The 130,036-nt window shown below is 43.6% G+C and overlaps 7 protein-coding genes across 11 annotated transcripts; 4 read left to right on the top strand and 3 right to left on the bottom strand.

Annotated features, from left to right (window-relative positions):
* The first annotated feature begins 866 nt into the window (after positions 1–866).
* Slc13a5 (solute carrier family 13 member 5) lies at positions 867–25,320 on the top strand. Its single transcript, XM_055613104.1, has 12 exons — positions 867–983; positions 5,483–5,611; positions 5,882–6,018; positions 7,261–7,475; positions 8,479–8,647; positions 10,176–10,298; positions 14,994–15,212; positions 16,051–16,151; positions 17,217–17,335; positions 19,314–19,475; positions 21,921–22,058; positions 23,708–25,320. The coding sequence occupies exons 1-12, from the start codon at positions 882–884 to the stop codon at positions 23,837–23,839; spliced, it is 1,746 nt and encodes a 581-aa protein (XP_055469079.1). The 5' UTR covers positions 867–881; the 3' UTR covers positions 23,840–25,320.
* Positions 25,321–50,807: 25,487 nt separating this feature from the next.
* On the bottom strand, positions 50,808–53,863 carry CUNH17orf100 (chromosome unknown C17orf100 homolog). Its single transcript, XM_055613118.1, has one exon. The coding sequence runs from the start codon at positions 53,850–53,852 to the stop codon at positions 53,451–53,453; it is 402 nt and encodes a 133-aa protein (XP_055469093.1). The 5' UTR covers positions 53,853–53,863; the 3' UTR covers positions 50,808–53,450.
* Positions 53,864–53,889: 26 nt separating this feature from the next.
* Med31 (mediator complex subunit 31) lies at positions 53,890–60,569 on the top strand. The gene is made up of 4 exons (XM_055613113.1): positions 53,890–54,223; positions 55,320–55,397; positions 55,647–55,743; positions 60,211–60,569. Exons 1-4 carry the CDS (start codon positions 54,196–54,198, stop codon positions 60,401–60,403), a joined length of 396 nt encoding a protein of 131 aa, XP_055469088.1. The 5' UTR covers positions 53,890–54,195; the 3' UTR covers positions 60,404–60,569.
* A 1,439-nt stretch (positions 60,570–62,008) lies between these two features.
* Txndc17 (thioredoxin domain containing 17) lies at positions 62,009–64,285 on the bottom strand. Of its 2 annotated transcripts, none has more exons than XM_055613114.1 (4): positions 64,004–64,285; positions 63,442–63,523; positions 62,984–63,059; positions 62,009–62,381 (listed from the first exon to the last, which is right to left on the bottom strand). In XM_055613114.1, exons 1-4 carry the CDS (start codon positions 64,146–64,148, stop codon positions 62,313–62,315), a joined length of 372 nt encoding a protein of 123 aa, XP_055469089.1. In that variant the 5' UTR covers positions 64,149–64,285; the 3' UTR covers positions 62,009–62,312. The 2 variants fall into 2 exon arrangements, with proteins under 2 accessions (XP_055469089.1, XP_055469090.1); XM_055613115.1 differs by lacking the exon at positions 62,009–62,381 and adding an exon at positions 62,495–62,666.
* A 161-nt stretch (positions 64,286–64,446) lies between these two features.
* On the top strand, positions 64,447–116,335 carry Kiaa0753 (KIAA0753 ortholog). Of its 4 annotated transcripts, none has more exons than XM_055613111.1 (19): positions 64,447–64,542; positions 69,657–69,802; positions 75,044–75,635; positions 77,844–77,950; positions 79,177–79,239; positions 79,617–79,832; positions 81,491–81,698; positions 89,618–89,850; positions 91,854–92,020; positions 93,629–93,748; positions 94,824–94,913; positions 95,135–95,224; positions 98,997–99,075; positions 100,094–100,186; positions 103,040–103,225; positions 104,176–104,257; positions 110,864–110,984; positions 111,389–111,613; positions 114,853–116,335. In XM_055613111.1, the coding sequence occupies exons 2-19, from the start codon at positions 69,710–69,712 to the stop codon at positions 114,968–114,970; spliced, it is 2,883 nt and encodes a 960-aa protein (XP_055469086.1). In that variant the 5' UTR covers positions 64,447–64,542; positions 69,657–69,709; the 3' UTR covers positions 114,971–116,335. The 4 variants fall into 4 exon arrangements, with proteins under 4 accessions (XP_055469086.1, XP_055469085.1, XP_055469084.1 ...); XM_055613110.1 differs by having other exon boundaries at positions 64,447–64,874; XM_055613109.1 differs by lacking the exon at positions 64,447–64,542 and adding an exon at positions 68,496–68,574.
* On the top strand, positions 64,881–67,822 carry LOC129681211 (collagen alpha-1(I) chain). The gene has a single exon (XM_055613108.1). The coding sequence runs from the start codon at positions 64,903–64,905 to the stop codon at positions 67,789–67,791; it is 2,889 nt and encodes a 962-aa protein (XP_055469083.1). The 5' UTR covers positions 64,881–64,902; the 3' UTR covers positions 67,792–67,822.
* Positions 87,557–87,688, bottom strand: LOC129681215 (thymosin beta-10-like). Its single transcript, XM_055613117.1, has one exon. The coding sequence runs from the start codon at positions 87,686–87,688 to the stop codon at positions 87,557–87,559; it is 132 nt and encodes a 43-aa protein (XP_055469092.1).
* Positions 116,336–130,036: the final 13,701 nt, after the last annotated feature.

Here is a 130,036-nt window from a genome sequence, read left to right as displayed (position 1 = left end):
ATGAATGAATGAATGAATGAATGAATGAATGAATGAATGAATGAATGTCTCTCTCCTTTGGCAGGATTATGTCCCCACTTCTTTATATTCTCATCTCCCCCCATAAAATGGCACCAGCTAGGTGGTCCACAGGTAGGTGGCAGCAGCAGCTGGCGCCTGAAGCGGAGACTGCCGGCTGCGCAGCACGTCCGCTGGAGGGTGAATGTCGTTCGAACTGCGAGGACAGTGACCGCTTTCCTTAGCGTTCTCTGTAGAGCGCGCCCAGGGTGTGCTGGGTGGGAGAGGGCACGAGGGGGGAAATGGGCTAACGCAAGGAGGAAGCCAGCGGATCCTGGGTGGGGGGTGAGGGGACCGCGGTGGCACTGGGCTCGGTCATCGCCTCTTAAGAAACATCCCTCCGGGATCGGGATGAGAAGGAGAGCGCTTTGGAGAGAGAAGCCTGAGAAACCTACTGGCTGGTGATGTTTGTCATCTGAAACACTCAGGAGACCAAGAGAGAGCAGGTGCGAGTACAGAAAGGCTTACGCTGGCAGAGTGACCAGCACATCCTGCATGGTGCCAGCGTCCATAGCAGCGCCAAGGGGCTTTGGCGAGAGTTGACGTGCCAGGATCCATCCCCCCCCCCCCCCCCCGGGCTGGTGCCATGCACTGGACTCTGCAGATGCCTCGCTTTGCCGCGGGGTGGCAGAGTCCCGGAACAGACGAGTCCCAAAAGACCCCGAGGGATGGCTCCGCCCGGGGACGGCAGGGAGGCCCCGCCATGGGGGGCGGAGTTGTAGCCGCCCCTAAACCGGTGGGACCGCGAGGCCCCTTTTAAGCTCGCGGAGCTTCTAGCTGCCTCCGCAATCTTCTCTCCCGCCAGTCTGTCTCCCTTCTACGAGATGGCTTCGGCGAAGACTTATGTGACCAAGTTCAAGTCCTTCGTGATTTTGTTCTTCACCCCGATCCTGCTGCTTCCACTCATCATTCTGCTACCTGACAAGGTCAGTTGTGTGTCTGGGCAGCCCGGCAGAACCCGGGTGCCCAGTGCAGTAACGGGCATGGAACCCGGGAATGCTGAGCTGGAAGCTCCCTGGGTCGCGTGCTCAGATGCTCCAGGCACCAGATAGGAGGTGTCCTGCAAAGAATCCGAGGGACAAAGAAACCCTAAGGTGAACACCTCCTAGGGTGCACCGATTGCAGGGCGCAAGAGCCGTTTGGGCAAACACGGAGACCTGGACGTTAGGACAGATTTGAATCACACAGACCCCGCCAAAAGCTTATTAGCCTCGAACTCAGAATCTCCTCCCAGAGTACACAACCAGCGCTATCCCAGTCAAAGATGCCGCTTAAGCCAATAGGGACTCTCAGGGCTGGGCTTTCCCTACATGCCTCTTCTCCAAGGAAAAGACATTTCCCAGCTGTAGATGCCTTCAGTCAGGCAACTACAGAAAGAGAGCAACGCCTGTGTGGATCCTGCCTTTGCCACATTCTGGCCCTGATTTTTGAGGTTCAGTTTCCCCATCCATGATCTGTCTATATTGCTCTCTAGCTTGGAAACCAAGGAAGCATTCTAAGTCCAAATCCTGCTGCATCCTGAAAGACAGCAGGATTTGGACTCAGAGTGATTTTCAGGCACTGCTCACTGCCTGCTGTGGCTGTGGCAGGAGGTGGGACATGTTCCCAGAGCTCACGCCTTGGGTGGCATGACACTGGGCTGCAGGGAAGCTGTGTCCCATGCCCTGGCCTCTTAGTGCTCCTCGGAGGAAGGGAGAGAATAAATGGCCTTGGCTGTAGGGCAAAGGAGGGCAGGAGCCCTGGCTGGACTCTGTTGGGCTGTGTGCAGCCAGTTTGGCGAGGCCAGAGCTCTTTGAAGCCTTTTGTGGCTGCTGGCTGCTCCTTCCTCCATTCCCTCTTTCAGCCCTTTCACTCTCAGCCCAGACAGGAAACCTTGCTTGGATCCTGCTTCCCCTCCACAGGCAGGTCTGAGAAAGAGCAGGACTCTTCAGAGAATGCTTTGAGAGGAGAGGGTGCACTTGGGTGCACTTCTATTCACTTCACATTGTACCTTTCATAAAGACTCTTTGCTCTCTGGGCCTGGGTGCCTTGATGGGTACAATGGGTGATTCCATTCTGACACTTTAAATCTTTGAGAGTAAAAGGGGATCACTCTGTCTGCTAGGACTGGGAAAGGGAATGTGCTGAGCAGAAGCCCCACATGGGCCAAGGATAGCAGATCAACTGTGATGGCTCTTCAGTGGCACACTGTTAGTGAGCATCCAGAGACTTCAGACTGTTCTTGTCTGTGGGAGGCATCCAAGTCAGAAAGCTGTGATTTTAGCTCTGCTGGTGGGGAGTGATGTTCCCTGGAATAATTATAGTCACTTGGTTGACCTTTCTGGTAGAGGACAATATAACCAAGACTCCACTTTATATTGCAAGTGCGCGCACACGCGCGCACACACACACACACACACACACACACACATGGGGGAGGCAGGTACAGAGAGAGACACAGAGACAGACAGAGTCAGAGAAGAGACTATAGTATCAGTGATCTAGGTTCCCAACTGGGGTGTGTATGTATACTTCCTGGGAATGAAGATTGGGGGACTGGGAGGCCATAGTGAAGGTTCTTCCAAAAACCTGTCTTCCTGTACCTTCTCTCCAACTGGATTGGGTACTACAAACCTGGGTCCTTGGCTTCCTATTTTCTCCCTCTGTGCCCCTTTTGCTCACCACCAAAGAGCACCTTGCCCCCACTCACCATGCCATCCTCATTGTGCAAGAAAACACAGAAATACATACAACTCACAGGACACAGAGAAAATTAGCCAGACCCAGGGGGCAGCCTGAGCCACTGTCCCAAACAAATGATGGCTCCTAGAACACCCTGCCCTCTGTGGTTCCTGGCCTTTCCCCAGAGTCTCTTTCTTTTTCTCTTCCCTTTGTTCACTTCCTGGACTCCCCTCTGATCCACTTTTTCTATCCTTTCTCTGACCCCTCCTCTGCTTTTAAAACTTTAAAAAAATGAAACAAGTGACAACTTTAATCACTTTACTTTGTTAAACTTGAGAGAAATTTTTATCTTCACAAGCCTAAAGTATCAAATAAAATGAGGTACACTCATTGCCTTATAATTAATGTTTTAATGGACAGTTCTCCAAATATCAATCAATTGATCTTTTGTTTTACACACACACACACACACACACACACACACAGAGAGAGAGAGAGAGAGAGAGAGAGAGAGAGAGAGAGAACGTGCACGGGGGAGATTTTGCTTACTTCATTTTTATTATGCAGTGTAATGAGCCAGATAAGAGCATTTTACTCAACACTGGTCTATATTTCCAACTGTGGCTCATTCAGATTGTGTCAGATGATAATGTCATAGCCACAGCACTTTGCTGTCACCTCAGGACACATGGCTCAGAACAGGCCCCTTGCTGACCAATGTGTGAGTGCTGCAGATGATCACTCAGCCCCGCTGGTTACCCTGTATGCTAGGCTTGGTGGTGAGTGTGGGCCTGCTTCCACCTCAGCTTCCAGTTGCTATTCCAGACACCTTCTCAGTGGCAGGTTGAGGTCAGCATTGGGTGCTGTTTCCTCACTGTCATCCATTTTGTTTCTTGAGACAGGATCTCTTAGTGGCCTGGATCTGGCCACACAGGCTGGGCTGGCCTGTCTCCACATCTTAGTGCTGGTACATGTGTGCCACAGCACCTGGTGTTTTTATTTATTATAGGGATCAAGTTCAGGTCCCCATGCTTGCAGGGGAGGCACTTTCTTGAATAAGCTTTCTCCCCATCCTCAATCCCAGACTTTTCCAACATCCTTTTCCTACTCTGCACTCTCCACTGACACTGTGAGAGTCTACATTAGGGAGAGTGTGTTGATTGAGTCAGCAGGCCTGAGACATCCTCTGGGCTTCCTGCTAGTGGGTGGAAATGAGGAGGCACTAGCCTAGTGGTCCATCCTCTTCCAAGGGGGGTCATAGGACATTTATTCAGAGTCTAAAGGCTATTAAGGAGTCTCTGGGTGTCCCATATTCTGTAGGAACCCTCTGAAGTCATTAATAAGGATGGGAATTGAGCCCAAAGAGGAGCCAAGATTAAAAACAGGAGAGGAGATTTGTGAATGACAGTGTTTAGAGTTACTATAGCATGATGGTAGACACAGCTGACTTTAGCATTATTACTGGCAATTTCTCTACAACATACCTTTTTATTGCCCATGCCCTCTACCACTCATCCTCAGAGCTCGCCCTAGTGGCTTTCAACCAGTATCCATCCTGTAGGAGAGAAAGGAAAGGTTCACCTTTGCTCGCTGATCATAGACTGAAAAACAAGGGGGGAAAAAAACTACAGATTCATTATTATTCACAGGAAATGAGTCCCTCCCCACAAGCCCATAGCAACTCCAAACCTCGAATACCCTATCCAAAGGGATGGGAAACCATGAGCCTGTTTTAAAACCATGTTTTAAAGGAATACTAAATGATTTTTAGGGTAATCCAGTGAGTTTAAAGAAACAAACAGTGGCCAGACACAAACTGTGTCTCACAGACTAGACAATAAAATGGTGCCTAAAATGGAGAGCAGTGGTATGTGACAATTGTTTCTAAGGTATGTGGGCAGACTTTGCATTTTTGGTTTTTATGTGGTTAGTAGCTTTGTTGTTATTGTTCAGATAGAGTCTTACTTTGTAGTCCAAGCTGTCCTGCAGCTCACTGTAGAGGCCAAGCTGACCTCAGACATGCAAAGATCCTCCTACCTCAGCCTCTAGATGCTGAATTTACAGGCATGCACCACCATGCCCAGTTCAGACTTCTGTCTTCCTTATTACCTTATGAGTTTAGTTAATGAGGTCTCAGAGAAAAGACCAGAGACCATTGTTTCTTTTTGGTAGGACCTTGCTTTAAGCAGACACACAGCCTGAGAGTACAACGTCTTCCAGAATCTATTGTCTTCCACCCTCCTGCAGTTCAAAATAATCAATATTTCAGGGTACTATCTTTTGGGGTGACAGTTCCTGACATCCTTCAATCTCATTTTCTTCCCACATCAGGAAATGTATAAATTGTGGAGATAACTATTGTGACAACTAGAAAGAATGCTACTCATGTCTATTGCATGGAGGATAAGGATAATGCTAAACATCCCCTGTTTAGAGAATAGTCCCCACAACAAGGACCTGTTTCCACCTTAGATGTCAGTGAATGGGATTGGGAAACACCACTTTAGTCATAGGGAGGTGTCCTGGGCTGTTTATGGGATGCAATCTTTCCTTGAAAACATTTGTTTCTTTATTGTGGTGCTAGAACCACACAGTAGGAAAAAGGGAGTCAGGGAAAGGTTGGCTCTTCTTGGCTGTCCTGAGTCTTGGAGAGCCACACTGCCCAGGAACAGGACATAGCCTTCCCCATCACCTAGACAGCTGCCCTGCTGTGAAGCTGAGATGCAGAAGTGAAGCCTGACAGGCCTCAGAACTGTCTCTTCAGTTTGTCAGGTGTGCCTATGTTATTATCATCATGGCCATCTACTGGTGCACAGATGTCATCCCAGTGGCTGTCACCTCCCTCCTGCCCGTCTTGCTCTTCCCACTTTTGAAGATAATGGACTCCAAGCAGGTAAGTAAACCAAGTAGGGGATGGTGACTTCCTGCTCCTCCCATGTATTTTCCTCCTTCTCTGAGCTCCTCTGAGCTTGCAAGGCCCAGGGATAGCTACAGAAGTCTAGTAGTGGACCCCTCAAGGACAATAAAGACAGATCACTCCAAGCTGCCTTTGAAATCAGTATCTGGCTTGCTTAGCTATCTAGGGAACTTGGGTATCAACCTTGGACCCAAGCCCGTATGTGACTGAGGACTTCTCCAATGCGGCATCCCTGCCACCCTCCAGGTATGTATCCAATACATGAAAGACACCAACATGCTGTTCTTGGCCAGCCTCATTGTGGCTGTGGCTGTGGAGCGCTGGAACCTTCACAAGAGGATTGCCCTGAAATTGATGCTCTATGTGGGGACCCAGCCTGCACGGTATGCAAACCTTCTTTCTCTGGCCACATGGCTCTACAGGGGACCCTGGAACAGGGAGTGGAGGGTGACAAAGCAGGACATCCAAGGGGAGGTGGAGGGTTGGCCTCTGGGTAGGACAGAATGATTCTGCTTAGGTCTTTGGGAATTAGGAGAGGAGAGGCTCTGTGTAGAACAATGATAATCTTGTACACCTAAGTGGAAAGCTAAGCTACCTACATGTGGGGACGCTCTACCACACTCTGGGTCTTGCTAAGGCAAACTTCCCTGCTAAACAGGACTTTCTTAGAACCACAGTTGAGTTTGAGGCCTCTTGCTGACCCAATAGCCAGCAGTATAGATGTCAGAAATGTTTGTAAGAAAAGAGATAGCAGGAGATCTATACAATTACAATTTGGTCATGTCTGTGACAAAAATTCCTAAAAGGAACAACTTAAAGGAAGAAGGATTTATTTTAACTTATAACTTTGGATGGCCCATGGTTGATCGGCATTATACACCTGAGCAGAATATCATGGTGGCAGAAGTAGGTGGTAGCAGAAATTCACCTATACCAGACAAGAAGCAAGAGAGGGAGCCAAGAGTCAGAGATCATGGCAAGATGCACCATTAAGGAAAAGATTCAATGATATACTCTTTCTAAGTAGGCCCCACTTCTTTTATTGTTTGAGAACTTTATACATGAATAAATGTGTTTTCATATCAAGTCCACTTCATCCCCCACTCCCAGTTCTTCTGCTATCCACCATGTGCCTTGCGGTGTAGCAGTGGCCCAAATGATAGGGGAGTACCTAACAACTCTCAGATGGACTTGAAGACTTCTCCCAAAATGGAACTCATATTTGGTACCATTAAGTGAGCCCAATCCCATGGCTGGCTAGGTTTTTTTCTTGTTTTACCACCTCCCAATAATGCCATCATATTATAAATCTATTGAAGGGTTAATCTTTTCATTATGCCAGAACCCTAGTGATCTCATGGTCTGTTCTTCACAGTTACACTCAGAGGTGTGCTTTTTGACCAGGCATTTCTTAATCCAGTCAGGTTGACAATAAAAATTGACTGTCACAGAGAAGAAGGATGGAAGGGACAAAGTAGGAAAGAGAGCTGATTAAACTGCCACCCCATGTTGAAACACCTGGTCTTGAGTTGACAGGAAGGGTGGCTCCAGCCCCTAGCTGTGCCCTGCGATGTGGCTGTAGGGCATGAAGACCTCTGGTTTTCCTCTCTGCCCCTCCTCTGCAGGCTGATGCTGGGCTTTATGTTTGTCACGGCTTTCCTGTCCATGTGGATCAGCAATACTGCCACCACAGCCATGATGATACCCATTGTGGAGGCCATGCTGCAGCAAATGGTAGCTGTAAATGCTTGTATGGACACCTGCCAGGAGACACTGGAGCTGCCGGACAAAGACAAGGCCACCGAGTTGCCGGACAAGGACAAGGCCAGCGAGTTGCCAGGTATATCCTGGCTCAGATTTTGCAACCATGGCCTTCCCTACTGCTGCCAGATGCTATGGCTTCCTCCTCCCTCCCAGTCTCTTTGTGCCATTCCTTAAACAAGCTTAGAGGAAAAAATAGGAAAATAGGTTTGATATTATTAGTATCAGCGTTGTGGTTATTACACAAGAGAAAGACCCTTTACTCAAGCTTGCAATGTTGCATTACTTAGCTGGAGATTATAACTGCTTCCATGATAGAAAGAATTAAGCATTCATTTGATAATTCACTTAAACGTCTTTGAGCACCTGCTGGATGCGTCTCACCCTTGCTACTCTATTTTCTTCAGGGCTGCCTTCTTAGCTCGCCTTGAGCAGGTCACCCCTTGCTTCACTCCCACAGGTCTTGGGTCTTGCTTCCTACTAGGCTCAGGACTCAGAAGATGCAGGATAGGGGCTGCTCCACCCTCTGTCTATTCCCCATTCTTCCTCAGACTCTGCATGGGAGGAACTCAGGTCCTGTGCCTGTTTTCTAGGCCCTGAATGAGGTCCTGGCAACATGGAGATGACCAGGCAAAATCTGACCACTGACTCTTGTGGAGCCCAGTGGGATGACCTAAAAGGGTACCCTCACCCAAATCACTTGCTTCAGGAGAAGCCTTAGGTGGGATGAAAAGCATGGTAGCTCAGAGAGGAGGACCTCACTAGGAGGAGAGCCATCTGAGGCAGGTGGAGATATCCTTGGGTGCAAGGAATGGCTTGAGAAACCAACAGGAAGGAGCTGGGAAATAGGGATCTATGACTTAAGTTTCTGGAATTGGTAAGTATATTGAGGTTCTCTTGGGAAGCCATGGTAAAACACTGCCGTGAGGTAAATGGGGCTGACTGTGATTTGGAGCTGGAGCTGAGGAATATGCATGCACCTGGCAAGGTGTATGCGTCACACTAACATCCGAGTAAAGAGCTTTGAATGGGCTGGGTGGCCCTCACGACTGACATGGCTAACAGTCCTGTGTTCACCATAGGAAACCCGGTGATACTTGAAGACCTCACTGTGCAGAAGAAGGATGAAAAAGACATAAAGAACATGTACAAGGCTATGAACCTAAGTGTGTGCTATGCAGCCAGCATTGGGGGTACTGCCACCTTGACCGGGACAGGACCCAACATGGTTATCCTGGGCCAGATGCAGGAGTAAGTCATGGCTGTGCCTTCAGGAGATATCACCATGGGTTTCTGGGGCTGGAGGTGCTTACTCAGCTATCTTCTCCTCCTGTCTTGGCCCTGGAGCCATCAGTCTAGTAGGTTGTGAGGATGAACTCATATAGTCTTTATGCCCCAGCATCCCTGCATCTCCTAACAGTCTTCCCAGGGAATGGAGACCTGATGTCCTGCACCTCATAGACAAGGCTGCTTTCTTCCATGGGGAAATTCCAACCTCTATCAATGGCTTAGGGCTTCTAGCTCATACAGGGAATGTGCCCTAGACTCTGATCTAACATTATAAGAAATGGCAGTGCAGTCACTGACAAATGACAGTGGTTGAATTCACAGAAAACAGTCATCTCTAAAGAGCCCCTCCCAGCTCATTGACATTGGCTGATGATGGCCAGGATCCTCTAACCTTCAGGATCTATAGACGGCACAGAGCTGGGTTGAGCCACTTATTGTCTTGCAGTCTCCTACACTATAGTCCTGCTAATTGTGTATTTCCTTGAAGACTCAAGTGCACTACAAGGGTAGCCTAGAGTGTCCAGCTTTGACTGTAAAGGGACATAGACTGTGAAGATCCCATGTCTGAGCTCTGCCTTGTGCTGGATGGGCTTGGAAGATCATGGAGGAGAGAGAAGTCTAGGCTCCACCATAAGCTTTTCACAGTCTTCTGAGAGTGCCAGATACAGGGAGAATTGGGCAGCCTGGCAAATAAATGTGTTAGTTAAAATATGTACAAATTATAATGGTAGGGAACAAAAAGGAGGTGGTGCCTCTTTTATGTAGACAAGAGCTCTGGACAGAGGTGGGAAAGGTATCTGGCACTGTAGCCAGGAGGACAGAATGGCAGACAGAGCAGCAGCCAGTCCATCAGATCAAAAACGTGAGATTCAGTAACTAAGGTCTTTTGATTCTGGAAGTGTTTCCTATGAGTACAACCCTAGAGCTTTTCATTCAATTCTCCTGCCAAAAGCACCCTTCCAGGGCTGAATGTGGGAAGTCCTGAGTGGGATTTATATCCTTGAGCTAAACAGGGCTAGTACAGGGATTATGGAGGCAAGGCCTGGGTTGGGTAGGCAGGGCTTAAAGAATGTCTTCCAGTCCTACCCTGGGAAATGTCCACAGGGAAGTTGTCACCCTACCCCCTCCTCCCCACCTTGCAGAAACACGGAGAGTAAGGCCTCAGAGGTGCCCGTGCACTCCTTAAGCTAGCTGTCAGCCAGCTCGTGTGCATGTGTGGCAAATGTTTGCTTTCCTAGAGGCCTGGACCACAATCAAGAGACATTCATAAGGGGTCTGTATCCACAGAAGGGTCACTAGTCATCCATTCTTCAGTCTCATCTCTTGCTGACACCATGTTCTGGGGTCCCTAATAACAATGAACTCTGGTGTCCTGACTCCAGGCTTCTGTGGCCTGTGGTCAGACCCTTCCCTCAGGGTTCAGCTGCCTGGCCTGTTCCCCACAGCTCAGCATGGCGGTGGAGGTACAGACCAACATTTCTTCTTCCAGGTTGTTTCCTGACAACAAAGACATCATAAATTTTGTAACTTGGTTTGGATTTGCCTTCCCTAACATGCTCATCATGCTGGTGTCTACCTGGTTTTGGCTCCGGTGTTTGTACATGCGATCCACGTAAGTACGGGCTGTTCTCAGGCTAGCATCTGATGGTGCCAGACTCCTGCACCAAACCCTCAGTCCTTGCCAGTCTGCAGAGTTCTTCCACCAGTAGTCCGACCTGATGGCTTGTCCTCCCATTCTCATCATGCCTGGAAGCTTGCTGCATCCTTGCATGTCTTGTTTCTTCACCCCAGAGGGAGCCTTCCTACCCTCCACCTGTTCACCTCCCCAGAGCTGAATGCCTGTTCAAGGGCCACCCTTTTCCCAGCTTTCCCTCTCCTCTATCCCACCTTAGACTAATTCACTCTGCTGAGCCCCACTGGGCATATCATATTCATATGCTTTGACATCTATCCTGGTGCTGTGATGGAACTCCTTCACCTCATCTGTTAACCAGGCCCTTCTGACTCCTGCATGTCTCCTGACTCAGAGAGAAAGAGCATGTGTACCATCTATGTGGGCCAAAGCAATTGAAGAGAAACCTGTCCCCAAATGCCAAGGCAACACAACTGGACACATTACCACTTGGTCACATGGGTTTAGTAGGCCATGTCACTGTGATCCTCTTGCTAGAGTTTATCCAAGTTAGTCTTAAGCTCAGACCTTCCCCGAGTGCCTGTGGTGTTCCCAGAAATGTGCCCGGCCTGGAAAGTTTGCCATTCTATTCCCAGCACACTGTCAAGTTCACCCAGAGTCACCTTTGACATAGCCAGACTTGGGGCAGAAACTATGACATGCGGCTCAAATAGGCCTTTTTGTTTGTTTTGTTTTTGAAGACAGTGTTTCTCTGTGTAGCCCTGACTGTCTGGAACTCATTCTGTAGACCAGCCTGGCCTCAAACTCAGAGATCCACCTGACTTTGCCTCCGAAGTGCTGGGGTGAAGGGCATGCACCACCGCCACCCGACTAAGTTGTTTTAGAAGATGCGACTTTCCCAGGGGCATGGTGACTGTGTTGGTGGGAACCACCAGGGAGCTTGAACCCAGAAAAAGATGGTTATCTGTGACCCCAAGGAAGAGACTTGGTAGGGATGATAAAAGGCTAAGAACCTGTGTCTTCATGGGGGAAAATGGGGCATTAAAAAAAACCAAAAACATTTTCTTCTGAAAGAGGAACAGATTTTACAAAATTACACTGTAAAATTGCTACAGCTAGTCTAAGCAATTGCAGCAGCCCTTACTAGCATCAGGAAGTGCTTCCCGCCAGCCATTTACCTTCTCTGTGTCCAGATACTCCATAATTCCCCCAACCCTAAACCATCAACGTCCCCCCCCACACACACCTCGAAGGAAAGTATTGGCAGTAGCTCTCTTCACTCAGCTTCTCCAATATTCACCAGCACTGAAGTCCTGCTATGCACTCATACTCTCCCCGGAGACTGATCAGCAGATGATCTGTCCCTTGAACTTCTGCAGGTTCACATCTTTGCATAGAAACTATGTGGCAGTAGAAATTACAGTGACTATCGGGTGTAGTAGTACAAGTCTGTAATCCCTGCCTTAGGAGACTAAAGTAGGAGAACAGGAGAATTGAAAGTTCCAAACTAGCCTGGACTTAGATCTTGTCTCAAAAAACAAAATCACAGGGTCAGCAATGGTATAGGGGTCAGCTGGTAAAGGCGCTTGCTGCCAAACCTGATGATCTGAGGTTGGTTCTCCAATACCACGTGGTGGAGAGAACTGATCCTACAAGTTGTCCTCTGTCCTCAACACTTGTATTGTAGTATGTGCACATGCATACACAACACACACACACACACACACACACACACACACACACACGCAAGTAAATGTAATAAACAAAACTCCAAGAGCTAAAAATGTGCTTTAGTGGTAGCGCACATCACAGAGCTGAATTCTATCGTCAGCACAGCCAAAAAAAAAAAAAAAAAGGAAAGGAGAGATACATTGCCCACCAGACATGATTTTAAGCACTATACATCAATGAATTAATCTTCATGACAACCTGTGAAGTAAGTGCTGGTATAGTTATTGCCAATATGCAGATAAAACAGCTGGAGAGATCATGTGGCCAATGGCACATCGTACAGGATGGAAGTGGAGATTGGAGTCCAGTCAGTCAGCCCCATAGTGCATGCCGAGAGTTGCTGTCCTGGTGTTAGGAGGACTACATTTGGCCTTAGATTTCCCTAAAACCCTAAAGTCAACTTTACACAGGGAGCTGGCTGAGCAGCAAATATATTAGGATACTACCAGTCTCCCAGCTAGCAGGTGACAGGGACACAAAGGCCCTGAAAGCTTAGCTGGCAGCCCCAGATACGGCTCACTCAGCTCTATGCAGCTTCCACTGCTCTCATGGACCATGGAATTCTGAACAGCATTTACCTAGGAAAAAATCAGGACTTCTGGCTGCAGGCAGTGAGGGGCACAACTTTTACCTACCCCAATCCTCCTTGACATGGTACTCTAACTCAGACACCACATGTAGCGTGGCGCACAGGTAGCCTAGTTTCCATTCCAGATCCTTACGGTAGAGAACAACTCAGCAGAAATAGAAGCAGTTCCTTGTCTTACACACTGCAGAACATAGAGAACCTGGGGATCTATATGCATCTGTGGCCTTCTGGACTAGCTGGTGAAGCTAAGAACCACATTTTCTAGCCACAGGAGGAGCCTCTGCTGTTCCTTGTGTCTTGATTGTTCTTAAGCTTTTCATCTGAAGATGTGTAGCAGTACCAAAGTCTTGGCAGAAAGCCTGTTTTGCTTGAGTTTATGGGAAGTCACAGACCTTCACCAGGACCACTAGGAATGATGTGTCATGTTGTAACTGTCTTGCACTCAAGCATCCTGACCAGCCTCAGCTGAAAATGGGACAAGTGTTCTTTCTGGAAGCTCTTCCCATCTGGCTCCATGGCAAGGTACTTGTGGACTCAGTGATCCCTTTCAATCTTTGTGGCTCTGAAGCATGTCCAGTTCACTGTGATGCACCCATAATGAAGGCCATTCTTCTGCAGAAGGACACTGTGGTCCCTGACCCAACTCCAGGTTGTCCACAGGATCTGCTTGCCATTCTCATGGAACACCACACTAAATGAACCCAAAGGAGAAGTGAAACTTCAATATCAGAAATAAAACTGAGCAAGGGCCAGGGAGGTTTGGTGTCATCACCAGAGGGTCCGGCATCAGAAGACTAAGTATACCATGAAGCCCAGAGTCTGTGCTGTCAGGAACTTTTTACCAGCATCAGCTAGGCCTAGGCTCTCACTGCCTGTTTATTGCCTAGAAATACCAAGGCTACCCCTTATCCTGGAAAGCAGGAGTCTCCAGAACAGCTCTGAAGTCTCTAGAATGGCAGGTAGCAGCAGGTCCATGCTTAGAAGAGCACAGACTCTGGAGCCGATGACAGCAGAGCCACTGCCACACTGAGAGGCACACTCCTATAAGGAAGGCCTTCCCCAGTTCAGCATGGAGGTCCCATCGGATTCTGCAGACACAGAATTCTCACATGATCCTGAAGTACTGCAGGAGGCCAAGTTCTGATGTCCTACTGTCCTTGGGAGCCAGCCATGCCATTGTCACTGACATTATCACTGGTGCTGATGTTGCCACAAAGATAATTCATATTCAGCATGGCTGTGGGAACTAACCCTTTCCATCAAGTCAGCTCTCCTGTAACTGCTGTATTGGGCCCTGAAAGGGTTCTAGAGGAAAGAGCTCTCCAGGGATAATATTCTTGGCCTTGTTGCACTGCTTTGAGGACAACAGAGGTGGGACACACATGTGACATATCCTCTGAGAAGAACTTGGACCTGCATTTTATTCACTAGTAGTGCCAGTTATCTACTTCATACTGTCCAGTTGCCTTCCTCCATAACTTCCTCTTTCCTGCCAGTTCAAGCCAACACCCCGCCCCCCAGGAGGCCATGCAAGCCACCCTGGCAGGCCCATCATCCAGTGGAACACCCTGAAGGGACCATCCCCGAAGTAGAGCCTAGGCTGTCTTCCTTCCTGTTCCAGCCATAGCTGCTGCCTACACTAGGTCTCTTGACTGTAGGATACCTACACCTACACCTCCAGGCTCTGGGAATTCAAGAACCCCAGGCCCTGTCTGACCAATTTTATCAGGGCCCTCTCCTTTCAAGACCTTCTACTCTCCTGAACCATTATTGATGGGAGCAGGATCCCAGCACTCCAGGCTGTGGTGGAAAAGCTTGGGGGTCATGTGTGGATGCTGTGAGTCTGGATCTGCAGGCTCTAGAGCTTCCCATGGCCTTCTCCCTGGGAACCCTGGAGCACAGTCAGTTTTCCCTTTGCTAACGGCAATATCAGCTCTGCTGTAGGACATGACCACCACGTTCTACCCTCCCACCCACCTGTGCTACTCTGCTCATCCTCTCAGCCTTCCAGCTTCTCCTTTCCTTCTACTGCTGTTCCTGTGACCTGGCTGAGATAGTGGTACACCCCGTTTGTACCACTGCACCCCTAGCTCTGTAAGTGTTTCTGAGGTGCTTTGGGCCTTCATCCTCTAGCTCTCGACAGTCTCTCCTAAGATGATCTTGAGGGAGGGAGGGAGGGAAACAGATGGAAATCAGAGGAAGAAAGAGGAATGGCAGGACCATCCAGGTCCCAGAGCAGTCAGGACGTGATGTATCTGGCCACAGGGTTCTGTTGTGAGTCTAACAGGCTCTGTCCCAGCAGCCCCCAGGTCATTTCATCTGCCCTGACATTCTCTCATCTTTACCTGGTCTAGTTTCAAAAACTCTTGTGACTGCTACGGGCAGAAGAGCAGGAACAATGAGGAGAGTGTCAACATGGTGCTGCAGGAGGAGTACAGGAAACTGGGGTCCTTGACCTTTGCTGAATGCAACGTGCTCTTGTGCTTCATCCTGCTTATCATCCTATGGTTCTCCCGAGACCCTGGATTCATGCCTGGCTGGGTGTCCATCGCCTGGATCAGTGGAAAGACCACGTAAGTCGATGTGCACAATGCTGTCTAAATGTGACTGTTCTCAGCAACAGGTGACAAGAGGTGGGTACGGCTTGGGCCCTGTGTTTCAGGGCTAGGTTTTAGAGGGACATTCTGTGGGCTTTCAGGTGCATTCGTTTTCTATCAGTCTTCATGATGAAACTGCAAGTGCATTTGTTTCTGTGGCTCCCTCATGTCCCACAGAAGACTGAACCAAAAATGCTTGGTGAACAGGGTGGCCAGAGTCCTGGTACAGTTTATTAGGTTGAGAGTATGTCCCTTAGAGCCCTAGTATCTGCCTCTTCCTTTCTTACCTTTCTTTAGAACCTATCCAAGATGTATCATAGTTACTTAGAAACCTGGCAGGAGAGGGTATATGTGGATTCTCTCTTGGCTCTGGTAGGGAAGCATACAAGTAAAGTTGAGGAATGACTATCCTAGTAAAGGCAGAAGACGTGGGTGAAGAGGTGGCTGCCTGCAACTGGCTACTCCATCTTGGGTACTTCCCTTAGCACCATAATCCTTGAGGTCTAGTGAATCCATAAGTATAAATCTCCTGGTTGGGAAAGCATGATGCTCACAATGGATCAGTGTAGGCTGATGGGGGAGTGAAATTCTGGAGAGGGGGTTCACCCAAAGTTAAAGGCCAAGAATTTCAAGTTATTTATTATATCCAAGACTCAGCCTCCTACCCACTCCTAACCTTGACTTTGGGCCCTCTGGTTTTCACACCTAACAGAGCCTGTTTCTTCCTGAAGAAGCATTTAGACATGAAACTGTGGGTAAGGGAAAATTTGTTATATAACTACCACTGAGTTCCTATCTGTGCTTCCCTATGTAGTTATGCCACTGATGCCACAGTGGCCATCTTTGTGGCCATCTTGCTTTTTATTGTGCCTTCAGAAAAGCCCAAGTGCAACTTCAGCAGCCAGACTGAGGAAGGTAAGGCTTCTCTCAGTGGCTTTACAGCCATCGTGACGGGGTCCTGAGGACAAAGGATCCCCATGGGATGGTCCCTGGGTCTAGAGGGCAGAGAATTCTGTCCTACCAAACAGGACTGGCCCCATTACAAAGCCTAGAGAAATGGAGATTTTAAAAAATACTTTGCTAATGTCCAGATGGTGTAGATTCTTTTTTTAAATTTAAACATTTTAAATCCTACAACACATACAGAATGTGTTCCAAATTCTCCATAATGGTGTCATTATTTTCTCTCCCTCCTGTTTTATAAAGTTGCCATCCAAGCACACACAGCCTGACCCCACTTCCTTTGTTGTTTTGCTTCTTATTTTGGCTCTGGGTTATACTACAAACATTCCCACTATACTACAGTTGCCAAATTGATCTTCTCTAATACTTTATCACATACAGAGGTCCTGTAACCATCCTGCTATGGAATATTTGTGCATTTTGAATTTTTTAAAAAACATTTTAAATCATACCCTCCCCAATCCTATGTGTGTGTATGAGCTATAGTGCATGTGTGGAGGTCAGGGGACAACTCTTAGAGTTCGTTCTCTTATTCCACTATGTGGGCCCTGGACAGTGAACTCAGGTCCTCAGGCTTGGTGAGAAATACCTTTTCTCCCTAATCCATCTCACCAGCCCTGAACTTTTCATGTTTATAAGCTAAACATTTCAGATTTAGCTTTTTCTTTGAAGGCGTTTCTTTAGGCTAAATTCCTAGCAGTGTCATTGCCATGGTGAAAGAATACAGTTGCCCTAAAATGTTTTAATACATTTTAAAATATATAACCTAATGGCTTTTGAAAAGGTGGTTCTGACTTACTATGCCCTCAACCAAGCATATAATCAAATACTCCCCAGCAAGGGGTACAGTGATTATTGCAAATCTGCATATCTGGTACCTCATTATCTTTACTGGCTAATGTCTCCTGGTTATGTCTCTTGCTTTCTAATGTGTGTATGCATTTGTGCACACACACACTGTTTGTACACTTCTAATGTACATGTGTGTGCTGTTTTTTTTTTTTTTTTTTTTCATAGAAAGGAGAACTCCATTCTATCCCCCAGCACTGCTGAGTTGGAAGTTCACCCAACAGAAAGTACCCTGGGGTGTCGTGTTGCTCCTGGGGGGAGGACTTGCTATGGCCAAAGGATGTGAGGTACTTTGTTCAGCTCTAGTTGGCCCCTGAATTCTAAGAAGTGGCAAATGTCACGATCCATTCCACTTTCCATGGCTGTCTGTCTTCACCATAGAACTGCATATTCTTTAAGTAGGGGACTCTGTACTGTCATCCTGAGGTGGGAGGCAGGGAAGTGTGGGAGGCTGAGGATGCTGCAGCCTTGATGAATCCTAGGGAAGTCTCTTTGGCTTCCTCACCATGGCCCATGGGTCCTCTACTTGCTGAACTTCTTGTCATGGTACCAGAATTTTAAAACTTTTTCTCTAGCTAAGTACTTAGCAGCATAGGAGAAGATCAGTTTTTAAGGGAAAATGCAATTTTACTTCCTGAGCCAAACAGGCCGAGCTAGCTTGGGGCTGCTATCACAACCCATCTATTCTAACCCCTCTCTCTGGCTCCCTCTGCCTCTCTCTTTCTCACTCTTTCCCCTCTCCCTTTCTCTTCCTTCTACCCATCCCATCCTACTCATTTATCCTTCCTTCCTTTTTCCTTCTTCCTTCCTATTTTCTTCTTAATTCCTTCTTCCTTTTAACCATCCCTTCTATACATGCCTACATTCATCCAACACATTCAGCCATCTTTCCATCCATCCAGGAACTTGGATATTAGATAGATTTAAACTGTATTGTGTTTGCAGTTTCCTCAGCATCTAGGACAAAGCCTGGTGTGCCATGAACCCAATCATGCTATTTCTTTAGTGTGCACACAAAATGCTAGCCTCAGAACCATATCCCCAACCCAATATATAGGTCGTATATTTATGTAATTTAATACATATTTCAGATGAACAAATCCACCAATCTAATTACCTCTTTCTCTACCATTCCTCCACAAACCAATTTATTTCTCTATCTAGCATTTTTTTTTTATACATCAAACATACCTAGTACGTTTCTAAATATAGGCCAGGCACAGACATTACTGAAGACATTGAGACATAGCATCTGTTTTTGAAGACTTCACAGTCTAGATACCAGGGTTTGTATATAAGAACCTTTTGGGAAGAAGTAACATAAGATCAAAGACATACCTGGTTGAGGTTTGAGGTTTGAGAGGCCAACATAAGCCAACATTCTAAGGGTCTGACTTCAAGATAGCATGCATGGCCTTGACCCTGAAGGCAAAGGGAAGCAGCCAGGAATGACTTGAACAGATGCACATTTGAGAGCAGCCATGGTGACATCTGGAGTGGCAGTCTGAGGCCAGCAGGGCTAGAGAAGAACCAGTGGGCTTTCTGGAGTCTGCACTAACTCCTTGGAACTTGACCTTTCTCCCCTGCACATTTGCCTTTATTTTGATATCCAGGATACCTCTTTCTCCTGCCTTCCTCCTTTCATTGTCCCTGCTCTGCCTCTGCTGGCTCTTCTCCAGTTCTCCCATCAATATGATCATTTTCCCAGGCTCTGCCCTTGGCCTCTTGTCTAACTACTTTTTGCTCCTATCCCAGAGTTCCAAGGCTAAATCCTCAATTTTTGGCCCACACCATTCTCCCAAGCCTCAGGAATGTGGAAGACTAAGGAAAATGTGGATAAGAGCTGTCTGGGGTGACTTGTGACTGACTGGGTACCAGAAATTAGCAGAACAAAAAAACCCCAGTCTCACTCTCAGCAGCAGTGAAGGGGGTAATCATTCATCAGCTCAGGATCCCAGAGAAGGAAACAGAATCTGGACTGAAGAAGAACTTAAATTGGGGCATGTTGAACCTGATGTGTTCACAGAGAGTTTGGATAGAAACTTCCAGATGACTTCTGATGTTTAAATCTAGTTAATAAATCAGCTGAGCCGCAAGCAAAGTTGGAGGAGCCAAAAGATTCAGGAGGATGATGAAAATTTTAGGGATTGATTAGATTACATATGTGCAAGGAAAAGAATTAGAAATGGAGTAGACTAAGTTCCCTGGAACCTGGAAGAGTTATAAACCAGGAGCCCTGAAACGATGGTTTCCTATGTTTCCTAGACATCAGGGCTCTCCGAGTGGATGGCAAGACAGATGGAACCCATGGGCTCAATGAGTGCCGCTGCCATCACCTTGATCTTGTCCTGCGTTGTTGCAGCAACCACAGAGTTCACAAGTAACGTGGCTACCACCACCCTGTTCCTGCCTATCTTTGCCTCCATGGTAAGTAACTCTTCTGGAGAAGGAAAGGACATTTTGTGGGACGTTGTGAATCCTGACCATTTCCTAAATCTTGAGAGAGGCAGTAAACTTAGGATCTGGAGCCTCACCAGGCGTGAAAGCCCAGAGAGAGCTCTGGCTTTGATGTGGACTTGTGTGCACTTGAAGACCCTGGTCTTCAGGCCCCCTCAGTGCTTGGCCTGCTTGACTCTGTACTTCCCTATCAGCGCCCAAAGCATCTAACGTGGACCAGGTCTTCAAACTTTATTGCATTTATGGGCCACTTGGTTTGGGAGATGGAGTCAGGATGGTTGCGAGTTCAAGGTCTGTCTGATCTACATGGTGAGTTTACAGTGACTTAATAAGACCTTGTCTCAAACAAACAAACAAACAAACAAACAAGACTGGAGTTATAGTTTAGTGGTAAAGCACTTGTCTGGTATGTTCAAGGCCCTGGTTCAGTTCCCAGTACCACACATACCATATACCACTACCACCACCACAAAACAAAAACTGCACAACTATTATATTAACTATGCAGGTTATTTTTCAAGATGGTGGGAGGAGGACATGTATTACTGACTGAGACTATAGAAAGAATCCCAGGGGATGTGGGACTTGAGAATGGGAGAATTGGACAGGTCTTTCTGGCAGGATGGGGAGAGAACATGCCTGAAGACTTCCCAGTGAAGAGTGGGGTCACTGGGGTCTGAGATAGAGAATGGAAGTGGTAGAGGAAGGGCTTCTAAATGGTCTTCAGTGTTCTATGGGCAAGCTCAGTTGTGAGCTGGGAGTTAGGAGGAAGCAAAGCCTGTAGGGAAATCAGCTGTCATCTGTTCTTATGTTCTTCCCTCTGTCATTCATCAAAAGTAGTGTTAACCTCGGGGTGTTCAGGAAGAGCCAAAACACCTGAACCCCCTTCTTAGAGGTGAGTTGGGAGTCTCTAAAACATACATGAGCCATAGAGAACCTGAAAGATGGAGCCATCAAAGCCTGCCCTGAAGAGGAACGGGGAAAGGCTATGGTTAGTCTGAGCTCAGATCCAACCCCAGTGCTGAAGTTGATAAATTTTCATCTAAGCAGCATGGAGCATCCAGTTCAAAAAAGCAAACCTGGGTGTCTGTTTGTTTTTTCCTTTTATTCCCAGGAAGGTCAGAGCTGTTTAAAATATCAAGGTAGCTGTCTTCTTCCTTAAGCAGGCTGCTCAGGCAAGGGTTAAGAAAGTGGAGAAAGAAGAGGCAGAGGAGGAAGAAGAAGAGGAGGAGAAAGAAAAGGGGAGGACTGGAGAAAAGAAGGGGAGGAAGAAGAAGACAGATGTAAGAGGACAGGGAGGAGGGGAGCAAAGGCTCTAGCTTTGTCATTTCCTACAAACCCTGTGAGCACAAACAGCCCTAACTACGCGAAAACAAACTTTAACCCATGGAGGTAGCTGGCTCCTTTGAAAATAAGCTCTGCTATGGGGCTGGAAGGATAGGTCAGTGATTAAAAGCAACAGCTGCTCTTCCAGAGGACCCAGGTTCAATTCCCAACACCCTCATGGAGTCTTACAACCACCTGTAATTCCAGTCCCAGGGAATCTGACAACCTCTTCTGGCATCTTCAGGCACTTGCACACACACAATGCATACTCAAACATTTAGGCAAACACTCATACATGTGAAGTAAAAATAAGTAAAATCTTTTTAGAGCCAAAATCTGCCAGCAAAATTGCCCAGGACTACTTTTAAGTCCCTTCACATTCCTGCCTGGACACCTACATGAGGAAAGGGGAATATAGTGAATATCCAGTTGAGTGGCACTGTGTGGACACACCATCATGCTGTTGCTGGCCATTGAGTCGGTTTCCTGCATTTTGATGACAAATTATTACAATGAGATCTCTGCAGACCTGTTTACACACAGAAATATGCATGATAAAGAGTCCTTTTGACAGCTGCTAACATTATGTTATTTATTTATTTATTCAATAAATACGTAATGAATGCCAACTCTGTGCTGGCAGATGTAGCAGAATTTTAAAATGTTGAATAAAAAGGTGGAAATCACCTTCCTAATACAAAGTGATCCCATAGAAGCATTTGTAAGCAAGCAGGGGTGACTCCAGTTCTGTAGGCTGCCTCTGTCTGTGACAAAGCAGGCCTGTGGTTCATGGGATATTTTAAGATTTCTATGCAATCTAGAGGCACAGTATGCCTTTTAGCTCACAGTAAGTGCCCCCAGAAAACATATGGACTTAACTGAGGAGCTTCAAAAAGACCTCCAAGTGAGATGGGTACTGAGCTCAGCCTTCTGTGGCCATTAGTTATTATGCAGAGGTTCAGAGAGACGAGCCAGACATAGATGTGAAGATTGGAATGTAACCCAGACCTTAGGGTTGAGGTCTGAAGCATGGCCTGGGGACTTCTGTGTGTTCTGTGCTGTGAGTTGCAGTGTTGTGTGTCTCTCTAGTCTCGTTCCATCGGCATCCATCCACTGTACCTTCTGCTTCCCTGCACCTTGAGTTCATCACTTGCCTTCATGTTGCCTGTGGCCACCCCGCCTAATGCCCTCGTGTTTGCCTATGGACACCTCAAAACTATTGACATGGTAACAGCCCCTTTTATATTCTCTTATTAGATGAATACTATTGGTATAAGGGTTGTACCATTTATGAATAATGTGTGTGTTTCAAAGGGATGATGTCATATGGGGCTGGGGAGATGGTAAAGTACTTGCTGTGTGAGCATGAGTACCTAAGTTTGTATTCTCAGCACTTACACCAAAAGCCAGGTGTGATGGTGCATGCCTGTGACCCCAAGTCCCAGGATGGTGATGAAATCAGAAGCATCTTGATCTTCTTGGCCAGCCAGTAAGTTAGTGAGCTTCAGGCTCAAGGAGAAACTCTGTTTCAAGAAAAAAAAAAAAGCCTGCCGTGGTGGCATACACCTATAGTCCCAGCACTCAGGGAGGCAGAAGCAGGTGGCTAGCTGTTAGAGGACTGCCAAGTCTACAAAGTGAGTTCAGGACAGCCAAGGTTATACAGAAACCCTGTCTCAGAAAACAAAACAAAAACAATGACAACAAAAAAGAAGCAGAAGGCTGGAGAGATGGATTAACGGTTAAGAACACTTACTGTTCTTACAGAGGACCTAGGCTCTGTGATCAACACCCATGTTGTGGCTCACAGCTATCCATAACTCTTCAGGCACCAGGCACACACTTGTACACATACAAACATGCAGGCAAAACACTTATACACATAAAATAAATCTAAAAATGTAAAGGCAGAGAAGTATAGAGGAAGACACTCAACACCAGCTTCTGGCCTCCAAGCATGCAAGCGTGAGTGAGCACACTTGCACACACACAAGGAAAGAATAACAGAAGGACATCATGTCATCTGAGAGCACCATTCAACACCTAGACCTGTATTTGTCATTTTTGTTTATGGTGCAGCTTTTCTTGATTATTGAAATGATCTTATATTTCATATGAGTTCTGTTCCCATGGAATATGCTAGAAACCCCTATCTGGAGAAACCTTTGTGGGTCCCTGGGAAGTCTTGGCTGAGTACTTGGAAGGGATGGAATGGGGTGCTCACATGGCAGTAGAATTCACAACTAGCAAGAACCCCGAGGACATCCAGGAAGGACCCAGTAGTCAGAGAGACTTGTGGGGTATCTAAAAAGAGGATGCATAATGAGGAGCCCATTTGCCTGGGAGTCAGTGATACCATGGAAGCAAACACATTCACAGGCAGGGCTTTTCACACCAGGTTTGGCTTTCTCACCTCTGATGAAAGAAGGACAACTCTGTGGCTCTGGGTTGGGGATGAGCTGAGTAGATGAAAGGAGGAAGCCAGACTGGTACAGGCAGTTGTTAATGATGTCAGAGCCTCTACCAGGGCACTTTGGGGCTCCTTCTACATTTCATCAAATACATGAATCCCAGAAACCACACTCTGCAAATTTGACCCAGAACCCCAGAAAAACGTTAGGAAAGCATACAGAGTGGGTGGTAGAAGGCTGTGGGAGGGTCACAAGGAGTGGCTATTGTTTTATATTATCTCTCAAAGTCATTTTCCAACACCATAATGGGCATAGAGAACCCATCTGTTCTGGCTCCTTCCCAGGGATTCCTTCAGCAACAGTGACACTTGAGTTGCTTTGTCTGGGGATGAGAGGGAACCTAGGGTGCAGGATCACAGGACCCAGTCAAGATCTGAGTTGCTGACCTATCGTGTTTTTATTCTCTAGGTGAAAGCAGGATTGATAGTGAAGTTCATTGGAATCTCAAGTGTGTTTTTGTCGGTCAACACCTGGGGACGGTCCATATTTAACTTGGATGTTTTCCCTGACTGGGCCAACTCAACAAGAATTGACACTTAGGAAGAGTCACAAGACCACAAGCATGACCCCCTCACCCTTCTAAGGACTATGAATCTTCTGGCACACCTTGCACAGAGTACTGGTGCTCAAACTTCTGTGTGACCCAATGACACCAACCCCCCTAAGATCTAGCCAACTAGCCACCACTTCCTCCAGACTCAGATTCAGGGATGATAATATGTAATTATCAGAAGGGAGGGGAACCCCTTTGAGAGGCCACAAGGTCCATTTTCCCAATACCTTGTCATCTCCCTTGGGACAGGCAGGACAGAGAGGGACCAGAACTCAAGATCCTGAACCATTTGTCTTTGAAAGACTACTGGCCCCATGCTGAGCTCTGGTTCTCACATGCTTATTACCACAGTGTCCACATGGGGATCAGACCACCAGGCTGAGAGGCCAGCCCCTGTGCCTCTTCTGGATGCCCCCAGATCACCTCTGTCACTCTAAAGGGACTTCCTGTCCAGGACAGAGCTCTGCTCTTGAATAGCTTCCCCCTGACAGAGTGAGAGTCAAGGCCTCCTGAAGACTTGGACTCTACATGGTGCCATTACCAAAGGCTGGGCAACCTGAGGTGCTAACATCATGACATTCCTGCTCACCCTTGGTTGACCTGTTCCCTACTTGCCTCATATTAAATAAGAACTTAAACCGCTTTTCCAGATCCCCAGTGAGCCTCCTTCAACTCCTAGATCCCTTTATTGTTTTAGCCAGCTGCTCAGCTCCCTGGCTCCCAAGAGAACCCCTGTTTTTCCAGGGAGCTCAGTTTGATTCTTCTGGGAATGCTCTTCCTGCTAGCCCTGTACAGCTGGGATCACACTCCGAGGATGAACAGTGGTGTGTCTGTGGGGGATTGTGTCAAAGCAGGCTACCTGAGTCTTCCCTTGGCTAGATCCAGAGCAGATTCCACAGCTCATTTCAGAGGGCTGGGCCACTGCACAGTTTATCTGTCTCGCTGGAGTCTGAGCTCCTCTGGGAAGGCCTTCTCTCTGCTGGCTGTGCATTGTGGCCAGGCCTGTTGGCAATAGAGCATGGCTGAGAATGAGCAGAGTCCTTGTGGGTCCCTGAGCAGACAGACCCTGACACAGTAAATTGACAGACCCAATGGTATAGGAAATTCAGAATGGCCATGGAAACCCATAGTGCCCCTCACATGAAAGGGAGACAGGAGAGGAAGTGCTCCCTTGTCCTTCAGGGACACTCTCTTCCCTGCTTGTATCCCTCTGAAAAGAAGCATTGATGGGTAGATAAGGTCCATGAATGTTATTTTTCTGGGCAGAAGACAGTATGGGGACCCAAGGAGTCCCCATCAAAGGCCAAGTATCTGTCCGGTTCCTTGGGAGAGATGACTCCTGACCACACTGTTGAAGCTTGCTCTTGTCAAAAACTCTGTCTGCTATGGAAAGTTCCAGTGCGCTGACTGGTCTGTGATTTCATGCCTTGTGGAGGAGACAGAGGGAGGTAGATGAATAAACAGTTATTCTCTGTCCACCTCCTAGGTGTCTGGCCTTCCTGGACCCAGTGAAGTTACCAGTTATCATATTCTATATTTGTGGCTACCCTGTGAGACAGCCAGTGTTAGGATTCTCACTTGTCCTTGAAGAAAAACAAGGCTCATAGTATCTATGGCTAAGTCCAGCTAGTGGCAGTTCTGGGTCTCCTACATCTAGCCGTGAAGGGTCTTGGCCTTACTGGGCTTATTGGGAGAGGTGGATAGCTGAGAGTCAGCCTGGCTTACCCTAAGGCCCTGCTTGCCCAGGAAAGATCTCTAAACATGAGGCCTTTGTTGTTGCTCCCTCTGAGATGGGTTCAGGACAGTGCTAAAGCAGATAGAACTGGTCCTTTTTCTAATACTCTTCCTCCTGAAGGGTGTGATAGGAATAGTGAACCCCTGCCACCATATCGTATTGATGGCCTCTTTTTACCTGACTCTCTGATCTCTACTGCCCCAGCCTTGCTCACCGTGTCAAGCATGTGCCCATTTTATAGATCAATACATTCTTGACTTATTGGTCATACTCAGGGTGACCTGCTCTGGCTCAGCCACAGTGTTGGCTCTAGGACTCAAGAGCAGTCAAGGATGTCATTCACAGTAGGGCAGTAGAGTATCTCAAGTGAGCACTGAAAGATAAGTAGCTTGGCCAGTGGGGAGGAAAGAAGTTGGTAGAGTGGGTGGAGGACTTTAGTTCTAGACTCCATCCAGCTGAGGGATGAAAAGAAGCTTTTGGAGAGCAGGACTCAAGCGGAAGAGGATGAATCAAGGCTGTCTTTGGGTGACATCTCTTGCAGCTGGGTGGAGGTGCACCAGCATGCTCGGCTTGTGTTCATGTGGTGTGCTTTGGATTGCAAACAACTGAAAAGCAAGTGGACAGTGCATTTCCAAGGGCCTTCTGGTGTTTGCTTAATGGGAGTGAGGAGGTAAGATTATCCAGTGACTCACAGGCTACAAAAGGCTTGAGCTCCACAGTCCCCTCTGTCATCCTCAGAAAGTCATGCTTTTGCTCTCCCGCATCCACAGCTATGTTCCTTCCAGGAATGAAGACAGGGTACAAAAGTTGGGGGTTCTGATGGTGCCAAAGTACATCTTTCTCTTTTGTTAGGGAAAATACAACCTCACTCAGAAGCCCTATGGAGACTCTCCATTATGCCTCACTGGGTAGGACCACGGCAAGTGCGCTTCCTTTGACCAGCCACTGACTGAGGAGATGGGTTTCATTTGCAATATCAAAAACTGGGAATTGGTCTGCTTCCTGATCAAGGGATTTCCATTCACTAAACAAACGAGACTCTAATTCCTAGCAGGAGAAAAGGCAAGGCAGGGGGAGCTGTTGGGTAAGTAAAAGTGTCTGGTGCCATCTCTCCACTTGGTGGCTTCGTCTTCACCGAACGCAGTAGGAAAATGTTAGGCGATAAAAACAGAGTAGGTGACTTGGTTAGCAAACAGCTTCAGCAATGCCTCCACTTTCCAAGGGCTAGGCTTCTTCTGAAGGGCCCACTGGACCCCTATGGTCATAGTGTACACCATAAACCCATCTGGTCCCCACATGTGACATGGAGCAAGTCATTCTGCATCCCAGGCTTCAGTTTCCACTGTGAAAGGGCCAGATTAGCCAGTCTGTATGGGCCTTCCCCAGAGTTGGGGTCCTCATCTTACATGAACACCCCCCTCCTTCTGCCAGCTATAACTCCTCCTCCAAATGCCTGTCTCCATCCCTGTGCATCAGCGGAGAGTGAGCTGTGACTTCCAGCTCCCATCTGAAGTTTAGCCAGTTGCATAAGGCCGTCTTTGGGCAAAACCTATATTTGTCTTCAAAATTTTGTATCCAGTCTCTTCTTTATACTATATGAACCAGACATGTGGAATCACAATTAGCTGAACACAAAATTCTGACCATTATTGTCTTCTGAATGTATTTGCCAGGGACTTAGGGGTCCATAAAAATCTCTCATTCCAAAGGCCTAGGCCTAGGGACTCCCGATCTTCTGATCACCTAATTATGTGTTTCCAAGGGCAAGCTATGGGTCTCCATCCCTGTTCCCTCTAAACTCTCACAGTTTCTTTGGTGCATTTGCCTGGTACAGGTGAAGTCATTTCTCCCCACACCTCTTGCTTGCAATAGACAGGCTTTGGCTCCAGACTCCAGGCAGAGCATCAACTCACTACCAAAGTAACCCCTGAAATGGATAAAGATACTCTTGGTAAGACTATGGTAATATTCAAATTTATAGAAATAAATTATTGGATTTACTGGATTGTCTAGTGAGAAACTATACTTGGCTGTCCCATCCTAGAGCCTGGGTCCCTTCTTCTTAGTGGCCTCTTCCCAATCCCACAGCAAAACACTCTGTCTCTTGGCCTTAGGGGAGGTTTCATCCTCTTCCCATTCAAAACTCTTTCACTCAGGTGAATGTCCACACATCACAGGAAGGAGCTTTTCCATTCTGTGACTAGAGGTGTGTTGTGTCAGCCTGAAATCTTCGCAACCAGATTTTCATTTAGTATCCACTGGTGTCTGGATCCAGGCAGGACTCAGGTGCTTGAGATCTTGGAAGAATCATGATCTGCCTGCCCAAATGCCACCTTCAACTTGGAACCTCAGGCCACACCTTCCTGATCTCAAGAATAGAGAGGTTGGAATTCAACCTCAGAACAACCTGTTATCCAATCAAGACCTTAAATCAGTCTCTATGGTAACAACAAATAAGAGCAAACAACAAGAAATTCCAACAGGACAAAGGACTATCTTAATGTTTCTCCCACTTCAGAACTTGAGTGCCCCGCATTCCTTCCCCAAAAGTAACTGTCAACACTTGCTCACATAGCCTTCTAGAAGTATTGCATATACACAAGATTATATAAAAAAGAAATTGCTTCCTTATGGCAGATAGAGTCCTATGGCTTAGGTAGTCTGCCTTGTTTCTTCCCTTCCACCCAACATGAAATGATTTCTTTGGATGTTATTCTATTTCAAGACATATTAAGCTTGGCTAGACATTTTTTTCATTCAAAAGTTAATGTTGAATTTGAATTAAGATAAAACTAAAGAAGGTGGAGAGGTGGCTTGGTGGTTACAGCACTGGCATTCTTCCACAGAACCTGGACTTAGTTCCCAGGACCTACACGGTGGCTCATAACTCTCTATAACTCCAGTTCCAAGGGATCTAATGTCCTTTTCTTGCCTTCAAGGGCACAAGGCATGTATGTGTTGCACAGACATATATATATAGGCAAACACTCATATACATAGATCATAATTTTTTTAAAAGGTAAAGTCAAATTTTGTAGATCACACAATCTGAAGTGTGTGTAGTCCAGTGACTTTGACAAAGGAATCTACCCTGTAAGCCACACCCTGATTCCATCATCCTCCCCACAGAAGATTTTTCCTCTCTTCTAGAAATCTATGGGAAGGCAGGTCCTGGTTTGTCTGTGTGGACTAGTTTTTGCCCACTAAGCTTCACAGAAATGGCATCACACATTCATACCCTTAGGTCTGATTTCTTTTGTTTAACAAAATAAGTTTGAAATTTATTTTTCTTGCTGTGAATATTTGTTCACTTATTTTCTGTTGTTGTCATGTAGTACTCCATAATTTGCTAAAATTGTTCCGTTGGTGGACATTTGGGTGTTTCCAGTTTGGGGCTTTCATGAATAAAGCTATTATAAAAGTCTCTGGATGCTTTGTTTTTGTGAGCATATGCTTCTACTTCTTTTGAAAGGCCTGAGAGTGGGTCTCCATCTTTTAAACAGCTGCCTATGTTCCACTGTAAGCGTGCACTATGAAGTAAACAAGCCCTCTGTTGGTGGATACTTTGGTTACTTCCCATGTATGGCTGGGGCTATCCAAGAGAAATCAAATGTGAACAATTTGTGCACATAAGTAAGAAGACTATGCTTCCAGAATGACATGCTGGCTCAAAGGATGTGTATTTGATTCTGGGATACCAACATGAAGCAAATTGTTTTCTAGGAGGTTCTGTCTGTATGTTCTTAAGAGCTGTCTGTGCCTGGGCCTGTGTGCACAGACACCTGGGCAACTCTGTGTGGAATCATATTCAACTCTTGTTCTTTTATCTTTGAAAATGTTATTTTATGACATTCATTCATTCGTGTGATGCTAGGGCCTAGTGAATGCTAAATTCTACCACTAAGATATAAGTTATGTGTTTCTTTGCTTCATTTCTTTAAGTTGTGGACAGTGTTGGACATTTCCTTGTGCTTATAGTCTGTTTAATCTTTTCCTGTAAGGTTTCTATTTCTTGTTCATTTTTTTTTTTTTTAGAAAGGCTTTTTAAAGAGTTCTTTTCAGAGCCAGGCATTGTGGTGCATGGCTTTAATCCCAGCACTCGGAAGAAAGAGGCAGGAGGATCTCTGTGAGTTTGAGGCCATTCTGGCCTACATATCAAGCTCTGGGACAGCCAAGGCTACACAGAGAGACCCTGTCTCAAAAATACAAAAGAGAGAGAGAGACTGATTCTCATTTGTTAGAATTCTATATATTGAAATTAGCCATATGTCATGAGATTTTGTATACGGCTCTCTGAGACTACTCTTGTTTATTCTTTCTTTTCATTTTTGTCCCAAGCTAGACTCACATATTTTTCATAAGAATTTCTGAATCAGCTTCTCTGGTTCCAAAACAACTGTGCCTCTCTGGCCAGCATCTACCTCTCTGGCTCTGTCTTCTACTCCTTTGCCCACTCTCACCCCAGGGAGCCTTGACCTCAGCTCTATAGACAATTTGGATAAAATAGCTGTGCTGTAAGGAGTTGCTATTTGCTGCATGCTAATAGCAACTCCTTCTCCAGCTGTGACAACGAAAATGTCTCCAGACATTGCCACATGTCCCCAAGAGGGCAGAATGCCCCGTGACTGAGAGCAACTGACTTCCTTGCATCTAGTTGCACTGGCTTCTGGCTGTCCCTTCTCTGCCTCAAATCTTAGAAAAACTCCTTAAACTTCTTCAAATTGTATCTCCTCCTGCTCCCACCCACCTGACATTGTCCCTGCTACCCTTGGCTTTTCTTCATTGTACTTCCTCCTTCAACCTTGTTCTGTAATTATTTTTTGATGATACTTCCAGAAATTATTTTATTTTTTATTTAATTAAATGTTTTAATTCATTTCACATCTTTGTTGTAGCCCCATTTCTTCTCCCGTTCCTCTCCCCTCCCCCCTTTTCCTCAGAAAAGAGGAGCTTCCTTTCCCATCCAGCCCAGCTCAAGTTACACCAGCACTGAGCCTGCCTTCTTCCCCAGTGGGCCTGGGCAGGCAGTCCTGCCAGGGGAAAGTGATCAAAAAGCTGGCAAGTAGGTCTGTGTCCAATGCAGTCCCTACTTCCCTTACTAGAGGACCCACATGAAGCCTAAACTGACCATCTGCTACATCTGTGTGGGGGCCTAGGTCCAGTCCATGCATGGTTCTTGGTTGGTGCTTCAGTCTCAGCCGACCCCTCTGGCCCTGGTTAGTTGGCTCTGTTTGTGTTCTTGTGGAGCTCCTGTCCCCTCCAGGTCCTTTTCTCTTTCTTCTCCCTTTCTACAAGTCACCTGACAAATCACTTAATGTTTGGCTGTGAGTCTCAGCATCTGTTCTGAGGTGCTGCTGGGTAGTGCCTCTCAAAGGACAACAGTCAGGTTCATGTCTGCAAATTTAACAGAGCATCATTCATAGTGTCAGGGTTGGCACTCTCTGATAGGGTGGGTCTTTGGTTGGGCCAGGCATTGGTTGGGCCAAGCATTGGTTGGGCATTCTTTCAATCTCAGTTCTATCTGCTCTATCTTTATCCCTGCACATCCGTAGGCAGAATAAATTTTGGGTCGAAGTTTTTGTGGGTGAGTTGGTGTTCCCCTCCCTCTATTACAATTCTAGTCTAGTTAATAGGTGTCCTCTTCAGTCTCTAAGGCCTCTGTTACTAGGAGTTTCTGCTTGAATATCTCTCATATTCTCCCAGGAGCCTACCCTGACTTAGGTCTCCAGATTGTCACAGAGATACCTCCACCATCAGTTTTGCATTTCTCTAGTCCTTCTGTCCTCTTGCTCTCCTCTTAACTCTCTGCACCCCCTCTCCTACCTTGTTCCCTCTCTTCAGCCACTACCTCTGTCTATTCTATTTCCCTTTCCGAGTGAGATTTATGTATCCTCCCTTGGATCCTCTGTGTTACTTCTTTGAGTCTGTGCCTCACAGTATGCTCATCCTGGACTATATTGCTAATATCCGCTTATAAGTGCATATATACCATGGGTGTTTTCTGGGTCTGGGTTACCTCACTCAGGATGATCTTTTCTAGTTCCATCTATTTTCTTGCAAATTTCATGATTTCTTTGTTTTAAATAGCTGAGTAATTTACCGATTTATTTCTATATTTTGTCTATTTAAGAACATAAGCCCTGTGAGTATATGTGTACTTGTGGATGACCCTGTGACCAGAACACATCTGACACATGGTAGATTCACAATAAATACTGGCTAGATGAATGTGCCGGGATGGATTCATAGATTGTCAGGTGAAAAATGATACTTTTACAGTATTGCCTTCTGTGTAAAGATGGCATTTCCACCTATATCAAGTTTTGTTTTTGTTGCTTCATGCACACAATAGTTTGTTTTTTTTTTTAAACATTTGAAGAAATCTTGTTCAGGGGCCAAGGTGATGGTTAGGAGAGAGAAGGGGCGCTTTCTGGGCAAGCCTGATAGTTGTGTTCAATCCTCAGACTCAGGTTAGAAGCCAGATGTGGTGGCTTGCCTTAAGTCCCAGCAACCCTCACTGGAAGTTTAAGGATCAGTTGACCTTGAGTACACAGCACACCAGCAGAAGCCAGAGAGACTCCCTGAATGCTAGGTGGCCCCTCACCAGGTACTCCAAGAGAGTCTCCAAAGAGAGATCTTTACCTGGCAGTCTCTGAGCAGAGGCATCTGCAGAAGAATTCTTTATCCCCAGACCCTTCCAGATGGGCCCCTCCTGTCTGGCATGAAGTACAATGCCTAGTAGCCTGGAAACGCAGCAGGCTCCAGCCTCTCTGCTCTGAGAGCTCTCTTCTAACTACCACTCCCCCACAGTCCTTTTTGCTGAGGCTGTGATGTGGATGAGTCTCAGAGCCATCCTAAGAGACCCAAGGTAGCATTGACAGTACCCAAGGCACCTTCCAAAGGTCTGGAGCTGTGACCTACTACCACAAGCACTGAGTAGCCAGTGCCATCAGACCCCCTCCTCACAAGACCAGGATTGTGAGATGAGCCCAGGCCACTATACTCATGACATTGTGCAGGGCAGCAGCCTCTGTCCTGGATACAGCACGGCTTCTCTGAGAAGGGAGCTGGGTTTCCAAGGCTCAGCAGTCTAGGCCTGCAGCCTGCAGGGTAGCTGAGACCAGGCTCCTGGCCACTGCTGTGCTGCAGCAGCGTGTGGCGGTTGGCCACTTCACAATGAGGCTTCTCTATGAGGCTTCTCAATTTACTGTCCCTGCGGTAGGAAACCACAGCGATAGTCTGGTGGGGGCCTGTCTGAGTGCTGTGACAGAGGCCCAGTGTCCAGCCTTGGGCTTGTGCCGGCCTCTTCCAAGTACATCAGTGAAGATTCCTGGGCACTCTCCTCCCATCTGATGACATTCTGCTAAGGGCAAGAATACTGCCAGAGGTATGTTGGTTCAGTGAGTGGGGCTTGGCGGGACCTAGCTCCTTCCATGCATCCAGTTGTCAGCCTGCCTGGCATTGGGCGAACCAAAGGACAGTTGTCCTTACAGACTAATGGCCTTGCCTGTCATACCTTCTTCCCCAAAGTCCTAGGTCTGTGTCTAACTTGGTCCTTACTAACTCCTGGGTTAGGGAGGAGAAAAGGGAGGGAGGAAAGGAGTCTGGGCCCAGGTCTGAGACACACCCCTGGGCTGTCTGGAAGCTTATACCCTGCAATTGAGGAAAACCCTGCAGGGCAAACAAGGAGGGGAGAGAGGGCAGGTAGAGCCATGATTATTAGGTGGGGTCAGAAGGGGCCTGCAGAAGAGCAGGGCCCACCTTGAGGAGGTTGTGACCTAAAAACGGAATGTCAATGTTATATAAATAAAATACTTCTGGGTGTGTTTCTTTTTTAAGTTAGGATTTATTTCAGTGCTCCCTTCTTAGCTAGCACACAGTCCTCTCACTCCAGTTTTTGGTGGTTTCTGCCCAGACGGCTGGTTCAGGTTGGGTTCCCTAAATCTGAGTCTATAATTATGTGTTTGTATTTGTTTGTGTGTGAGTGTGTGCGAGCACGCACACGTGCGCTCGTGACTATAAAGAGCAATTCAATTCTACTTTTACTGACCTTGCTCTGTACCAGATCTGTGCTGAGGCAGGGGGTCACAGAGAATAATGGAGTTCTTCCCTGCCCTGGAGGTTAAGCCTGAAAGTTGAAGTTAACTTTGTCCACGTGAGGCATGAAGAGGGCCTCACAGGATAGACTCTAAGAAACATTTTGAAGGCAAATAGTTTTTCAGACTGTCCTGATTTCTTACAAAGGACAGTGGAAGCACCTACCTGGGGGCCATTTATGGGCTGGTAACAGAGAGACAAGACTCAAAGCTGTGTCTTGAGAAGTCTAGCAGAAGACAGTCATGACTATCTTCAGGGCAAAAATAGGAGTGTAAGCAAGATGCATCATGGCAAGAAGAGGGAATCATTAGTCGATGTGTGGTCATGAGAACAAGGGTTTAGGAACCCTGGCTTAGTGGGTGCTTTGGAGCAGTGCTCCCAGAGAAACAATGCTGACACACAGGTCCTGTACTAGGGTTCCTTTGGCCCAAGTGCTTAGTAACGGCATGGGAGTAGCCAGGGGACTGCTGGATCAGGCCCAAAGGTTTCAGGCCAGTTGTAAGATCTGTGATGTTCTGACAGTTTGGGTTCTCGAACTTTGTCTTTGACTTGCAAGTTACGTGGCACTTAGTGGCTCATTTCACTTCTTTGAGCTTCATGTAAATTGTGCAGCCCTTGCTGCAGCTACCTGGTAAAATGATATAAATAAATGAGAAGGCTGTTCATAGTGCTTTAGAGCCACATTCTGCATCTTTGGATGAATGGTGCCATTCAATCTTCCCCAAAGGGCTGCCAAGGAGGCTGGACTCAGTCTGGGAAGACTCCTTTAACCCCCAGTGGTGATGAAAGTTCATATTCAGAAGGGGCCAGTCCTACTTTGGCTCTGTTGAGGTATCATCATGGGGCTGGAAGGTAGTAATGTCTGGCAGGTCTATCAGGATGGGAATCCTAATTGGCCCAGGCATGGTTGGTAAAAGTGGCTATCCATGTATCTGGATGTTTTTTATTCTTTTCATTTTCTTCCCTCCTTCCTTCCATGCTTCCCTCTTCCCCTTCTTTTCTGAGCTTTGGCCAACATGAGCCTGCTTGTAGCAGCCAAATAGTCAAGCAGTGGCCCATCCATCAGTGGGATTCCAGATGAGAAAGTTGAACAGCATTCTGGAATCTTCCAGGGGGCAGATGCTCCAATTAGGGCCTGACTCAGGCCTGCTCCCAGGCTCACCTTAATGCTCCAAGGCTCAGACCTGGGGCTCAGAGATGAGCTTGGGCAATGCCACAGCATCCCAGCCGCTACCCACCTTCAGTTAACCTTCTCAGGAACTGCTGCTGACTTGGCCTTTTGAGCAGGCTGCCTGGGAGGGGCTCCAACAAGACTGGCCTTGTGAAAGGCCGATTACCTGCCAGGGCATCCAAAAAAAGAGCAGCAAGCCCTCTAATTCAATGTATCCCAACAGCGGGTCGGTGTGGGGATAACTATGATCTGGCTGTCCTCGGGCTGTAATTAAGGAGTCAGAATAAAAAATTACAGGCATTGTGTGGCCTTGTTTTAAATATAACGTAATCCATACCATCCTCTCTTATTTTCTCGATTTGAGGTGAAGTCTTTGGCAGTTGGTGTAAGTTTTGCCTGACGTGTAGTAGATAAAAATGGCTCTTTCACAGTCAAAAAAGCCCTGTGGGAGGCCTCCCCAGACCCTTAATGTTCCTCACTGCGCTCTGACCACAACCATGCTTGCATTCAAATCCACCCTCAGTCCTTTCTGTTGATCACATTCTTTGTATGTGATCTCTCTCCCCAACTAGTCTTGTCTCCAGTCTTCCCTGAGACAACCTACGGGAGCATCTTTGTGAAACTTGGCCTTGATACTTAAAACTCTATTAATGGTACCCCTCTGAGAATAGGGAAGCTCAAATCCAAGTTCCTCCTTGACACAGCTAGAGAACAGAAGTGGAAGATGAGGTGAAGGCCCTGAATTTCCACAGAATGGGAGTAGACACTGGCTGCTTCTTGTGTGTGTGTGTGTGTGTGGTGTGAGCCTAGACAGATCATTAACTCCTGTGTGCCATTTTCTCTGTCTAGAGAGCACACCAGCATCTCTCACTGTAGACTTGTAGAAGCTTCAAAGTCAGGAGGAAATGCCCCACTCCCAGAGGGGCATCCCTTGGGAATTTTGTTTTCCAAGCCTTCATTGACTCAGCATTAAAAGAAGGCAAGAAGGGCTGGAGAAATGGCCTCAGGGTTAAGATGAAATACTTCTCTTGCAGAGGACCTGATTTCTCTTTCCAGAATGCACATCAGGTGGTTCACAACTACCTGTAAATTCAGATTTAGAGGACTTGAAGCCTTCTTCTACCTCCAAGGTCACCACAAGGTCACCAGCCCCTCATACAAATGGCAAAAATATACAGACACAAATAAATCAAAAGTAAAAATAAATCTTTTTCTAAAAGAAGAAAGTTGACTGACTTCCAAATAATAGACATTTCTCGCAATCATTGATGATGTTGAAATATGCAGTCTTGCGGTGTGTATGTGTGTGTGTGTGTGTACACATATATTTTCCACTAGTGGGACACTGAGCTAAGAGGAAAGTCAAACTGTGGATGAAAACACGATTTAAGAAAATGTTGGCTATACTGTGCTCTCATGCTTAATAATGTAATTATTAATGTATATAATTAAGGGGTGTCCCATCAAAAGGCTGTTATGGAGTCATTCAAAGTATTCATGAAGGAGACTTTCCTGTACCTTTATGAGTTCAAGTGCTCATAATTTAAAACAAGAAAGCAGACAGAAACTTGTCCATGTTAGACAGTATCACTGAGGAGCATAGACAAAAGTTAAATGGATCCAGAAAAGCAGTTACCTTGGATGAGTGGAGAAAAGATTGGTATTTTCTTTATAGTTTCTGGTATTTTGCAAATGTCCTAGAAATGGGCACATTTCCTGAGTAATCATTTTTAAAGCTGTTAGAAGTTAAAGAAAGGGGGTGGTATGCCAAGGCTTAAATGCTCCAGACACATCTGCCTCTGCAGACCAGCTTCTAGGAGTAAACGTATTGCCAGGGGCAGGTGGAAGGCCAGGGGGCAGCCATTTGCCTTCCATATGCATTCACCGTGTGCATCTGAGCACACTCCCTTTAACATCAGCTGTTTTGATGCCTGTCTGAAATCCTCCTGGTACCACTGTAAGGTGGGTAGTGGCAAGAGCCCAGCCCTGGCCCTGCTATTCCACTAGTGGCCCTCTGTCTTCCTGGGGCCAAGTGGTTTCCTGCTCGAAGGCTGAATTTCTTCTATAACTTTAGTTGAGGGGCTGGTTGGAATGACAGAGCCACTGTCGCCTCTATGGAACCCTGTTGTCCACACATCTGAACTCTGAAGGACCATTGGCTCTTTTTGACTACAAATGTCTAACTTCCTGGGCATGAAACCCCATCTGGCTGGTTGCCTTGAGGTGTGGACTGGACACTTCATTGGAGTGGGTCACTAAAGGACAGTCTGGCCACTCCTAGCTGCCTCTTGGATCTTACTGCAACTGGCTTTAAGCTAAAAGTTCAACTCAGGTGAAGCTACCTGGACAAATCAGAAAGGATCCTTGTTGAGGCCACGGTAGTAAGGTGGGCACTATTAAACTTCGGAGGGGTAGTTCTCTAGGGGAAAGCACTGTGCTTAGAAGCTAGCTTTCAGCTAAGCAGGACTTGCCTGGGAGCTCCATGAAGAGGCCACATCTCTGACTGGTTAAAACCCAGAAGAGAAGCAGAGAGATAAAAACAGGAAGGGTTTTAAAAAGAGTGTAGACAGAGGCTGACAGTGGTATGGAAACACAGACCAGAGCAGTAGCTGAGAGGCTGTGGGGAGTCTGTCACCTACATACTTACAGTAGCACCTCCAGGCAGGCTCACCCTCACTATAATCAGGCAAATTAGAGGAACCTTGATGTGCCATTTTACACCCACTAAATTTGTGAACATTAGCGAAGTTATAAACAGTGCATACTGCTTATATGGTAAAAACCAACCTAAACATACTGCCAGCTCAAGTGTGAATTAGCACAGCCCTTTAAGGAAAGAATTAAGTGATAGGGTTCCAGGGCTATTAAGTTGCTCATACTTTTTTTTTCCCATGATAATCCCATTCACGGGAATGTGTTGCAAGGAAGTAATTCAACAGGACAATAAATGCTTTGTACATAAAGATGACCAGCCAGGGCTATCTGTTGCACCCAGTGTGCTAGAGTGCAACGCTAGAAATCCTAATCCTTTAGTTTTGAGACATTTCACTATGTAGTCTAGGATGTTCTTGAATCTGGATCCTCCCACGTCAGCCTTTTCAGGACTAGGCCTGAGCTGCCATATCTGGCACAACTATTTTTTAAATAGGTAATATAATAACTAATTGATTCCATTATCAGGATTATTATTTGAAAATAAGAACATCTGTACATTAAAATTATAATTACATGGAACAGCTGTCTGGGAACTCTGGGCAGCCCCAGCCTATTGAGCTCCTATATTCTGGCTGCCGATCTGGTCGACCAGTGTTCCCACCCTTGCCATACTCAGCCTATTCTGCCACTCCCTGTCTGGAGCTTCCCTAGGTGATCTAGAAGTCTAACCCACAGACCTCAGGCTGGGGTGGGTGAGGTACCACATCAGCAGAACCTGCCCACCTGGTTTGGCTCCTGTGGTGGCCCCAGGGCTTTGTGAGTCACATCTGGAAAGGCCAAAACCAGAAAAGATAAGGTATGGTGTAGGTGGGTCTTCATTTAAGAAAATGAAAGTGTTTCCCAGGTTCTGAGGCATCTTGCTGTTTGTAAGTTCAGTGGTCTGCCAAAACTGGCTGGTGTCTGAGTTCCTAGCTGGAGCATCAAGGGGTAAAGACAGTTTACAGAATGATGATCAAAGAGGAGGGATCCTGGGATCACCTCTCTCAGCCTGTTCTGACTCAACAGAACACAATCTGACTCTGCACCTGAGTCAGCTCTGGATCTTCTCCTTGTCCCTGGTGCACATCACAGAAGCTGACAGTCAGAAGGAATTCAATAAACTAGGTGAATGAGCAGGCACAGGGATAAGGCCGTGCCATATGTGAATGAGCAAGTCAGCAGACAATGTCCTCTTTGTTCAGTGCCTTCCAAATGGACACTAATCATGCTCAGGGCATACTGCAACCCTTGTGTCTGGTTTTGTTTTTTTTTTTTCCTGCCAGGGGATGTCCCACCACGAAGAGGCCAGGAACAGTCAGTGACCATGTCCTGGTCCCGACAACCCAAACTTGTTTATTTGGTCCAGGATTATCCTGCTGAACAAAAAGAGGCTTTATGAAAGCCTTTCAGTGTCATAGGAGGAACAGGAGCAAACAAGGAAGAGAAACTATGGAGCACACACAGAGGGGCTGTCAATAGAGATGGCAGTGGTGGGGAGGGCAAATACTAAGAGTGGACTTTGGGGCAAGCGTAAGTGTACTTGGACCTTCCTTGGACTTTTGCCCTTGAATCCACCAGTGGCTTAGCTCCAGTCAACCTGGTCCTGATTGGAGTAGAGTCCAGCATAGTCTCTGTTTGTATCCAAACTCCTAGAATTCTGAATTCATCTTGGCCATTCATTCATTTACCCACTCATCTGTTCATTCCTCAGACACAACACAGCTGCTGGGTGCTAGGTACCATTATAGGTTTGGGGATACATGGTGGAACAATTTTAAGTGATTGCCCTCCAGTGGGCAATGTAAGATAGTCATGATTGCTCCATGAGTGATGCAGCTGCTTGTTGTGACAACTGTTGTAGAGTTACAGTGACTGGGGGACCAGGAGACACTTTTGTGGTGCTGTAGTCACTTTTCTGTTGCTGTGATAAAACACCATGACCAAGGCAATTTATAGAAGGAAGAGTTTATTTGAGCTTATGTATTGGAGGGCTAAAGTTCATGATGGTAGAGTAAAGGCATGGTGGCAAGAGCTGGATGCTGAGAGCAGAAAATGAGGACTCACATCTTAAACCAAAGGCAGGAAGCAGAGAGGGAACTGGGAGTGGCCAGAATATTTGAAACTTCAAAGCCTACCCCCCAGTGATGTTCTTCCTGTAGTGAGGCCACACCTCCCAACAATCATCACCAACTTGGGACCACATGTTCAACTGCTGGAGACTATGGAGGACATCTCAGTTAAACACCATAAGTGGAGATTATGGAGAACATCTCAGTTAAACACCGTAAGTAGAGACTATGGAGAATATCTCAGTTAAATCACTATAAGTGGCAAAGCTGTACCTGGTGTATCACTGGAGGGATGTGAAGAAGCAGATCCACTTAAAAAAATCTAGGTAAGAGTAAGGGCCTCAAGGCAAGAATAAAGTTCAGTCTGTTTAAGGATTAGAATGCAGGCCAGCAAGGTAAGTGTTAGCCTTCTGTCACTCTAACAAAAGACCTGAACTAATTAATTTATAAAGTAAAAAGGTTTGTTTATCCTATAGTGTTAGAGGTTTTAGGCCATGTTCCTGCAGACCACTGCTGACTGATAGCAATACCAGGAGTGCATGGAAAAGCAAACTGGCTAGAAAGCAGAACAGGAAGTGGGAGAGGCTAGGCTCCAAATAGGTATGCCCCAATGACCTAAGGCTGTCCCATTAAATCCTATCTTCTAAAGGATCCACAATCTCTCAATGATGTGTCTGCCCTCACCCATGCAGAGCAGTTGTGTGTTAAAGGACACTTAAGATCCAAACCATAAGAATGGGCAAGGAGGAAAGAGAGAAGGTAACAGGAGACCACAGAGGCAGACCTAGCCACAGCACTTGCTCCTAAGCTCCTGGGACCCAGCCTCTCCTGTATTATAGCTGGGTTCCTGCCTTGTGTTTAAGCTTCAGTTTGGATCCAGGTTATACACACTAATGTGCTTGACTGGCTGTTGATAGGGGTCATACACTCACACAGAGGTGCCTGATGGGCCTGACAAAGACAGTATACAAGCCATGCCTACTCTGCCGCCTTCACAGGACATAAGGTTCTAGTTTCTGTGGTTTCAGACTTATTCTTCTGGGGAATGACACTGGAGTCCCAGCATTAAGGAAACCAAATCATACTGAGTATACCCCATAAGGAGTGAGCACCAGTATGTGGCTCAGAGGGACCAAGCAACAGGGCAGTGTCAGGGAACTAGAGTCCAAGATAGATATAAGAGGAAGGGAGCCCCCAATGTGTTTGAAGAATGAGGTGAAGAAAAAATGACGTATCTTAAAGCCATAATCTTGGAAAAATTTTGGAGCTGGACCAAGGAGAGGAAAAGAGAACAGGGAAGAAAAGAACTTGGAGCCATCTTAATAGAAGATGAGTCTGGCTTCTTACAGGACAAGTCCACAAAGGCCTGCTACTCAGGAGAGAGGTCTGGGTGGCAGAGACATCAGTAGCCAGGCAGCAGGTGACACTGAGCTGGGCAGAGTGCTGAATGGAAGCAACAGGCCCAGGTAAGTGCTCTGGGGCCATCTGCAGGATTCGTTCAGAGAGGAGACAATGCTATGAGAGGGGACAGGAGAGCTGTCAGGCTCGTGGAAACCATGGAGAGGAGAACTTGGAGGAGGAAATGGTCTCCAGTGTCCAATGATACAGGGAGGTCAGGAAGGTCAGACAGGATGGGGGCTGAGAAGCCCCCAGTGGATCAGACGGTAGAACCAGCAGGAAGGGATGTTAAGGAAGAAAGATTTGGAGAGGGAAAGACTATGGGATAGGGAAGCCCAGGCAGTGAGTGATGGCTCTTCAGTCTGGAAGAGAATAATTTGGGCTTGGGTTGGTGGGATGGAGCAAGGGCACAGAAAAGGGTGTTCAGTTTGGGCAGAGGGGAGGGGAGATGCTGTGTAGACCTGGATGAGAGAGCAGAAAGGGAAGGAACACTCAAAGACCTTGGTGAGGAAGACATTAACTAGGTACCTCCTGGCTTTATCTTCCCTTCCTTCAATATCAGGCTGCCTGGGTCCTTCCAGGCATCCTTTGTGATGCCAGCCCAAATTCTTACTGTATGTGTCTATCTAAGTGGTGGTCCAGCATTTGTTCTTACAGAAAGAGTCACAGTGCTTACTACTGTGGGGGTGGGGGGGCGGCAGAGGCCCAGGACATCTAAGATAGGCTCAACTTTAGTGAAGTTTTCTATGTGACTGACATCCACCGGAGTCATAATCCAGTTTCCATGGGGCTGGCTTGAGCAGGATTGCTCTCTAGATCTATCTGTAGATTTAAGGCTTGATAATAAGTACATTTTAAAAACTGTTCCTTTTATTTTTTCTTCTGAGCCCACATGTGGCTTTTAGTAGCTTCCCACCTCTCACCCTTTAATTCTGGCTCTACTCTTGAAGTACTGAAATAGGACAAAGCACTGATGTGGTCTTCCTGTCTTAGGATTGACTGTCCCCTACTCTTACAATAACCTCCAAGGCTTCTCCTGAGTGCATTGATGAGAACTAGGCATCTGCTCCTTGTGCAGCAACAGCTGGTGTTTAAAGGCACCACCCCAAGCAGCCTGCCTATACCTGGATTCTGAAGCTGCTTCTTCCTGGCCAGAAATGCTGGGTAAGGCAACTCAACCTTTGACCCCAAGTCTCCTAACCTACTTCACCCAGACCTGAGGAAGATATAGGTGCTTTCAATAGTGCCTGGGTCAGAGTGAGTGTCAGTCAAAATATCCCTCCAGAACTGGAGAAGACAGAATAGTCCTTTGAGTCTACATGAGCATGTCTAGTGATGCTTTGATTTTCCAAGATGGACACAGCTGTGGCCCAAGTCTTCATCACAGGCACCTTGTCTGACAAGAAGATACACGAAGCATCTCAAAGAGTCACAATGTCTCATTTAGAAACAGTCGCTTCTGAAGGCCAGCAGCTGTTTTTTTTATTAACCACAGGCTTCTAGCCTGTGTGGCACTCCCAAGACCTCTTGGCTTCTGCTGTTCTGAAGCACAACCTTTGCAGCTGTGCGGAGATTGGCTGACCTCTGCTGTCCATTGTCTGCATAGCATCAACTGAACTGGCTTTGGACTCCAAACCGGCCCTTTTCTTCCACTATTTTTGACAGTGACTCTCACTAGAAACATATGCTACCCTGAGGCTCTATACAGGCATTTTATGAGACAATTTAACTTTTCACTATGAGAACCGATATATTGTATTTTTTCCTATTTTACTCATGAACAAGAAAATGCTGGTTATGACTCAGTTTATTCAAGATTCCATGTTTACTGGAATCTAAAAACATGGATTCAGTCTACTGATGAGTTCTGACTGAGCTTCCCAACTTTGGTGTGTACCAGGCCACTCTAGGCCTTTACACACCCAAGGCCGGCTGCTCATGCAACCAGAGTGTCATTTCTTTAAATCAATGATCTTAAACCTTTCAAACATCCACTCTGGCCTACATAAAATACTGGTGAAATCACAATATTGAAGGTAAATTGTCATCCCCCCCCACACCTAGGACAAACTAAAACTGAAAACCTAACTATCAAAATGATGCAAAAATGCATGTTTCTGTCCTTTCTGAACTTACCTTCCACTCTACCCCCAGTTGGAGAACTAGGTATTTTGTCCACAGTGGAGGAAGTGGGCAACCTATAGGTTGGTTCACTTATCTGCACAACTGCCCAGATATCTCAGAGAAGAGAAAGGTATTGTCTTCAGCAGCTCTCCCAAAATGCTGTGCTAGGTCAGCCTTATGATTTGGTAGAAAGGCCCTATTCTAGAATCTCCACAGGGCACATAATTAGTGTGTAGACACTTTGTAGAGCCACTGAAAAGTTCTATGCATCATCATTTCAGAGGTTCTAATTTGTTGGATGATGCATAATAGGACTGATTCACATTGGAACTCATTATTTTCAATTTTGTTTTGTATTTTGAAGCCAATGCGTTTTTTTGCCTTAACTAACGGATAAAGTCACCTTGGGGTTGGGAAGCTCATCAGTGAATATACACTAAAGAGCTGTAAACTGCTCTTCTGGCCTTTTTAAAGGACAACATGGACAGGCTACTGACACTAAATATGTGTCTCACTGGTCAGCTCTGCTGATGAATGGGGACAGTTCCCTGCAGATGACCCAAGGTGCTGTGTGACCAGCAAAGGATTTTAGCTGTTTCCTTATAAAGCAAAGAGATCAGAGGAGCTTGGTGATTTAGAGAATTTTATTTTAGCACCAGAACCCCTATGTAAATGGAATCTAATGAAGCACAGAGCAACCTAGGGTTGACAGGTTTCTTAGTCTAACAGCTACACAGTTAAATCTATGAGGGATCTCACCCAGTGCCAAGCAGGAATGGATCGGTTTTCTCCAGACAATGGCAGGTACAAGTGCCCATGGAATTCTTGAACCCTTGAACAGACTGGTAACCAGGCATTATGAACTATGGGATTACCACCATTAATTCAAGCACTCAGGAGGCAGAGGCAGGATGACCAACCTGGTATACATAGTGAGACTCCTGTCTTAAAAAGAAAGGAGCAGGTTGGGAAGAGGCGTAGTGTTTTTCGTAACTCTTTGACAAGTAACATATGTTCTGAAACACGTTTTCTTGATTTATGTCTTTATGCTGTAAAGGATTGTTCACACATGGACAGGGGCAGGGTTGTTGGGTAAATATAAACCAGACTTTTGGGGGGTAAGCAATTATTTTTCCAATAAAACAAGTCAGCAATTTTCTGATGGATTTTAATGGGACTAATGCCTCTTTTGAGAAACCAATTACCTATGTATTCATTTCAAGTCAGCCTTGTAAACAAATGGCCCTTAATGTATTTCAACAAGTGTACCAGTTCTTAACTAGATTTCATGTTTTCTTAATAATGATGCCTCACTGTCCACTTCCTGTCACAAGTCCTATTACTAGACACTTATTAGATGGGCTTAGAGAAGCCAACTGTTTCCTTGCTGCAATGCTATATATAGTAAAGACTCTGACTCTTGGCTATAACTAAACTTTCCAGATCCAGCCTACTTTTTTCCTCTTCTCCTCCCCACCCCTGAGTGATCTGATGTGTTTTATTTTTTTGTTCAATATCATTTAATTTTTTCCTATATTATTGTATGTATATATGGTAACTCTAAGGATGGATGTACTTGTGTCACAGTGTCCATTTAGAGATCGGAAGACAGATTTCCTTTTCTCCTTCTACCATGGGTCTGTTGGGGTGGACTGTGATCTGTCAGTCTTACTCAGCAAGTGCTTTTACCTGCTGAGCCATCTCATCAGTCTTGTTTAATTCTTGAAGTATATTTTATTTCTCTCTGTGTGTGTACATGTGTGCAGATACCTAAGGGGGTAGGAAAAGGGTGATAGATCTCATAGTGCCGAAGTTACAAGCTATTGATAGGTAGGTACCCAACCTGGGAACTCAAAACTAAACTGGGGTCCTCTGTAAGACCAGTAAGTATTCTTAATCACCCCCCACCTCCATCTATGCTATTTCTACATCTCCCTTGTTCTTTTTTTTTTTAAATACTGTGACCCACTAAATTATTCCTCTATCCTTTAAAAGCTTTGACTGAAAGGTTAAAAATCACTGGAAGGTCAGTTAATGAAGACAGAAACACTGCTGACAACCAGTAAATGAAACCAGAGAAGGAACCAAAATAAAGGCACACAGTGGGAGATGAGAAACTGTCTTTTGATATTAAAAAAAGAGATCTAAAATTCAAAGAGGAATGTGATTCCTAAACTTTAAGAATATGCATGTAGGGGCTAGAGACAGCTCAGTGGCTGAGGAGAGGACAAGAGTTTGGTTCCTAGCACTCACATCAGGAGGTTCACAATGACCTGAAATTCCACCCAAGGAATCTCACTTTCACTGCTGGCCTCCATGGGCACCCGAACACACATACCACACATTCACAAAAACATATGTGTCAGGAGCCATTCTGTTAAAGGCAAAATGCCTTTAACTCATTAGGCAGGGGGGCTTTTTGGAAAGGGATCTAGTATTTTGCAAGGTCTGTACCATGATACACTCCATAATTGCTTCCAGTCTCTGACACTCATTCTTTGTACACTGCTGCATCTCTCTTTGCTCTGGTATGGTGTGAATTGTCACTTTCTGGGTATTTACACACTCTGAACAAACTTTCTGTGGGATCGTATTGGAAGATGTACTGTAGTCCAGATGAATTAATTCCTAATTATGGAATTCCTGATTGGAGTCAAACAATTTTAAAAGTTAAATTGTTTTAGAACTTAAATAATTTTAGAAAGTTTATGACTGCAATAAATACTTTTGTGGACCTCCAGATGTCTCAGTAGGAGATAGGCTTAGGGCAGATTTTGTAGTCTCAGATAGCCTTCACTCACAAATACTCCATAAATATAGGCAAGTTGGTTTAAACTTTCCATGAACCCAAATTATAATGGGACTACCAAGCAATGTCTAATTAAGTATAAACCTTAATGTTAAAATATATATAAACTGTTCTGTTTTGTTAATACCTTGTCAACTTATGGCATTATACACTGTCATTTTAAGTTTATTTTGTTTCTTAGAATGAATTATTGTCCTGAACTCACTATAAACTTGGAGATAGCTGAAAAATATGGCAACAAGTCAGTCCTAATTGAAAAAGGCATGTATTCTCATAACTTTTAGACCCTGTTAACCTTTAGGCCTTGTCAACTTCTGTTACTCACTATATACTTATATAATGGATACATGATAAAAAATGTTTAGTTTTGAAACCTGTAACCTATTGTACTTTAGAATTAATCTTTTTTTGTGATTAATTGCCTTTTTGACTATGAGGTAATTCCTTTTCTGGGAGCTTTGTCTCAGAGGTATAAAGCTATGACTATACAATAAACATTGGTAAAACCTTGTTGGCAGAAGCCTAGTGGTGGAAGCCCATTGAATGAAAGCCAATTGGAATTCGCTTCATCCATGAGTTGTAAATATGTATACAGATATGTGTTTACGTGTAAATATGTCTAGCCGCCTGTTTGCATATGCTACATGAGTGTATGTCAATTGTCTGTATATAAAGAACCCCTTTTGTACTGTCCACTGAATGTATGTATGAATATGTACAGGTCTATGTCTGATTGTTTATGTGGATGTATGGGCTGATACTATAGAACTCGCAGCCTAAATTTGCTACAGTTTCTGCAGAATAGCATAAATTAACATCATTGTCATATGTAAGCTTGTGGGAATTCATTGACGTCAAAGTTCTTAACTTCATCCACCTTTTCCCTTGAGCATATGTGCATGAATGGTCTTTGCTTACTTTCTCTTCTCTTTTCTTTCTTTCTTTCTTTCTCTTTCTTTTTCTTTCTTCCTTCCTTCTTCTTTCTCTTTCTTTCTCTCTCTCTCTCTTTCTTTCTTTCGGGATTTACAAACAAGTTAGCAGGTTCAGGATCTATCAGCCTAAGATAAGCAGGAAAAAGTTTACTTTAGCCTGTGGAGGGCTCCACAGCAGCCTGCTTGGTCCTGCGTAGAAGCTAGTCTCCGATCAAAGAGCTCCTTTTTACAAGTAACCTCGCAGTTCTGGCTAGAAGACGCCTTTTACAATCTTGGCTGCAGGAAAATAAGGTGACCAGTTAAACTTTTCCCCCTTAGTAATAGTAATAGTGTAGCCAGTCTCTAGACTTAGAGAAGGAATCCTGGGCTTCCTCTCCTATTTCTTTTTCTTTCTATCATCTTTCATGATAGGTTGCCTGAGCCATCAGCTCAGCGACCCAAGAGATAAAGATCCTACCCTAGACTCTTACCAAAGCAGAGAGACTTTGGTAAACAGACTCTAAAAGACTTTAACACATACGCAAATGGACATAAAGTTAAGTTTTTTTTTTTTTGAAAAGAATGTATGCAATGCAAATAAAACCTGAGCTTAAAATATTTAGTATCCATAAACAAATAAGTAAAAAAATGAAAAGAAAAAGGATCAAAGGCTATGAACAGGCAATTTAGATAGAAAAGAAGGGAGAGAGGGAACCTGTGTGATGGCTCAGCAGCAGACACGGAGATCACAGACTGGAGTGACCAAAGCTGACAAACTCAAGAGTAACCTGTAGAGAAGAAATTGCAGACTTCTAAGAATTAACTGATGACTGGCTGGTGCTGCTGTTCTGAGGTTAGGTTTAAAAAACAAAAACAAAATAAAAACAAAAAACAAAAAACGAAAAACAAAACTGGATTCCTCAAATAGAAAATTGTCCAGTGTATTTGGCTGCTACTTAGGGAAGGAGACTGCAGCTGCAAGGGTGAAGTGTGGATGGTTTCTGCGAGTTCACAGGAAGCATGGGAAGCACAGTGAAGACAGCAGGCAGGAAAAAAGCAACTCTGGTCGTCTTCAGAGAATGCATCCTACAGCACCTCCTGTCAGAGTAGCAGAGCCACAGGTAGCAAAGCAGAAATTTGCTGAAGTTTGCAGACAAGGGGTAAATTAACTGGTATAGCTAATAGCAATGGTAATCAGCATTTATATCTAAGCTCCCATAACCTCCCAATCTTTTTCTAATTAACTATTTCCCACAGAAATTTGAATAGAAATATTTCCCATTTTCTCAAAGAGACACAATGAGCCAGGCCAGCCTAGGCTATAGTGTGGCTCTATTTTGAAAATGAAAGAGAGAGCAGGTCAATATAGTCATTGTGTCTATCGAAGAGACTTCAATATGTTCCATTTTGAGGCTATGAGAACTACTATGAAAATTTGTTCACAAACTCCAACCTGAATATTCTGTTTCCTAAAAATGAAATGGTAACATTAGCCTCCAGCGAAATGTGTATTAAATAAAAAGAAGGAGGAGTCCAGCCAGAGTGGAGTAACAGGCTTCTTTCTGGCCTAGAATGGCCAAAGAAACTACTATGAGCTGTATGATTGCCCCAGCTCACTGCCCAGAGAAAGGTTTCAGTCTGTAGCTTGGGGAGAAGGAGGTGTGGCAGAATCCCTTTACTGGAGATGAGGAGAGGAGCAGAATTCACAGGGCTTCAGACTGAGAACAAGAAAGCTGCACAGAAAGAGAACTCTAGAGATTGCACAAGTACCCAAGCACTCAGGTGAGCACTGATCCTTGTATGTGTAAGGAAAGTGCTCAAGGGCAGGAAACTACAAGCTCACATGCACTGAATGCAGGCCTTGTTTCTCATAAGGCCAATCTCCTAACTCAGCAACACTCAGGGAAGACACAGAAAGATTTTGCCTCAAAGAACACTAATCACTCATTTAAAGCTAATCTCGACTCATAAGACACAGTAAAAGTAGATACAAAAAATAAGGTGCTTGCAAATAACTTTCAAGTCACTAGATCAATATTTAAGAATTATAATACGAAAAATGACAGAATACTCAATAAAGATAAATTTTACTATGCCTGGTATACAAATAAAAATAATCAGACATGAAAAGTAACAACCACAAAATACAACTCATAATGAAGAGAGAAATCAATCAATAGGCACTGTCCCAGACATTATATAGATGACAGACTTAATAAAGGTAAATAAAATGCTTACGAAAACAAAACTGTATATGTTAAAGGTAATGACAGGGCAGGGTGAACATGCCAAGAAGATATAAAGGAATGCATAGGGGAATTTATTTATGCATGGTAGATATTTTAAAAGATTCAAGTTGAACTACTAAAGATTAAAAGTGTTAAGTGAAATTTAAAAAAGAATTTAAAAACCACACTGGATGACATTTATGACAGGTTAGACTTTGCAGAAAAAAAGATTAATACAAACATGAAGACAAGGGCAATATAAAATATCCAATGAAATATGGAGAGGAAAAAACAAAAGAGCATCAAATAAGGGTCAACTTCAAGTAACTTATTAGACCCATGATTTAGGCCCATAGAGAGGCCGGAAAAAAAACATCTGAAGGAACGACGGATCCCAAATTTCTGAATTTTATGAAGATCATAAAGCCGAAGTTTCAAAGACTGCAAGCACCCCCAAATACAAGACAAAGGAAATAAAACACATCAAAGTATATCACAAAGTGCCCCACCAACAATACAGAGCAACACCTTAACAGAAGCCATGGGACACCTCCATGAGAGGAGCAAAGGCAAGAGCTTCATTGCTGCTGTTGTTGGAAGCAACACAAACCAGAAGAGAGTGAAGCAATGTCCTAAGTGTTCTGGAAGAGGAAAAAAAAAGAAAAAAAAGAAAAAAGAAAAGAATTGCTAACCTGTAAATATGTGTTTCACATGTTCTACTCCATAGCACCAATGAGAAAGGGCCCCTTCTTCTGTGCTTTCTACTTTTGAGAATTCAGGAATTTTGGTTTCTTTTAAAAAATGCAGAAATATTATAAGAATGTGCCTTTGTTTTAATCCCAGGTGTAGGGACCTGGGCTGTCTGCAGCAGCTGACCAAGATTTGCAGAAAAGGTGTTTTAGCAGAAGCACTGTTTTACCAGATGCAGATAGTTTCTGTGATTGTGTGATGTTTGGAATTTCTGTAACTTTTCAGGGTACATAAAAGTGAGCCTCTCCCCCCCCCCCACACCACCAAGAGTCGAGGTGAGTGGTTATGATCTTTTAGGGAGGTTTGTTGTGGTTTGCTAGTAGCTGTGGTCAAAGAAGAAAGAAAAGGAAAGAAGACTCAAGGATCTTTTCCTCTCTCTCTCTTGTCTAGTGTTAGGGGGTAAAACTGGGGGGGGGGATAAACAGTGGGAAAAAGGGCCCACAAAGTAGCAAAGACCAGCTACATATAATAGGTAATTTTATATACATATAAAATTATATGCTTTAATGTTATGTTTATATAATTTAATAGTTTAATATTTATATTAAATATATAGTAAATTATGTTATATATTAACTTATTTATATATACATATATGGGGGGGCATATGTGTAGAGGTCAGAGGACAACTTTTGAAAGTCTGTTCTCTTCTTCTATCATGTGAGTCCCTGAAATCAAACTCAGGTTATCGGTCTTGGTGGAGGCACCTTTACACTCTGAGCCACCTTACTGGCCTTGCTTTTCGTTTTTGTTTGTTTTAAGATAGGATCTTGCTATATAGCTTTGACCATTCTGGTACTTTTTTTTTTAGCTGCCCTTAAACTCTTGGCAATCTTCCTAGTCCTGAGATTTCAGGTATGCATTACAACACTCAACCATTTCTTTTCAATAAAATAGGCAGTAAATATTGTAAACCACCTCCAGGTAATAAAAAAAGAAGATTATGGGAATAAGAAGTGACTTTGTTATAAGAATTTGCATTTATTTAGTTTTTCAAACTAACCTAGCTGGTACAACTGAAGGCAAGACACAACTATTACCTAGTATAATAAACCCAATTATTAGATTGTGCCATTAAAAGGCTTTTTTGACTACAAAGGGAGACTATTGCTCTTCATTCACTATTGTTACACATATTGACTTTAACATTGTATAACATATGCCAAGTACAGCAGCACTACTTCCTACAGAGAACAATGTGAGGAAGACACACAGAGTGGCTAACATTAACACACATGTAACAGGTACATTAACAATTACCTTCATCAACACTGTCATTTTCAAGCTGTGGAATGTGAAATATAGTATTATGGAAGTACTCATTTCATTACATCTTTTATTTTTTTGACACTTTCTTGCTCTATGTATCTCTCTCTGCATTCCAGCTCTGAAACACAAGTGAAATGTGAAGGAAAAAAAAAAAAAAAAAAAAAAAAACTAGATAAAAATCTCTTTTACCAGACGAGAGGAGGACAACAGAGAATCTACCAGGATCCTGTGCCCTTCCTGAAGTATCAATGATCCTGAGCCAGGTGTCTGGCTTTTCCAGAGTCACATTCAGCCAGTCTTCCAGATACTACTAAAATAGGAAACAGAAGCAGTTGTTAATGATGAAAAGACTGTGAGGAATTCTGATATAATTTCTAGGCTAAGAAATGGAAAGGAAAAACAATACAGTATTAAATGTTTCTTTATAAAGCTTTGATTTATTTTGTTACATTGGACAGAAACCACTTTTGTAGTAAAAAAGATTAATAAGGAACACTGTTAAAGTGAAGCAACTGCTTTATTTCAAAACCATTAAGAAAGCTTGTATTTAAGGCACAACTGGGCATGTTAAAAAGCATAAGCTGGAAAAGACTGACAATTCTTTGTTATTGCTAATTCTTTGTTAATAGCAGTTTTATGAGAAAGAGAGGCATTAGGGTAGCCTCAGGGTGGTGGTTATAACATCTCTAATAGAACATTTTTTTCTGACCTGAGCCCTCATTCTGGGGATAGCCCAGTGAACTTGCTGGGATTAAATAAGCGCCTGGAAGTGCTCGAAATACTGCTGAATCAGGATCATTTGCAGCCTTCTGTTCTAGGGGTAAATATCACATACAATATTGAAGAGGGTTCCTTACAGGGCATCACAACTTCTTTCTCTGAGAGCACATGGTATACTTACCAGAAGTTACCATCTCCACACTTCCATGACTATTTTTTAGGCCTCCCACAATCCTGCTATGCAGAAATGAGGGGTTTGCTCAGTAGACCAAGCTCTAGAAAAGTTGCCAGAACCTTCAGTGGTTCTCAGCTTCACTACTACTGACATTCTCAGCACATGGAGTGATTCTGAGTTGGTGAAGGGGTAGGGTGCGGACTTGTGCAGCGTAGAAGTTAGCATCCCTGGCTTCCAGGCACTTGAGGCTAGCAGTGGCACCTTCCATGATGCCTCTGCCATCTAACCCAGGAGACAAAAATCACTCCCAACTTGGAAAGATAGATTTTAAATGTAAACTGCATCATGCACTTTACTCCCTTGCATCAGTTTTTGATGATCTCAAAATAATAAATGCTTTACTGTGATTTCCAGTACTCTGTATGAACTAGCATCTTCCTCTTTTTTTTTTAATACCATGCCCTCATGTACTAAGTGGTCTTTCTGTTCCATACACATTTTCAGTTTGCTTCCACCTACTTTTTACAAAGGCTTTTCCTTCTGTGTAGAACGCACTGCCCCTTAGATCCTGGTATGGCTCACTGTTCGCCCACACAAATCTCAGATCAAATCAGCAAGGCTTTCCCTGACCATATTCTCTAAAGAAGTCCCCACTCCCTACCACAAGATACCTTTTCCTTCACAGGAACACAAGAGAACATTATCTTACTTTCCCCTTTGTTGTCTGCCTTTTCACTAGAAGAAGATCTTAGTCTTTTCCACTGCTATAGCTGACATGCTCTGACTAGTTCCTAGTACACATTAGCTACTCAGTAGCCATCCTCTGCCAACCTCTCCCCTCAGGTCAGGTATCAATGGCTTCCTCTTCACTTCCCTTCCAAGATTACTTTTTTATTAATTGACTTGCCTTATTTTTCTAACACCCTCTGACTTATTTTTTTAAAAGTGTAGGTGGAACACTGTGTATAAAAACTTAACATGAGAAAACTTTCTATGAAATATAAATGAAAGCCAATTAATATTTTATGTAGGTTTCAAGCAGGTATATAATCAGGCCAGCTGTCAAGAATCATAAGTTTGGCCCCTCTCAGCAAATTGCAATTCGTCAAGACATTCTAGATGGATCTAAAACTACAAAACTTACCTGACATTCTAGAGGAACCTAAGAGTATTATACTTAACTGGTGCCGAGACTCAGAGAGCCTCTTTGTCCATCGGCTGGGCTCATACAGCCCAGAAACCTTTCTGTGTTGGCTTCAAGTTAATAGCAGGATGGTTTAAGGTGCTGCAATGTCAATACATGTTGCCAGCGCCCGGAAACCACAGCCTGTTTCTTATATTGATTTATGGGCTTTTTCCATGAAATCAAAGACGCTCGGCTCTCCTGGAAGCTGGCTGTTTGGCAACTCTTCAGTCCTGGGTATGGGCCATGGCCTTTGGGTAGCACTTCATCGAGCCATTTTGGCACTCTGGCGAGTGGCTTGCTTGTCCCGTCGGGCTGGGCTCTCTACGCGACGCACAGTAGTCTCCACCCGCAGGGATGACGACGTCTTGACGTGTCGGGAGGACATTTCCGTGCACTGCGAGGAGGTTTCCACGTGCTGAGAGGACACCTCGAGGAATCGGGGGAGTCGCTTCTCGGAGGGAAAGAGGGCGGGGCTCTCTCGGTGGCGCTGGGAGGTCTCCACCTGCCGCGAAGACTTTCGAACCTGCCGGGAGGACATGTCCACGCGTTGAGATGACGTTTCCTCCCGCTGGGACGACGTCTCCACGCGGACAGTCGACGTCTCCTTGTGGCGGGTGCTTTCCATTCGCGGAGCAGAGGACTTGCTCCTGAGGGGCGAGGCCATCCTGCCGGTCCTCCCCGGTCAGGCGAGACATAGAGGCCCAAGGCTCATCCTGTGTCTCCCGGGGAACGGTGACGTCAGCGCGGCGTGTGACGTCAGCGTAGGCAGCGGGACCCAGAGACTGGCAGACTACGAGGTTCTTCGGCACGCCCGGCTCGATACCTGCGCGCGCAGCCGACCCCACCCGCAGAGACGGGCGGGGCCTCTGGCCTCATAATAAGGCTGTCCCCGCCCTCGTGTCCCAACCTGTCCCGCGACCGGAAATAGAAGCCGTGGCTTCCGGATCCTCGCTTACCATTGGAGGCTGCGGTTTGGTCCGGTTGGGTAGTGTTAGTGCCTTCTTGTTATGGCCGCGGCCGTCGCTATGGAGACAGGTGCGTTGTGCCTTGCACCCCGAGTCTTCACCGAGGGAACAGTCCTTCGCCCGACCTCTTCTCCCGTTTCCCTTTTTCTGCGCAGTGTATCGGGCTTAACTCGTCTTTAGAGTTGGGACCGGCGGGGAGAAGGTGGCGTCCCCTCGGAGTATGGCCCTGAGTGAACATCTTTACTCCTGGGTTGCTCAAACCCTTCCTCCCCTGGCTCCCGGGGCGGGGCGGGGCGGGGCGGAGCTGAGGGGGTGTACTGGAGTCTTCAACTGTCTGTTCTTTGGAGCTTCTTCCGTGCACTTGCCTGGAATGTCCGTAACCTGAGTATCATTCTAGTGCGGATCACCGACCTCGCTCCGGTGTTAAATCAGTTTGCATCTTGCGTTCTGTTTTTAAATAGCACTTTGTTTTTGCTTACTGTATCACTGTTAGTAGTTGTGGTTATAACGCATTAACAGGGGACGACCGCACTACTTTTACGGACTGTCCAGTGATTTTAGCTAACGTCCTTCCATAGAGCTCTGCAGGTAGTAAATATCCATCCCATTTATTTTCCTCAACGAACTTTAGAGGATCTCTTTACTGTTCTAATTTTGGAGACAGGGTCTCACTATGTACTACCGGCTGGCCCGGAACTCCAAATTAGGCTGTGCTGGCCGTGAATTCACAGAGACCCGCCTGCCTCTGCCTCTCAAGTGCTGGGATTAAAGGCTTGTTTTGTTTTGCTTTAAATCAGGCTCCGCTCTTAAATTTTTAAAAAAGTCTTTCCTGCACGTTCGAATTTATTTCATACACACAACCTCAAATTTCCTTCAAAGGAAGTCTCTTCCGCACTTTGATATTTGTTTATAAATTCATATTACATATGTATGCTTATCTATTGGGGGAAGGTGCATGCCCAGGTCAGAGGACAACTTTCAGGAGTCAGTTGTCTTCCCGCAACCTTGTGGGTTCCAGGCATCTAGCTCAGGTCATCAGACTTTGCTGCAAGCACCTTACCTGCTGAGCTGTCAAACCTGTGGTTTATTTTTGTTTCACAATTAATATTTGTATAGTGACATTTATTTGGGGTGATTTTTTTTTTTTTAACTGTCTTTTCTCCTAGATGATGCTGGAAATCGACTTCGGTTTCAGTTGGAGTTGGAATTTGTGCAATGTTTAGCCAACCCAAATTATCTTAATTGTAAGTTGAGTATATCATTAAGTAGCTAGCTGTTGATGATTTCTGACAGAAGAGATGCAATTTGTAATAGCATTTACCTTGATATGTTTGAATGGGGTTTTACTTGAGCTGTAGGTATTAACTGACGAGTTTTTAAATTCCTTGTGTTTTGGTGGTACGGTTGTTAAGAAGAGCTACTTTATTTTAGAGATTACAAGTCAGTAGTCCAGCAGTTGTTTGATATAAAGATTGTTTCTTTATGCCTTTCAGTTCTTGCCCAAAGAGGTTACTTCAAAGACAAAGCTTTTGTTAATTATCTTAAGTATTTGCTTTACTGGAAAGAACCAGAATATGCCAAGTATCTAAAGTAAGTTTAATTTTTATAATCCTAAATGTGTATATATTTTATTATAAATACAAAGCACTGATATTTAGCAGTTTTCTGTGTCAAAATGGAAAACTATATTTTGAATCTTTCTGCTTTTAGTTAAAATAAGATGCTGTCATCTCTTACTTGGATTATTACAGTACTCACTTATTTCTGCTATCATTCTTACCTCACGCCCTTCAAATGAAGCCAAACAACTGTCTACGTGGAAGCAAGCTTATTCTCTTAGTAATATAAGTCAGAACATGCCACTTCTGTTCATTTTGATAAGATCTAGTTAACTGTTTTTAGGAGAGTTATTATTAGAAAATTATAATGTCACAGACCTGGGTATTGAAAACCTTAGCCACCTTCAAGTTCAGCCTTTGCAGCAGAGTTGTTGAGAGATGATTATCTTCGCTCTGGTTGGAGGCTTTCGCTGAGCATCTGTCAGCTCTATTAGAGCAGTTTATTCCATTGATAGGTAGAGGATAGATAGCTGTTCCTTATCTTGTGATCAAATAGACTCTAAAGCTCTAACCTGTTTGTAGGTGTTTTTTTTTTTTTTTTCCCTGTTAATCTTTGCCCTCTTGGAGATAACAGCTATAGATGTATAACCTTCAAGAGATGTTGTGAATTAACCCGTGTTGGGCAACTTCATTATACTACACATGGTTTTAGATTTTTAAAATAGTTGCCCAGATGGGAAGGTTTTATGTAACAGATTTCTCTTGGAACTTGGGAAGAGTGGAGGCCTTCATTTTCCCTGGGTCAGCAGCTGGTTGCAACTGAGAAAAGCTGTCGCTTTCAGACTTCCCAGCATGTGGCCTGCTTGTTGATAGCTAGTACATGCAGCAGCTGTGTTTCTCTCGCATGTCTGTTCTTAGGTGCTTTCATTCTTTCTTTTTCTTTTTCTTTTTCTTTTTTTTTTTTTTTTTTAGTGTCACAGTTTCCAGAGTTCTCAGGAACCTTTAGTTATGTGGCAACTCAACAAAATAAACATAGGCCAGGCAAAGTGGTACATGTCTTTAATCCCTACACTTGGAAGAAGCAGGAGAAAATCTGAGTTTGATGCCAACATGGAATATGTAGTGATACCCTGGTTTAAAAGAACATAATTTGGGGATGGAATAGTTAGAGAGATGATTTTGTGCTTAAGTGCGCTTGCTGCTCTTGCAGGTTTGGTTCTTAGCACCCAATGACAGGTCACATGTCTCTGCTATAAGTTCTGATGCCTTCTGGCCTCTGAAAGCACTGCATACACATGGTACATAGACACAGGCAACAAAAGCCCGTGCAGAGGAAATAAAAATAATTTTAAAAACAAACTAAACATAGGCATTTGGGTGTGGGCAGGGTACTATAGACCACATGGCATTTCTCTTCCTCATGACAATTCAACATAAGTTATTTCCATGAATTGAGTGCTGTTACTTGTCTCCTCTGTTTATGTCTTATTTTTTTAAAAGCAAAATGTCTTTCCATTTGTATCTCCTCTATTTCATCCTGTAGACTTAAGAGTTAGTGTGCTGTAGCCTCTTAGAATGTGTCTAATTCCTTGTTCTGTAGTCTAATGTATTGCTACATTATTGTCTAAAAAATTGATAAGGCACTGTCTAAATTTCAGTTACTGAGTAAATGCTACTTGAGGCCATTTTCTTGCTGATCCATTATTTTGCACACAAAGAAACTAGAATGCCACCTTCCTGATACTCAGAGCTCAGTCAGATGTACCACTGGGAATTAGCCAGTGTAGTGGGAATAGAGCATTCTGAGCTAAGCTACCAATAATTACAGCAGCTCTTTATTTGGAATATAAATAATAAGCCTTTACTGAAAGGGGAAGCATAGCATTGGCTTGCAGTGGCAGCCATAGCCACTTTCACCCTTACCCAATGCCCCCTTCTCATTTTTATCTTATTACTTTCTCATCCTCCCTCCTTTTAAAAGCTCCAGGACAAAATTATTAACATTTATAAGAAAAATATCCTAGTGCAAGTAAGCTGTAAAAATTCTACAGCTGCCCAAAGGAGAAAAAGGAAAGGAGAAGGAAAAAGGCCTTTCCTCTTGAATTAAACTATTATGGAGGACAGCAAGATGGGTGGGGAGGGAAGCCAAGTATGGAAGCCCAAAGTGTTAGGGAAGGCATGCTTAGCATAGAAATGGGAAGAAGGAGAGAGAATGTTGCACTTTCTCTTGACTTTTCTGAGTATTTGCAAAAGGCAGTCAAAAACTGCATTGGAATGAGATTGCCAGGATCCTCATTTTGATAGGGTATTAATATTAGTCTACTCTGTAGTCTGCAGACCCCATTAGATTCCATTGTTCTACTGATGTCTTGTATCTACTGAGTCATCCACTTTAGGCTTATATGCTACATTTTATCATCCTCTCTGCTTAGTCTTGAGTTCCTTGTCCACTTCCCATTCCCTACTCCCCACTCACTCAAGCTCTTTTTGTTTCTCATCCTCACTCTGACCAAACAAAGACTTGCTACTGTTACTTTGTCCTTCTTGGTTTGTCATAATCCAGTCAGATGAAGTCTGTTTGTCCCATTTGTGATGCTAATTTTGATCCATAGTTAGGTGGTGCCTTCCAGTTTTCCTCACATCAAATTACTGTTTTTCTTTTATGTTTAATATATGACTTGTGAGGAAAATACTTTGAGACTACATAGGTATCAATTTTACCCACTAATTTCAGCATTTTTTTTAATCAAGTAAGCTTAAGGTTAGCCTGCAAAATAATGGGTACATCATGACACCTTCATACATGTGTCATTATACTCTGCTCTCATTTATTCACTCCCTATTTTAGCATTATTGCAGATACTTGCCTCACTGTTTTTACTGAGGAATTTTCTAATTCTGTAACAAGGAAAAGCATTCCCATGTTATTTACTCATTCAAACATGTATATGAGAGTCAACTTTTGTTTTCAAGCACACCAGAAGAAGACATCAGATCCTATTACAGATTGTTGTGAGCCACCATGTGGTTGCTGGGAATTGAGCTCAGAACCTCTGGAAGAGCAGCCAGTGCTCTTCACTGCTGAGCCATCTTTTGTCAGCTCCCAGAGTCAACTTTTGGATTGTTTTTATCCAGTGATTTCTCAGTTCTAATTATTCCAGCAGAATTGCCTGCTGGAACATCTTTAGATTGGATCTTGTGTATCTCTGGCATATTCCTATCCATGTCTAGCACTTCTTTTGATGTATTCTGCATCCATGCTATACTTTGTCCATCTTAACCCTGAAATAAGTTGTTTCAAGGAACTCAGGAAAGTAATATTTGAGAACGAAGCTCTGGAGACTTTTAAGTATACTCATTGATATTACAGTGGTTTTTTTTTCTAGGCCCTATACATACAAAGCTAGGAACTCCATGTGTGTTTATATATGCACACATACATTTATGTGTATTTCTGTGTGTCCATGTGTTAAAAGCCCTGAGGATGAACTGGAGAGGTAGGTCATAGGTTAAGAGCACTACCTATTCTTCCAAAGACCCAGGTTTGATACCCAGCACCCACATGGCTGCTCACAACCATCAGTAACTTCAGTTCTAGGGGCTCTAGTGCCCTTTTCTGACCTCCATGGGCACTGTGTGTTTGTGATGTATAGACTTACATGTAGGTAAAACACCCATAAACATAATTTTTTTAAAAAGGCCATGAAGACATACTGTTTGCAGTTCCAGCTCAGTGACACAGCATTTATGCTTCCTACCCATCTCCTTTTTAGATAACCAAATATTTGGCTTCTTTTTACCTTACTGTACTTATTTGCTCAGTCCTAGAGTATACATGATTTCTTGGTATAATCCCTGTGGAAAATTAGAGCACTGTATTTGTTCATGGTTTATTTTGGAGGAGGGATCTTGCAGTGTGACCCTCAAATTCAGTACTAAGTTTCCTGAATACTGGGAGTACAGGTGTGTGCACCTAGAAATGAATATGGTTCTGTGGAGTTAGTTGATTCACTGAAATAAAGGTTACCCTTTTATAGCTTCTGATGGAAAACCAATAGCTATTTATTAACATATTATTTTCGAAGTCTTCAGAGCCAGTGCAATACCTCAGTGGATACACATGCTTGCCTGTAAGCCTGATGACCTGAGTGTGATCCCTAGGATGCTCATGGTAACCTCCAGAAGTATCCCATGACATGTGCTCACTCTTCTTTCCACACAAACACTAAATGAATGAATGAATGATTTAGGTTAAAAAGTATTCATATTCCTAACTTAGAGAACTAGATGTGTATGGTTTATCCATCAATTTTGACCCTGGCTTTGTTATCTTGGGCAATTTATGTAAGGTTTCTGAACTTTAATTTTCATACTGTTCTAAAATAAAATGGTGGGAGTGACATTTCAAACATGGTAGGCTTGAGATCATTTTTCGGGAAGTATCTGAATTAGAATTTGGATGCCTAAATTGATAATTAACTTATGAACTTAAACCCAGGTACCCTCAGTGTTTACACATGTTAGAACTGCTCCAATATGAACACTTTCGAAAGGAGCTGGTGAATGCTCAATGTGCGAAATTCATTGATGAACAGCAGATTCTACATTGGCAGCACTATTCCCGGAAGCGGATGCGTCTTCAGCAAGCCCTGGCAGAGCAGCAGCAACAGAATAACACAGCAGGAAAATGAAAAGCTGGGACAGACCAGGCTCTTAGGACATGTATATAATGTATTGCTATTGTACAACACAGAAGATTCTTCTGCCTGCCTTTACTGTGGTAGCACTCAGAACCATTAATGTTATTTTTGGATGGCAAATCTTTTGTTGTTAATAGATTATTTTTGTTAAACCAGGCTTGTTGTACTTTGATTTCTCTGGGGACTTGTATATTTCAATTGCATTTAACAGAACCAAGTAAATAAGAATGGAAATGTTAGGTGTTTTAGAGCAGTTTAAGAACATGGGGGTGACATACATGGGGTGATGATCTAAGGTGAGATCAGCTGATTCACTCCTCCTGTTTTCAGGAGAGGGGACTGGAGTCACGGGTCTCTAAATCAGAGTAGGAACTACATGAAGGTTTCTTTTTGCAGGAGAGAACACATTCAGTTGTTCCCTGCTTTGTAAGATAGCTGAGCTAATGGTGGCAGGGAAAGGCTGGTAGTTAATGACTGACTGGACATTTGTCCTTAGCAATGAGCCTCAAATATCTGTCTCTGGGAAAGTTAGCATATTTTTGACAAATACCACAAGTAGGCACTGTTTTAAAACACTTCTTTGAATTCTCTTTTAATCTATTTCAGAAAGGTTTTATGTGTGTTTGCTTGTGTATATGTGCACCCTGTGCTGGTGCCTCAGGAGGCCAGTTGTGGAGGACATCAAATCTCCTGGAATAGATTTGAAGGTTGTGAGCCACTATGTGGTTCCTGAAACCAAACCTGGATCCTCTGCAGTAAGAACTGTTAACTACTGACCCATCTTTCCAGCTCTAGTTTTATCTTTTCTTGAGACAGGGTCTCAATTTGTAGCCTGGGAACTTGCTATTCTTCCACGTCTATCTCTTGAGTACTAGGCTTAAAGACAGCTTCTAGGCCTGGCTCACATGTTCCCCACTCCCGTAATTTTATGTGAGTGAATGTTTGGCCTACATGTATGTCTATGTACCACTTGCATGCCTGGTGCTCCTAAAGGCCAGAAGAGTGTCAGATCCCCTGGAACTGGAATTACAGTTTTGAGCTGGCATGTGGGTGCTGGGAATAGAACCCATGTCCTGGAAGAACAGCCAATGCTTTTAACCACAGAACTACCTCTTCAGTCCACATTCTTATTTATATAAAATAGTTGGGTTTTCATTTGTGACAAGGTCTGGTTCTATAGTCTACCCTTGCCTCAAACTTGTGATCTTGCCTCAGCCTCTAAAGTGTTTAAGATTACAGGTGTGTGTCACTATATGCCTAACACAATTCTTGTTTGAGGAAATTGAGATTTAGACAGTAACTTGCCTATAGCTAGGAGAAGCAGCCTGTGTCACCCCAAGAGAATCATATTTTAGACATTTGTGAAACAAAACTGCCTGAATTAAGCATATGAATCCATGTGTCTTTTCTAAATGCCTTAGTGAAGTTCTATATTTCAAAAGCAGAAAAGGGGTTTGCAAATACACAGAATGCCTAACTGCTGCAGATTTGGCAGTTACTTTTTATCTTCAGTATTTCCTCTGAGCTACTTATTCCTACCATATTGAAGACTTATTTTACTCAAACCTTTTAGATAGCCATTTGTAACAAAACTAATTGGAGATTTGTATTAATTCTTTATTGTTTAGACATACACTGATTTTAATGTCATTTACTTGTCAATTCAAAGCAAGTATGTGGCTTCTTTTAAGCAAACCAGGAAAGCAAGACACAACTGCAAGTTATCAATTTTTGTTTGTTTGTTTTTGTTTTTCCAGACAGGGTTTCTGTGTAGCCCTGGCTGTCTTGGAATTCATTCTGTAGACCAAGCTGGCTTAGAACTCAAGGATTCCCTGCCTCTGCCTCCTGAGTGCTGGGACTAAAGGCGAGTGGCTCCACTGCTTAGGGAAGTCATCAAATCCTAATCTTCGGAGAATATCATCTCTACGAGGTTGGCCTGAAGGCACTCAGACTCCACAAGTTTTTGCGGCTGTAAAAAGAACAAGTTTTCACATTGCTATGAACGTTAATAGGGGTGGAATGAATTCTACTTTGAATGACAAACTTTTGAAGTCAGAAATTACACCATCAGAAACTACCAACTAGTTATAACAAGTTTTATTAAATAGTTAGGATATTTGTCTTAAGATGAATCATTAAAACACTTGGCCTGCAGGACCTTCAACTTCCATACCAGGAAGTCCCATAGACGGAAAACAGAGAGCAAGCTCAGTGCCATCTCTTTCAACTTTAATTTAAGATCCTAGGGGCAGGGCTAAAATAAAGGGAGAGACCTTTTAAACCTGAAAAAAATGGATTTGGAAAACATTGATGTGGGTGTTTTAGGGAATGAGTCAACTTTCTACTGGACGAAATCTTAAAAGTTGCTGAAAAAACACCCCAAACACTAATGTCTGCATTACTAATAGTTCATTGGGATTGGTGGAAGAATGGACTCCCAACTTGTGTGTTTCTGATGCACTGAACAATAGTGTGATGTTGGAAATTAAATGTCAAGATCTTTTCAAAGATGACTTAAAACAACTTGAGTTTTAACGACATTATAGCCACAACATAAAGGTAGATACTTACTGTTCCATATTTAAGGAGTGTAGGCACTGCAGTTAATTTTAGTTTTTGTCTGAAGTCATTATTTGGGTCTTTCCAGCTGTTCCAAAGGGAAAAAAAGAATGAAAAATACTATTTGGTTTATTACAATTTACTCAACAGTTGACCTATATTTAGCATATTAGAAATCATTGCTTTTGCTAACATTTAAACATTTTGAGGACTGTGACTTGACATATCACCCTCTGCAAAATTTACATTTAAAGTGTGGCTTAGCTAAAACAAATGTAATGTCGATAGAATTCTGAACTTTCCAGATCAAATTAATTATTTGAACATTAAGTTTGAATTAAATAACTGTAATTGTTTGGCTTATCAGGCATCACCTAAAAAACAGTCTGAGCAATTATCTGAGGTTCTTTACACCCAACTTCTTAATAATCTAGGACATGTCTGGAGATACGGTATACATAATCACTTACTAATCTCTGTCTCCTACTTGGCAGTAGATGAACACGCAGTCTTCAGTAACATGCTTCAACCCCTCTCGAACGACTGGCTCAGCTTTTTAAAAAAGTTCAAAAGGAATTACACATTAACTGCGATAGCCCGCGCCCTGCCCTCTCCTCCCCTCTACCATCCCCAGTCTTAGACTTTAACCCGCAGTAAGATCGAGGATGTTAATTAAAGTCGGGTGTTCTCTTCTGGACCCTCGTTAAGACACATTAACTCTCAACTCTCGTTAAGAACATCAGAAAGCACACATAATTGCTAACGGAAAGACTAACATGAGTCCGGTCTTTGTCACGAGACACTAGTCGTTTGGAGAACTGAGAATTTTAAAGAACCAGGTTCCAAGATCTGAGTCCATGATAAAAATGAGGGCTACCCTTGGCTGGAGCTAATAACTTAACGAGAACAAAGGGGACGGCTCAGACTCTTCTGCGGGTCTATGAGACCAAGATCCTCACCTCTTCCTCTACAATCCCGCTCTCTGGCTTTAGCAGGGCCCTTCTGCGCAGCAACCCTCAGTCCCGGTCTCACCTTCCACGCAGTCCGGACACCAGCTCTTCCCTTCAGTATCCTTAGAACCGCTGAAATAGGCGAAAATGGTCTTGCCTTGGTGCTCCTTCACAGCATTATCAAACTCTTCGAAGCCGGACACGCTAACCTCGTTAAAGGTGGCCATGGGTGCAGCCCAGAGAGGTGCAGTCCCAAGGCGGGATGTGCCTTAGGGTCCCGCCGCCTCAAGGCGGGGCCCAAGTAGGGCGTGGACAAGTTTCCGGGTGGGCGGTGCCACCGGAGAGGAGCAGTGCGGTGCTACGGGAGCCTCGATGGCCATAACTCACTAGGACTGTCCTTTTGGTCTGCTGGAGTTTCTTTTTGGCGCCAGCTCCCTTTGGATTTCTGTCTTTGTCCCCACTCTGGCCTCATGGTGTTCACCTTGCTCCTTAAATGGCTCAGGAAACTCAACCGCTCCCAAGCAGCCCTGCGCCTGTTGCCATGGCGACCGAACGAGCGGCCGGAAGCGAGGCCTAGCTTTGGGTCGCCTGCCTGTCTCCTGGTCGCCGCGCCCAGACCAGGTGGGCTCGGGAATTCTGGGAAGCTGCGTTAGAAAGCGGGGACAAGTGAGAGAAGACTTTGTCCCGGGCTTGCCTTGCAGCTTCGCCCCTCCAATTACCATTCCATTTGTCAGACTTTAGGGGAGCCAGGGCTGGGGCGGTGTCGGGGACTGGGCGGAGGTACGGAGAGAGGTAGGAGGCAGAAAGGCAGCGAGGGCCGGATTCGAGTGTTGTGCGTGCGTGTGTGGTGCACGCTGTCTAGGGGAACAGGTGCAAAGACAGCGTGCCCGAGTTTGCGTTGGGAAAAGGAATTTTTCAGGAGCTGCGAGCCGGGCACGGGGACCTTTGCCAAGGTTGCGCGGGTGTACGCTGCCAGCGAAGATGCCGCTTCGTTGCGTGGGGGCTGGCAGGTCGCGGCGGGGTGTTCGCTCCCTGTGGGCGAGGAAGTGGTGTGCAGGGCTGTCCGGAGGCTTTGTAGTGAGGTGCCGGGCGAAGTCTTCAGTGCGGGGAACGCGCTGTGCAAACATAGGGAGGCTGCAGGATGGTCGGCGGCCTTTGGGGAGGAGGACTACAGAGCCGGCAGGCCCCCCTGGGATAAACAAGGCCTTTGAGAAACCTGGGACTGCAGGCTCGGTTGAAGCAGCAATGGACCCCAGGGCAGTGTGGGTGAACGGGGCTGTGGGCCAGCCTGAGGTGGTTGGGCCTGCTGGGTCTGTGTGGGTGACTCGATCTGGGAAGGAGGAGCCAGACCATAGGAGTCCACCAAACTGTGAGAAAAATGGTTGTCCAGGAACACTTGGCCACGAGAGCATCCTCGAACTGTGGTTGAAGGTGCAGACTATGAGGGTAGCTTCAGGATGCTGGGAAAGAAGCAGAGTGGAGCTCCATCCTCATCCTGAGGGAGAGGAACCAGTCGAAAAGGGTATTCCTGGGAGAGCTTCCTGGGTAGAGACCAGCCAAGGTGATGTCACAGGACCCTGGGTGAGAGGACATGCTAGGGCATTCCCCCAGACCTCAGGAATGCCCTCAGCTAGGGGAACAGGGGCAGGTTGTGGGAGAGTCTCCATCTTCTGTAGGCAGGGACAAGCTGGGAAGACGCCTCCTGCTGTGGGTGAGCCTGGGATAGTGGAGAAGGTAGGCTGTGCTGCCTTGGGCCCTTGGGAAAAAAGACAAACCGTGGGAGTGCCCGAGGCCATAGGATGGTCTGAGGCCTTAAAAAGGCCCAGAGCTGGGGAAGTGAGGGAATATTTGAGTACCTCAGGTCTGTGTGGGGGAGGGCAGTCAGTACAGGTTTCTGGGGCTCTGGCAGAAGAAGCTGTGTATGGGCATATGTTATGGGAAAGGGAGCAAATTGTAGGGAATTCTGATGCATTGATGGTACTGCCCAGGGCTATGGAAGATGAAACTATCCCCCAGGGGGTCCAAGGGTTGTGGCAAAGGAGACAAGAGGTGGAAGATGTAGGTTCTGGGAGTGTTCCTGGCCTGAGAGCCATAGGGCAGCCTGTAGGAGTATCTTGTGCTAGAAAAGGGGGAGCTAAGTTTGGAGGTGACCCAGGGCCATGGGGAGCTATGCAGGCTGTAGAGCTATCTCCGTCTGGGGAGCAGGAGGCAGGTTCTCAAGATGTCCAAAGCATGTGGGGTAGAGAACGGGCAGTGGGAGCATCCATAGTTTTGGGGAAGGAGGCAGATGATGCAGGTGTTCCAGGACTGTGGGGAACAGGGCAGCTGCCAGGCTTGCAGACTGTGGTGATACCAGGAGATAGGGAAGAAGAAACCAGCTATGTCTCAGGCTTTGGGGAGAGGCAGCAGGCTCTAGGGTCTCCTCTGGCTGAGCCATTACCAGGACCAGTTATGGAGGAGACACACAGTAAAAATCTCCCAGGCTTTTGGGAAAGGCGGCAGATCATGAGGGAGCAAGAGGCTCAGGAGCCTGCAGCTTTAGGGATACTTGGGGCTGTGGATCAGGATGCTAGTTGTGGGGGTCCCTTATGCCTATGTGGGAGGAGGCAGGCTATGGGATTGATTGAGACAGAGGTGATGCCAAAACACAGGTGTGCTACAGAAGGAGTACCCTCAGCTCTGGGTGTACCTGTTGCCTTGTGGATGTGTCAGGAAAGCAGCTCTGCAGATGGTATGAACCTGCCAGAAAGAACTCATGCTGCCTCTGGGAGGCCCATGGCTCCTGAGGAGTGTTCATCTGTGGCAGAGGATGCTGAGTCTGGGTCTCTCCCAGGTTCATGGGGAAGGAGACCAGCTATTGGGGTTCCCATGGCTCCTGAAATACCTGGTTCTATGGAGGTAGAGGCTGGCTCCAGAGGTTTCCCAGACTTGTCAGGAAGAACACAAACTGTAGGTATAGCTGCAATTGAAGGGGTAGCACCAGCTGGGGTGGGCATGGCTCCCAGGGTATCTAGTTCTGTCAGGGAGCACATTAGCTCTAGGAGAGTCTCAGACTCCGTAGGAGGTAGGCCAGTTACAGGGGTGTCCATGACTTTGGGACTCCCTTTGTCCACAGGGGATGAGATACTTTCTGAGAGTTTACAAAGAAGACAGTCTGCCATGATGCCTATGGCTAGAATTGCCACAAGTATGGGAGTGCCCACAGCTTCTGGGCTCTTTGGAACTCACAGGGTGGTGGACAGTGGCTATGGAAAAAGCTCAGGGATGTGGCAAAGAAGACAAATGACTGAGGTACCTGCTGCTGCCAGAATCTCTAGCCTTGAGAGGGAAGCAGGCTCTGAAGGTGTCTCTGCTCTGTGGAGGGTACACAGTGGAACAGTTTCTGAGGCAGTGAGGGGGCCTTTGCATCAGGGGATGATTGCAGCTGTTGGGGTTCCTGTGGTCGGACATGTACCTGCTACAGTGTGGATGACTGGGTCTCCTGGAGAGGAAGCAAGTGTAGGTGACTGTGACCTAAAGGGGGTTACAAGACAGTCCATTGAAGGAATAAGGGCATCAGGGGAGGAAACAGGGAGTAGAGGGATCCTGGGACTTGCAGGGAGGGGCCAGGCTATGGGGGTGTCTTACGCCTGTGAGCTTGGTGGCAGGATGTGGGGCAGTCCAAGGTCTGCAGGGGAGGATACAACCTATGACAGTTTTCCCAGAGTATCTGCAAGGAAAACAACTGTGCTGGCAGTTTCAAAGGAGGACATAGGCCTTGGCCATTTCAGAGGTGATCTGCAGGGGAATGGGAGGAGAGCTATGGAAGGAGTTCCTGAAGCTGGAGTGAGAGAGAATGATTTGGGAGAGAGGGGAGAGGAAGGATTGTGAGGCACCTTCCAGTAGATATGCAGAAAGCATTTGAAAAATGCCCTGGGGTTCTGAGAGGGAAGAGGTTGGGCAATGGTTTGTCTTGGGCATAGGTGAAGGAACAGGGATATGTAGGGACCTCATGACTCCTGGAGAGATACTTTCTGACAATATCACAGGATGTATAGGGTAACAAACTGGGAGACTTTTGGAAAGATAGGGAATGCATTACAAGGGGAGGACTATCCCAGGACTCTATAGCAGAGTGGTGAGGGGTGGGTGTCCCTGGACTTGTGTATGAATGTGTGTGTGATTGGTGACTTGAGGTGTACAGTCCCAACTCTGGAGCTCATTCTGTGGCTTCAGCTCTAGCCCTGTGGTGCTGGCAGGCCAGTTGGCATTGCCTTACTTATGTGCCTTCCATCTGCTTCTTGGATCATGTCTTTGTAGCTTAGAAGCAAGGCATCTTGTACAACTGTTTTTATGTTCCTGCAAATGCATCTGCCTTTAAGAGGATCCAGTTTGTAAACTGCGGATTTGTTTTTTAAATTTTTAAGCTAGGTTTTTATCTCTTAACCTTGATTTCCCGATTGATTTACTATAGGATTTTTTAAGAGAACAAATTCACCACTGTAATTAAAACATCGTTTCTCAAAAATTGCTCAATACATTCATGTTGAGCTAAATTTAAATTGTTTATTGTATTCAAAGTACTGCTTGTGGGAAATAAAAGGATAAGACAGGGCCCTCGATTCTCAAGGAGCCTTGTCTAGCTGAGAAGCTGAGACACAGACCATAAAATAGGTAAATAATTATGTGTGGCAACATGGTTAACTCATGAGTGGCAGGGCCATTCAAGTATGTTAAAAGATCTTTAGAATAGAGAGAACGAGGGTGGAGCTCCTTGTAGCTTCCTAGATCATTCAGTAGCTGTTGTCTCATTATGAATGTATACAGAGTCGGGAAAATGGGGGAGCTAAACAGCTAGAGAGCCCTCTGAGCTACTTAAACCCCAGCTTTATTTACAATTATTAAAGAATATTATCTGAGCCACTTAACAGAGGAAAACATTCTGTTCGTTAGGATTTATTCATGTAGAACATGTTTATGAAACTGGTCACAAAAACAATATTTTGTCATAACAGAACTAATTTCTTACTGTACACCCTTGGGATTTAAAATGAAAATGGCCCAAGGGGTTAATTATCATTAAAATAGTGGCTCCCTATTCTTTTGAAAATGGGAATTTCAAAAATAGTTGCTTTTATAAATACAAGATGTTGTAGATGGGATATTATATTCCAGAGGGCTTTTCTACCCCAGTTAGTTCCCAAATAATTGAGATAGAGAGCTTTTACATTTTAAAAACGTTAAGGCAGATATCAACCCACCAAGCTGTTTTGTCATTTCCAAGCTATACCCCAAGTTACCTGCCATAATTGTTCCTGCCTGGGCTGCTTTTGTTTCATCAAGCCAGTACTCATGGTCCAATGCTCATGATCTGTAATGTCCCATGGCAACCTCCTCCTCTGGCTTTTCCTCCTTTTCTCCCTCTTTGTGGTTCCCATCTGACCCCAAGCCCAGGAACCTAAGCTCTGTCCACTTCTCCAATTATTGGCTGTCAACAGCTTTATTTAACCAGTGAGAGAATATTGGTGAGCAAAGTTTACACAACATTACTTGGTGTATGTGGGCTACAGTCAGATCTTGGGGGGATGGGGTCAGTAATTTATCATTTGAATGCATAGCACCAGGCCAACCCCTAAAACAAGAAATAGACCTCTTTCTAAGCAGTCATTCTTGTTGCTATATATGCATGGGATTATGGGTTGCTTAATCTATTGTTTGAAGATACACTGTTTAATTTCAGACATGTTTCGTTTAAGGGAGATTTGCCTGATGACTAGGCAGTCACTGATGTTCTTTATTACCTGACGTGATGGGACCAAGCCAGAGAGCTTCTACCTGTGTTCGTCTAGCACCCAGTATCCAACTAGATGGAATGAGTGACCCCAGGAATCTCCAGATGCAGGTTGTTTTGCTGCTTTTCTTTCAGATATTTATTACAAAGCATTTTAAATATAAAGAAGAGTTAAAAAAAAATTGAACATTTTGAAGTCATTTTCTAAATTTAGAAATTGTTAATAATTTGCTCTGTTTTCTCTCTCTAAGGTTTGTGGATAAGCTTTCCAAAGGAAGCTACAAATAGTGATGCATTCATTTTAAATATTTTAGAACACTTTAAAAGTGAACTCTCTTACCTAATTTTACCATTATCTCACTTAAGAAAATAACTTAAGAAAGACCTTCTATGTGTGTCTGAGTGTGTGTGTACATGTGTGTGCAAGGGTACCTATAGAAGAGGGCAGGGGACTCCTCCAGGCTAGAGTAAGAAACCTAATACCCTTATCCAGTCTTCAGGTGTATGAAAAAAAGAGTTCAGTACTTGCTTTGTGGGTCTAACAGTGGTAGTCCAAATGCTGTGTTTAAAAGTTATAGGCTAAATTCTTTTTCTGCTCTTATTTTTTATTGTGGTTGGTTTTGATTCACTGTTTTCTGCTGGTATTCCTTCCTAGGGTTTTCTGTAGTTTATATTCCCCCTCCTCCCTGTGTATGTGAAACATTCACATACATTCATGTGGTTCCATTATAAACCTATACAAAGGAAAGTGTTGTCCTCTAGCTGGTTGTCCTTTTGTTCTTTCCATCCTGTTCCCACTCATACCCTATGATAACTAATCCTATTAACTCCCATTTTTCTTTGTCATTTTCCTTTTGTCCTAAGGACCAGATGCATGCAAATATTCTTATGGTGACTTTTTTTTTTCTTAATTACAGCTACTCTTTCCCACCTTGTTTTCTAAGAAGTCTCCCTACACCAGCTCCTAGAGCTGTTTCTAGAGACATCCTCATGTCTTACATTTCTAGCACTGCCTTCTGTGGCTATCCCAAAGTTTATTCTATGACCAACCAACCCCACGTGGACATGTAGGTTGATTTCAGTAATTGGCAATTACAAGCCATATACTAGGAAGTAAGCCTTTCTATGTGTACTGTTGGGGGTGCATGTGCATGGTATCCCAGAAGTGATATTAGACTGCTGTGGCAAAAGTAGCTGAATATTGCCAAATTACCCCCAGAAAGGAGTATACCTATGCCCATTACATGCTTATATTCTCTCCCCTCCTCTCCTTTTACTCTCCCTCTTCCCCTGCTCTTTCTTTCATCTGTTCTGCCTTTCCCATTTCCTATGTTTTTTAAAATGTGTATGTGTGTGCCTAAGTGAATTTGTGTGTATTACTCCATGATAATATGTTTCTCCACAGCCTTACCAAAAGCATGTCGTGTTGTACTCTTTTGTGGAATTTCACTGTCTTTATAAGGTTGAACATTTTTTAAAGATTAAAAAATTTTTTTAATTATATGTATGTGTGTAGGTGTATGGATATGTGCACATGAGTGTAGGTGTCTGTTGAGGTTAGAAGCTTAGAATCCCTGTAAATGGTATTACAGATGGTGGTGAGCCTGTGCTGGGAATTGAACTTGGGTTTCTTCAAGAACACTGCATGCTTTTAACTGCTGAGACATCTTTCTGGCCCCAAGTTGAACTCCTCAAACCTCTGCAAATATTAAGAGCCTTCTTTTCTTTCACTTTTTTTCCTCTGCCTTTCCCATTTCTTACGGTTTCTTTCTTGGTGTGTGTGTGCTTATGTGAGATTATGTGCACCATACATATACAGGTGTCTGAGAAAACCAAAAGAGGGTGTTGGATGACCTTGAACTAGAGTTCAGGCAGTTATGAACACCCGAATCTGGTTCTGGGACTTGCACCTGTACCCTCTGAAAGCACACTAAGCACACATGGCTGCTGAGCCATCTCTTCAACTGTTGTTCCTTTTTAACCTCGGTTGTGGGGGGCCACAGAGGTCCTTGTACTCACAGAGGAGCACTACAAGAACCAGAAATGTTAACCACACAGGGGTGTCTCCTCATTGAAGGAGATCAAATCGGATGGATACTTGCATTCAATCCAGAAGGCCAGGAATGGATTTTATTAACAACCTGGTGACCTTATTTTGGTATATGTGGAGGCAAACCTCACCCAAATTCCCCAGAATGGTTATTCCAGACTCTTCTCCCTAGACCATTACCCATCCTTAGGAAAGATGTCACATGTACTTTTAGCTATAGAATCCACCCTCATGGTCACATGCCCTGTATAAAAGAATTTCTGTGTAGTCAGATCTTAAGCTTTATTGTGCATGTGGAATTGGCCTGATTGGAATGGCTGTTGCCTGGAAACCTTTTCCCAAATTGTCCTGTTTTGAAAATGCTGACAGTGAACCACCTGGCATTAGACTCCTTGAAGTCTGATCCAAGTTGACAAAGTCAGTCTCCATTGGGTTTTCATTCTTATCTCTTAATGCTATTTGCTTCTCTGTATGACACCTCCAGGGACCCTCTCACTCAGTTAAGTGTGTTTATGTATGTGTATATGCATGTACACATACACATATAGAGAGAGAGCCCTTTGTACTTGCAAGTAATAGTTTCTTCTAGTTTTTCAGTTCTTTTTTTTTTTTTGAGGTTTTTGTTTGTTTGTTCGGTTTTTTTTTTGTTGTTTGTTTGTTTTTTTGAAACAGTGTTTTTCTATGTAGCCTTTGCTATCCTGGAACATGAGAAAGCTGGAACTCACAGAGACACCTACCTGTCTCCCAAGTGCTGGGATCAGAGATGTACGCTGCCACCACCACCACCACCACCACCTTTGCTGGCTTATTGGGGCTTTTTATTTGTGTGTGTGTGTATTTGTTGGTTCTTAACCACAGAGAACTATTTCAAATCTTTTTCATTTTTTTTTTGAATTTTATTTTTTTCTTATCAGTTACATTTTATTAACTCTGTATCTGAGCCATGTCCTGATCCCTCATTCCCTCCCAGTCTCTCCCTTCCTCCCTCCCTCCCTCATCTCTAACGTGCCCCTTGCCAAGTCCACTGATAGGGGGGACCTCCTCCCCATTCATCTGATCCTGTTTTATCAGGTATCTTCAGGACTGGCTGCAAAGTTCTCCTCTGTGGCCTAACAGGACTGCTCCTCCCTTGGGGGGTGGGGAGGCCAAAGAGCCAGTTATTGAGTTCCTGTTAGAAATAGTCCTTGTTCCCCTCACTATGGGAAACCAATTGGTTACTGAGCTACCACAGGCTACATCTGAGCTGAGGTTCTAGGTTATATCCATACATGGTCCTTGTTTGAATGTCAGTCTCAGAAAAGACCCTGTGCCCAGATAAATTTGGTCCTTGTGGAGCTCCTATCCTTTCCTCATCAGACTAACTCCCCTTCTTTCTTATGATTCCCTGTATTCTGCCAAAGGTTTGGTCATGAGTCTTTGCTTTGAAAACACTGCTAGTTAGAGTCTTTCAAATGCGCTCAGTAGACTCCTGTCAATGTTCAATGCGCATCCCCTCTGTCTTTCAAAACGAGGATTGATCATCTTACCCCATGTCCGCTCTCTTGATTATCTTTTTTAGGTGTACAGATTTCATTATGTTTATCATATCTTATAGGTCTATATAAGTGAGTATATACCGTGTTTGTCTTTCTCCTTCTGGGATATTTCACTCAGGATGATCTTTTCTAGATCCCACCATTTGCCTGCAAATTTCATGATTTCCTCCTTTTTGATTGCTGAGTAGTATTCCATTGTGTAAAAATACCACAATTTCTGTACCCATTCCTCCGTTGACGGACATCTGGGTTGTTTCCAGGTCATTTTATTTTTTTTAGACAGGGTCTCTCTATATAGCCCTGGCTGTCCTGGAACTTGTTCTGTTGACCAGGCTGGCCTTGAACTCAGAGGTCCGCCTACCTCTGCCTCTAGTGCTAGGATTAAATAGTGTATCACCACTGCCCAGGTAAGAAATTTCTTCTAATGTAGTCATATTTATCACTCACGTATCATTTTACTTTCCATCATGTCAGAAATCCTTTTATAAAGCATGAATTTTGAATCATAGCTTAAAGAAACTTTTCTTGTGTTCATGTTAAAGAGGAGTTCATCATTTTAACCCCTCCCCCAGGCTATAGGTCAAATTCTTGGGTTATTGAATTGTCTTTAGAGGAAAGGCTTTCCCCAGATAGGTTACAAATTTCAAGTGCTGTTTTTTTTTAATCTGTGAGCCTTTCAGGTGGTTTTTTTTTTTTTTTCCTTAGAAAAATTTTCCCTACTCCTCTATGATCTACCTTTCCCACAAAAGTTCCTAAACTTTTATCATATACATGTGATTATTTGAGTGCATTTATTGTGAGTGTTGGGATGATCTCCCAATGAAGGTATCCTGAAATGGGGCCACTGAACTCAGTGACATAGACTCCCTTACTTTCCTTTAGTAGGTAGGCTCTTTTAAGTTTTAAAGTAAAAAAAAAAAAAAAAAAAAAAAAAAAATATATATATATATATATATATATATATATGTATATTTATGTCTCTTGATCTGATAATCCTAGAGCATATTACTTAACCAAAGAAAATAATGTAAAAGCAGAAAAACAAACTAAAAATCCTAACTATACGCCTGTACCCATTAGTGGAAAAACTAGAACAATCTAACTGTTCAATACAATGGTAGCTTAGCCTGAAAGGCTGGGTTTCGAAGATTAGAAAATGCAACCTTGAAAGCAGTTCTTAAAAACCATCAGGAATGTGGAAGCATGTTTATGTTTAAATGCAGAGCATTATAAGGCTATCTGTTGTGATGTAATCTAGTAAGAACTTAAGGCTTGGAAGCCTGAGGAACTGGGTTGTTTAGAACAAAGTGCTTATGTGGGTACAGGGTAAAAGGTATTTCTAATGACCAGATTAAATTCTCAGGAAGACCTGGGATAGCATCCAGTGGCTTAGGTCTGCTGTGTGATTTGTGCCTGTGGGGCTGTTTTAAGGAAAGCTCTAATGTAGGATCTTTGTGTCCTGCTAGAAACAAGGCATTTCTGTAATTGGGAGTTGGAGAAATTACTGGTTGCTGCATGAAGCTTTATAAGTAACCTTTATAAGCTATAACAGTATTCTGTTATCAGGTGGAAAGCTGTTACTGCAGGAGTAGGTGATTAAGTACAGAACCTCGTATGTGATGTATGTTATGGGCACACCAGAAAAATACCTTTTCATGCAAATACTTTTAGGTGAAATATTAGGCACTGGAATGTGTGTGTGTATGTATCAGCTATGTAATATGTTGTTTTTTTTTTTTTATGTGAGCTTTTGTTTATTTCTTACAGAACCAGCTGCAATTTAATAGGAATGTGCCTACACATCCCAGCAACTTGGCAGTCCGATACTTTTCTCCCCATGCGATTAAAATTGAAAAATTGAAACACTCAGACAATGAATTGTATCATTGTAAAGACTTGGATTTTAAAGCTGGAAATGACTTAAGCAGTTCTGTCTCATTTTCTGTCATATCAGAAGAGAAGCTTAGCTATGCTGTCCACCTTGCCAAAAGAGATGTGAAAAGAAGACAGTTTGAAGAACACATGAAAGATCATCTCAAAAGTCAGCCCCATAGTGCTCACAACACCAAGGAGGAAAGGAAGGACTCAAAGAATCAGGATGTCCGCCACTGCAGTCGCCAGCCATCCAGAGTAGACATTTCCAGCTCAGGTGCCAAGGTCTATGTGTATACATCTCACCCGGGACAATCAGATCTTACTGTGCCAAATTCACCACCTACCCATGATCCAGGGCTTCAGCCACAGCCAAGAGTAGAGGAACACAAAAACCTGTGGGAACAGAAAGGCCTGCTGGAAGTTCAGCGACTCCGAAAGGAATTGAGCAGTTGTATCCATAAAATAGAAGCTGTAACTAAAAGAGGTGAGAAAAACTCGGTTCTTCATTTGATGAGATGCCATGGTGTGGTATAAGTCAGTTGCATTCATTTGGGACACCCTTTCCCAACACACACGTATATCACTCAGTTCTGCTACCTTCAGTGAGGTGGTTGGTTCATTAGAGCTTAGCAACCAATACAAGAGAGTTTAGCTTGGAGTCTGACCTAGGTCTTTTTTTCTTTGATGAGTTATCTCTTCTCACTCCCTTGTGTGTGGGTTGCCTGACCTTACATCTAACTCCTGCATCCTAAGCATCCTTTGATATTTGTCTTGTCAATACAGAAGGGCTTCTTGGAAAATTATTTTTAATTTGCTTTAAAAGATTATAGTATATGTGTATTGTAGGTAAACCTGCTTCGTATCTGACCACAGGGTAGAAGAGAAGAAATATAATCATCAGATACCATTTTTATAGTAATTTGTAATCTCAGGGTCCTAGCATTTCCTTGGGAAGTAATAGATTTGGGAATAGAGAGTAGGGTTACCATAGCCAACAAGTAGGACGTCAAGCCCAGCTCTTAGACAATGAGGCATAAAGAGTTGTGTAGCAAAAGGAGCTATTTGGCTAGGATAGTACATAGTCTAAAATTATGTTTTGCATTTAAAGTTTAATTAAAATATGAACATATACATATATACATGTTAGAGAAAAAAATGTAAGTGCCTTCTAATGTACCTGTTTGTTGACACAAGGTAAAACTACACACTGAGGATGTGGCTGGACAGGAGACAGGAGGACTGAAAAAGAGATGCAGTACGGATGGGTACAGATTCATCTACCTGCTACAAAGAAACTACCAACAGTTGCAGATTAGCAACATCTAAAACAGAAAATATAGGTTCCTGAAGAAAACAACTTCTACACACACAAACACACACACACACACACACACACACACACACACACACACACACATATAGCCAGAAAGTCTCCTAAAGAGTCTGTTGTATAATACTTGAGCATCATGGGTGGTTCAGAACATCTTCACAGAACACCCCAGAAGCATTGTGGTTTGTTTCTCATGATATCCCTCATGTCAGTCTGTGGCATGACCCAGCCAGATGGTTTAGGTAGAAGCCCAGACTCCCTGGAACAAAATTTTCAGGTGTGCTCTGGTGATCTGGCCTGAAACCTTTAGAACTGAAGCTCTCAGGGGAGGCTGACCTGGCTTACTTTGTTTACTGGAGTATTTCAGTGGGTCACCAGTAATTATTAGAATCACCTTCATAGTGAAGAGTTAAAAACTGCCTAAGCCAGTTCCTGTTCTTACAGGTATGTGAACTTGAATATTTCTCCCTGATATGTAACCCAAAGAGAGGCAGCAATAATTTGGCCTAGAGGCTCCCATTTGACTTCTACCTGTATGTGCAACTTCTGGCTTCAAAGTTTTGCCTTTCTTAGCAGCCTGATTGCCTTTTGTTCTTATTTGACTTTTTATTTGTTTGTTTGTTTGTTTGTTTTGGTCTGGTGTTGGGATTTAACCACACATACTTGACAAGTGCTATACTGCCAAGCTGCACTTCAGCTTGCCTCTTTCATGTGTAACAATTAATGAAGAAATCAAATTCAGAATATATTTACACAAGCAAAGTATTGCTTTTCTCAAACTTGTTAAGAGTTTTGTAAAAGAATCTATATAAATATATTTGGAAACAATAGTCTAGAAGAAATGGATAGGGCAGTCTTCCAGAAATGGTCTGAGCTGATCCTTAAAAAAATACAGAGAGCCAGTGTGTACAAGAGCGTGCTTCTTGACACAGGTGAAAACTTAGACATTCAGACGATTTTAGCACTTCTGTCTTAATGTGCTAGAGAAAGAATTTCTCATTTGGATTCAGGATAAGAAATAATCTCACTTAACATGAAAATAGTCCAGTAAAGATTTTGCATTGTGGATTTTAGCTCAGTATAAAAGAATTTTGAGACAGTGAAGTCACTGTCCAAGTGGAATTTGTTTTGGTGACTGACTTCTGGTGCACAGGAGAGCTTGCTAGCATCTTCCTGTCTCTTCTATCCCTGAGTCTGTACACAGGTCACTCACTCAATATTAACCTTGGCTGTTGGAAGTTATATCTGCTGGGCCAACCTCTTTGTTTCCATAGTAAGACCTGAGATCTTTAGCTATTACTCCATTAAGTACTTTAATGCTTCTATATGTGGTTTTCAACCTAATGTGGGGAATGCTTTCAGATAGACTGGAAGAAGCTTTGGATCCAGATGAAGAGCATCGAATGCGAGTCAGGAGACAGGAGCAAGCTGTGCGCTGTGCCCGTATGCTCTACGTTCTTCAGCAACAGGTGTGGAAAAGCCAGGGGAGGTGGAGCAAGTGGCCTATTTGATGATTTCTTAGGGAATTGCAATATTCCTTCTGCACAGAAAGATGTGTATAAAGGGCCCTACATAAATGCTAGGGAATTTTCAGGCTTAATTTCCTAAACTAATGTACTAGTAATTCAGATTCTTTGACAGAAAGATTGTGTGTGTGTGTGTGTGTGTGTGTGTGAGAGAGAGAGAGAGAGAGAGAGATGTGCATATTACCAACATAAACTGTTGTTTTTGCCTTTGGGGACATAGACTGTTGAATCTGTTAAAAGACATTTTTCCTTCTGAAAAAGTGCTTGTACATATGAACTTGGTCTTGAAGGGACTTTCCCATTTGCCTTAGGTTTAACATGGATTCTTTATTTCATGGTAGAGAATGAAGACTATTGTCTTTCAAGAAACATTTAATGGTTGGTAAACAAGCATTTGCATTGGATTTTTGTGTATGTGTATATGTAATGGATTTTTTAAAAAGTTTGTTTTAACTTTTAATTCTTTGTTAATAAACCTTTAAATCTGTTCTGGTCGTTGAAGTTACATGTTGGTTTTTATTGCTTGAACCAAAAGCTATACTTTGTTTGTTTAAAAGCAAAAGCCATGGTTAGATTTTCTTCATTCTTTTTGAATGCTGTGCTCATTTTTGTTCTATACCAGCCAGAGATTGCTTTAGGCATGTGCTACATCACAAGCTACATGTATTTCCAGCTGAGATTTCTCAGAAAACAGGAGTCTACCATGTTCGATTTTTACTTAAAGACTTTAGTGGTGCTTAGTAACTCTCTCTCTCTCCATCTCCCTCTCTTTCTCTCGTGTGTATGAGTGTGGTGTGGAAGGGTCCTACTGTGTAGCCCTGGCTGGCCTAGAACTTAGATAACCACTGTTTCTGCCTTCCTGGTGTTCAAAGATATGTGCCAGTACACCAAGTAGAAAGCGAAACTCTTTAGTGTGGCTCTTAGGACTTAGTGAGCTTGCCCTTCTGTCATTCATGTTCAGTTCTTCGTACCTGGGGATATCTCTATTAAGCATTGTAAACTGGAAAGCAGTCAATGTGTTGGGGCTAGGGGGATGAATGAGAAGCCTTATTCCGCTTTTAAGTGACTTGAATTAATAAGGGTTATGTTTGGAAAAAACAGGGTCTGTTTTTTTCTATAAGATCAATGGACAGGCATGAAAATTTCATTTCCCCCTTTTCATAAAACAGGTAAAAGAGATCCAGGAAGAATTGGATAAATTAAGTCCACAAAAAATTAAACATACTAAGAAGGTATGTTATAATTCTGATGAATGGTATTAATAGAGTGCATTTTACAGTGTGTTGTCAGGGTTTATGTTGGGGACTGAGCTCTAAATGTTAGTAATGTGGGCTTGCCTTCCAAGGAAAAGGATCTAAAGCAGATTGCTCTGTTGTCACTTCTACCATACAGAAAGGCCACTGTATGGCTGTTTCTGGTATACAGACAACAGTAAAGAGAAGAACCTGTTTTTAGAAAACTTCGTAGTTTTATAATTCTCTTCTCTGCAAAAAAGGTTTTACAGCAGGGAGCACTCTATATAGTAGATAGGCTCCAGATATTCTTAAAGGGTGCTGTGAAGTTAGGAAGTCAGAACCTGAAGTTCTCCCATCTCACCATCTCACTGCAGTCACGGGCAGTGTCTAGGCTGGCAGCTGTTCATCGAGGAGCCATCCGGGCCTTACAGGTGTTTGTCACTCAGTGTACTGGCCGAGGGGAGCAGCCGGTTCCTGCTCGGTGGAAGGAACTGGGCAGCCTTATTCGTCAGCTTTCACTGTGTTCTGCCAAGGTGGATGCTGATCCTTCCGTGCCAGATGTGGTCATAGACATCTTGCAGCAAATAGAGGTATGAAGTGGACTCCAGCTTTTGTTAAGGTGCTGTTTCCAGGCGGGGAAATAACTGCCTCTCTTGTTCTAGTCAGTGAGAATACAAGACAGAGCTGCCGCCTATTAACTTTGTGCTTGTCAGAGAATATTATAAGTTTGCATTTTTATTGCTTTTTACACTGTGATCTTTATTGCATTTCTTTTCTTTGAGTGTGAACCATATGGGATGTCAAGTAACATATACTGTGGCACACATGCCCACGTATCATCTATACACACAGTCATAAGTGAATAAAAAGAGGGGAAATAAAAAGAAGGAAAATGGCAAGGAATTCTCAGATTAGTGTTTAATTATCAGTATTTGATCTAGGTAAGTTCTAGAAAAGAAACACTTGGGATACATGAAAGCAAGAACCTCAGATCTTGGGATGACTGGAAACATCTGGCATTCCACAAGTAGCATGTTCTAAAGTGAATGGACAATGGTCTTAGTTCTCATTGGAAACAGAGACAGCATTAACAATGAGCCCTGGCTTTATAGGTTCATAAGTTTGTGGAGTCCTGCAACACAATTTTATCCTTGCTTCAGTACCCTGACTTGCACATACATTTGTTACTACTAATTTATATTGTTGCTGTCTTTAAAGCAAAGGTCTGAGAGATCTTTTGAGAGCTGTAACCAATTAGTCACCTATGCCAGTGTTACTTCTGTCCTATATTTTCCTCCATAAGTAGGAAAAGATAATCCTGTATTAGTAAACTGTTGGCCCTTGAGGAAGAATGGCATAGTAGGGAGATTTCCCAACGGAAAAACATGTTTGCCTATCCGTAACTAGCCTGTTTTGCTTTTGCAAAAGCCTGTTTTGCTTTTGCAGTCCTGTTGTCTAGCAAATGTCTAGACAAATGTTATTAACTTTGGTTACATCCCTGTAGACAGAGCTCACGATCAGGAGTTGAGTGTCAAGTGCAGATCTCAGAACTTTTGACAGCATATCACATCGTGTCATTCATTCTCTCTTAACTTACTTGTAAGAAACATTTACTGGTCAAAATAGTTTCATTTAGGGGGTCTATCTTCCAAATCCTAGGAAGGCTCTCAAGAGATTGCCCCATACTCTGAGCAAGAGCACCTTTGACTGCATCTTTAGCGTAATGTAGATCTCCCCTAGTTTTGAAAGGATTCAGTAATGTAGGAAATTAAATTCTTATTGATCATCCTTTCCTGACCTACTATCTTGTTTCCATATGTTCCTGTGAACTCAGCCTCCCTGACAACTCAGTTGTCTTTCATTTGTACAGAATGGTAATACCTGGTAATGAGTGAGTGGGTGTGACTTAGAGAATGAGGACCTCCTCCTATTAGTGGACCCACTAAGTTCCATTAGCTTATGAAAATGTATGTTTAGTATAATGTATTTACTCACATAAAACACTTAGAAATGGTCATACTTGTAATATCTTTACTGTTGATTTTAACAAACTTAACCAGTAGGAGAACTTGTGGAGATTGTCACATGTTGTAAATAATACCAATTTTAAATTAAATGAAACATCTTGTTAGTCACTAGAAATAGCCATTTAATGACATATCTCTTTGGAAAGTGTTCTGTTCATTGTTGTGACTAAAGTCATATTCTAGTGGAATAAACTAAGAGAATAATGACCATTTCGTGACAGGCTTTGGAGTCTCTCCTGGAAAAGAAACTGTCACCTAAAAAGGTCAAGAAGTGTTCCATGGAAATTCGGAGCAGATTTTCTAATGGTAGCCAAAAGGTCTCAGAGAAGCCAACTGTACTGCCCAAGAGTGAGAGGGGACCCTTGGTCCCAAAGAAGACGTTTCTGCAGGAAGCCAGTCGGCCTTCTGTGGCAAAGCGGCTTCTTGAGGGTATGTGTCCCAAAATGTTGCTGTGTGATATTTTACTCTGTGAAACAGCTACAGTAGTTACTGCACCACACCAGGAAGTCATGGTTTATGACCCTGTCCAGGAGCTACCTTGTCCCTAGGATCAGGAAGTAGCAGCCAGCATTGTTCTAGGACTGGAGGCTGGAATATGCTTCTCCAGAAGACAGCGAGTAAGTCAGATCCCCATTACTCATAGTGCTAACTTGACTGTATTGTTCTAGTCATGTGCATTTGATGTTTGTGCATTTCTAGACCCTCATCCTAGAAGTGGGATTGTTGAGTTGTAAGGTATGCACCTTTGAGCAGATGCTGCCAATTTACCCCTTAAAAGTATATGATTATGTTTTGATGAACAGTATTTTATACCTCAGTGGGAAATGGTATCTTACTGTTGTTTATTGCAGTTATGTTCACTTGAGGGCTGTTCGTGCCTTCCTTACCCCTGTACATATGTCTTCTGTGCAGATTTTCTCTTTTGTATTCTTTATCCCTCTCCTTGTTAGGTTCCATGTCTTTTACTTATGAATATAAAATTTCTGTGGATAGTGTAGCTCTTAATCATTTTTTGGTTTGTATGTATTATAAATATTTTCTCCTACTTAGTCACTTATCTTTGGAAAAACATAGAATGAGCTTGTTAAGTGTAGGCATGCTGCTGGTACTCTTGTTAGCTCATGAGAAAGTGATAGCTATGTTGCCGACTGGGCCAGTCCGTGGCAATTGGCTGTTGCAACTTAAAAGGAAGCTGTTGGGTTTGTACATTGAAGTCTTTTATTATGACACTTTTTTGTTGGATGTGCATAGTTGAAGATTTCTGAAACCAGAGAGCTTTTCTTTTTTAGTGCTAGAGATCTAGCCTTTTCACATGCAGGCAAATGCAGCAACACTGAGCTACACAGCCAGGTATACCCCCATGCCCTAAGTAGAGCCATCTTGCCTATGTTGCTTGGTAACTCAGGCCAGCCTATGACTGAGGCTGACCTGGAGCTTTGCAAAACTCATGTCTTAGACTTCTGGGTGCTAGGTTTACAGGTATGAGCCACAATATCCTGCTGAGGGATGTGTCTGGTAACTAAATTGTAACATTTATAGTTTTTCAACTTTTAAAATTCCTAATGATAGAATATGATGTATGTTATAAACTGATGTTTTGGATTTGATGGAATAAAGGGTTTTGTCACTTGTTTTTTTTTTTTTTTTTCCATTTTCCAGATAGATGAAATAATCTATAAACATTTATAGGTCAAACCAGTAAACTAATTTTCCTTTCAAAAAAAAAAAAAGTCTTATTTTATTTATAATTATAACTAGAGAGGATCAGTTGGAATCCATGCACCACGGGTTCCAAGGATTGAATTCAGGTTGTCGAAGCATAGTAAGTCCTTCCTATTATCTGATATATCTTTCTAGCACTAATCCTCACTTTTTAAATTGAAGTAGAACATAGAGAAGTGTACAAAGTGTCAGCTCACTGCTGAGCTAATACCAGAAAAGAGAACTCCACAAACATTATAAACTGTCTGCACTGAGACTAGAGTGACTGCAGCTCGGAAATGCCCTTATCCTCCTCCTTCTTACCCTTCTTACTCCTGTATGTATTTAATTTTAAAAAATATTTTTGTTTTTAATTATATGTGTGCAGTGCCCATAGAGAGCAGAAGTGGGCAGTGGATCCCCTGGAACTGGAGTTACAGGCAGTTGTGAGTGCCCTGGCATGGGTGTGGAGATGGGCACATGTTCTTAACTTCTGAGTGATCTCCAGCACAGAAGTTAATTTTGTCCCCTTAGATGGCGTCTCACTGTATGGGCGAGGCTAGTCTTGAGCTGATAGAGCTCTGCCTGCCCTGCCTCCTGAGTGCTGGGATTAAAGGCTGTGTCACAACTCCTCCTGGCAAGTGTTGGTTTTTTGAACCTTGTTGTAGAGCTCTGTATTTAACCTTAGATTAACTGAGAGTAATGACATGTTGAATTTCCTTTGACCTTATTTTGTGATTTTCATTTGTCAAAGTTTGGGGTTTTTCCCTCATTGTAGTTTAATATGTCAACATTTTCTTATGCCACTTTTCTTCAAAAAAAAGTGATCAGAAACTTAAAAGTGTCTCTCTGTTGGTGCATTTGCTCTTCTGTGGACCCTGTACAGCTTAGTGTCCAACTGTAGCCTCAGTGGAGCAGCAATTCATTGAGTGTGTGGGAAGGGGGTGCTATAGTTCAGCCCAGGGTCTGGTCCCGCAGATGGAAAGCTCAGCTCCAGAAGACAGCCCCACATGAGAACTATTTGCAGGTCTTGGGTTGTAACCTGACACTAAATCTGGGATTGGTGGGATTGCTCACGAACTCACATTCAGCCCTCTTAACAAAGGATATAGGTGAATAGGTTAATAGCCAGATGGGAGATACCTAAGGCCAGGAATGTGGGAGGGGGCATACCACCTCCAGGAACTTATATTTATATAGCAACCCAAAAGCTCTCTGAAGTCCATAATGTAAGAGATTACTCTGGAGCTTCCATCACATAGGCAGGATTGATTATAACTCAAGCCTTAACCCATGTTTGTTGTATACAATCTACAACACATGTTCTACTCTTCCTTGAGGATGGGGCATGGAGGCAGAGTAGGAGGCCCTGTGCTCACTCTCCTTGTGACCTTGAGCAAATGCTTCAATTCTTTTTTTCACCTGAAGAATATTAGTAATCCTGGTCTTCCTACCCTGGGAAGGTACTGTAATGGGGCTCAAATGGATGTGAATTCTGTTAAAACAAATACATGTTGTATCAAACAGGAGGCTTGGTAATAGCTGCTCTATCACCATTACCATGAAGTGAAGCTTTGGCTATAGGTCCCCGGTTTGCAAGTTTCATGCATTTGCTCCTGGAGAGCAGTGTGCTGCTCTTTAGGGGTTTTTTGTTGTTGTTGTTGTTGTTTTGTTTTGTTTTGTTTTCTTACAATCTTTCAGAAGGCCACATTTTTCTCTCTCTATTTTAGACAGCACTCTTCCTGTTCCTAATTCTTCATTCCAATTTCCTGGAGTTCCTATTCCCTACCCATTACTTCCCAAAATGTCATGGGGAGCCCCAAGGGAGGGAAACTGTCTCTGTGTGATTTGGGATTTATGATTGAGCCTGAATGGATCAACTTCCTTGGATTTAAGTAATTGTTGGCTATCACATTTCTGAGAAGCTTCTGACTACTGATTACCAGTAGTGTACTATGTGAGAATGTAAGGAGCTTTAGGTCTTGTGGCTGCTACTCTAAGCCTCATACTTAGCTCCCTGTGAATTTGCACTGCATTTGAGGGCTGATTAATGCCATTCACAGCTGAAAAGGTGTCAGGACCCAACAGCTAGTGCTGCTTCAGTAGATGTAGTGTTGGGAGTTACCAAACTGCAGATTGAGCACCAGGAGTCAGTCATTCTTCGATCTGGTTTATAGTCCTTGCTGTGTGCTTTGAGAACTTGTAAGGAAAGCAATGGTTTTGGGGAATCTGGATCCTGGCCTGCTGCTGCTAAGGAATCTGAATAAAGCCTTCTTTCCTTTGATTCTTAAATATTCTTATTTTTTATTATATCTCGACCACAGATTCGCCTTGATCATTTCCTCCCATTCCTTTCTCTCAACCTTCTCTCTATCTCCTACCTTCATCTACTCCTCCTCTATTTCCCTTCAGAAAAAGGTTTATATCATCCCATGGATATCAACCAAACATAGCATATCAAGTTGTAATAAGACTAGGTACTTCCCCTTGTATTCGGGCTGCTCAAGGCAATCCAGTGTGAATAAAAGGGTCCCAAAAGCAGGAGAAAGAGTCAGAGACAGCCCCTGCTCCCACTGTTAAGAGTCTCCCAAGAAGATAAAGCTATACAACTGTAACATATATGCAGAGGGCCTACGTCAGGCTCATGCAGGCTCCCTGGTTGTTGGTTCAGTCTCTGTGAGCCACCATGAGCCCAAGTTAATTGATTCTGTAGTGTGATTTTCTTGTGGTGTCTTTGACCCCTCTGGCTCCTACAATCCATCCTCCCTGTCTTCCTCAGGATTCTCCGAGCTCTGCCCAGGTTTCTATCAATTTATGGGTGAAGCCTCTCTGATGACAGTTGGGGTGGGTACCAGTCTATGAGTATAGCAGATATTATTGGGAATCCTTTCATTGATTTTTTTCCTTTTTTCTTTTTTGCCAGTTGTGTTTGGTTCTGTCTAAACAGAAAGGACAAAAATAATAAGTACTGTGTATCTGCCGTGCAATTTAAAACATTTTACTCCTGCACTAGTGTTTTCTGAGTTTCCTTCCTCTTCATTTATGATTGTTCGTACTTCATATTTCCCCATTCCAATGGCTATGAATGCTAGCTTATGGCTTGATTTTCCTGGTTACTAATGTTTATCATCTTTTCATGCAGTTATTGATGACTTGTTTTCTGCCTAAATTGTAGTTTTTATACTTTGCCCATTTTTCTGTTGAACTGTTTATTTCCTTTATAGATTTGTAAAAGTTCATCTGTGTATTGATCCCATGTTAGTTAAATATACTTCAGGGATCTCCTTCCAGATTTGGCTGATTTGTTTTGGTGACTTTTTGATCAAACACTGTAATTCAATGTAAATAAACCCTAATAAGTTGATTATCATATTTAAGAGTCTTTTCTGTCTTGATGATGTGATGATACTATCTTTTCTTCTTAAAGCTCTGAAGTTTTCTTCCTTTAGGACTTTATGCTGTTGTGAGCTGAGTGCTGTTAGTGTGGGCGTGGATTCCACTTTGATTTTTGATGTGTGGACAGTAGTAGTCCTCAGTTTGCATCTGTTGGTCTGTGGCTCCCATCCTGTGCCATTGGTTCCTGCATCACTGTGCACTGCCTGACCATTGCTGCTCTTACTAAGATTCTCATCTCTGGTCAAGAAAGACTCCTGCCTCCACTTCATCCCCATGTTGTTGTTGTTATTCAAATTTTGGGGGCTAATTCTTAGAATTTTACTCTTCATGTAAATTCAAAAATTAGGTTTATTATTTTATGTGTGAATGTTTTGCCTGCATGCACGTATATGTACCGCATGCATGCCTGTTGCCCTCAGATGTCAGAAGAGGGCATTGGATTTCCTGGAACTGAAGTTACAGTTTGCCATGAACTGTCTTTGTGGGTGCCGGGAACCTATCCTGGGTGTTCAGTACTCTTAACCGCTGAGCAGTCTGTCTGGCCCCTTCATAAGAATTTTAGGCTCAATTTGTTTAGGTTTGTGTGTGTGTGTGTGTGTGTGTGTGTGTGTGTGTGTGTGTCTGTGTGTGTTTGTAGAGACTCACTATTGAGCCCTGGCTGACCTGGGACTTTCTATATTGCCCAGACTCGCCTCAGACTCAGAGCTCTGCCTGCCTCTGCCTCCTGAGTGCTGGGAGTAAAAACATGTGCCACCACACCCAGCTGGAGCAGTCTGTTTAGATACACACACACACACACACACACACAAATTTCAATTTGATATGCATTTGAAATTTAGGTCACTTGGTGGAGAATTGACATGTTTACAATGTCCAGTCTGTTTGTAAATAAAAACTTGATTCATATTTTCTCCTTTTTTTTTCTTCCATGCCACAAAGTGTGTTTTATTTTCATCAATCATACAAATAATTTTCTATAATATACCGGGCAAACCAGTGAAATTTGGCAGTCTGATTAGTGAGTGGGGGGAGGTCCAGCTTCAGAGACCCAAAGGCTGGTGGTATAGGCGCAGAGTGCCTGGGTTCACAGTGCAGCTTGTGGCTCACATCCATCTTGCAGGTGGCTCTTTCTCCACATCATGAGGAGGTCTTGGAGATCGGAGTTGGGTAGGGGAAATCTTCCTAGGCTTTTAGGAAATCTCACTCCTCTTTTCTTGTTCAATGGTCTCTTTGGTCGGCAGAGTATTCTCCTGCATCTTGGTTTTCTTTAGCTTGGCCTTATCAAAGTTGGCGATATCTCCTATGTCGGGCGTGTCTGCCATTTTCTTGCAACCCTTAGAGTCTCATTCTGAGCTCGCATTCCAGGTGCTCCCACTCACGTTGCTGCAGCAAGAGACCTTGATTCAGATTTTCATTCATGCCCTTTCAATGGCCAGGAATATAGAACTAGGACTGCAAAAATAAAATAAAAGCTTTGAAATGTTTTCTGTGAAATTCCTATGAGTTTTTCATTAGATTTCCTCCTCATTTTCTTGGAGGTTTTTTTTGGGGGGAGGAGCAGTATTTGCATGTTTGTTGTTGTTTGTGATTCTAGGACTGAAATCTATGTCCTCATGCATGCTTACACTACCACTTAACCATACACTAGTCCCCACCTTGGAGTTTTTGTTGGCCATGTTAATGGGATATTTTTTCCTATTATATGGCTTAAGTAGTTATTTTATGACTTTTGTATGTTGCACTTATGTGTAGATCTTGGCTAAATAGTCTTATTAGTAAGAGTTTTTCTATTCTCCAATTCTCCTGAGTTACCTATAAAAAGATTTATTTTCTTTTTCATAGCCAATTGAATGACATGTGTTCAGAATACAGTTCATACTATATATCAAATATGTTGAGTAGAAAAATTTTTTTAAGTGTTTTCATTTTAAAAAGTGTTTAATCCCACCATTCAGGAGGTAGAGGGTGGTGGATCTCTGAGTTTGAAGCCAGCCTGGTCTACAGAGTTAAGTTCCAGGACAGCCAAGGCTGCACAGAGAAACTTTGACTTGAAAAAAATAAAGTTTTTAATCTGAGGATGGAGCGATGGCTCAGTGGTTAAAAGCACTGGCTGATCTTCCAGAGGATCTGGGTTTGGTTCTCAGCACTCACATGGTAGCTTACATCTATCTATAATTCCAGTTCCAGGAGATCCAAGGGTACCAGGCGTACATATGGTGCACAGATATATATGCAAGAAAAAAATCATCCATCCACTTAAAATAAATAAATCTACAAAAGTAAAATATTTAGTTGCATGCAATGTTTGTGCACCTGTGCATGCAGCACCCATGGAGCTGAGAAGAAGGCATCAAAAGCCCTGGAACTGAGATTATAGATGGTTGTGAGCCACGGTGTCGGTGCTGGGAACTGAACCCAGGTCCTGTGCAAGAGGATAAAGTGCTTTCAAATACTGAGCCATCTCTGGCTGCAGTATTTCCATTTTAGAAAGACAGTGTCTTAGAGTTACTATTGCTGTGGTGAAACACCATGACCAAAAGCAACTTGGGGAGGAAAGGATTTTGTTCACAGTTCCATATCAAAAGCAGTGAGGCCAGAAACTAACACAGGTTGGGAACCTGGAGGCAAAAACTGATGCAGATACAGAGGCCATGGAGGAGTGCTGCTTACTGGCTTGCTCATCATGGCTTGTTTAGCCTGCTTTCTTTTAGAACCTAGGACTATTAGCCTAGGAATACTACCACCCTCAATGGGCTGGTCCTTCCTCCTCAATCGCTAATTTAAAAAATGTCCTTAAGTTGGATCTTATGGAGGCATTGTCTTTAATTGAGGTTCCCTCCTTTCTGATGATTCTAGTTTGTGTCAAATTGACATAAATCTAGCTAACACAGACAATTTGGCAACCCAGTGGAAATGTGACTAAGATCAGCAGGGGGCCGGTGAAGGTAGTATCTTATAGTCAAAAGATCTAGAGAGGCCAGTCTGGGTAGGAGCAAGAGATAATACAGAATTAGGATCACAAACAAGAACTGGAAAATCAGTTAATGTGGATCCTGATGTTGATGGGATTAGCCATGGTGCTTGGGCATTGGTAATTACACCTGTGGTGGTGTAGGTAATGGGGGTAGTGTGTGTGGCAACAGAGTTCCATGCTTTTCAAAGAGCCAGACTGGAGGGTAGCTTTTAGGTGCTATTCATTCATTCCTCCTCTGTGGATTAAGTAGAATTTCTCCTCTGAAAACTCTGTATAGATGTGTGTCAGCCTGATGTGGAGTTTCCAGTGACTCAGAGGCTGGAGAGTGAACTTAATATGTTAGACACAGAGATCCTTCCAGAAGAAGACCCCTCTATATTGGGCCATGGTACTGGCTTCAAGGATGAAGCATCCTTGAAAGCAAAAACACAAGCAGTGAGAAAGAAGACCGTGACAGAGCATGTGCCATTTAGGAAGAAAGATGCTTTGGAGTCAGCCAGACATCAGCAGGTATGAAGTAATTTCTTTCTTATAATGCATTTATATTCATCTGACTTTGTCCAAGGTCATACAAGCTAATAAGAGGTAGGACCATCCATTTGGGGCAGATGGATGCCCTGAGCAATCTAAGTTGACTTGATGTAGAGCAATCTAAGTTGACTTAGCTTAATTCCAGGTTTGCTTTTTCTTTTAACAAAAGCCAGTTTGTAATGGTGTTATAGGATAGAACATACTGTCCTTCCCTGCTTCAGTAAGATCCTAACTATTGTAATACCATGGTCATAATTAGGAAGCTTGTCTTGAAATTCAGTATTTGAAAGTGTTAAGAATTGAGAGGATTTAAGATTCTGTTCCGAGTGATTAGTGGGGGGTGCTATTCTTGGGGCAGAATATGGCTCAGTGGTCTTAAGAATACTTGCTGTCCTTCTAGAAGATCCAGATTAGGTTTGCAGCACCCACATGGTGGCTCATGGCACCCTGTAACTCCAGTTCTGTGTCGTTCATTGTCCTCTTCTGACCTCCACAAGCTCCTGCATACATGTAGTGAACAGACATATATGCAGGCAAAATACCTGTACACATAATTTTTTTAAGATTATGTTTCTACTAAAGATAAATACTGATTCATAATTGTCACTGAATATTTAACGGCCTCTGTAGGTGGGTGCTTTTTAATATGGCTTTGGGAACTATCTGGGTGCTTAAAGCTTGTAAGCTGAAGCTATTTTATATTTTAAGTATCTATCTAAAACTTCCATATGGGGCTGAAGAGATGGCTCAGTGGTTATCACTGACTGCTCTTCCAGAGGACCAGGGTTTGATTCCTAGCACCTACATGGTGGCTCACAACCATCTGTAACTCTAATTCTTCTGGCCTCCATGGGCACCAGGCATGCAAGTGATACACAGATATAGATGCAGGCGAAATACCCATACACAGTTAATTACTTGACTATTTAATTAATTACAAATTAAGCAACAACAACAAAACTTCCTTATGGTCCTTCAATGGAAAACTGGCTAGATGAGCACCTCTGGTCTGAGTACACTTACTGCAGTGACGGCCACTCAGTAGTGCTGTCCAGAGACTTAGGTAGCAAGCCTGGGTATTATCACATGACCTTGGAAAAGGAAATTTGGCAGCTTATTATTGCTGTGAAAAAACACCAAACAGGGGAGGAATGGGTTTTTTTTGGCCATGAAGGGAAGCCAGGGCAGGAGTTCAAGGCAGGAAACTGGAGACAGGAACTGAAGCACAGACCATGAGGAATGCTTCCTACTGACTTGCTTTTTGTGTATTGCCCAGCCTACTTTGTCATATAACCTAGAACTGCCTACCTAGGAGTGGTACTGCTCACAGTGAGCTGGCTTCTTTCACTTCATTCATTAATCAAGAAAATGTCCCACAAACTTGCCTAGAAGCCAGTCTGATATAGGTACTTTCTCATTTGAAGTTCTTCTTTATAGAGGACTCTAGTTTGTGTCAAGACAACAAACCACTAATCAAAACAGGCAGTAACCAACAGGTCATGGATTGGGATCAAGTCTTCTTTCCAAATAAACTTGTAATGGTGTCATTGGGAAGTCAAGATTGAGCCTATAAGAAAGAATTCTACTTGAATGCTCTTCTCAGCCTCATGCCCAATGGTATTTGAAATTGGTGTGTGTTTCATTGTGGGTAGACTACGATTCAGAAAGTTTAAATATTTTAGTCAAGAATATTTTGTAATTTAACTGTAAAAAAAACATGGGCTTTTAAAAGGGGAAATTTAATTAAGGAAAAGATAATGAATATTTTAAATATAAATGTAGAAAAGTCAAGGATTCCAGCTCCACCCTCACCGAGGTTTACTTCAGTGTGACTTAGATGCTTCTCACATTTTCCTCAGAGTGCTTTTAGAATGAATGCATGAACAGCAAAGAGGCACTTCACGCTCCAATGAATCATCTGTTGAAACTTAGAGTGTCTTTGATACTTGTTTGGCTTTGCAATGCATGTTTACTTCTTGCAGGCACTCCACATATCTGAAAGAAAACGACCAAACCAACCCTACAGCAAAAGCAGGTTGCATCAGACAACAGTTTCATCCAGACTAAAAATAAACCGACAGCCTGTGAAAGACTACAGGCCTCCCTGGATACCTCCAAACCCCACATCCCCACCAGCTTCTCCTAAATGGTATGCAAAAGTTCAAGGACTTTGAGATTGCATAGCTTTATTTTCTTCCACAGATGACACACATTAGAACAGATAAATGCTTATTTAAATAAATGCTTATTTGGGTGAGTGATATGAGAGGTTTTTGTCTTCAAGCCTATTGGTTCCGTTTTGTACCTGTCTGGGCGGAACACCTCAGTGCCCAGTGGGTATGTGTCAGTGCAGGAAGAATCGTAGACTGTGTTGCCTGCTCTGCGAACAGACTGTGCTTCCCCAAGGCTGGGCATTATATCTCTATCTTAATGTCCAGTGCCTACACATACTAGGCATTCACTTAATCTTGGCTGAATGAGTAAATATTTTTTTAATAATTGTCATTTTAAGTCAAGTTAGCTGTGAACTCTGAGCTCATCCATAGTTCCCTGACTTTTCCTTATGTTTGGGAGCTAGACATTGTAATGCTGACATTACTTGTTACCCGCCCTTATAGTGTGAGGACAGTATGGAGCTGCTATCTCACAGGGCTAGAGAGAAGGTACTGTTCTCGGGGAGCAGGGTCCAGTTTGAAACAGGCTAGGGGGGTGGGATGGCTGAAGATAAAAGGGAGTTTTTGCTAATGTTTGGGAGTCCTTGATGGCACAGTGGAAAGAACTAGAAAGATGGTCTAGCAGTGCAAAGGAGGAGACACAAACAGCAATGTGAGAACAAGGAGAAGGGGACTGACTGTCTGGAAGGGAGCCCCCCTTTCAGGTGTGTATGGTATGAATCTGTGGCAGTTCTCACACATCACCCTTGGGAAGGAGAAGGAGCAGTGCCAAAAGAAGCTTATGTGACCAAAAGCTTGATCTTCTGACCGGACTGTGTGTGTGTGTTGGGGGGGTGGGGGGTGTTTTTTTGTTTTATTTTGCTTTCATGACTGTGTTCTGATTTCTTTGTTTTATATGAGTCAATACAGGGTTGTGAGTTGAGTTGGTTGGAATTTGCACTGTTAACCAAATGTACAATATACTATTTTCTAGACCAGGGGTTCTCAATCTGTGGGTCATGACCCCTTTGGGGTCAAATGACTGTGTCACAAGGGTCACATAGCAGCTACTCTACATATCAGATATTTATATTCTGATTCATAACAGTAGCAAAATTACAGTTATGAAGTAGCAATGAAATAATTTTATGGTTGGGGTCACCACAGCATGAGGAACTGTATTAAAGGGTTTCAGCGTTAGGAAGGTTGAGAACCACTGCTCTAGACAGTACGTATGGTATATGAAGACCTGGGGCACATAAGGCTGCCTGGACCACAGTGCTGTGTGAGACCTAACACAGACACATAGAGGAATGTGACCTGGGATATTAGTAGTGACTGATATATTCAAAGCATATTTTGTTGAAGTACATTCTTTACTCTGTGACAGTCTTTTGTTAATTAAAATACTGACTGCTTCTTTGAGGCAAAGGGATCTTCTCCCTTTGACATTGGGCATGAGAGCTGGAGGATCCCTTCACATTCATTTTTTTCATGTAGCTGCCAGGCACTGAGCTGTAGATCAGCATTACGTAGTTCTCTTAGGGCGAGTCACAGGAGGTGAATGAATGACTACAAAAGGCATTCTTTCCCATTCTGAGTAGTGCCGCTTGGCTAAAGGTGAAGTCCAGTCCTGGAGATGCTGCAAAGGAAAAGTCCCTACAGCAAGAGGACACCCATGAAGAAAGTCAGTTGGGAGGTGCTACCGAACAAGAAGCAGCCAGGTGTGTATACAGACTGAAGGAAAGCCCTTCTTGCCTTTCTAGTGCCTAAAGAAGATTGTTTAAAATTAGATTGTTGAACTTCCTATTACACTCTCCAGCTTACCACAGGCCCACCACTCTTTTATTCTCTCTTATTTCATTCATTCAAAGACTTCTATGTATGTCGTTTGCCAATTTGAACACGGCACAGTTGTGTGCACTATGTACTTTTTTAAAAAGAGCAAATAAGACCATAATCCCAGTCTTTATTTGCAGCCAGTGGGAAATACAAGTAATTAGCTGTGATTTAAAGAAGAGTGTGGTATACGCCCTAAGATCTGAGCAGGTTTAGAACAGGGAGTGTTTACTTCTTGCTGCAGAGAATAAAGCTTCATGCAGGGAGGTAGATGTTAAACCAGGATTTGCACAGGCAGGAATAAATGTGAGGAGTATAATGAGAGTGTTCCAAAGGAAGATATCAGTGAAAACAGCTTGCTCTGCATTTGTTTGGCTGAAATTACTGTGGCAATTATGGGACAGCAGAAATGGAAGTGGGTATTAGGGCTGGGGGAGCTCAGGAGAACAGCAAGGCTCCAGTGTGCAGGAAGCCCCTGCGGGTTCCAGTGTGTGAAGCCCCAGCTCCATCTTCAGCCCTTTAGAGATGAGTGGGCCATTGCAGAACATTCCAATATCCACAAATGAAGGAGTCAAAGCTCTTTACCGTGCACGTACAATAAAGCTGTTTACAGTTAACTTTCCCTTTTGTTTTTATTTGGCTTTTATACACCTACACTGGGCTCTGCTTCTTTTCTAAATAAGTTACATGTCCTGAGAGCAGAAGTGGTTGGCTTTCTTGCTGGCAGCTTTTTGTGTATATATTAACTTGAAGAACTTTTATGCATAAATATCCTTTTATAGGAATATGTTGTGGGAGCTTCCTGGGTACACAATAGATACATTACTTTTTTGAATCCTTTAATAGAGTCAGGATTGGTGCTGGGTTAGGGGGAGGGGCCTCATTTTTCCTCTGTTTCTATGGTAATGACACCCTGTGGCATTGAGGCATGGTTACCTTGATTCTTGTACTATATGTTAGGCTTCCTTGGCCAGATGCTGAGTCTTCCAAAAGATTGAAGGAACTAGAAGAATTTGAAGCCAAAGAGATGGAAAGAATGCGAAAACAGAGGTAAGTATTTGTTTCTAAGGGAAACAAAAAGGCTGACTTGTTCTGACTCCTTGGACAGTGAGTCCGGGTTGTTGATGTCAGTCACACTTGTGCTTACTGGCTTCATGCCTACTTAAGACTGTGAAGCGACCTAGGAGACCTGTGGTAGAGCTGAGATAGAACCTGCCAAGAGATTCCTGACTCTGCTTTGAGGAGAATTGACATGGCTTATTGCACTCTAGGATCAATTGGCTTGAGGCTGAGACTTCTAGAAGAACCAAAGAGTTGGATGAGCTAAAAGCTGAAGAAATGGATACACTTCAAAAATTAAGGTATGTGTTTGCTCCTGAGGAGTGATGGGGTATGTGTTCCTATTTTAATTGATCAATAGAGTTTGAACAGCCTATCTGGACTCTTGATCTCGTGTCATTCCAAAAGTGAGTAATGGAATGGATGAACATTTACATGTTTCTGTGTGCACCACATCACAGTTTCCTGGTTGTGTGTTGAGTGTGAAGGAGAATTGCAAAGGCATGTATGATCTGGGGGGAGTTCTGTGTTTGCTTCTTGTTTGCTGCTTTGCATCCCAAGGCACTGTGCTAGGTGCGTACCAGTCTTTCTAAGGGTGTGTGGAAGTTCGTGGTGTGTGTGAATAATGAGTGTGTGGATGTTATCGTTTCACATGTTCACATGAATGCAGTCTGAAAGTTTCAAATGATGTTGCTTTTCCCATTTATCACCCAAGAGTGCTGCCACCTAACAGGCAATAAAGAAATATGCTTCAGATGTAATGGTGCTGATGCGATGTCACTGCCACAGTTGACTAGTTTTATTATTATTTTTTCTATCTCTGATAGCCATTCACTGTTTAGTCAAATGAACAAAGCACTGATTGAAACATTTGTGTAATTTTGTCGTCATTTGTGACAGCATTCAGTCCCAGTTACTGGGCTGTGGTTCTTTCATTAGAGACCAAGGTGAGTATGGTTAAGATTTCATAGAGTCTTAGGATTTGAAGGATACCTCCTGCACACATAACTGATACTTCCTGAGTTTTCTGATGTTTCCAAGAGGTGGGCAGCATGTATGTGCACACCTCTGTGACGCTGTGGTCACTGCTGTTGGAGGGAGTCTGTTTCCAGCTAGCTATTAGAAGGTTGACTGCTTGTGACTCCTATCCGCTTGTTTTTTTACATCTCATATATTATTTTGTGTGTGATTTTTTTTTTAAATACATGTTGCATACATGTAGAAAGACACACTAAATTCACATGTATGGTTCAAAATATTATAAATGCACACTGTGCGTTGCCTCCCATACTAGGTAATATAGTGTAGAAGCTATACCTCCTTTCCCCTAGAGGTACCTACTGCCCTGACTCCTGAGTTTACCTCTTCATTACCTTTGTTCACAAATCTCCTGCTGCTATATACATTTCTGCCAACAACCTTAATTTTGGAAATTGGAGTACAAAATTAGCTGACCATGGGAAGGGCAGTTTTGCTGGTATTAGATGAAGACTCAGGAGATTAAGTTGCAGAATCTGGATCATAACCTGACCTTAAGCTTTCCTTGGAGTATTTAAGAGCCCCACCCAGGACTTGTAGAGCCAGGGCACAAGTGAGTCAGGGCAGGCAAGATACAGGGTTTACCACCTCGGGCTGTAGGAAAACTAGGTCCACTGAACTTCTGGAAGCCTAGTCTGGAAAGTGGACTGCCTGGTGGTACTCTGCCTTCTCTGCTCTGTCTGAGCAGCCTATCGGGATGAGGTGAGGACCCTTAGCAGATAGGTCAGAGGGTCAAGCATGTCCTCAGCATCAGGGAAGACAAAACAAGGATTTATGCTAGGTTTGCTCATATGGGTTTCTATGTTGTTTTGTCCCCTTCCGGTTTGTGGTCTTATATTGATGAAGCACAGCCTTATTTAGCTTTTAATAATTGCAATTTTAAAGCTTTATTTGACACTGCAGGTAGTTCTCACCCACATTGGCTGTAGGGTTTTTGTATGTCTGAGATGGGGGCTGTTGGATTATTAGTGGTTTTTGTTGTTTTGTCTGTAGGGTTTTGAATGTGATAACAAGAACATAGATTACTAAAGTATAGAACTTGTTGTTTGGTGATTCCCATCTTCATTTTCTGGACAAAAACATGCAGATAGGATAAGAACATTTTTCATACAGTTAAATATACTTGGCCCAGATGGCTTTGTTGAGTCTGGTATCAGTGTGCATATCTGGAATTCCCATCTCCCTTATGGAAGATTTCAGATCTCTGAATGTTTAGGGGGCACACTTGTGGAAGCCTACTTTGTGTATCCCCTTGTGAATGTGGATGTGTTCTTTGATTACCCAGTCTTAATCACTTTTTTGCTGTAATAAAACACCATGACTAAGACAACTTATCAAAGAAAGCTTACAAGTTTCAGAATATTAGACATGATAGCAGCATGAAGGAATGGCTAAGAGTTCACATTTTGTTCTACAAATGGGAGGCAGAGAAAGAGAGACAGAGACAGGGACAATGGTAATGGCTTTGAAACCTCAAAGTGCTCCCCAGGTGACACATCTCCTCTGACAAGGCCACACCTCCTAATTCTTCGCAAATAAAACAGTTCCACCAAATGGGACCAGGTATTCAAACATGGGAGCTTGTTGGAGCCATTCTCATTCAGACCACCACAGCAATCTCACTGATGGCAGAATGGACCTTCTTCACCCCTTAAAGGAGCCATTCTGCGAGGTTCTTAAGAGAGGATGAGCTAGGTGTGCTAGTGTTTACCTATAATCCCAGCACTGGGAAGACCACAGCAGGAAGATTGCCACAAGGCCAGCTCATTTTTGGCTTTGTCTCAAAAAAAAAAAAAAAAAAAAAAACAAAAAAAAAAAAAACTTAGTTGGAGGGAACAAGTATTTTTTTTCCAGACATTTCAAATCTAAAAATGTCTGTTCTTTGCTTATATTTGCTAATTTTGTATATCTGTTATCAGCCTTGTTATAGAAATCTTACTTGGAAATTATTTTAGTGGAAAATCTGTTAATATTAAACCTTTTATTGTTAGATAATTGTAAATTCACACAGTTGTAATAATACAGAAAAATATTGGGTACTCATTTCTTAGCTACCATGTGTAATGTCTTAACAAACCGTTGACTACATATAGCCTGGATAGAGATATTGACACACTGAGGGTACATGTAACTAGCTGACATTGAAATAGTCCAGAACATACCCACCACCACCACCCTTCATGTTGCCCTTTTGTAGTCATACATACTTCCCTGCTGCCCCCAGCTACCTCAGTAAGCATGGCAGCTACTAATCCAGAGGCCAGCTTGCAGGAGTCAGTTCTCTCATTCAATTATGGGAATTAAACTCTGGTCATCAGCCTTGGCAGCAAATGCCTTTAGCTACTGAGCCATCTCACCTGCCCTTGAATTGACTTTTTCTTTCCTAATAAAATTTTCTGAAGAGTCATTCTGGTCACTATATTGATTATTCGTTCATTCTTTCTGTTGGTGAGGCAGATCTCATGGTTCATTAATCTTCATAAACAACTGAGGGACATCTGAGTTGTCTTTAGTTTGGTCATTATTATAATGAAAGATTGTATAAACATCCATGTATTGTGTGATGTGTTTTTATTTCTCTATAGTAAATGCCCAGAGTGAATTTGTTGCATTTTGTGTTTCTTGTATATTTTGGTTTTGTCTTAGTCACTGTTCTATTGCTGTGCAGAGACACCATGATCAATGCAACTCTTATAAAAGAAAACATTTAATTGGGGGCTTGCTTACAGTTTCAAAAGCTTAGTCCATTATCCTCATGGCAGAGAACATGGTGGCAGGCAGGCTTGACGCTGGAGAGGTAGCTGAGAGCTACATGCTGATCTGTAAGCAGAGAGAAGGTGGGGGAGAGAGGGCGTGAGGTTCTTTGGTGTCTACCTTTTCCAAGACCCCAGGGAATGCGTGCAGTCACTGCAGTTGGAGGGGCACTGTCGACTTGTCATTACTTTTTTTTTTGCCTTTACCTGGAGGAGCTGCATGATTATGTAGAATAGGACACTCTAGTTTCTTACTTGAATTTTCAATTTTACTTCTAAACAGTGTCTCTGCTACCGAGTTAGCTGACAAGGTAGAGGAGGCAGTATTGGAGCGATTGAAGCCCCTCTTGATCAAGGCCCAGGTAATTGATTCTCTCATTTGCTTGCCATTGGCAGTTCAGAAATGAAAAAGAGTTGTTACATAGGTCACATTGACACTTTTTTAGAGAGCCAAGTGTCTCTTTGTTGGTGGGAGGCTGCAGGGCGATGAGCCTGCAGTGCAGAATTCGGTTTCACTGCTGGGGCTCTTTAACACCTCCAGACCACCACACAATATCCACTATCCATGTGTCCTCTTGTAGGTGGGGAATGAGTGGGTATGGGGAAGGGGAAGAGAAGTACTGCTTTTGAGAAGGGTGACATTTTAACTTGGGGAAGGAGTTAAGAGTCTATTTTCCGTTCTTTTCAAGTCGATCTATTGATAAAGACAGTGTTCGCCTGTTGAGCTCCTGGATGTTGGTCTCTGTGACCTTGGTAACTTAGAATGATTGGTTATTTTACATTTGGAGAGGGAAGTTTGGGGTACTTATACACAAACTAGGACTTTCTCAAAGATGAAATGATTTGAGGCATTCCAGTTTATGTCACCCTCCTGTAAGCTGTAGGGATTCAATAGTGAGGTATGATGGATCCTTCCTGGAAGTAGAAGCCATGTCATTTTCACGTTTATAGATGAGACCATATAAGAATATTATGACTTTAATTGATTGAATGGCATTCTGAGACTAAGAAGTGTTAGGTTATTAAAATCCATGGAGATCCTCATATTATTAGCCTGAGAGGGCATCTAGAGCTGGAGCTGTGCATCCTCCTCACGTGGCTATTGAGCAAAGTATACAACAGGCAAGTTGAATGACTACATAACAACATATAACTATTGTCAGTGTTTGCAAAGTTGAGAGATAAAAATAATGTCTGGAGCGCCAAGAACAACACATGACATTTGTTTTCACGAGGACCTTATACTTTAATTGCTGCAAAAAGCCTAGCGCACCTAGAGCTGATGAATAGTTCCATACAAGTTATTCTCAACATGAATCATTTGTTTTAATATGAATTTGAATTTTTATAATCTATGAATGTATGTGTCCATTTTAATAGAGAGTTAACTCTTCTGTGGAAGTCAATAGTCATTTGAAAGATCGTCCGTCATGTAATACAGCAGCAGAGGTGGCAGCCCAGCCTGCAGAGCAGGTATGTGTTGTTGGTATTCTGCTGTTATTGCATGGTAATGTCTCCAGTCAAAGGAAAATGGTATGCTGATTATTTTGCAAACTACAGTATCCTATTCAAAGAGAATGAACATTATTTTTCTTATGTGTCTGGATCAGCCTTGCAAACAGCTCACAGCATCTCTAGAGCCACAGGAGCTTATTGGTGCACTTGTATCTCTTCCCGCATCACAGAGTGTAGATAAACTGTGGCCCTGACTGTTGATGGCCTATGGTAGAAGAATAGCCGCCCTCATTTCCTTCCATCCAGCCTACTTTGGATCATAACTAGCTTAATTTCCTTTCTTCTTAAGGCCTAATGTTTTTGGTAGGCAAGCAAGTTTTGAGTACTCAGTACATGACCATGCCTGGCCTAGCAGAAAGAAAGAAGGTCCAAGATAGAATTGAAAGCATTTGAGAAAAATCAAAATCTCTTTTCTTCTTGTCCAGGCTGATCTTCCTCTGGAGGATTTGCTTTTAATGTTTAGGGGACTGTTCCTGTCCCTGTCCCTATCTCACTGGCCTTAGGGACTTCTGAGTAGAAGGTCCAAGTTGTATTCCTTTAGTTTTCTAAAGGTTGAAAGAAGGTGCTTGCTCAAAGCAAGTAACAGGCAAATATAAAGGAGTTAGGAGGAAGCAGGAGTGAAGTTTCCTTGGGAGCGACAAGACTGTAGATCAAGAACTATTCAACTAATTTAACTGTTACTGTTAAGCAGGATTTTAGCTGTAGCTTCGTTGTTGTAATTCTTCTGAGCTCCTCTTTTGTGTTGGAGTCCCATGTGAAGTCAGGCTGCTAAGACTGAAACTAAGCCTTCAGTGGTCATTACAGTCTTGAGTATATGGTGACTTGGTGTATTTTTGGTACAGAGTGACCACTAAAAATCCCTTTTAGACTCCCAGTGAAGTGATGGGCTAGCATTTAACCTAGGAAAGCAGCTCCATAAGGCATTTCAATATGAAAGGAAAACAAAATGAATTACTAATACTAATGGTAAAACATATATATATATATAATATTATAACAGGCTTTTTATACACAAATTACTTTGTAGACATTAAATCATCTTTAATACAATTGTTTGAAAGAGAAAACCCATCTCTGTAGAATTCTGGGCTGTTAGAAACATTCTCATTGCAAGAAGTTTTCTAGGTTGTACATCAATATTCAGTGTTAAAAAATAACCCAACAGAGTTAGGTGGTGGTGGATCATACTTTCATTCCCAACACTGGGGAGGTCTTTGTGAGTTTTAGGCCAGCCTGGTCTACAGAGTGAGAGTATGTTCCAGGACAGTCAAGGCTGCGCAGAGAAATGTCTCAAAAAAACAAAACAAAACAAAAACAAAAAAACCCCAACCAAACAAAAACTAAACAGGCAACTAATGACTCAGAGAGTGAGAATCAGTTTTTCCCAGAGATGAAACCCCTAATTATCCAAACCAAAGTGGTCAACCCTGGAAATGTACACAAAAGCAACACTAAGTGATCTCAGCAGGTTGTATTTGTGTGTGTGTGTGTGTGTGTGTGTGTGTGTGTGTGTGTGAGAGAGAGAGAGAGAAACAATAATAAAGTAGAGGCTAGCAGTTTGAGAATAAGAGGAGGGACATGGAAATGATTGGATAGAGGAAAGGGAAGGGGGAAAGTTTTGTAATTATATTTTAATTAATTTTTTAATTAAGTGGAAAAAATAAAAGTAAGCAAACAAATTCACTGTGGATATTGTCTTACTGAATTAGGATTTTAAAAAATAATATGTTATCTTAGGACAGAGCTGAGAACTGTAAACACAGATTCATAGAAAAAAACTGTCTTTCACCAAATGGTAGTGGTGCACACCTTTAATCCCAGCACCTGGGAGGCAGAGGCAGAGGCAGAGGCCAGGAAGATCTCTCAGTTTGAGGGCAGCCTGGTTTAGCGAGTTCTAGGATAGCCAGGGCTACACAGAGAAACCCTGTTTTAAAAAACCAAAACAAGAGAAAAAAAAAGTCTTTAAGATGGAAATTATGGCATGCCCCACTACGGCCAGCTGTACTCCAGCCAGCTGTACTCTAGCCTGTATAAGTGCAAAACATTACTCATGCTAACAGGCACATTTCTTAATTAATTAGACCTGTCCTGTTGGTATACTGTCTCTAGGTTATTTTTGTAATCTCAACTGATTTTTATTTCTTTAACTTTTATATTTTTTAACTTTATAAAATATTTTTATTTAATAAAATGTTCAATTGGTACAAAAATTAAATAATTAAATATATTTTTTAAAGTTTTAAAAATTCTTTATATCCCAACTGTAGCCCCCTCCCTCCTCTCCTAATCTAATCCTAATCCTAATCCTCCCACCCTTTTCTCCCTCTCCCCTCTCCCCTACTCCTCAGAAAAGGGGAGTCCAGGACTTTAACTTTTCTTCTTTATTTTTTCTTTAATTTGTTTCTTTAGATTTTTATTTCTTTAGCATTCATTTACTTCCTTATACTTCTGTAAAGTGGAAAGGTTATTTTCAGTTGCCACAGTAGTTGTTTTTTACTGAATGTCCTTGTGCTAAGCACTGGACAAGCTTCTTAGTGCCACAGTATAGGTAGGAAGATATGCCCTACTGAACATGTTAATGAGACAGGGGGATCTCTGAGTTCCAGGCCAGCCTGGTCTACAGAGTGAGTTCTAGGACAGCCAGGGCTACACTGACAGACAGGGCTACCCTGTCTTTAAAAAACCAGAAAGAGGAGGAGGAGAGAGAGAGATCACTATGCTTTGGAGTTATAATGATCAACAATAATCCTTAGTTTTTTTTTTCAGTTTTCTTTATATCACCTTTCCACCATTTCTTCCTTCATTTTATAGGCTTCAGGTGTCATTTCTGAATCCAGAAGTATTTGTCAGCTGGATGACTGTTTGGAAGATACTGCTCATGAGCTCTGGGCTATGACTCATGATAAGATCTTAGGGTCAAAAACTTCAGCCACAATGGGGGACAGCAAGGACAGCCCAGATCTAGAGACCATGATGCTCCGGATGGAGGAAATGGAAGTAAGGTCTTGGGCTGCTGGTCTGTTTTGCCAGTGGGGCTACACCTTTGCTCCTGATCACACTGCCGACACTCAGTGTGGCAGAGCCACAGATCCTGCTTTTAAATCCAAGCTCTGTTGCCAACTAAGTGTAAGACCTTGGGTCAGTCACTTGCCTTGTCTAATACACAGGGTATTTGAGAATAAAAGATGGTATTTACAACACCATCTTACACATAACTCAGTAAGTGGCCTGTACTGTAATCACTTCATTAACAGTGACTTGTAATTTCAAAAGCATGGAGACCCAGACTTGGTCCCACAGTTTGGACCATTGACTTTTGCATCTATTGTTTATAGGCACCATTCAGTTGCCTGACAGATCACAGATGTCCTCACCTTTAATTTCTAAACTACTACCTTCAGAATGACTCCTTTTTCTTATAAACTTGTAGACCTCAGACATGAGCCATCCTACTGGATTGTTCAAGAGCAGGAACTGTTCACAATTAACTTACCATGATTAGCTCATTTCCTTCTCATTGCTAAATAGGAAATTATAAAGAAGACAATTTTTGGTTATTTTTAAAAGTTTAAAGATGCTCTGTCCTATTCTTTTAACTGCTTTCCCTCTATTGGGGTAACTGTCTAGATCTAAGCTATCCTAAGAAGTAGAAATAGATAGCATCTGTCTGTTTAGAGACAAAACAATAATGAGGTGTAAAATACAGGTAGTCCATAGATGGACAGGGGAATGATGTGTCCTCACAGCAAGCTCTAGGAGACAGGCTGGCTGAGGTTGCAGCCATGCTAGTCATGCTGAGTCAAGGCTTCTGTCATTAGCTGCTCGCTTTCTGTCCCCACAGACACCTGTTCTCATCAGTGTCTGTCTGCTGAACGTTTCCAAACTTACTACTTCTGGTTTATAATGAAACTTACGTTTTCTCATAAATTAAACTTTCTTTTTTAAAGAAATACCAGGAGACAGTTCGCCAAAGATATAATAAAATTGTATACGCTGACCCTCACTTACGGATGCATGAAGAAAGAAATGGTAGGTGTTTCTCCCTAACCCCACCTTCAATATTTTACTCTGGAAGTTTTCAAACATACCGACAGGTTGAGAAAAGTTGTCCAAGGATGACCAAAATCTCCACCTTGTCCTGTGAGGTTACCATGTCGCTGTTTACCCCTCTGTCCTCAGTGCATCTCAGCTTTGCATTTCTGATAATCTTATCTATGCATTTCAAAGTAAATTGTTAGATTTTACTCCAAATGTGCAGCGTCAGCTTCAGTTTCATATTTATTTATGACTTTGTTTTCTGGGGTAAATTTACATATAAGGGATAGGGCGATAGCTTAGTGAGAGGCTGAAGCAAGAGAATTGACAGAAGTTCCTGGGCCAGCTATGCAACGAGAGAGAGCCTGTCTCAGACAAAGGGGAAAGTCCTCACTGACATCTAAGGTTTTCCTGACCTCCACTCATGTTCCATGCTGGGCCAGTGCCTACATTCTTACATCTGCATCACTCACACTCACACACACTCATGCACCCATACGCACACACAAATTTATTGACTTGAAAAAAATTACATATAATGCACAGATCTTATGTGTCATTTGAGGAGTTTTGACAAACGGATTTTTTTCTTACCCAAACTTCTGTGTAGATGTAGTGCACACTATCGCTGCAGAAAGTTCCCCATGTCCTTCCCAGTCAGTGCCGTACTTTAGGTAACATTGTGCTTAGTGTGTGTTGATTAATGTAGAGATTTAAGCAAGTATGGCCTCTTGCTGGCAGAAGTGTTCTTGTGTAGACTCTTTTGGTCAACATAGCATTTTATAGTGTATTGTTGCTTATTTCCTCACTCACAAATTACTGAATTAGAACACAGATTTATTCTCTTAGAGTTTGAGAGGTCAGAAGGCTGAAAATAAGTCTCAAAAAGAAGTTGAGGTGCTAGAGGAGCTTCCTTTTGGAGGGTCCTGATGAGGATTTGTTCTTTTCAGTTCTTCCAGTTCCTAAGGATGCCTCCATTCCCCACATATGCCTTGTTATTCAGTGTCTGTTTCCATGGTCATCCACTTTTCCTTCTGTAGTCAGGCCTTTATTTGTTTGCCTATAGTGAAGATGCCCATAGTCACATACACAGATTACTGTCCCTACCCATCTCAAGACCTTAAAGTCCCTTCTGCAATAGAGGTAACACAGAATCCAGCTATTGGTTGGAAACATCTCAGGGTCCATTTACCCTACTAGTTAGCCCTTTTCTCTATCCCTCCCTATTTCTTCCTGAGTAGTACTCCTTGAAATGTACATACCACATCTAATTTGCATGTTTGCCAGTGGATCTTTGGTTGGTTTCTTCTAGTTTGGGACTATTAATAAATCTTAGGCTCTTCCAGGCCCATATGCTGTGGGAGCCACGGGTTACCGTGCAGACATGGCCAAGTCCAAGACCACACCACACACAACCAGTCCAACAAATGGCACAGAAATGGCATCAAGAAACCCCATTAACAAAGATAGGAATCTCCTAAAGTGGTGGACCCCAAGTTCCTGAGGAACATGTACTTTGCCAAGAAGCACAACAAAAAAGGCCCGAAGAAGATGAAGGCAAACAATGCAAAGGCAATGAGTGTGCGAGCAGAGGCCATCAAGGCCTTGTGAAGGCTGCAGCTGTTAAGCCCGAGATGCCAAAGGGCCCCAGCCGCAAACTCAGCCATCTGGCTTTTATCGCTCAATTCAAGGTTGGGAAGAGGATTCGAAGCTACATGGCCAAGAATTGTAGGTTCTGCCAACCAAAGCCCAAAGTTCAAACCAAGGCAGGGGCCACAGCTCCAGCTAAGGCCTGGGCTTCAGCCCTAGTTCAGGCTTCCAAAGGTGCCCAGGCCCAAGCCCCATAGGAAAGGCTTCTGCTAGTGGAAAGACAGAGGGACTGGTGTGACACACCCACCTACACACTATTTACAGATGACCAGTGTCCTATGCTGCTTTTACAAATAAATCTGAGTCAAGATCTCTTGAAGGAAGGAAGGAAGGAAGGAAGGATGGGAGGGAGGGAGGGAGGGAGGGAGGGAGGGAGGGAGGAAGGAAGGGAAAGAAAGGAAAGAAAGAAAGAAAGAAAGAAAGAAAAGAAAGAAAGAAAGAAAGAAAGAAAAGAAAGAAATCTTAGGTGCTCGAGTGGTGGGTAACTGCATTTGTTGCTTTTGCAGAGTACCTTGGAGTTCCCAACACCCACATGAGTGACAGTTGACTGTAACTTCAGTTCCTGGGGATCTGAATCTCTCTTCTGGCCACTGACGCAGCAGGCACACAGTGTACACACATATGTACAGGCAAACACTTACATAGAGCAAAGTAAAAGTTTATTATGAATCTAAAAGAAAGCGTGGTGATCTGAAGCTGAGGCAGGAGGATCAAGAGTTCTATCCTGGGTACCATATGAATGCCAGGTTAGCCTTGCTTACATACAGACCCTGTCTCAAATCCACTGTAAACATTAATTTATAATCTTTGTATGGGCTATCAGTTTTTATTATTCTTGGACAAATACCTAAGAAGTAGACTAGGTCATGTGCTAAGTTTACAAATTATAAAAGCCTGCCAGACTGTTGCCAAGGAGGCTAAGCCCTGTCAGCTCCCTTCTCCGTTGAGTTTCACTTGCTTCCTCTGAAAGCATCAGTCTTATACTGTGTATACTTGTAATGAGTCTGGCAGGGGTATTGGTCATCTCATGGTGTTTCCGTTTCATTTTCTTCAAATATTTTTTTAAGCTTTCTTGTTACTTTTAGTTATGTGTATGTGCCTTTGGGGTGGGAAGGTGGAGGCACGCAAAGATATTGGATTTCCCCCTAGTGCTATATCTTCAAGTTTTTGGAATTGCCAAATATGCTGGGAACTGAACTCATGTTCAGTTATGGTACTCTTAACCACTGAGCCATCAATCCAGCCTTCAATTTCTCTTTCTTGGTGAGAAATACTTTGAACTTTTGCAAGTGATCAGTAGCCAGTTGTTAACATCAGAATAGAAGCCAGCGAAAGTTTTGCATTGGGAACATGGATTTGTTTATATTTCCACAGAAAATGAAAAGCTGTGGATACCATCAAAACTGATAAAGATTGGAAGGAGAGGTCTCCTGAAAACCTTGGCCACTATCCCAAAAAGCATTTAATTCATCATGAATGTCTCTGTTTATAATTTCCCCCAGTGTAATTATGTCTTTAAAAAGAAGAGGGAAATATAGTGACAGTTTTGCAATTTTGGTTTCTTTAAGAGCACAACAATATTATAAAAATGTGCTTTTGTTTTAATCTCAGGTGTAGGGATGTGGGCCTGCTTTGGACTGTCAGCATGAGCTGGCTATGATTTTCCTCATACTCTAGCCAGAGGCATGGTTTTGCCAGCTGCAGATAGTTTCTGTGATTGTGTGGCATTTGGAATTCTGGGAACTTTTCAGAGGGTATATAAATGCTAGAGCTCCCCCGATAGGTGGGGTTGATGGCTGTTGGTCATTCAGGAGTATTGGTTGTAGTTTGTTAGTAGTCATGTTCAAAGAAACAACAAGAAAGAAATTAGATTCAGGGATCTCTATCTTTCTCTCTCTCTCCTCTATCCCTCTTTCTCTCCTATCTAACAATGGGGGTTGAAAACAAGGGGGTGGGAATAAAGGGTGGCAAAAAGAAGAACTGAGATAGTAGCAAAATCCAGCTACAGCCAATGCTGTATAATTCTTTATGAGAAGTCCAAAATTTTGTCTGCTTTTTAATTGAGTTATCTTTTATTTTTAATTATATGGATTGTGTGTTCTAGGCATAAGTTCTTGTCAAATATAAGTTTTGTGTTGGTTTGGGTTTTTCTGTATTTTGTATGTTACAGTGCTGAGGCTTGAACCTTGTGCCTTGCATGTTCACACAGTGTAACTCCGAGCTGTCTTTCCAGCACTGCCTTTTTGTGTGCTACATTCGCATGGTTGTCTGACCAGTGTTCATTGTTACCCTCTCAGTTTCAGAACATTTATTTTCACACTCTCTCGACACCAAAACAACCTTCTGTATGCATCAGTGTTTAAGCACCCCCCCCCCTTCCACTCCACCAGCAGTTGCTGGCAGCCAACACTCAAGTGGATTTTTACAGATATTTGTTTCCTGTGTGTGGCTTAACTACTTCCTCTTCAATGACGTTAATGTTTTAATTCTGATAAAAACCTCAATCACCTTTGTATACGATTTCTTTTTTGTGGCTCAAGGAACCTTTGCCTGCCACTGAGGTGAAAGGATGCTGTTTTCTTCTAGAAGCTGTATGGTTTGTGTGTTTGTTTGTTTTCACTTTAATGTTTAACCTTATAGTCCATCTTAGATAGTTGTTCGTGGTTTGAGGAAGAAGCTGGTAGATATTTACTTCTTCTAGTTCCATTTGGCGAAAGAGACTTGGTTTTCTTTTTCATTTTTCAAAACTCAAACATTTACATTGTGGCTGCAGTTGCTAGGCTGCTGCCACAGTTTGCTGGGAAGCGTTAATCGAATCTGTTTGACTCATGTTTGTCTTCCTACTTCCAAAGGAGTAGATGTGGGTGAGGATTATCCCAATGGAACTTAAATTCAGTGCATATTACACTTACCTAGAGATGTGAAGGAAGCTGCAGGTAGGTGTTTGATGCCAGCTTATATCACATGGAGTTATTTCAGGATACAGATTTGGGTCATTGTTTTAGAAAAAGTATTCTCTGTGTTAAATTTTGACAGAAAAATCTAACAGAACACTCATGTGCTCTTTTTAGGTTTGCATTTAGTTGTTCTCATTACTTGTTACTGACAAACCCTGACCTCTCCCTCATGGGCTGGTAATGGAACTGCTCTTCTGGGCCTGGCTTATGTGATCCTACCTGTGCAGTACTTTTTCTTATACAGGCCAAGCAGCCATAAACAAAAATGCTGAGATTCAGTGTGCTTCCAGAGCCTTAAAGTATTGGACTTTCCAATTTGAGATGCTCAATCAATGAAGCTTATACACGTCTCAGAATCTAAACCACTCCTGCGTCTGAAACACTTCTGGTCCCAAGCAATTAGAGATACCCAGCCTTAATTTTAGAACTCTCTCCCTTTACCCAGTTCTTGCTTGTAAACTCCCACAGCCCGTTTTAGCTGGCTACAGTTGTTTGTCAAGGTGCCTTAACTTTCCTAACTAAGCCCAGGTCCCCTGAGGCCTAGAACGTTTGTCACTCAGTCATGCTCCCATCGTGCCTACTGAAGGTGCAACAGGGACCCTCCTAATGACTGTGTAGTCAAACAGTTGGCATTTTAACATTTTTTATTTTTTTTTAAGTTGGAGACACAGGAATGTGTTTAACTGATGGTTTGGCTATGGGCCACAAAAAGTTAGCTTACATACTGTGAAAGACAGTTTTAGGAGAGACTTAGTGTCTTCCTTTCAAGAGGAGAACCTTTAATTATTATTTAATTTAATTATTATTTTTATAATAATTAATAATAAACATTAATTATTATTTAATTTAACCTTTAATTATTAGTTGCTGTATAAGTCTCTGTGTAGAGGCTACATTAACATTTAAGAGGAGTTTTTTAGGGTCTGGGGAGATTGCTTAGCCATATTACTCTTGAAAATGACTGGAATTTGATTCCTAGCACTCAGGCTCAGGCTCAGGCAGCTCTAAACTGCTTATAAATGCAGTTCTATGGCATCCAGTGCCCTCTTCTGGTATTTACAGGCACCTACACTCCAGTGCTTAAACCCACACATAGACATAGACATACACATAATTTTTTTTTTTTTTTTTAAAGAGGAGCTCTTTAGAACACTAAGAACTGAAGTGACTGTTGGACACTTGTAATTCCAGCATCATGAGGGCACTGTAGGAATCCAGGCGTCATGCTTGTTGGCTTAGGTACATTACAGAACCAAACTTAAAGTGTCCTTACAGTTGTGTGGTGTCTAATCCATTTCTTTCAACTCTGAGAATAACTGAAAATTGGTTGTGCTCAGTAGTGGTAACATTTGTTTTACAAAGGCTGACCTTGTCATTGTTTGTTCCTGACAGTGTGTGATCACAAACATGCGTACACATCAGAAAAAGTATCTTGCTGGAATTTTACCTGAGTGACAGGTCTTTTTCTCCCACTTGAAACACTTTTAAAACTAGAAATCAACTGAAACTCAGGAGAGCTCTCAGGCTTGCAAGTTGTAGTTAATAAATTACTGTTTTGACTCTCATGCAGATTTTTTGCAGCAATGTCCAAAGACCAGTTAGATGAGCTAATTACGTGTTCAAGTCTGAGTGGCTTTCTCCTTCTTCAAAGAGTAATCAGAGCATTTAAAGGTTAAAAAACAAACTCCATGACTTCAGACTCCTTGACTGGCAGCTGGGTCCCAGTAAAATGGTGTCTCCTAAAGCTTTGCACAAACTGGGCAAAGAGTCTCCTGTAGAGCTGGGGAGTAGTGCTCCTTTCTGACTGCAGACTTTTGTTTCTCTGTAACTTTAAAATTCACCTTTGTGTTTGAAGCCCCTCTGCACCACTGCCTGTCTCTTAGTGTGTAAGAAAGATAGCTGAGACTTCCTCATAGCTCATTAGCTACTACCACACTCTTAAGAAGGACACACTCTTTCTTGACAGCAGTCATTTTATCCTTGTCCTTTCTAGACCAGAATATCCCAGCAGTAAGTGAAAGGCCTTTGGCTCCCCATCCAATCAAGATCACCAAGACAGCAGCTCCCAAGGACCCAGATGTGAACATCTTGTTAGAAAGGCCCTGCAATGCCAAGTAAGTGGCAGTGACACTAAATTCTGCATCCCTTTAGTTCCCATATGACAGAGGTTGTTTTGAACCAGGTCTTGCAAACTCTGTGATGGGCCGGTAAAACAATGGTTCTGTGGTGGGCATTGAACACTTGCATTGTAAGGAAGCCTCCAGGACACTTGGCAGCATTTAGCTGGCTTTCAGTCTGCATATACAAGTTGTGCTAACAGTTAGTTTGACTTTTATTTCATCTGTGGAGCAGGAATGCTTGTAGAGTGGGGGATTATTATGGTAAAAAAAAAGGGGGGGGGAGTAGCCAATGGTGGCAGGGTGCTGAGTTTCCTTCAGTATGAGGAAGACAGCTATTGTAGTATAGGAACAGCTTGCCCTTTCTTAACTTGAATGCCTTCATTCTTCTGTGTTCTCAGCTCACTGGAAGAAAGTGTGGGAACAGCGGAGGGATCAGAGAAAAGGGAGTCCTCCTTTCCCTCCATTGGAGAAGATCTGCATCAGAAGGAAGGCCGAACTCTCCTCTTTGTCTCACCACGGATGCGGCACAGCATTGGTGATTACTGTAGTCGATTTGAGCGTTTTCTGCGGCTCATATCTCATGAGGCTATAGGCTCCTTCAACCCATGGCTAATAGCTGAAAGGTCAGTAAAATTTCTGTGTCTTTGTTTATAGGCCAAGGACCAAATTTTAAGCTTGGAGAGGAGCTGGAGAAAGGACTGACCAAGGACTCATTCTTTGTTTTGTGGTTCTGGGGTTCCAGTTGCTGCTCATGGGCAACCTCCCCTGTGAACTGCTCTTCAGAAGCAGGGGCCCATGAAAACTTCTTGGGCTCTGCCACTGGGAGGAGTAGAGTGCCCTTGGGTGTCTTTCTGTCAGGCAGACTGTCAGGCTGAGCTCAGGGTGCCATAAAACACTGTAGCCTGAGAGACTTGAAACACAAGAATGTCTTTTTCACAGTCTGGAGGCTGGGAGTTATCTAAGAATGGAGTGTTTGGTGAGTGTTCCCTTCCTGGCTGGCTGACAGCTGCCTTCTTGCTCTGTCCTCTAGTGACAGAGGTCCTCTGTCTCTTCCTTTTGGGACACTATTCCCATCATGAGGACTCCACTCTTGTGACCTCATTTGAATTTCATTTCCTTCCAGGCTCAGGCCATCACATTGGGAGTTAGGGCTTCAATGTATGAATACAAATACTCAAGTTGGGGCTGATTTCTTGATGCTGTTGGTGAGGAATGTACTCCATCAGAAAGCACAAGTTTTGCTGGGCAGGAAAATAGACATTAGGAACCCTCATGACTGAGACACACTGGCCTTGCACTAGCCAGCAAGCTTCTGACTGCACAGTTCTTACTCACCTCCTCTACCTCCAGGTACCTCCCCGGAGTACCACTTTATTACAATTGCAAAGTGTTTCTTTTCATTGAGCTAAATAGTAGATTTCTTATTTTTTTCCTAAAATGTGCCTCTTATTTTCATTCTTGTTTTATATATATTTATGAGCTTTTGATATCCTGAGCTGTTTCTCCTTAAATTATTGGAGGCCATGTGTTGCCCAGGGCAAGATGTGCACTAAGAAAGAAGATGACTTACGACTTCAGGACACCTAGATTCCAACACAGGACACCCAGAAAAATCCTAAAACCAGTTACAGAGAAATTGCCAGTGAGCATAGGAAACAGCCAGTCCAGACTGGGAAAGGAAGACAGGGGGCATCAGGAGGGGTGTTGCTTAAGGAACACATTACTGAAAGGAAACCCTACATTATGCTGCATGCTGTGCTCAGTGAATGAGAAGTGCCTGTGTGTTTCCCTCAGTTTGGTGGAGAAGCAGCGGTGGGAATAAAGAGAGAAGCAAACACAAAGTGGTCACTTCTGCTTCCAGAAATGACACACATAGTGATTTGGACTGCTTCATCCCTGAGGGTAACTGTTAATAGAAAAGCTAGATTAAAAATAAAATGTGTACACTTAAAGGCATCAAGATACTAAACTAGGTAATGAAGAGTAACTAGGGCAGGGCCCGGGAGAAGACAGCTCAGCCCACAGTGTGGTGCTGAATAGTTCACTCTGGAGGACAACACTGCCACAACCTCCTCAGGTCAGAAGACACAGGTTGGAACCAAAAGTACCAAGCTAAGGTTGGTGAAGTTTCTTCACTTTGTTGTTTATGGTGCTGGTATTGAACCCAGGACCTTGTATATTCTAGACCACTACTCTACTACTAAGCTACATCACCAGGTCTTGTGTTACTTCCAATTGAAACCCTGAAAGTTTGCATTCTCTGTAAGTTCAGGTGACCTGATATAAATGGATCTTTTTAGGAATTCCACTTACTGCCACATCTTCTCAGTTGCTGAGGTGACTCTGGATGCTGATGTTCCCCAGACTCTGTGTGTAAAGAAACATATTTTCTCTGGAGGAAAATCATGTCACCAGGGGAGACTTAAACAGTGTCTACTTTACAGTGAAAATAGGAAGAGAGAGACAACAATAACAGCACATCCACAGCAGCTCCAAATAGTGAAGCTGTTTACAGACTCAAATAGCTGCCTGGTGTGTACATAGAAGTAAAAGACTCAACTTAGCATTTTGCCTGAGGACTGGGAGCTAATCAAAATATAAACATATATCTGAGGCTAATATTTTATATATGCTTTCTGAAATGAGGAATGTATTGGATAGGCTCAGTAGCAAATTAGATAACAGCAGAAGAGAAATTTGGAAGCTTGGAATATGGATCTGTGTGTATATGTGTTGCAGAAAGGCAAACTTAAAGATTAAAAAGTAAAGATGAGGTGATTAGAAACAGAAGACCAAGTAGTGTGGTCTATATAGTGAGGTTATGGACTTAGAAGGAGGGGAGAGTAAGAAAATGAGTCTGAAACAATAACCAGAGAGACAGTGGTTATCATCTCCAAATTAACAAAGGCCACGAAGACATAAGAAGCCCTACAAACCCCAACTAAGTCTGAAAATATTTCCATATGATTTATGTATTAGTTATACAGGGGAAATAGTGATTTATAAGGAAGAAGCCTGGCAGACATCATCACAACTGAGTGGCTAAAGTCAGTAGTCATCATTAAAGGGACAAGCATCTGTGGGGAAGCAGTATCCCTCTTTAGGCATCTGTTCTAGAAATATGTAGCTGATGGTGATTGTAAGGGAATACTGGACAACCCTAGATATGGGGACAGTGTGGCAGGGGGAAGCTTTACTCTTCAAGAAATGTTATGGTCATGAAAGAGACTGAGGAATGTATTTCAAATGAAAGTAGTCTAAAGAGGCATGGCAGCTAAATAGCTTGGACTGGATCCTGGACTATAAAAAGTTTTAAGGGCCTTATTTGGATGGTTGGCAAGGTTTGAATAAAGTCTGTAGGTAAGATTAGATGATGGGTTTTAGCAGTTACCACAGCTGTCTACGTGGTGTCTTTTCTAGGACACACTGAAGTTCTTGAGAGATACCAGCTCTGCAGCGTACTGTCCCAACAGTTCAAATGAAAATGGCTCTTTGTTGTGTGTACATGTGTGTATGTACAGGCATCTGGGATTTGGAGAACCCTGCCCTTTCCCACAGAGAAAGCATGCACCTTCTCTGAGCGGGGATTGGGTCATTTATTTCCAGTTACCTCTATTGTTAGCCATCTCGAGATCCATTTTTGTCTGTTTTGGTGTTCTTGCAGGGTATGGGGATCTAGGTACTACCATCTTAATTCTGGGAGCGCCAGACCCCTCACCTTTTTCTTCTCCAGAATGATCTTGGCTCTTCTGGGCTTCTGGATCTTTGCACAATTTCTGAGTTGATTCACTAGGTTTTCATGAATACTGAACAGCTCCATGTTTGGCTGCCCACGCCTTCAGCTGTGTCCTTTGTCTTCCAGCTTTTCAGATGAGCTGGTAGATGAAGCGTTGGGGGCCGTGGCCGCGGAACTGCAGGATGTGTGTGAAGACTATGCAGAAGCTGTGTTCACTTCAGAGTTCCTAGAGGCCGCTGCATGAGAGCTGTCCAGGCAGGGCCCTCAGATCACTGCAGGAGGGACAGCACCACCCCGTGTCAGCCCAAGGGGAATCTTTGTCCTCAGTTGCCCACTGAAGAGAAATGCCAGTGAGGTCATCCTCACACTGTACTCTGTCTTGGCAATGGTTCTGGAAGTTATAAAAGGGTGTGTTATATTTATTAGTGCCTGAGGAGCACAAGAGGATTATAATGGTACATTTTCAGAATGTATAATTTTGCTACTGAAATGGTGTGTTCATTCCTCTGACTCAGTTTGGAGATCAAAATGTTTTGAAAGGTAATAGATAAAGATATTTCACATAGGGATTCCAGCCTCTGTTGAACCCACAGGGGTGGGGGTGGGAATTAGTGCTAACCCAAGTGCAGTTCCTGTTTGGTCCCAGCATCTGGCTCCTGTTGGTCAGTGCCATTCCTCATATTGTCACAGGGTACAGGACTGGGTGGCAAACCATGGAAGATGTCGTGTGGTGGTGCCACCAAGCCTCTGCTCAGCAGCAGTGGAAGTAGGCAGCCCAACACGTGGGGCCAAGCACATCTTTCTCCAAGGCTCCCTTCCTAAGGGGTTTTCACACTGTTTCAATTCCTCGTAGTCATTTGTTGCTGTTTTGACACATGCTAGTATAAAAGGCATTTCTCTGAATGCAGTAGAGGTTTGAGGACAGGAGAGGGCAGTCCTTCCCCATGCCAGCTCACTCTCCCAGAGGGCAGAAGCTTCTCTCCCCACCACAGAGCATCCAGTCTGGAGGAGGGAGCTAAGGGGATGACTTGAAGACTTTCTGGAGGGAGGTAAGTGGGTGGCTTGAAGACTTCTGAACTGTCCAGAGGACTAAAGATATCCACCCGGCCTTTTGAAGGTCATAGGTCCTATGCCAAGGTTTTTAGAAACTCTGAATTAAGAAAAAGAAAAGGAATGTGCATAAAAATGAGGCAACTGCCTGAAAAAAAAAGTTTGCTTCAGTTATTTTCATGAGGTTTGGTGAAAGAAATGTGAAGAACAAAGGAAAAGGCACACCCAAGGACTACTGTGAATCTAGCTACTACAGGTGCCCCTGAGTGGCTTCCTGGGATTGTTTCTGAAGTACCAGAAGTTCCAGTGATGATTTAAGCTTCTTGGTCATACTTATTTGTGCAAAATTGATTTTTGTTTAGTATTTTCCTTCTTAATATTACATAACCTCAGAATGTAAAGGGCATCAGGGGATTCATAGGTCTTCATTCTGGAGAGTTAAACGTGTGCACTTGAGCCAATAGAAGCACTTGTCATTGGTAATGTAGAGTCATTTGTATGGCAGTTTTTACTATGTTTATTAAAAAAAAATAATAAACTCAGTATTTTAAATTGTGAACATGTCTATTTGAAATAATTTACATTTCCTTTTTCCCACAGGCAAGGTGAAATGGGATTTACAGAAACCACTGAGAATACTTTTGTATTTGATATGAACATAGTGGACTATTTGCCACCTCAGAGAAAATAAATGCTAATAAAACCTAACATTTATTGAGCACATACTAGAGTATTGCTCTAAAGGTGTTCTCTGTGCTAACTCAATGCTTGTGTACTCTGTGTGAGACAGATACAATCACACCCCCATTAATAGATTCGATCAGGAAGGGGTAATTTGGGCCAGCTAGCCAGTGTTCATGAGATATACCATGGTCATGGAGTCACTCACTCCCATGAAAATTACTATGTCATTGTGCTCCCACCTCTCCTTGTCCCCACTTTAGTGTCCCCAGACACTGCTTCTGGAGCAGTGCCTTTGCTACGTACTTCCTGGTACAGCCTGTCCCTGCAGGTCTGGCCCAGCCTCCTGTACAAGGTGATCCCCACTAGCTCAGGTGGTTGAGCCTCACTCACCCCTGCCTTGTGCCCAGGGTCTGCTTCATAGCCCGGGCGGCAGCCTCAGTGAGACACAGAGGTGAGGCACAAGGAATAAGGATTTGGAAACGGGAATTAAATCCTCTGACTCTATAAATCCCCCTGCATACAGCCTGGCAGCCAGACCACTAGAATTTTTGCTTCATGAACACATGTGAGTCATTCTCTAATTCCTTCGATTTTCTCATGGCATGTTTTAGAGAGCCATGCATGAGTTGAGTCTGTTGGTGCCAGAAGAGCTCCCCGCAGTTTACTGAGATGCTTGTATGCTCTTTAGTGCTCCCTTCCATAGGCTGACTTTCATTGCCAGGCCAGACTGTGTCTCACCTGTTTAGCCCTTGTCTTAGGTAGACTTGAGGGCAGGGATTCTGCCTAGCCCAGTGTTGTTGCTCTGCAGGTTCACTTGATTTAATACATAGGGTTTGGATCAGGGTACAGGCCACAGATATCTGTTGACCTTGTGTGACACCAGCAGATGACCATCTATGAAGGTACACATTGGTCCCTAGGGTCCACTACCATTGGCTTCCAGCTCATTCTGGGAAGCTTGTCTCTGTTAGACTGGGGGAGGTGGGGAGCTAGGGGATATCTGGCCCAGCTGCTCCTGGGCCTTAGTCTGGTTGCTCCTGTTAATTGGATTCGGGGCACAGGATTAGAAAGAGAGGTGAGTGGGGGAGGGAAGGTGACTGTTCCCCTTTCTCCTTGGTGTGATTGCCCTTCCTGCACCAGGATGGGGTGCTGGAAGAGGATCAAGTGTCATGAGAGAAAGTTCTTGCCCTTTTCTCTCCACTAAGTCTAGGTCCCTGCATCCCTGATTGTGGAACTCCCTGAGAGTGCACAAAGGAGGCAATGCTAGGAGGGGACCCAGTGGCCACAGGCTGACAGGTGGAAGGGTGATGCAGATCCATATCAGGAAGCTCATCGTGTCCCCTGAGTACAGTGCTAGTGTCTTAGATTAGTGACACTGGTAGGAATTGTACCCTCACTATGACTCCTGGTCACCACTGAGGTACCCTCTGGAGCAGTAGTTCTCAACCTTCCTAATACTGCAACTCTTTAATACAGTTCCTCATGTTGTAGTGACCCCCAACCGTAAAATTATTTCATTGCTACTTCACAACTGTGATTTTGCTACTGTTCTGAATTATATAAATATCTGTTTTCTGATGGTCTTTTGGCAGTTACAACCCACAGGTTGAGAACCACTGCTCTGGAAGTTGCCTCTAAACAAGCCCCTTCTCCTTGCCCATGCAAAGCAGAAGGCAAGGATCTAGCGGTACATCCTTATCAATGCTGACTTCCCATCTCTCTCAGTTGGTGCTAGAGCTGGTTCTGGTCAGTTTCAGCATGGGTATGTATTTCTGTAGCCAACAGTATGGGCCTGGGTTGGAAGGGCTCCTATCAGCCATGCTGTATATTTACTCTTGGTTCTTAGAAAGGGCCTCTCCTGTGCTGACTCCTGTGAGTAGCCCATCTTCTCCTCCCATGGGAGTGCTGTGCTGAGTCCTCTCTCTAGCCTGCCAGATCTCTATCCCTATAACATAGGCGCTATTCTGCTTTTACCAGTCCACCCAGGGCCCCATGTGTATCTTCAGCCCAGCCAGAGCTTACACACACCCTATTAGGTGTCCCTCCATTCCTCTGCCCTTCCTACAATGCTGAATGTGCCCAGTCTCTCTTGATGACTTTTTTTTTTTTTCATCAGGATCTCATGTATCCCCAACAAAGAACGGCCCTAGAGAAGACCTTAGCATCTCTCCTTTCAGTGGCTCTTGACATTGCTGCAGGCCCCTCCCAGGGCATCAGTGCCCAGTCCTCAACAAGATCCAGCCTCTTCCCCATAGAATCATTTATTCCCCTGGCCCTGGGTCCTATGGCTTCTGTCTCTTCCTTTCCCACTCCATTACCTTAAAGTCCTCAGTGGAGAGCCTCCAAAGGCCTGCCCTGTGGTTTTAAAGTGCCTTTGCACTATCTGCAGCACAGCCGTGAGGCACTCTGGCAGTTTCTGGGGGAGGGCTGTGAGGCAGACTGCCCACCTCCACTTTTGTGCTTGACAGATATTCTCTTACACAACATGTTTTCTCCACCCCACCGGCAGCAACCACTATGGGCCCTTTGCTTTCACTACAACCTTCTATCCTGCTCCCTTCTGTTCTTGCTCTTTGGGTTTCTTACCTACACTTGCCAGACACCCTCCCCCATCTTTCTCCTAGTCCCTGCCTGCTGGAGCTCGCTGGCAGAGTCGAACAGTTCCTGAGTGGGGAGTAGTGAGGATTGAAATAAAGCAAAATCACACTACACATGAGATCAGCTCAAGAGGGCTGTCAGTGAGACTGCAGCGTGAGTTTATTCCACAATTCCTTTTTTATAGGCAAAGCAAAAACAAGTCATATCAATACAAGAAAGAAGTTCGTGGAACTGCCAAACTTGTTTTCTAAAACTAATTCCCTATAACAAATGTGGTCCAAGGTCACACAAACAAGTTTTAAGGAACTTGGTGAAACTTCTTTTCTCTGTCTTAAGGTGAAGGCCAGGGTGAAAACAGGTTTTCACTGCTTTGTTAAGCAGCTTGACAAATAAGCAGCTCTCCACACCTGCCTCCTTACCCAGCCTAGATAAGCATTTTTCCTCCTCAGCTTCTTTCCCAAGCATCTCTCCCACCCATCTACTCCTCTGACTTCCTGGTCTTTGTGAGGTCTCCTAAGACCTACTTGTGGACTGCAGGTCACTGGGCCTGTACTGAAAAGCCCTGTTGTATGTTCCTGCCCCCAGCTGGGGTAGGGCCTTCAGTATCTTTAATCTGCCTCTCAGTGCAGGACAGCCCATGTGCGTGGGAGAATTCCAAGGAAATTCTGGCTTAGGTATCTGTGTTCCAGGGGGTAAGAGTTCTGGCCATCCAACACACTCCAACCTCAGGTTCACCAAATCTAAGCTTACTAGAAAAGCCCAACAATCACTGATTACTCAGGTGCACACAGAAAGCAGGTACTGGGGGATATGGAGACTGGGCCACCTATTAGAATTTTTGCAAAATTCTTTAGGTCCCTAAAGATCTCCCAGGAGAACTACATCTCCAAGATACTCTGTGAGATCAAAGGGCTTTAATCATCACTGACCCCTAATGGAGTTATTTAGAGTTATTTACTTGTTTTTTAACACTGCCTCACATTTACCCATGGTCTTAAAATTCCTAAGTGCCTTTAGTTATATGCTGTTCTCTATATGTATCATATAACAGCCCCTTTATGTACCATCAATAAGTAGTTAGGTGGTTAAGATCCCCTGTAATTTCCATGCCTTGGTTTCCTAATCTGTGAAATGGGGACAAAAATAAATGACACCTGCCTAAGGTTATCATGAAGAATAAAGGACATGTCCATGAGAACACAGGTCATCCCTGACTGTAAGTTTTGATAATTATTCACTGTTTTTTTGTTTGTTTTTGTTTTTTTAACAGAACCTGTTAGGAGGGAGCCTTGGGATATACCAAGAAGCTGGGCTCTAGAATGCTCTCCTGACCTCTTTTGTTGTTTTTTCCTGCTCCCTGTCCAGGGTGGATCCTTGCCATGTCCATCTGGACACCTAGCAGCACTTTCCTAACTTTGTCTTTTGCTCCTCTGGGCAGAATATCTGGGGCCTATTGAGCTGGTCTGCTGTTCTGCTTCAAATCCATGTGTTGTCTAGGGCCTCAGGATCACCAGAACTTTCTAAAGTAGATCACAACCATATGAAGTAGGTGCGATACCAGTCCCATTTTACAGATAGAGAAATTAAAGCTTATGGAAAAAGAACTCGATTAGGGCCATCTAGATAGTGACTAGTCCAGAACTATCAATCTTTATCTTTAACCTCCAGATCTAGTGTTCTTTCACTTTATCATGGTCCTGGATACCAGGGTCTGGGGAAGGGCACTACAGTACAAGGGGAGTAACAGGAGTTCAAGCCAGACTTGATAAGGACTACTTTGTGATTGGGAAATCTTCAGCTCACTTGGCTACAGTTTTATCTGTAGAATAGATTAATAATCTCTGTATCACTGTTAGTGTGACAGTCAAATGAGGTTGCAGAATTAGAACACCCAGCCTCCAGGTAATGGAGTGACTTGATTGTTACTATGCTTAATGAAAGCCAGCTTCTGGCAGGGTCCAGCCTAAGCAAGAAAGTAGGAGAAAAGGAAGGCAGATTAGGAGATGGAGTAGATGAAAATGGTGCCTGCAGCTAGACTTGAACTTGGACTCTGTGGCAGGCTGCCTCAACAAGAGAGGATATATGGCTCAGTGTCTTCATATGCTCAGAACCAAACACAGTGGCAGCCATACAGCAGGACCACAGCAACTACTCACTCCCACTAAAAATGAAGACTGCACTTGCATTTGACAGCTAATTGATCTAAGAGTCTACTTAATGGCTGTAGTTCAGTGGGTAACATGCTTGCTTAGCATGCTCAAAACCTCAGATTCAGTCGCAAGCACCAAGTAAACATCACAGTGGTGCACATCTGTAATCCCAGCACAGAGGACTTGGAGGCAGGAGGATCAAAAATTCAAGGTCCCACATGGAGCCACATGGGCACAAACAGCTTTTAGCATTCACAACACAAAGACCTTCCTCTTTCCAAGATGGTCCCTGGATCATTGGCTTTGGCCACTTCCAGTAACGAGAAACAGTCCTAACTCCTCTGCTCTGATTGGTCAGGTCAGAGACACCTGTCCTCTGGAACAGAAGATGGCTCACCATCATCTGAACAATATGGACTGTACCTGCATGGAAAACGGAGGCCGTATTCTCTGAGACAGGAGGAATTGGTGCTGGCCAAGCAAAAAATGGCCAGTAAACATGAAAGAAGTGCACTAGCTCCCTGGTAGAGGCTATAGAGTAGGCACTTGGCACACCAAAGATCCAAGGTTCAGTCCCAACACAGAAGCTAAACAAACATACCATTGTCTTCAGATGAGGTAATGACAAATTGCAATTTACACTAATGTTAAAGTTCAGTGTGTACATAGAAATACAAGGTCAGACAGAATGAAAACAGAGCAGAAGAAAAAAAGAAGAAACGGATTCATTTCTACTGAATGAGGACAGCAGTTGGAATGGTCTTCCTAGAGGAGGTGGTATTTGAATTAGACCTTGAAAGAGGGAAAGGGCCTTCCAGCAGAGGGGACTGTACAGGCAAGGTTTTAATGTCCTGAGGAAGGTAGACACAGGTATGTACTGCATGGTTCAGACAGTACGTGTGCTGGATGGCTTCAGAGGTGAAGCCATTCCACATCATCTCGGCAAATGAACAGGAGATCCTGCTTCATGGCCTGAGGAGGCTAGGTGAATGTTAGGTGGCAACAATGGTTTCAGCCTTATTCATATTTTCCTTCTGGCAAGGGATTTTATCCAGCTTCAAGATGTCCTTGAACTGGAATAGGCAGCTCCCTCCACCCCCTCTTCCCTCACCCTTCCCTTGAAAGCATGGTTTGCCCTAGATTGCCCTCCAGCTCTCTAATCTTTATTCCATATCTAAATGGGGGAGTCTACTGGGAGCCCCAGGCCCTTGCCAAGTGCTCCATCTGTGTTAATCAATCCCTAGGAAACCCAATCCTACATACACTCCAGCCTCACAATAAACTTGGAAAGAGTCTGCAGGCGCCTGGCTTTTACAGTGAATGAGAAAATAGATTGGGGAACAACGGGAACTGTGTGAAGGGCCTTGCAGAGGGGCAGATACTGAAGGCTGAGTGGCCATGTCGGAGGTAGGGGAGTAGCCATGTCAGGCAGAGAGCCTCACTACAAAGCACTGCAAGCTTATCCTATTAATTCTTTGACTTGTGTGTCTGCTCTGTGTAATGGAGTCTTGGCAAGTCTAAGAGCTGCCCAATCTCCCCCCAGCCCTCTAGCCTTTGTCACCCATTTAGGCAGCTCTCTGGGTAGCATTTACTTTCAGAAAATCCAGGCATGTGTGGTCACAAATGGTTGGTCAGGTCTTCATGTGAACAGTCCAGGCTGGGTCTTCAAGACCTATGTTTTCTCTGTAAATGTGTCTGTTCTGAGCTGGAGCCTGATACCAACAGGGGAATGCTGTTGTATTGTCTTATTACCTGTATATGTTAAGGGCCACCTGAGCCTGTGAGATAGGATGCTGGCCAGAGAGCTCACCCACAAAAGCTTTTAAATAACTGGTCCCTATTTACAGCTCTAGGCAGGAGCAAGCCCCAGATCCCCACATGGACACAAGGGACTGTTTCCATTTGAACAAAGGGATCAAAGCAGGGGTTACTGCTAATCTGAAATGTCAGGATCTTTTAAAACCCAATCAAGTCTGATATGCTGGGGCATACCTGTAATCCCAGCTATTTGGGAGGCTAAGGCATGAGGAGAGGAGCACAAATGTGAGCAAGCTCAGGCAACACTGAGTTCATAGCCAATCTGGACAACTTAGGGAGTCCCTGTCTCAGAAGTAAAAAAAAAAAAAAAAAAAAAAAAAAAAGGGGATGAGGTAGAGCTCAGTGGTAGAGCTATTATGTAGCACATGCAAGGCCCACTGAAAAACAGAAACACATCAGGTTAAAACCCTGGATTCTTAGAAACACATACACACACAGATAAATGCATATACAAATAATCACATAAAAGTATCCACATATATGCACAAGCATATGCATGAAAACATAGGCAACATGAGTGCACACATGTTTCTTTATATATACTTATGTGTGACATATACATGGCCTTGCATGACATGTACATAGAAGATTTCTTGTCCAGTTTTAGGGTCCTGGCCCCACCCTTCAACACTCTAAAGCTATTTATGCATGTTCCCTGAACCTAGCATTTTTCAGTATCCTACCCAGAGGCAGAAGGGAAGTTATTACACTCTTGTCTGCAGATGAGAACAAAAGCCCAAAGTGGGGTGGGAGTCCCAGGAAATCACAGAAAGTTTGTGTGTGTGTGTGTGTGTGTGTGTGTGTGTGTGTACGCCTTCTTCCCAGCTTGGGGTTGGTTCCACCTCATCAGCGTTTCCTCTGACTGGTTAGCTATCCCTTACTCTCCATGCATAAAATAAAAAACACTTCATACCCCCACCCCAGGAATTTATAATACTTTCACTAACAGGGGAGCAGGCAGGGGTTGGGGTGGGATCGAGAAATCACTTCCCAGTTGAGGTCTACAGGATCTTGGCAGACTGCTTATAGTTAAGTTCTACTTCAGACAGCTTGACTCTGAAAATCCTAGATGTTCTTATTTCTCCATGAGGAACTATAACAATGTCCTGATATTGAAAACTTCACACAGCTTGTATCAACCTCAACATGACATCCACAGTCTCTTTGATGGTCTGGCTAGGGCGACCCGTGTTCAACACCTGGAGGTTAAGACCCCTTGGCTGCAGCTTCCTGTGCAGGTGTACTGGACCCCTTCCTGCAGAGGGCGCTGCTGAGTGCCCACTGCAGGTTCAGAGTACCTGCCTGGCTCAGTTCACAAGCTACAAAGAGGGTGCTGCTGTGTTTCCTGAAGCTCTCTGTAACTTTTAACCTTGACAGGGCTTTGGGAAATTATTGGGTCTATGCGATGAGCTACCCCCACTATCTTTGTTTGAAATTCACAGCGCTAGTTCCCATCACACTTAGGATGGTCTTGGCTGCACTACCTCCTCTTTGTATAATGCACTCACCCATCCTAGCATTGACCAACCAGGCCTGGCCTGAATTAGCAATGCAAAAATGATGATCCTTTCTGAGCCCCTGGCTTTGAGATCATCCCAATGCTCTGGCATGTAAGGAGAGGTGCTGTCTGGCCAAGATCTTTGCTCAAAGGAAGTGTGGCCGCTATGCTTGCTTGCAGCTCCTGACCCTCTCAAGCTGCCTCGGTTCCTGCTTTCTAAGCCAGACCTTGGGTATTCCTTTTACTCTCTTCAAGAGACTGACAGCTCTTTGGGACTTCTGAGAACCTGAGTGTTCTTACAGGGGCACACATGTCATGTGAACCTGTGACTGCTGCAAGCTAGGCAGCCTGAACAGAATTTTCCTGGCAGCAGAGGCCTGAAAATAAATTTCCTCTTGGAGGTAGAGGGAAGAAAGGATGGAGGAAGAGGGGAGACATACAGACATACAGACAGACACAGAGACAGAAATAATAGCAGCCAGGGAAGCTTCCTGGGTAAGTGTGAACTAGGAGCCTGGAGGTTCTTTTCTGCGGGTTACTATGGTATTATTAGTGTCATAGTTGTGTTTGTGTCTGTGTGTGCATGTGTCATTTATGTTCACATGTCTGTGCCTGTATGCATGCAGTTATTTATGTGTGTGTATGTATTGAGGCCAGAGGTTAATGTCAGGTATCTTCCTCAACTGCTCCTTCACTGTATGTATTGTATGCAGGTATATTTGCAGGTGTGGAGGCAAATTTGCAGGTATCTTCCTCAACTGTTCCACCTTAAATATGGAGGTGAGGCCTCTTAATTGAATGAAGAGCTCTCTGATTCAGCTAGTTTAGCTGGCCAGCTTGCTCAGGGGATCCTGTTTCTGCCTACACATGCTGAAATTACATTTAGAAAGTCCTGTAATTGCCAACGTGAGCGCTGAGAATTTGAAGTTCAGTCCTCAGGTTTTCAGGGGAAGAGCTTTTCTTGCTGAGCAGTCTTCTCAGTCCCACCTCATCAGCCATCCCCCTCTCTGACCTCACTCCCACCGACCATCCTCCACCCCACCCCGTCTCCCTCCCCCACCCTCATCCCCAACCCCAACATGACCTTGCTGTCTGAGCTTGATGTCGTTCACTGAACCTGGAGCTCACCTATTCAGCTGCACTAGTTGGCCAACTTCAATGATCCTCCCCTCTCTGTCTGCTCAGTGCTGCTGCGCAACTGGAGGACAACAAGGATTGGAACTCGGATACCCATGCTTTTACAACAAGAACTTTACTGGCAGAGCTGCCTCCCCAGCCACAGGGTTGTTTCGTTTTACAGTCGCCTTTTCACCTGGATTCCAGCTTGCTCAACCATACAGCATGGTGCTGGGCACTGGGCTGCAGTACGTTGGGCAGAGGCAAGTTTATTCACCCTTCTAACAAGGCAGCTCCCTCATTAATGTGAAAGAGGCCGCCTGAGTGGGATTCACTCACCAGGTGCTCTGAGCCTGTCTGGCCCCTCCCCTCTCTGTGCCCCTGGTAAATACATTCTGTGATTGAAAGAGAAAGCACACAGGAACACTTTACTTTTAGCCTTTGCTTCCTGCCCTTGGAGACAGATTTATATAAAATAACCAGGAGGGGGGCCGGGTTTCTAGAACCACATTTCTATTCCCTGGCAGCCTTTCTGGGCAGAGATATTTCCTTGATGGACTGATCCTTCCCCCTGCAATTTAATTGGCACCTGCTTGGTGAAATGTCTCTCACTGAAGCTTGCCAAGCGGCTGGGAAAGGGATGTTCCCATCTCCGTGATACCAGGAGTCCCTGGGGTGTCCTTTGCCTCGGCATGTAATCTAGTATATCTTTAATAAGTGGAGTCAATTCACTTTCAAAACCGTTGTAAAATTCAGCCTTTTAGTCATTCTGACCAGAAGCATTCAAATTGCAATATGAATAGATAGCCCTGCAGCCTGGGAGACCGGCCTGGGAGACCGGCTTAGCAGTTGAACTGATAGCCCTGGGAGGCCTCTGCCCAGACAAAGGCGCTCACATCTGTGCTCCAGAGAATCCTGCTGACTCAGAGCCTCTACCTGCCAGGGCACCTCCCTTGGGGATTCGGAAAACCGAAGAATTGTATCTGAGCTGCCAAGGCTCTAAGAACCTGAGAGACCAGTGGGCTTGCAGCAAGCACAGACAAGGAAACACACAGAAACAGTGAATAGCCAAGGCTACAGCGGGAGCTGGTGTCAGAGCCCCAGTTTCTGTTTCCTGTGTGTGTGTGTGTGTGTGTGTGTGTGTGTGTGTGTGTGTGCGCGCGCGCGCGCGCACGTATGATGTTTGTCTGTCTTTGTGTTTGTGCAGGCATGGCACAAGTGTGGAGATCAGAGGGCAACTTTCCATCTCAGATTCTGAGGATGGAACTGGAGTTTGAGTAAGAAGTGTGCTGCAAGCATGTTTATCTGCAGCCATCTCACTGGTTGTCTGTCTTCTTCCCTTCTGTGGTTAAAAGGAGAGTGGGCGTTGGAAGCTTCAGGGTTTGCTTTCTTTGTCACTTATCACAAGCTGTGGAGTCTCAAGAAGGACGCTGAACCTAAGTGTTGACTACTCTAAAATGAGCATGGTCAGAATGTCTATCATTCTCTTGATATAAAAATTAAAAATGGTAACCACACTCCTAAAACATGATCTCCTCACCCACCTGTTACTCTTACTGGTTTTATTTAATAAAAACGTGTTGTTGCAGTAGAGACTGTGGAGCTAACATGGCCAAGAGTTTCCCAGCTGGCAAAGTTAGGGAACCAGAGCAGACTCTCTACAGGTGAAGGGATTTCTTCCCCAACAAGAGAGAGGTGGAGCTCTCTCTTCTGCCTTATGCACACCAGGCCAGGGATGCTTACTCACATGCAGGCCTGAGATTCATGTTTGGTTTTGCTTTATTTTTATTCTGAGTCAGAGTCTTCTGTATCTCAGGTTGGCCTTTGAACTTAACAGGTAGTGGAGGATGGCCTTGAACTTCTGATCCTCCTGCCTCTGCCCACAGGATTACACCCTGGGCCTTCACACATGTTAGGCAAGAACTTTGCCAGCTGTTTTCATTTCTGTTGTAGAAGATGCCTTTCCATTATGACTCCTGTTCAGACTCTCTGTGTTCCTCCCTCTTCCTGTAAAGGTTTGCAGTGGGCAACAAGTGCTCCAGCATGGAGAGCAAAGGTATTTCTATCTCCAGACTCAATGAGGCTGCAGCTGTAGCCAGGCCTACAGGAGACTCTGGCTCCAGGGAAGGGCAGTGAGGTCCTAGGCTACATGTCAAAACATGGATCTCAGTCTTATCCAGCCCATGGATGTCAGCCCCTTTGGGGGTCAAATATCAGATATCCCGCATATCAGCTATTTACATTACTATTCATAGTAGTAGCAAAATTACAGTTATGAAATAGCAACAAACTAGTTTTATGGTTTGGGGTCACCACAACATGAACTGTATTAAGGGGTAAAAGTATTAGGAAGCTTGAGAACCACTGGTCTTAATGTCTTATAATCAAACACAGACAGTGTTATAGTGCCCCAGGTGCTTGTGGAAATAAAGCATGCATGTCTGAGTTATTTCACATTGGAACAGGCCAAGAGCAGTAGGTATTTATTTCATGTATGAGATTGAAGTGATCCTGTCTTTTTGTACCTTACCTATCCAGTGGGAATGAATGGATATTAGATTAGATTGCTGTTCTCATTGTGCTACTGTGTAGAACCCTCAAAGGTTATTTGGAGAAAATTAGAGAAATAAAATGAAGTACACTGTGAAACAAAATAGTATGCAGCTGACAAAAGGAATAAGACAAATCAAACATTCATGTGCCTGGCATCCTGTTGCACAGGATGGTGACAATGAACAGTGTTGGCATATTTCAAATTAGCTACAAGAGAAGATGTTGAAGGTTCTCACTACAAAGAAATGCTACGTGGTTAAGGCAATGAATATGCTAGCTATCCTGATTTCATCACTGTATAATGTATACATGTCTCAAAATATTATATAAATGTCTGTCAGAAAAAGAAAACCTTAAAGATAATATTAAAAGGAAGGCTGGTGAGATAGCTCCATGAGTGAAGGAGTTTGCTGGCAAGCCTGTCCATCGAATTTGATCCTCAAACCCACATGGTGAAAAGAGAGACTCAACCCTTTAAACTAGCCTTCTAAACTCCACTCTCTGCATGTAGCATGCAAGCATGTACATATTCACACACACTAACTAAAACTGTACCACTAACAAAAGGAAAAGTAAGACGCAAATATTACCCAATGTGGTATCCCAATGAAATGTCTTTGGGGGAGTGGAGATAGGGTCTCACTGTGTTTTCCTGGTTGGCCTGAAATTCATGGAAGTCTGCCTGCCTCTGACTCTTCTGGAGCTGGGCAGGGAAGAGGGGTCCTGGGAGCCAACTGAATGGGTGTGTGAAGTAAGCTCTCTTTCTACCATTTTTCAGCTTAGGACTGCTGCATCTCCCAGCATGCCCCACTGTCTCTGTACTGCCTTTACACTTGACTGTATAGTGTCTTTGTATGCATGTACATGGAGACAGCTTGAAGTCAGACTAGAAAACATGCAAATTTTGGAGAGGATCCTCAGAAGGGGGGAGGGGATTTGGATGTAAATAAAAGAGGGTGCCCAGACTAGTGGGAGATGCCAGGCTGCCGGAAAGCACAATAGACCCTATTCTACCCAAACCTTGCTCATCCTGGGTAAAAACAAAAAGACTAACAGTTCGTTGGGCCTCCACAATCCCCTGAGTTTCTCCACTCTGTGTGCCCCTGCCCTTGACAAGAACAATAAGAGCTAGAAACAATGAAGGATTCCAGAGCTGCAAAGTCAGAGAGGCAAACCTTACCTGTGTCGGGTAGACAGGAGCCATAATACCTGTAGCTGTGAAGATAGCATAATACATGCTGATAAAGCCACATCTGTTACACAGTCTATTTACACAGTCCTATAGTTTATTCTGCCCTGGCTGATAGTGCTGTATTAATGAGTAACCCCTCCCCCATTTACCTATTGTTTCTTCACTACCTTATCATGTACAACTGTGTTTGATTTTCTGCATCCTGGAATCTATAATAAATAAGTGGGGTATGTGTGTATTAAAGCAGGAATGGCTAAGTGTAATGTCAGAGCACCTGGAAGTGTTGGTTCACTCTGTGCTGCCTGGCACTTTCAGGAGTGCAGAGGAGAAAGCCAATGCTGCTGGGAGTTTTAGATTTTCACCCAGCACCAGGTATAATTTGAAAACATCAGGACTTGCCTGGGGCCAATTTTAATAGTCTGGACCTCAAACAAATGCAAAACACAGGCCCACCTGCAGAAGAATATGATACAGTAAAACCGTGCGTGTCATTTCCATGGGCAGAGCCAACTGGACAGCTGCATGAAGTAAGCCCTCACCTACTAGCCTTCAGTTTAGGACTGCTGCATCTCCCTGCCTCCCCTGATTCCTTCAAAAAGAAAGAAAGAAAGAAAGAAAGAAAGAAAGAAAGAAAGAAAGAAAGAAAGAAAG

This window comes from Psammomys obesus, unplaced genomic scaffold (genome assembly GCF_907164565.1).
Source record: "Psammomys obesus unplaced genomic scaffold, mPsaObe1.curated_primary_1811, whole genome shotgun sequence".
Taxonomy (NCBI): domain Eukaryota; kingdom Metazoa; phylum Chordata; class Mammalia; order Rodentia; family Muridae; genus Psammomys; species Psammomys obesus.
This window is presented reverse-complemented; position numbering and strand designations above follow the sequence as displayed.

Coding starts and splice junctions, on each gene's coding strand:
- Slc13a5 (XM_055613104.1), top strand. CDS start 882: ATGGCTTCGGCGAAGACTTATGTGACCAAGTTCAAGTCCTTCGTGATT. Junction 7,476..8,478: donor CAAGGCCAGCGAGTTGCCAG/GTATATCCTGGC, acceptor TGTTCACCATAG/GAAACCCGGTGATACTTGAA. Junction 19,476..21,920: donor TGCCTATCTTTGCCTCCATG/GTAAGTAACTCT, acceptor GTGTCTCTCTAG/TCTCGTTCCATCGGCATCCA.
- CUNH17orf100 (XM_055613118.1), bottom strand. CDS start 53,852: ATGGCCTCGCCCCTCAGGAGCAAGTCCTCTGCTCCGCGAATGGAAAGC.
- Med31 (XM_055613113.1), top strand. CDS start 54,196: ATGGCCGCGGCCGTCGCTATGGAGACAG. Junction 54,224..55,319: donor GGCCGTCGCTATGGAGACAG/GTGCGTTGTGCC, acceptor CTTTTCTCCTAG/ATGATGCTGGAAATCGACTT. Junction 55,398..55,646: donor CAACCCAAATTATCTTAATT/GTAAGTTGAGTA, acceptor TATGCCTTTCAG/TTCTTGCCCAAAGAGGTTAC.
- Txndc17 (XM_055613114.1), bottom strand. CDS start 64,148: ATGGCCACCTTTAACGAGGTTAGCGTGTCCGGCTTCGAAGAGTTTGAT. Junction 63,524..64,003: donor GTGTCCGGACTGCGTGGAAG/GTGAGACCGGGA, acceptor TTTTTTAAAAAG/CTGAGCCAGTCGTTCGAGAG. Junction 62,382..62,983: donor CACTCCTTAAATATGGAACA/GTAAGTATCTAC, acceptor TTCTTTTTACAG/CCGCAAAAACTTGTGGAGTC.
- LOC129681211 (XM_055613108.1), top strand. CDS start 64,903: ATGCCGCTTCGTTGCGTGGGGGCTGGCAGGTCGCGGCGGGGTGTTCGC.
- Kiaa0753 (XM_055613111.1), top strand. CDS start 69,710: ATGGGACCAAGCCAGAGAGCTTCTACCTGTGTTCGTCTAGCACCCAGT. Junction 75,636..77,843: donor AGAAGCTGTAACTAAAAGAG/GTGAGAAAAACT, acceptor GAATGCTTTCAG/ATAGACTGGAAGAAGCTTTG. Junction 89,851..91,853: donor AGTCAGCCAGACATCAGCAG/GTATGAAGTAAT, acceptor TACTTCTTGCAG/GCACTCCACATATCTGAAAG.
- LOC129681215 (XM_055613117.1), bottom strand. CDS start 87,688: ATGGCAGACACGCCCGACATAGGAGATATCGCCAACTTTGATAAGGCC.